This window comes from Oxyura jamaicensis, chromosome 2 (genome assembly GCF_011077185.1).
Source record: "Oxyura jamaicensis isolate SHBP4307 breed ruddy duck chromosome 2, BPBGC_Ojam_1.0, whole genome shotgun sequence".
NCBI classification, from domain to species: Eukaryota; Metazoa; Chordata; class Aves; order Anseriformes; family Anatidae; genus Oxyura; species Oxyura jamaicensis.
In genome coordinates, this window is record NC_048894.1 from 134803964 (window position 1) to 134945434 (window position 141471).

Sequence of the window (141471 nt, forward strand, 5' to 3'; positions counted from 1 at the left end):
CTGTGCATGTTTTGCTCCTGGTTTTCCACGCAGTAACAAGGACAGAATATCAACCTCTGGCCCCATGGAGACCCAAAGGCCCCTGCTTTGAACTCCCCTAATCCCCATCAGCTGAACTGATGTTCCCTCCCTGCCCCTTAATTCCAGGAGAAAAATGGTTTTCATTGACGAGACAGAGACATGTTTCTCTGTGCATCGGTATCAGTTTCCAACAAAATACACAGTTCAGTCCTTTTTTATAGCTTGAAAAAACTTCTGAATACCCCATTATATATAACTGCCTGACACCAGTAAGAGTGGTGCGTCAGCCGTGCCTGGCTGAGATCCAGTCTTACAATGTTGGAGCTGGTTATTGCACTCTAATGCACATCAACCTGATTTGCATCGCTTTATATTTTAGGGTAGGATTTGTGTGCACAAATTATTTTTTCTTATTTTTGGTCATTGTGATGATTTTGTGCAATTGGGTGTTGAAAACAAGGTGGCTGTGCTGGTCCATGTCCGTGGTGGGCAGGTTCCCACTGGTTCTCTTCTGGAGGCATGTGCCCTAATTCTGCCAACGGGTGCCTAAATTTACATCATGAAATTTGTGTTAGCGACATATTAACAGTGTTTGGGTTCACATGTGCGAGGGATTATTTATCCCAGTAGTATGAATATAATCCAGTCCATGTCTTGATATGCTGTAGACAAAACCGTATGTTCCTAAATGTATGTGAGAATGTATCATCTTGTGGCCCGCTTATGGTTGGACCATGAACACTGGACCAGAAATTCCAGTGTTCTGGCTGGCTCAGGGTAAGTGTCATGATTTAATGTTCTTTCCGGTGCCTTTAGGAGGTAGGGAATTATTCACATTTTATTTTTAGGTAGGGCACAAAGAGGAAAAGTGAGGTGTGAAAGCAAGTTAACGCTGCTTGGATCCTGATGGTGGTTTCCTGTTACTGGTAACACCCTGCTGAGCAACATTTGGGGTTTCCTTTCGGATGGGATGTGGCTCATCCCATCACCTTCCTGGGGTAACAATGGGGGCCGAGAGCTGGCAGGAATGGAGTGCGATCTCCTCATGCCCTGCTAGCTCCCAGCACGGCCTAGCAGTTGGCCGTCATCTTGATGTCTGCCCGTAATGCCCAACCAAAGCTGATCGGGATCAGCTTTTTTGATCAGCTCGGGCCCTTCAGCAGTTTCCCTTAACAGCCTGGACAAGTCATCACTGGGGTTATGGCACAGCCACCTGGCCAAGAGCCCCCCGGTAGACCACGGAAGCTGGGCTCAGCATGAAGAGCACTTCCAGCAGCTTGACCAGCGGGATGGATCGCCTTGGCACAAAGGGGACCCCAAGCCGTGAGGGGAGATGCTGGCAGGCTGGGACTGGCACTGGGAGCACTGGGGACACCACTGAGGGTGGCTTTGCCCGGTGCAGACCACCGGCGGTGCCCGCCCCTGCCGGCCCTCATTGGCAGCGGCGGCGGGGGCGGGCCGGGGCTCCACGTGGAGGGAGCCCGGTGCCGATCCGAGCCGTGCCGAGCCGTGCCATGCTGCGGGCTGCCGTGCTGCTGCCGCCTCTGCTGGCCCTCTGCGGGGCCGCCGCGGGGCTGGGGGGTCCCGGGCTGCCCCCCGGCCCCCGGCGGTACGCGGCCCGCCTGCCCCCGGGGGCGAGGGTGGGCGACACCGTGTTCACCCTGCCGCCGGGCCGGGAGGCGGGCGGCTGGTTCGAGATGGCGGCCCCCGGGCAGGCCCCGCTGGGGGTGGACAGGGCCTCGGGGCGCCTCTACCTCAGGGGGGAGCTGCCCGCCGGCGGCGGCGCCGAGGCGCTCGTCAAGGTGCACAGAGGAGGGGGACGAGGTAAGGGGGCTCCGGGACCCTCGTCTGGGCGCTGCGGTGAATGTTCGGGGTCTGACAGGGGATGGGGATGGGGTCTGACAGGGGATGAAGGTGCCACAAGCACCCCAAGCCACACACACACGCACATCCCCTGGAGCTGCTTTGCTCTTCTTACTCGGAGTTTGGCAGAGGTTTGGGTCGCTGACAGCATCGGTGGATGGCATTTCTTTCTTTTTCTCGCACTGCTTCATTGCAGAGGGGGGTTGTAGGGCTTTCTGTAGGTGTTTTATACAGCCTGTAATGGCTGGGAACTGTGAGACGTAGAGCTAGAAGGAAAACAAATACATTGAAGCGCGCTCGGGGCAGTGATCTCTTTCCCATCGTGTGCAGGCTGTGAATCCCAGTGCTGTTAAGAGACTTGTTCGCACAGGGGAGCGCTGGGCTGCACAGCTGGGAATCAGCACGGTGAAAATGCTGGGCAGTATTTCCAGCCCCGAACCTTAAGAAACCCTCTGACATTCAAAGCAGAACTTCTCAGTCAAGCCACAAAGCCAGGAGGGTGGCGTGCTGTTTGACCGCCTTGCTTATCCCTAACGAAAGCAAATAACCTTGTGGGCAGCGTCGTGTAAATCAGCCGTGCTGTCCTCTCCGGCGCAGTGCGGTACGATGTATTTTTACTCCTGTCTGTGCACCGATAAAGTATTGACAAGAGATGAGCCTCAGGGAGAAAGGAATTCGATGATCAAGTGGGGCAAGGTCATTCAGTCACTCCTTTGAGCCACTTTTAAAATAAAAACGATCTCCCAAATGTGTGCAGTAGTGAACTTGGGATCTCATTCTACCTGCTTATTTTACATGAAGACAACATTTGGAGGCTTTGAGCATCCTGTTCTCATTTGAAGCAATCTGGTGAACTGTCTAAAGCCAAGCAGAATTAACTTTTGCCTGCTCCTCGTTTCTCCTCATGCCGCTTACCAAATGTAATTAACAGTGGGCGACACAGCAATCAATACTATGGGACATGCGCCCAACTTTTCATTAATTCATTCTCTTTAAATGAGAAACGAAGCCATCAGACCCTCACTAATTGCCATGTGTTACGTAAAAATGGTATGAGTGGAGACAGGCATTTCACGCCTGCTGCTTCTCCAGTGATGTTTGTGTGTTGGCTTTTTCTTTTCAAGGAAAAGGCAGTAACACAGGGCAGTGTGTCACTGTAGACCTAGAAGATGAGGTATTAGCGTTGAAATACTGAAATAAATGTGCGTACAGAGTACTGCAGCCTCCTGAATCCTGACTTAGCAGTAGCAGTGATGGGCATGGGATTGCCCTCAGGGCAGAGAGGGCTCTGTGGACCCGCTCCTCGCCAGGGGTGTCGTAGGTAGAGCCTGATAAGCAGCGAGCCGTGCGACTCACCGACAGCAAGCTACGTTTTTAAAAAGATGTCTGTCAGATCCTGAAGTACCTGAAAACGCACCTAGCCCATATTACACTTTCAAACATCAAGGAGTTCGAGTTCCTTGCGCTTTCTGAAAGAAAAAATACATCCACCAGTATGCCCACCTGGAAGGTAAAGCCATTTAATCTGCTTAATGCAGCCTCTGTGAAAACTAATGAGTAACCTTGTATGTTGCCAGCTCTGATTTCCAGTGAAGATACAGCTTAGTTTTTTCATGCCCAAATAGCCCATTTCTTCCTGGCACCCCCCAACATTTTTAGAGCAAACCAAACCTGAGACCAGAAGCAGAAATCTGACCTGGCAGTCAGGCCCGGGGGTCACGCTGCTGTTTTCTCTTCCCACTATCGGACTGATTAAAGCCATATGTGGATGCCACCGCTATGCCTTCAAGTTCAGGTGCCAGCAGAGGAAAGGCTTGGCTCGCTTGAACCGTAAAACCATTTTAACAGCCAGAGATCGTTAGACAAAACAGCAAGCCCCAGGATGAAGGTTATTGTGTTACCCTGTCTGTCTGTATCTCTGGAAGAATCTCATGGTAAAAATATGTAGTGACCCAGAGGCAATAAATAAGTGGTAAGAATGTGTGGTAACACGTAGAGATCAGAAACAAGCAAAAAACTTCAAAAGTGAAGAGGTAAATGTAAAGTTTGTTACAAGTGTTCCTAGCAAGGTACGTAAGGATTTCTCATCACTTAAATAGATGCCTTGTTGTAACAAGATAAAGAGAAGAGCAGAGATCTCCAAAGGAGAATATGCAGCCCTTTATCCTTAATGCAAGCCTGCTAACTCTCTTTACACAGCCTATGATTTCATATTTCTGAGATGTCAGTGTATTAAAGCAACAGGAAGGCACTTAAAAATTGTTTCAGACCCAGATCAATGCTGCACCTTGCCAGAAATATCCCTGCGTGCCCTCACCATTGCCTCCCACCCCACGAGCACAGCGTGTGGCTGATGTTGGTGCTGCAGGGCAGGATGCCCCAAATCCAGTTTGCACAGGTAGTTTCTCCATTCCTTCGTACCTAGGCAGGTGTGCAAACAGCCTTTGCTTTTGGAAATACGATCCCGAAGCGGAGCTGATCTTCATCCCATCCGTGCGTCGCTGCTCCCCTTTGAAGGCTGTCCTCACTTGCGTGTGCTGGTGGCTTCCACGCAGGCATTTCAGTGCAGGCATTAAAGTTTTGGTGCCAGCACAGCAATTGGTGCATAAAAATTTAAGAGAAAGATTAAGAAAAGCGTTTAAAAAACATCATCTTAGGAAATGGGCTGATGGAAAGGACGAGGTTCTGCTCTTGTCACTGTACACTTCTTGCTTGCACACTGCTGATGGAAGGACCCAAAACCAGAACTTGTCACCAGCAGAGTAAGGCGTGCTTTGTGCCTACTACTACGGGTACATCTGCTTTACATCAGGTGGGTTGGTGGAGGTTTTGGCCGGGGAAATAAATGCTGTGTGTATGGAACAAGCATCAGGTCCAATGGTAAGGATATTGCCCTGCCTTCGAGATATGGCCATACCTACCTAATGCAACGGAGCCCAGTAGGCAAGGTAGTGTGTTTTAGGGGATATGATACCCCTGAGCACTCTACCCAAACCTTAGGAGTATTTCTGAGGCACAAAATCTGTTCACTAACAGAAGTTTCACCCTCTACAATCTCTTATCAGTGTTTGGTGTGGAGCTGACCTGTCATTTTCGTGCTGCACTGGAACTGCACCAGTCCACTCATCAAGACCATGTGAAAACTAATTTATCTTTTGCTTTCCCTCAGAGTGAACCATTATTAGGGATCCCTGTTGGCTTTCGTAAGGCTTGTAGGAACGAGTAAGCCACTGGATTCAAAGGCCATTTGGGCAGGAGAGAGTGGGCACAGCTGGCAGCATGACTGAGTAAATATCACTTCTGTAGGCACAAAGGCATTTGTAAAACCAGCGATGAATGCTAGTTAAAGATGAATTATTCTCATAAGACATCTGTTATAAGCTTAAATACTCTTTAAGTAGATCATTCCTGTGGATATTGAAATTTGGGGAAATTTCTGAAAGGCACAAGAACACACATGGAAGAGCCTTCATAAACAATGTCCATATGTATTTATTTTTTTTCAGATCCAGTGCTTTTCTTCTAGGATGCTGTGTAGTTGGTGACGACTGGGCTGCAGGTGTTTTGGTGCTAGGGGCTGTTTTGGAGCTGCTTTATGAGAATCTGACACCCATGCTTGGTCCATCCTTAGGTAGTACTGGAGTACCGGGGACTGATCTTAACTGCAAAACAAAGACTGGAGTGTTCAAAAGCAGCTGGAATGGTAAAAAAACAAACAAACAAACAAACAAAAAAACCTCTGTTGTTAGTCAAGGCTAATGACTAGAAACTGGGGCACAAGTGTGGCTTGCAGCCATACAACATCTAGTTAGGTAAAAGTATGATAAACTGCTAAGTCTGAGAAGTCTGATTTATGATTTCCTAGGTGGTTTATGAGGAAGGTGTATGACCAAATCTGAGTGAGAGAAGTGAACGGTGCTTGAAACAGGGGAATAAAAACAAAACAACAACAAAACAACAAGGAGGATCTTGGAAATAGGCAACAATTTCCCCTGCTCTTCATGATGATGTGTAAAGTTAAAGACAAACAGATTTTGTGCAAGCTGCCTGCCCACCAAGCACTGCACCTTGCTGCCTCGGTAACTGCTCTGTCTGCAGGGAGGTCTGCAGCCTGAAGGCAACTTAAACCTAAAGAAATGAGCCCCCCTCCCCCTTTTTTTTCCTTTTTGTTTCTACCAAAACACACTGATCTTTTCATAGTTTTCAGTCTATTTGATTACATTTTTAAAAATTGCTCTCATAAAATGCAATTCATAAAGAAAATTGCAAATTTGTAGGGCAAGCATTAATAGGATTTCTAGAACCACTTATTTTTTCTATGATATTTGAGATGGAAGTTTATTAATTTATTCAGTGCACCAGGTGTTTCCTGGCAATTAATTATTTATTTTTAATTCGAGGGAAAAAACAGGTAATTAGAAACTAATTTTGTGTTTCAGTCCTGAAGATTACAAGACTTCCTTAGCCACGATTTGGAGGCTGACAGGAACTGCTTCTCGGGCACAGATTTCCTGGGGAGGGCTGAGCAGTGGGTTGGAGCTTCTGTCCCTGCCCTGCTCCTGTAACTCCTCCACCGAGAGCCCAGTACGGCGCTGTGCGAGCACCCAGCCTTGGTGCCGTGGAACCGAGTGCTTCAGAAACATCCTCGCACGCTGTGTTATCTCTTCTACATTCATATGGTTTTGCCAGAGGGGATGTAAACAAAATAAGCACCATTATTTCCCAGGTGTGATCTGTCGGCACATTTTTTGCTTCTCGGCTTCCCAGCGGTTTCCATTATAAACCCACTTCGGTCAGTGCAGTTCGAGTCCTCCTCTTGGGTGTGTGAACAAGCTGCCAGCAGTGTGTGCATCTCTTGCAGACGACGACTGGTACCTCTGCCACGTCACCCTGCTGGCCCCAGAGGAGGAGCTCCTGTCCTGGGCCATGTACCCGTACCCCTACCTGGCACGCGTTGATCCGGACGCCCGCAAAGGCACCCTCGTCTACCAGCTCGCTGCACGATACAGTAACAGCGAAAACACCAGCGCTGGCCTGACTTACACACTAGTTGCAGGTAGGTCCAGTCTGAAAAAATGGCAAACATCTGCCAAGCTGCGGATTTTTCTTACCAATTTCCCATTTTATCATTTTAGTCGGTAGGTTTTATCCCTTGGGGGGACACAAGATACAGCAGGTAAAGAAGGTGGGGGTGCTTTAGGTAAAATAGATATGTGGAGGGGAATCTTCTTTGTGCCCCCTGCTTTGCTTTACATCTATTTTGAAATCGATTGCAGCCTTACAGTTAGCTTAAGGCTCTGGTTTTTGTACAATCTTGTCTCTTTTACTCTGCACCAGCCAACAGCACGGTGTAAGAAATAAGGAGAGGGAAAAAGAAACACGTGCAAGGATATAGGTAGACGATTCGAGGATAGCTTACCTTAAAACACTGAAGATGCAAACGCTCTTGCTGTGGGATGTGTTTCACACCAGCTTTGTGTACGTTGGTAGGTGGTGAGGAGCGGTTTCAAGTAGATGCAGACACTGGGGTTATCAGGACAACGGGCCTGCCTCTGGCATGGAACAAGGAGTACGTGGTCACCGTGCAAGCCTCAGATGAGTATGGCAACAAGAGCCCCTATGCCTCCATCTCCGTCCTGGCAGGCTCCCGGCCTCCGCAGTTCACTAACATGTCCTACAGCCTGTTTGTTCCCGAAAACACTCCGGTGGGAGAAAAGTAAGTCCTGCTTTGTCAGGTGAGCTCCCTCACTGCCATCTGGGTGAGGCCAGTAAAGGAATGTTTCCTGTTGTTGCTTCTCAGGGCTATGCGTGTGTGTTTGTGCATTACACTATAAAAACTGTGATGTGCTTTCTAAAATAAATTACCCTTTTTCTGGTGTTTGAGAGTCTGTTCAGCTGCTTGAGAGCAGCATGGGGTTTTAAGGTACCCAGCAGCAGGTGGAGCCACACTGTAGGGCATTTAAGGAATAAGAAACCTCCAAATAACCTGGTGAAGTAGGAAATGCTTCTGTAGATGTGACACTTGCTCTTTAAAAGAGACCAACTGGAATGGAGGGAAATTGGTCTCCCTCCCTGGAGCTTTCGCTAAGGGGCTCTTAGAATGTTTTGTCATGCTGGCCAGAGACTGGTGTGAGAGATGGAGCTTCTGAGCATAAGTCATGGTAGAAAGGCAAGCATTCATTTCATTGCCTGCAAGGGGGGACAGCAGCAACTGAAAAGGCCCCGTGCTTACTGTTTTTCCTATCCATCTGAACCAACTCCTTTTCTTAATCTAAAGCTTCAAAGAAAGTCAGAAGTGTAGCAGTTATCTATATAACTGAAGCAGAACAGAATCTGCTGTAAAGCTCTAGGACGAGTACCTAGGGGAAGTAAAGGGGATTTTGTGTTAGAAGGGGATTGAAAAGTATTTTATCCCAGCCCTGCTGTGTCAGGGACCAGTTTGGTGAGAGATGAGGGTGCTTCCTGTAGCACAGGGACTTCCAGCCTGAATCCACCTTTTATCATCCACTCCTCGCTCTTCTAGGTACCCACCTGGCATCTTTCCTTGTAGTGTTGAAGCGAAGGATTATTCTCTCCCTCTTTACAGAATAGCAGTGGTCGAAGCTGTTTCCTTCCAGAGCCAGCCCCTTTCGTACTCGCTGCTGACGAACCCCAGCGGGCTGTTCAGCGTCAGGCAGGGGAGCGGGGAGCTCCACCTGAGCCAGCCCGTGGACTTTGAGGGCGAGCACCACCTCTACCACCTCCTCCTGAAAGCCACGGAAGCTGAGAGTGAGCTGAGCAGCGTGACCGAGGTATGGGAATCGCTTCATGTGCCACCCGCTGTCCTGCCCAGCTCCATCACCTCATGAGCTGAGCGAGTTACAAGCGTGGATAGTCCAGAAAATTTGTGAAGAGAGGTGGTACTCAGGAGGCAGGATGTCTTGTGGTCAAGGCAGAAGTCTGGGCTCTGATCTGGGGTCATTTAGGCTCAATGAAATACTTCTTGTTGTTTGGCTTTGGCTGTGCCTCCCATTAACTTGGAAGTGGAGGAGATGACATCTCTCTGTGTTGTAGTGTGAGAAAATGTTTAATGTCCCATCCTCATACCTCCAGTGAATGCCCAGGCTATATCCAGGGTGAGGTGCACATTTTCCTGAGCGTAGAAACTAAAATTCCTTCTCAAGGTGTCCTTTTGTCTCAGGTCATGGTCCATATCACAGATGAAAATGACTGTTCTCCAGAATTCCAGCACTCAATTTACACCAGGGACAACATTCCTGAAACCATTCCTGTCGGAACGTCTCTACTGCAAGGTGAGCACCTTCCTGGTACCTCTCGCTTCAGTCTCGTTTCAGCCCCATTAGTTGGTGTTACAGGTTCATGTTTCTGCCGTGAGAAAATGCTCTGTCACAGCGAGCAGTGACTTTGTAAAATGTGGACTGCGTCCTTCCCTGGGGTCTGTAGATGGCTTTTATAGGTATCCTGGAAGTAGATCTATAAGTGTCTTAAGGGGAGGATGGAGCTGAATGCATTGGTCCAGCGGCAGCTGCTGCAACTGATGTGAGGCAGGGCCACCAGGCAGAGCAGCACCAGAGAGGGCTGGTGATGCAGTGAGATGCAGGGAGCCCTGAGCTGATGCATCTGCACAAGGGGGGCAGATATGCTTTTTTTGGGAGCAACCTGGCCTTGAACACCTCCAGGGATGGGGCATCCACAGCTTCATCAGGCAACCTGTGCCAGTGCCTATCACCCTCAGAGTAAAGAATTTCCTCCTTGTATCTAATCAAAACCCACCCTCCTTCAGAATATTATCCACTTGAAAAGAATGGAGCTTTTGGAAATAATTTTAAACCCCAAGTTCCAACCAAAACTTCACAGTCACATTCAAAATCCTGTGGTTACACAGATAAGGACTGAACGTGGATGGCACTGCACCTTTTGTCTCACTTTATGGAGTCCAATAAAAATAGGAATAAAAGTCCATTTTCCAACCTGTTTTTCTGGTGTTGGTTGAACGTCTCTGAAGATGTCTCCAGATCTGACATAGCCCATCATGATGTGACAGGTAGCACAGATGTGCTCTGCCTAAAACCAGGAAAATGCACATGTGCTCGCTGTCAGTATTCAAACCAAAGCACGGGCAGGTGAGGTAACAGGAATGCAGGCTGAGACTCGGGGCGGTGATAAACTCTCTAAAATGGGTGAGCACCAAGGCGAGTCTCAGTGAAAATGTTCACGTCTGGGACGTGTCTTTTGATGACAAAAATGGAAGTTTCCTGAATTTGAAGCTGAACGTGTACAGGATACAGTGGTGATAAGAAGCTTAGTTTCCCCTGCGTGGTGACATGCCGATAGCAGAGCTGCAGGGACTGCTTTCCCTGCAAAGTTATCAAGAGAGCCCACAGCTTGCTGCAGCTCATTTTTGGTTTAATGGCTCATGGGAAGAAATAAGTTGCCAGTTGATCAGAACGATTAACTGCTAGAAGTTCCCAAGCATGTGATTTTCTCTGAAAAGATGAATGCTGTTCTCTCCGTGAGACTTGTAAAGCTGATTAAAATTCACCCAACTGTGGGAAAAAAATGTGTCCCACGTCCAAATCAAGCAGAATGGCAAAGCTGTGCAGTAAGCTTTATAAGCGCATCCAGCTTGTTTGTCTTGCCATACTGGGTAAATTATGGGGTATATTATGGTAAATACTGGGTAAAACTATGACCTGTGCCCCTTGTTAAACCTGTGGATGATGTAAACGCAGGGTTTGGTCATCAAACACTTTTATTTCAGCACACTGGGAGGCTGGTTTGTGTCGTGTTTGTAGTGTTGATGCTCTGCTAACACAGTCAGTCTGTCTGCTTAGTCACTACAGGCGGATTTACGCTCACTGCACGTGCTTTAGGATGCCTGGATGCACACAAGGATGCTCTGAAAAGCACAGAGGTTTGTGCTCAGCAGGGGCCAGTGAACTTCTTCAGCTGCACTAGCAAAGCAAGGCTTAGAGCTGTAGCTGGCAACTGTGTGTGAAAATACCAGGCTTTGAACTGTAGTTAGCTTGCAGTGAGATGGCTCAAAGTATGGGCAGAGTTAGCACAGACCTGCTTGCGCTTGCTCTACGATCCTCAGAATGTGTTTGCAGTGCAGGACAGTTTGCAGGATGGAATGGAATGGGAATGGAACTCCCAGTTGCTATTGGGAAGCAAGGGGTGGTTGTGTAATGTGCAAGCATCACGTTCCCTATTTGTCAGGGAGAAAAAAAAAAGAAAAAAAAAAAAAGGTATGATCACTGAGCACATAAAATGTGCTTCTATAAATGGATTCTGAGATGTTAAACAGGAAATTAGAACCACAGTAATAACCTTCTATACTGAGATGAGTAACTTTCCAAAAGCAGAGGTGGTTTTTGTTGTTGTTGTTGTGGGTTGGTTGGTTTGTTTGTTTGTTGTTTTCCTGAGTAACTAACATGATATTTCACTGCTCTTTTTGAAATCTTGCTCTTCTCTGTTCCTATTTTGAGTGAATATTCTCATAATTATGGGTCTCTGTTTCTGCACCTCGTTGAGCTGTCTGTCAGTGTGTCCATGTGCTTCTTACATGCACTGGCGTCACTTCTATGCCTTCCACAAGACTATTTTGTGCTGAGATAGCCCTAATCGTATCCTCCTGGTCAAATGAGGAGGTGGTTTAATACCAGTATGAGGCAAAGCCTCACTGTCTGGCTAGAAAAATGGCAGGGTAACTAAAGAGGTGAGCTCCTGCTCTTCAAATCACTTTTGATACAACATGTAAGCTCTCGCTCTTTGTTCTGCTGCTTTGCTGCTCTGGAGCAGATGGGACACCGTGGGTACTGAGCAAACACTTGTCGAGGAGGAATGTTTAAGCACTCTTTATACCTCGAAGCGCCAGGTAATTAAAAAGTACTTTAGCTATAACGTTGCCGGGAGCTAATTAAATTGGAACGGCATCCCCAGAGAGAGTGAGGACACAATTTGTGACTGATAATGCTCAAACAATGTGCATATTGATTGCGTGTTAATTACCAGTGCTGACTGCTGTTTGCACAAAGCAGGTTGCAGTGCTGGGATTGCTGCGCTCTCAGGGCATTGCAGCGAGCAGCCAGGCTGGGGCAGAGCTGTCTTGCTTGTTTTGTCCCGGGTTCCTGCTGAGTTCCCAGCCTCCTACTGCAAATAAGGCCTTTATGATGGCTTTTTATGAACTTTTGCCTGATGTCTGTTCCAAAAAAAAATCTATCTGAAGCTTACTAGGTAGGAAATAGCATAACCAAAGCCCTGCTGCAGCATGTTAAATGTGTTCCCTAACAGTTCTTGCCACAGACTGCGACTCTGGCTCCAACTCGGAGATCGCCTACTTCGTCCAGAGCACTGATTTTTCCATCACGCGCCACGGGGTCATCAATTCTAACCAGAGGCTGAACTTTGAGCGAGCAAACCATATGTATGAGTTCGTGGTGATAGCTGTCGATAAAGGACATCCCCCTCGGACAGGAACTGCGTCCGTGCGCATTCGAATGGCCAACGTGAACGACGAGGCTCCTGTGTTCTCCCAGCCCATGTAAGCCACCCTGAATTTGCTTTGCTTTTTACAGATGTTGTGTGTGACCTTGGTAACACTTGGCTAAATTATTACTATTTTTTTTTTTTTTTTGTACATCTGTAAGTACCCCCTGGTTTCACTGGTAATGTAAAAGCTTTAGAAGCTGGTACTAAATGCCCTCCAATTTGTTCCTTCCATGCACCAGTTACAGAACTTTCATCTCAGAAGATGCTGGTCCCAGTACCTTGGTGGCCACTGTCCGGGCCAAGGACCCTGATGGAGATGGGGTGCGGTACCTAATTGCTGGAGGTAACGAGGAGGGCAATTTTGAACTGGATAGTGAGAAAGGTAAGAAAGGTTTTACAACAGTAATAAGTGAATGCAAGTCTCTGGTTTATCTTCAGGTTACTCTCAGGCAGATTTTCAGAGCAATTTTTAAAATTCCGTTGTTAATTTTCCTGTAACTTTTTTTCCAAGTGCCCTTTTTCCTATCCCATTTACAACCTTGGTCTACAGCAATTGCCTCATAAATACAAATTTGGAAGATAAAATTATATGTATTAATTCTAAGCAATCTCTTCTATTTTAATTTCCGTACACCAAATTCAAGTTCAGCATGGGAGAGAATGGATCCTAAAAAGAGAATGGCTTTTACTTAAACTAAATACAATACAGGGCTGCCAAGTGACTACAGCCTAGTTTTGACTGTCTCATAATAAATGGCATCTTACCTCAGCAGTAGTCCTTAAGCCACCTAAATCTTTGCATTTATTCATGAAGCATGGTACTGCTCAATAAAAGAGAAGTAACTGACTGGCTTTTCTTTGCAGGTACATTTGTTGAATGCACAAAGCAAACACATTTTAAAAACACTGACAGGAAAATAAAAATCTTTTCGCTAACTTTTCTAGCTACAATGGTTCTTAAGCATGAGGACAGCCCCACCTGGCAATGCAGAATGTGTTCAGGAGAGAGAAGATACCACAGAAAAACTCCACCTGGCCTCTATCTCCCTCCTTTTTATATCCATTCTTCTCCTCCAAAGGTCTCCCTGCTGGCAGTCACACAAAGGGTGCAATGTTTTCTTTCCTACAAAGAAAGGGGTTGTTCAGACTGGAGAAAAGAAGGTGCTGGGGAGATCTTATAGCGGCCTTCCAGTACTGGAAGGGGCCTTATAAAAAAGATGGAGAGAGACTTTTTAGAAGATCCTGTAGTGGTAGGACAAGAGGTAATGGTTTTAAACTGAAAGAGGGTAGGTTTAGATTAGGTAGAAAGGGAAAATTGTTTACTATGTAGGTGGTGAGGCCCTGGCACAGGCTGCCCAGAGAAGCTGTGGATGCCCCATCCCTGGAGGTGCTCAAGGCCAGGCTGGATGGGGCTTTGGGCAACCTGGTCTGGTGGGAGGTATCCCTGCCCATGGCAGGGGGCTGGAACTGGGTGGTCTTTAAGGTCCCTTCCAACCCAAACTGCTCTGTGATTCTATGATATCCTCTAGTTTATATCGACTGCTTCACCTGTATGTCAAAAATCATAAGGGATCACCATATTGATATATTCTGCAAGTAGAGATGCTTCATATCAGCTAGAATTAGACCGTGCGATCTGATGTGATCTAGTGAGGATTGAATCCTGTGCTTTGCAACCAAAATACAAACTGAACCTAAAACACAGTGGCAGAGAAATGTGATGCTCTCTTGACTTTGTTTGTTTACATGGTAAAACGAAATTGCACTTTGCTTCCAAATTCAGGTATCATTAAACTCCGCCGAAGCCCACTGCCCAGCCTGAAAGGGCCGCAGTACATTCTGAACATCACTGCCATAGATGACAACGTCTTGGGGGGGCCCACCCCTCTCAGCAGTTTTGCTGAGGTTATTGTAGGAGTTAACGACATAAATAATAACAAGCCTGTCTTCAGAGAGGTAAGATGTCTTTCTGTATATATTCTTTTCCTATCGTAGCTGAGCTTATAAATCCTTCTTGGCTCCTGATGATAGCTGGTGGGCTGAAGGGACTGTGTAAAGCTGAATGAGTCTGTAATCAAACACATTTCTTCATGCTTAAAGAACAAAGACTTCATTCTCGTTATTTCCATCCTCTTTCTCCCTTGGAGCTTGAATTCTTTGTGACTATAAGTAATAGAAGTGATTTTCTTCTGAGTTTTCCTATGTGCTGCCACTGTGCAGCTAATTCATGCGGCTTGGTGTAATACATAGGGCTGGATTTTGGGTTTATTTTTAGTGCACTTACTACAGCGACAGCACCTGGGTTCTGGAGAACCAGCCTCCAGGCACATACGTGCTGCAGGTGGAAGCCTACGATGCAGACCTCGGCGTTAACGGAGAGGTGAAGTACGGGCTCATGCACCGCGACGGAGCTTCCCTGGGCTTCAGCATTGATCCAGACACAGGTCAGGGGCTTTCAGGTTACTGAGATAAAATGAAAATGCTGTTGTATTCTAGTGAGAGGGCCACTGTCGGTTAGCCATAAGAGCTTATAAAATAAATACTGAAAAAAGAAATTAGAGGAAGTGGGTAACCATGCATATAGATTCAGTTAAGATGATAGTGACTTAGATAGCAAATTGAGTAAGGTAACAAACCCCAGATCAAAGTGAAGGTAAAAAGCTATTCTGAGGACAGTGACAGTCTTGATGCATCTCAGATGAAGGAGCTATAAAAGTTGCTGATGTTCCTGTAGTCAAAACAGGCAAGTGGGATATTTGCATGTCGGTGTCCAGGACCCCCCAGTAGACTGGAGAAGCCAACAATAGGGAAGCAGAGTCCTTGTCTCGAGCATAGTGCAGATGTAGGTCTGGAAGGAGCCCCAAGAGGGCCACTTTAAAGTCTCACAACCAGAAGAAAAGAGCCGAGACAGGGAGAGACTCATTTAGTTGAGAGGAAAAGGTGAAGACAGGGAGAAAAATGCTCAATTTATTAACTGAGCTACATGATTCTACCCTGTTTTAATCTATTCAACAAGGCAGTCTCTGCTTCCTGATGTGGGGATGACTGACTACATCACTTAAGACTCCTGTGATGTGACTCTTCCCCAGAGCAATAATGAACTATCTTTCAAATATTCAGTTACTTGGACTACCAGTGCAATTGCCCTAAGAGACGGGCAGTTCCAAGGAGGACGGGCCTCTTCAAGGAGGAGTTTTTCCTGTGCTCCATTAGCAGTGAGGTAACAAGGTGCCCAGACTGAAGCTCCTTAGCAGGGCAGGAGAGAAAGCTGCAGACCGCTGGTGCTATCTGGCAAGTGAAGAGAGGAGGGGCAGGACCTGTAGTTGGTCTGGTCCAAGCCCTGCCTTGCAGGGTTGGCCAGGGATTGAGCTTTATGGTTGTGCTGCGTGCAGTTGTAGCCCCCTCCTGTGCAGGAGCAGCGCCAGTCCCTTTCTGCAGGCTCAGTCCCGAGGTGTCTGTGTTCCCAGGGGTCATCACCACCACGCAGAGCTTTGACCGCGAGAAGCAGAGAGAGCACACGCTGTCTGTTACCGCCACCGACCAAGCGCAGGAGCCGCTGATCGGCGTCTGTCAGATCACCGTCTTTATCGCTGACGTCAATGACAACGATCCCAAGTTTGAGAACAGTCGCTATCAGTGTGAGTGACGTTTTCTCCACTACCACAACATGAACCTCTTTAGTAGTTCCTAATAATGACGGTCAGTTTTTAATGACGGTCAGCAAAGACCAATCTTTGCTGCCAGCTAAGCCAGTTACTGCTTATCTCATCGTCAGTGGAAGAAGGCAGAATTAAGCGATGCCATTAGTGCCTTATTTATTGCAATACTCTCAAAACCAATTACAGTTTTCAGTCTTACGAACCAGGCACATCCGATCCCTTTCCTCTGTGGCTTTTCCCTGCCCCATTCTTCTGCACTCTGAATTTTTATTCAGCGTCCCCCAAAACAAAACATGACATCACAGCTGACAAGTCAACAACCCCGGTGAGAAGAGCAGTCATCATCTGTCTCCTTGATACAGTGCCCCAGTTCAAATAGGTTGGAGTTGTGTTTATCTCTTGTCAAACAGCCTGAAATCCTTGGCTTATAGCCTGCAGTTGGCTGTGAGCCCTAATCCCTCCTGTGCTCCTGAGCTAACTTTTCCCATTTGCCCTGGTGCCATTTCCTTTTTCATCCCCATACGATGTGCTTTTCAATGATTTACCTGCAGCTGCTGCTTCTCCAGTTGAGTCCTGCACTTCGGTACATTTCATGTCATCCACAAACGACAGGCATGCTTCCTAGCTGATGAACTATGACAGGCTTTTCTTGCATAATTGCCTCACCAAGAATGGCAAAAAATGGCTGATGCTGTGTGTGACAGCAAGTCCATTTTGGAGGTTTTGACTGTTCAGTGGAAATGTCACATAGGGCAAAGCAGTGACCAATGTCTTATTAAAATGAAGAGGGTTCATAAAAGCATTTTAGGACAGAGCAGAGAAGTCCCTGAGACAAAAGTAATGTTTGTGCAAAGATGAACCTTTCTACTGTACCTTCAAGTACTTCTTCAAGTGAAACTGCCCGTGATTTTTTTCAAAAGAAGTGAAGCTGAAAGGTTGCATTTGGTAGTTATGATGACTTTGGCATTTCCAAGGAATAGGTGGATTTTTCTGGGATTTTTTCATGAACACGGGAAACCAGGAAAGATCCTGTAGCAAAGGCAGCCCTTTGGGACAGGGAAAATGCAGATAATGAGGTCACTTTATGTGTAGCACTTTTCCAGCATGTATACGTAAGTAATCAATGTTTGTACATCACAGAATCAAAAACAGCTTCCTCTCTAACGAGATCAAACGCCATTAGTCGTAGGTTCCTGTTCTTGGAAACTGCTGGTTCTTGATTCCTGTGCACTAGGATGTTGGTCAAATCCCACATTTAAGCCAAGTATTTTATCATCTGCATGGAAAGCAGGCATTAAACAACTGCTTATCTCTGTGCAGTACGGATGGCATAGTAATTGCTAGTTATGCCAGCAGCAAGTAGAAGTGCATGAAATAAGAGAGAATGACCCTTCCAAGTAATTGTGAATGCTTTTTTTTTTTTTCACAATGTGATTTAACAGGATTTGACTATAAAAGTATAAATTTAAACACAAAGAAAGGATATTTTACAGTGTTTCTTAGCAATAAATTCCATTTTCAATAATCTATTTTAATGCCAGTAAATCTCTTCTGAGAGTAGCTTTGGCTGTACTGACATACCAGGGACATGAATCATAGGCCAATTAAATGTCATGGGAATAAGAGAAGCTAATTAAAGCTCAACTTTGTGTTCATGGAGTTGTGGTGGTTTGCAGTTTTACTGCCCCGTTGCCACAGATTGTAGATATTAAGGGAGAAAAAAACAGAAGACATGAGCAGACCACTTTATAAATAGTGTGAAGTGCTTATTTTCCCACCTCAAAAATGCTGTAGTAGAACTGCTCACTATTTCTCATGATTCTGTTGGCATCCTTGCTAGGAATCAGGAAGACAAAATGAATTCCTCCTCTGGGCACTGGCTATTTCAACTGTGCAGCTTTTTGCTGGCAGATTTTTAGGTGACGGCTCTAAAAGCAGGTTCAGTGAAGGGTTGGTCTGCCTAGGACCATTGGCACAAAGACACAGACTCTGTTGCAGGTAGATTGCTGGAAACACAGAGTGAGACCTCAGGACCCAAGGCTTTATGCTCTGTGATCACCTCCTGCCTCCCTGTGGGGATGCTGTCGCTAGCATTCAGCATTGATCCTGATCGTACAGAACCCCTCGTGATGCCAGATGTCATCGCAGAGGGACAGCAGCACCCAGAAGCTGTCAGGGTGACAGTCCCCAGCTCTGCCCTGATAGAGGCTAGTGGGGACTTGGGGCTGACGTGGTCACATATGGCCTGCACCAAAAGATAAATAAGTGCCAGCAATTACTTAGCCATCTCCTGATGAGCATAACCTCTCTTGGCAAAACTGTGGTCTTTGAGAAGGTGAGAAGGTGGCTGGGCAGCACTGCTGGTTTTGCAGGGGAGCTAGGGGTGTACCCCCAGGCACAGCGAGCTGAGAAAGGCTTTAAGCAAAGACCTTAGCTAGGAAACATTAAACCTGCTTCACCAGCAGCTTGCTTAACAACATGGCATGGAAGGAGAAGATGAAAGAAAGAAGAGTGTAGACACCCTGTTAGTGACAATACTTCATAACCTGCCTTGCTACAGAAATGTTTAATCTCCTATGATGGGAATTTTGAGGTTTTATGTGTTGCCCTGATTGAGAAAGCAGTAGTAAGACCTGGCTTTGCTGTGAAATTAACTGCTCTGAAATGCTAGTTTCAGCGAGGAAGTGGCACATGGAGGCCCACGTCCTCAGTGTCTTCCAGATTACCACTAAAACCTGAGATATGAGTAATCTAAAGGGCATCACTGTGCTGTACGGTTGGCACTGACCTGTGAAGATCCCTCTTGTGCTTATTGATTGTTATGTGCAGGAGTATTTCTGTTACACAGCTCAGTAAATCATGACAAGACCTGCTGACAATACCTTTGTCTTCTCAAAGATTTCCTCAGCGAAGACACTCCCGTGGGAACAAGTTTCCTCCGTATTGCAGCTCATGACAGTGACCAAGGCATGAACGCGGCCATCACTTATTCAGTGTTAGAGCATCAAGTGGAGTACTTCCAAATCAACCCCAGCACGGGCTGGGTGTATGTGAACCGCCTGATCTCCCAGGTAATGTCACTGCCTGCTGGCCCTGAGCAGCCCCAACTCCTCACACCCATCACAGAGGGTTCATTACAGCCTCTTAATTTGTACAAAACGCTTTTCAAATATCCTTGATCTTCTTTGTTTCATAGGCGACTCGCATTAGTTGCTATGTTGTAGCAACAGATGGAGGCAACAGAAGCAGCACTGTGGAGCTGACCGTAACCATCACCAGTGCACTTAGCCAGCCGCCCCGGTGGGAGCAGAGCAGATACTGGGTAACCATCCCTGAAAACACCATCCGTGACACCAGGATAGTGGTACGTTAAAAGTATGACTAATTCCTTCCCTCTCATGTTCGTTTCATCTTCTTCCTCTGTTGTGCTCTGTGTCTGTGTTGGAATCACAGAACCACAGAATGGCTCAGGTTGGAGGGGACCTTAAAGCCCACCCAGTTCCAGCCCCCTGCCATGGGCAGGGACACCTCCCACCAGACCAGGTTGCCCAAAGCCCCATCCAGCCTGGCTTTGAACACCTCCAGGGATGGGGCATCCACAGCTTCTCTGGGCAGCCTGTGCCAGTGCCTCGCCACCCTCTGAGTGAATAATTTCTTTCTAATATCTAATCTAACTCTCCCCTCTTTTAGTTTAAAGCCATTCTCCTTTGTCATGTCACTGCACCCCCTGACAAAGAGGCCCTCCCCAGCTTTCCTGTAGCCCCCCTTTAGGCACTGGAAGGCTGCTGTAAGGTCTCCCTGGGGCCTTCTCTTCTCCAGGCCAAAGGTTACAGGCAGGTAAATTTGCTGTCAGTTAAAGAGCTGCAGCAAGCCTAAATGTTGTACAAGGAAACTCAGCTCTTCAGAATGGAAGTAAACTGTTGGTTTCTTGTCTGTTATTGTAGCCATGCATGCACTGTTCGCCCCATCAAACTGAACACTGCGCACTTGCAACCCTGCTCTTCATCACCGTATGTGGTGGCTCTTTTCTCCTTCAGACCATCAAAGCCACATCCCCTCTTGGTGATCCCAGGGTTACGTATAACCTGGAGGAGGGTCAAGTTCCAGAGGCAAACATGCCTGTTCGTTTCTACCTGAAGCCAAACAGAGACGATGGATCTGCTTCTCTTCTGGTCGCTGAACCACTTGACTTTGAGACAACCAAGTTCTTCACCCTGAGAGTCCGAGCACAAAACGTAGCAATGATGCCTCTAGCTTCCTTCACCAGCGTTTGTGTTAATGTAACAGGTAAGGCCTGCTGTTGTTACAACAGCTCATTCAGAGCAGTATTGTTGTTATTTTTACTGTAACAGCATGAATTAAGGTAACATCCATAAAATTACAAAACACCTATATACTCTTTGTGCATTTCTATGCTGCAAAAAGAAGTTGTATGGTCGTTAAAAAGTCTGTTTGAGACAGTTTCTAAGTGTAACTAGGAAATGTGGAAATGTGATAACGTAAAAATACGCTGTGTGAATGTTTACACAATGCTGGTACCTGCTTTTATAAGCACAAATAGAAAGATTTCTTTTAATAGGAGAAATCTAGTACATGTCCCCAAGCTATTGAAAGGAGATGTGTATTACGGAAATATTCTGCGCTATAGAAAGAGAAACAGTACAGATAGCTTGCTTTTGTGGTTGATAAGTTTAAGTTTTTTTTGTTATGTTCATAATATTCTATTTAACATTGAGGTAAAAACTGTAGAAATGGAAATGAAAATGTTCTTACAACAGGTAGAATTTTCTAAGATTTGACCTAACCCACCTTCCAGTGAAACCTCTTTGTAAGGCTCTGCTCCTGTAGAACCACATAAAACTAAGTCCAAATTTAATCTCTGCCTTTTGAAGCATTAGTGGAATTACTTTTAATATGTTGTAGTCCTTTAGGATGAAAATAAGAGTAAGTGAAGTCTTCAGCAAAAACATTTGTCACCACCATGGAAATGAAAGATCTAAGTGGTAATTTGAATAGGAATCTAACACTTTGGCTTCACTTTATCACAGTGTTGTCTTCTATTCTACAGTCCACTAACACAAAAACCCTTCTGTGAGGCAGGGGTGCTTAAAGACAGGGCCTGAGCCTCATTGTAGATTGTGGACCCGGTCCAAGAATGTTTTTCAGACAGTGCAGTTATTGTTAGCAGAATTTATTAGAAACTTTGTTTTACTCACAAGAAAAAATGCTTCTTAATATGTGGCTGTTAGGGAAAAACGCAAAAAGGTTTGGGGGAATATGTAACATTTCTGGGTGTCATTCTCTTACAAAGAGTAACACCAGTCAGATCCATCGGGGTTGAGCAGGGGGATGATCAAGTCAGTGCTGTCATAGCTCCCCTGCCCATCTCTTGTGCTCACCTCTTCCTACACAACACTTGTAGGGAGAAAATGCATCAAAAGTTGGCCCATCAAATTACTGAACATATCTTCTCCAGTTTAGCTCTCTCCAAGGGTCAGGCAAGGAAGAAAAGCAGGACCACCACTGTGGTCTTTATGTGTAACATTTATAACATTATGTGGCTTTGCATTGCCACAATCCAATCTGATCCAATATGATCTGGCTGCAGAGGACCACTTTCAGAGCAGCCCTTTCTTTTCTCCAGGCTCCTTGCCACTCCTCCTGCACTGGATCTAGTGATTAGCTACTGCAGTTTGTTAGCTCACCTAGCCCCCTTCTCTCCAGAAAGTCAGTTTTCTGTCAGAGCAACAAAACTAGCATTGTCAGCACATGAGGCAGCTGGTAGGAGGGAGCATCCCACTGCTTAGGGCAGGATGACAAGAGTGAGAAGATCAGTATTGCTCCTGTGAACATCAGCCAGTGCTTAGGTGAGGGGAGGCTAATGTACAGCTGCCTGCCTAAACAAACATTAGATCCTAAAGCCTAACACAACTCTGCCTGTTCTGCACTGCACAGACCAAGAAAGACTGTCTGACACACCTCCTTTGTCAACACTAGACTCTGCAATTTTAATTTTCTTTGTATGTCAATCAACACATAATAAAATACTGAAATGAACTACTCTGAGTGGTTCTGCTGTAGGTTTCAGTAGATAACCAGCTCTTTACAGACTGGGAACAAAAGGCCTCCTGGTCCTGGCATTCATGGATTTATTATAGTAAGACTGCTGGTCAAATTGTTAGCTACTATCTTATCTGAGATTAGGCCACTCTCTCTCAGAAATTGCTCAATGTCTTTAAAATGCCTTCTGACAGCTGCCATGAAAATGGGAAGAGCAAAAGCAGGATTGCTTCTTACTATGAACGTGTGAGTTCTTTCTCTAAGCAAACTCACAAGCAAAAAAATTCTCTAAGCAAAATCTGTGGGAAAAAATAGAATAAATGAAGATGTTGTTCTGTCTTCAAACATTTTCTCACCGTGGTCCCAATCATCTTCTTTTGCAGATGTCAACGATAATGTGCCATTCTTCATGTCTTCCAACTACGAGGTGTCTGTGCCAGAAGGAGCTGATGTTGGCACATCTGTGGTTCAGGTTTTAGCTACAGACTTGGATTCTGGTCTACATGGAGAGGTTTGACCTCACATCCAATTCTTTTCCTCCCAGTAGGCAAGGTTTAGTATCGGAATCAGTGAGAATGCACAGTCAGCAAGTGACAGGGAACCTCATTGTCACATTTGGCCATCATTGTCACAGTGACCTGGCCCTAGAATAAAGCAGTGTTACAAAGGAAGCATGCATTTTCAGTTTATTTTCCTGAGCCTTTTCCAAAAATCCTATAAAATCTTCTGGGAAAGAATTCTGGCTGGTAGAGATCTGATGGTTTGTAACTAATTTTGCAGCTCCTATGGAGTAACCTGTGTGGTGAAACTGTGCCTGGCTCTGCTCTGTGCATGACCTGGGGTGGAACTGTTTTGTTTTTTTTTTTTTCAGAGGAAGAAGCCAAACCTTTGCTAAAGGAGAAAAAAATGGACAGCTTTCATCAGTGAAGATTTTGATTTGTTCATATTTGAGTGGGGTTTTTATTGAGGTGGTGGGGTGATGAGGCAGAATAACCTGTTGAACAGGACCCAAACTGTTCTATCAGTTAGCCCTGCTTCTTTGCTGTCAGAAGCACAGTGGGTTGCTAGGAGCTGCAGAGGCACCAGGGAAGGTGTCATTCCCCACTTTCTCTGTATTTCTGCTATTCATGAACTTTTTGAGCTGTCTCCTACTGAGCACAGTTGGAGATGAGCTACTGGTTTGATGGGCTTTGATATGACTAGTATAGCTGTTCTTCTGCTAGAGAATTCTGTTTGTTTTTATTTTTGAAATGGGCAAACAACTTCAAAAATTCTGTCCAGACCAACTTCCTTCCTAAGAGTGTTGCCACCTTGTGGAGGGACCTAGGAGGCTACTGGGGAAGGGAGAGAAGTTGCAGCACTCGGCCATACAAATGAAAGTGGAAAATGCAACCTCCCTTACCTATTTACCTTTTAGGTTCACTACTTTATATTGAAAGATGCTAGTGAGGACTACAGGTTCTTCACCATTGAGCGCAAGACAGGAATTATTTCCACACATGCATCTTTTGACAGAGAGAAAAGAGCCTCCTACTTAATTGAAGTTCAGTCTCAGGACTCTACAGAATCTGCTAGACCTGGTGTCCATGGGCAGCCCAATACAGGTAAAACCAGTCATGAATGATATATTGGGTAAAAGACATCAGAGACTGAATTCCTTAACTTTTCTAGACTTGGGGATGTGTCAGCTGTCTAGAATATCATAAGGTGTTTCCACCCCAGCCATGTTTAGTCTACATTGTTCATCTTACATCTCCTTAGACACAGCCTACGTAAGGATTTTTGTCAGTGATGTGAATGACAACGCCCCGGCATTTCCTCAGTCAGTGTATGAGATCAGCATAGATGAGGACAGAGACGTTGGAAGTCCTGTTGTGACAGTGACAGCAAATGATCAAGATGAAGGTGAGCTGACCTGCCATCCATGTCTTTCTCTGTAAGTCCTCTTAGTATTCCTGTGTGTTGTACGTAGTGTTGTAGGGTTATTTCCCACTCGGGCAAAACAGATTTCTGCATTCAGGAGATAACTCAGCACTTTAAACATTTGTAGAAGTGAATAGAGAAGTAAACCTGAAGCACCAAATGATTTTCTTTTTTATTCCTAAGCATTTTGCAGCAAACTACTATTGTACAGGCAGAATGTTCTTCTCAGATGGATTCTCTTAAAGTAGAGCGATGCTGTTATATTTTAGCACCATCCAGTGGTAAAAAAAGAAAAAAAAAGTTAAGGAATGTTGGCATTTGAAAAGGGAGGTTTAGGAAACGTGAAGCAAAAATAGCTTTTAATATTTTAATAGTATGTTACTTTTTTATTGTTGGCAAGTGAATGCACAATACATAAATTAGAGGCACACGATTCCCTCATTACCAATAAACAGGGATTTGTCTGTGACCACAAATTATATTTGTGGATAAAAATGCAGACCCTACGCCCCATCTACCATAAACAAATGCGTTGAATTACATACATGGCTCATTCTGTTTGCGTATGTACCTATGTTTTATCTCCTACACACATTGTAACAGCCTGCTCTGTTCTTGTTGAATAAGGTTGCTCTTGAATACATGTCCACCATGTAGAACTGAATTGAGCACTTAGGGAGCGTGCAGGCTGTGGTGATTTGCTTTCTCTTGTAGGTGCAAATGCCAAACTCAGGTACCAGATCACGTCAGGAAACGCGGAAGGAGTTTTTGATGTGGAACCCGAGGTTGGAACTGTCTTCATCGTTCAGTCACTGGATTATGAACAAGAACAACGTTACGAACTCCGGCTTGTAGCATCTGATGGAAAATGGGAAAACCACACTCTTATCATCATCAATGTTGTGAATAAGAACGATGAAGCACCAGTCTTCACTGAGAATGAGTATTATGGCAGTGTCCTGGAGGAACTCACAGATCTGCCTGCGTTTGTTCTAAAGGTAAAGCGCTTTTCATGCAGCAGAGCAAAAACTGATTGTTTTGTTTTGTTTTGTTTTGTTTTGTTTTGTTTTTCCCCAGGATTTGAGCCACCAACACACACAGAATGTCTCAGTCCCATCCATGCACACAAATCCAAGGAGACAGTATCATTAGAGGGATTAGCCCTGGGATTAGAATTTAGCTAGTAACTTTCAGTAAAGAAGACAATAAAGAGAACTTGGCTGAATTTGTGTAATAGACTTGCTCCCTTGACCAACAGAAATGTTGAACAATAAGTTAGCTTTCCTCTATAAAGCAAGGGAAAGTGTATTTGAGGAACTGTATATGAATAGCGTGGTTAGCATCTGTACTTCATGTGTTTAAGTTCACAAACTCTTTAGCTACACTTATACTACCAAATAAAAATAATCAGGGAATATTCTTTGACTGTGGAGCTGGGAGTCCTCTGTCCCGTGCTGATAATCAGCTTGGATATATGGCCACCCAGTTCCCACAGCATTCTGTTCACTCTGAGAGAAAGTCCCTATTTGTCTTTGTATTACAGCTCTGAGGAGTTTCATAAGAAACATATGCTCAGCAGATCTGTTATGATTATTCCCACTTACTTCTTTCTGGAGTTGTTTCCTCTTCCCAAAATATAACGGGAAGAAGAATATATTAGCCTGTCTAAACATGATCTTTTTGTTTCTCTAGGCTGTGCATTGATGTTTATTGAAAGAGTACTTGACCTGAGTGACTGAAACCAAGAGATGTTTCTTGTTAAATTTCATGCTATTTTTGTAGCCTCCACAATACCAACTGACATCAATAAAAGAACAGCGTTTTCCTGGTTTCCATTGCATAAACACTTCCCTGCTGTGGCTTGTTCTAGGTTTCTGCAACAGACCCCGACCAAGCAGCTAATCAAAATGCCATTAGCTATTCCCTGCACGGACAGGGGGCCGGTAGCGAATTCAGCATCAACAAGAACACGGGCGAGATCAGCACAAACAGAAGGTTAGACCGCGAGAAGCGATCAACGTGGCGCTTCCTCGTTCTTGCAACAGATGAGAGCGGAGAGGGGCTGACTGGCTTCGCAGATGTTATCATAGAAGTGAGGGATGTGAACGACAACGCGCCCCTTTTCCTCTGTGTCTCAGATGGTTGTTTCATGGGTCACATCCCTGAGGATTCCCCAGCAGACACGGCTGTTATGGAGATGACTGCAGTGGACTTCGATGACCCAAAAGCTGGCACAAATGCTGTACTAACCTACAGAATCATTCAGAATGTCCAAAATGAAATTAACCTGAGCTTGTTCTCAATTAACTCAGTTAGCGGCACTATCTATACCATGCTTGGTTCCCTGGACCGGGAGAAGGAAGACAGGTACCTACTGGTGGTGGAGGCCAAAGACGGAGGAGGGCTCACTGGGACAGGCACTGCCACTATTTTGGTGACTGATGTGAATGACCATGCTCCGGTCTTCCTGCAAAGAATCTACACAGCATTTGTCTCTGAGAATGCGAGCATTAACACCGAGGTTGCAGTGGTGTCTGCTACGGACAGGGATGAGGGGGAAAATGCCATGGTGACATTCAGCATCCTCGACGGCGACAATGACCGCAAGTTCTCCATGGAGACAGATAAAGTCAACAACTGTGGGTTCATCCGGCTGCGAAAGCGGATTGACTTTGAGAAGCCTCATGAGAGGGTGTTCAATTTGACTCTGAAAGCAGAGGACATGGATTTCTTCAGCATTGCTCACTGCGTGATCTACGTGGAGGATGCCAACGACCATGCCCCAGTCTTCTACCCCCAGTTCTATGAAGTGGCTGCTTTGGGGGAAGACGTGCCTGTAGGCACCAAAGTTGTTCAGGTTTCTGCTGTTGACTTGGATTCTGGCCTGAACGGAAGGTTTTCTTTCCACCTGCTGAACAAGTCTGACCCAGCTGGCCAGTTCTCTGTGGCTAGTGATGGCTGGGTGGTAGTTGCAGGACTGCTGGATTATGAGGCAGTGACACAATACCAGCTCATCGTTATTGCCACAGATATGGGGCAGCCCCCTCTGGCAGGCAGTGCCACTGTTTTAGTGACTCTGCAAGACGTGAATGACAACGGGCCAGAGTTTGAGGCTCATTATAACCCAGTGGTCTGGGAAAACACAGCTTCTCCTCAGGTAGTCCAAATGAACGAGACATCTGCTTTGCTCTATGCTAAGGACCGAGACACTGCTGCTAATGGAGCGCCCTTCTCCTTTCGTTTACTCAGCAGTTCCGATAGTCTGGATAACTTCCACTTGCAGGATTTCCATAATGGAAGCGCCCAGCTCACTGCTCTGCGTACCTTTGACAGGGAAATGCACAAGGTCTTCTATCTGCCCATCCTGATCACAGACAGCGGTATTCCACCGATGAGCTCCACCAGCACATTAACTGTGAATATCGGGGACCAGAACGACCACCCGCATTCTGCTGGTTACATGGAGTGCCTCATCTACAGCTATGATGGTAAGGCACTCTCTGCTTGCTTCCAGGTGTTACAGTGAGGCCAAAGGAGCAGCTGTGGGATTCACAAGAGGACTCTGGCCTCTTCCATGTAAGTTAAGATCTCAGTAGAAGTGCTGCTGAAGTTTGCTCAAGCCCACACAAAGAACAGTAGGTGTGCAGGTCAAAGGAAATCTGGGCCACTTGGTTTGTGGAAGAAGCTGAGCCAGCCTTGAATTAAGAGGATAACTGCCTGCTATTCTGCATGTTTCTGCCAAACTAGAGTAATGGTCCCTTGTTTTCAGATGCAGTTTTCCAGCAAAGTTAACATTCCAGGGGAAAAGAAAAGAACAGAATTCAGAATGTTGCTGTGCTGAATCCGAATTACTCGGAGAACCTTGTTCCCTGCACAGACTGAATTGAACAGTCAATTTGGTATCAGTGAATACCCTTAACTTGAACTCAGGTCAATTGCCTTAGACATTCATATCAGCCTTCAGCTGACAAACGCCGTTATGGGGGGATTTTCTGTGAATGCTGGCTGCAGCAGTGAGAGAGGTCATCTTTCCCTCCTTGCCTTAGCAATTAGCTAGCAGTTCTCTTGTGATCTGGTGCCCTACATAATATGCCCAACAGCAAATTAAACCACACAGGTAAAAAGCTTTTAGGTTGCTTTCATTCATGTAGGCTCAGGTCATTTCTTCCCCCTGTACTTCTTTGCCATGGAGCCGGTGGTTCAATAGCACATTGAATAGCATATCAATTTTGGGACACTAGAAACTGCTTCTGTATAGATGCTGTTGACATTTGTATCAAAATGTTCTTCCTGTTTTCTGCTCACTCTCAAGTTCAGACCTTGCTGCTTTTTGCTGAGGAAACTCTTTTTATTAAGTCTGAATTCTCTTTTAGTTGCTTTTTGAAGGTTAAAGTCATCTGTCCTGCTAATTTCTGGGAGGGAATAGCACATGTTTTTAAGGTAAAACAGAATCAGAAGGCTACCAGTGTGTTGTGTGTTACATTCATATGATACAGGAGTCAAACACCAGGGCATCCCGCGTACAGCAAAGTATCAGATGAATGTTGTCCCAGCTGCAGGACACGTACAGTTTTCTCTCCTTGTTGCATGCAGCCCTCTGATGTCAGGGTATGTGCTGTTTCCTTTCACAAGGTGAAATCCCACAGCTTTTGCTCTTTGTGTATCCTTGATTCTTTACTCAGTGGATATACAAATTCAGATACCTGTGGATCTTTCCTTCAGAAATAGCTTTTGGTTAAAAACAAACAAACAACAACACTTATTTGTGAGTTTTTCTTAGAGGATTTAAAAACGGCAGAATACATGCTGCTTTCCCTCTCACCCCAAAGTCTCACCACCTACTCCAAATAAGCCTGGTTACTGTCTTTTGGACATCCTCTCTATCTTGCTTTAATTCCCTCCAAATTGCTATTGTTTTTTGCCCTTTGTCATCCAGTCAATATTTTGGTTGTTCTGCCAAACCCCAACCCCTGTCTAAACCACTCTGTAAGTTGGTTGGGCATGGCAGCTAAAATAATGGGAAGAATTATTCTGGCATTGTTTCTGAATCTCTTTTATATCTTTCTTCAGGGGTGGCTAGCTTTTTCCTTCCTGACTGCTTTTCCATGCTGCTTGAGTTTAATCTGTGCAGCCGTGCAGAAAACACCCATTATTACCCACACAGGACAGCGTGTGGTGTTTACAAACTGGTGCACATCTTCTGTAAAGAATCGTCACAATTATTTCTGTAGAGGTTTTAGGTTTAAGGCAAACTAGTAAAACTTGAGTGTCTGACCTGTTTGTGTAATGGTATTGTTCTGACTATGCCCCTTACATGCTATGTTGTTTTAGGTATCCTACCCATGACCGTCCTGGGCCAAGTCCGTGCCCCTGATAATGATGATTGGGATCGCAAAATCTACCAATTTGAAGGAAAAACATCAAGGTATTTAGAGAGAAAAATGGAATTTGGGTGAAATGTGTGGAAAACTTGCCTGGATACTAAAACACAGAATGTATTTAAACTGTCCCTTTTTGAAAACAAGTGTGCAAAAGCATGTTGTTGGTTAGATGCTTGTGCATAGCTCTCAAAAAACCCTTCTGAGAGTGACACAACAGTAAATAATGCTGAATGCCAAATGGATCCATTTCACAGAATCACAGAATCGTCTAGGTGGGAAGAGACCTCCAAGATCACCAAGTCCAACCTCTGACCTAACACTAACAGTCCCCACTAAACCATATCCCTAAGCTCTACATCTAAACATCTTTTAAAGACCTCCAGGGACGGTGACTCAACCACTTCCCTGGGCACCCCATTCCAGTGACTAACAACCCTTTCTGTAAAGAAGTTCTTCCTAATATCCAACCCAAACCTAATGGGCACAATTTTAGCCCATTCCCCCTCATTCTGTCACCAGGCACGTGGGAGAATAGACCAACCCCCGTCTTGCTACAGCCTCCTTTAAGGTACCTGTAGAGTGCGATAAGGTCGCTCCTGAGCCTCCTCTTCTCCAGGCTAAACAACCCCAGCTCCCTCAGCCGCTCCTCATAAGACTTGTTCTCCAGGCCCCTCACTAGCTTCGTTGCCCTTCTCTGGACTCATTTGAGCACCAACATTTGCTGTTGCCTGATGGAGTGCCCTATCCACTAGGACACCATTCACAATTCCCCATTTATAGTTATATCCATAAAAAAAATATTGATGACCCACTACAGAACAAATACCCACTGACTTCCATCCTCTTTCCTCCAAGCTCCTGGAACTTGGTATTTCAGTGTCACCACTGTTTTTAAAATGTTGAGTGTATTGGATGTGTTCCCACCACAGTGTCTGGATTATGAGCAAGGCTGAGATGTACACGTGCCATTCAGAGGTGGATTGTGCCTTCTGTGTCACTCTTGATGAATGTATCTGAACTAGGAGTTCACGTGGTTTCCAAAGTTATGCCTGTAGTAGAGTCTCCCTATATGCTTTCTGTGGCGTAGAAGCAAGAAGAAACCTCAATATACTGGTGGAGAGTCATTAGGAGCCAACAGGCAATGTAAAAATGTTCTGTTCTGCATTGTCCCTGCATGAGGGACCACATCTGCTGTCTTTGGTAGCTTTCCCAAAACAAAGTGGATCAGAGGAACTATCAGTGATAATAATTACTTCTTAGCTCTTTAACTTCTCATAGTTTGTTCCTTGGCTTAACTCTTATTACAGGTACTTTATCCTTAATGATAACTCAGGTTTGCTGACTATTAAAGAAGGAACCCCACCAGGAACATACAACATAAGAGTTAGAGTCATTGATGGAGTCTGGCCAGATGTTGTGTCAACCGTAAAGGTTACAGTGAAGGAGATCAAAGATGATGCCCTGCATAATGCTGGTTCTATACGAATAAAAGGTAAGCAAGGTGATGAAGTATGTTAGAATCCTAATACTGGGATCTACCTCTTTAATGTTACTACTGTGTTACTTAGAATTCTAATGCCCTTAACCATAGGAGCTAATGGCTTGATAGATAAGGGTTTGAAAATGCATCTTCATTTGCACGGTCCTCTGACATGTCCTTACTGCATGTAAGGCACATCTCTGGAGAAAAGTCTGCAAGAAATGCTTGTCTGATGCAGAAGAAAAGATACAAGATTTCTACACCAACTTTTCAACAAAACAGCAATTTATGTCTCAGAAAAAATCCTTATTTGAACAACTGGCTCCCTGAAATTCACCAGATTGTTTCAGTCTTTGTGAAAAAAAAAAAAAAAAATCTTAACCATGTTTCTGATTTAAAAGAATTTAAAAAAAATAGAAATGAATAAGAATCAAAAAGCTTCATTACACAAATCCTAAGCAGAAGCCAGCATGGAAAATTTCAGAGCCTAAAAATGAAAACACTCATAAATTTGCAGTTGAGTACATTTTCTGCAGCCTTACTATTTGTTCTGTCCCTCTTTTATTGCTACAACAGTTGCAAGATAAGTGTTTGTCAGGTTTTTAAATTCTATTTCAGGTATCACTCCAGAGGAGTTCATATCCCAATCCCCTGAAAAAGAGAGTAAATACAACCAGATGAAGAAGCTGCTTTCAGAAATCATGTCTTCCCCACCTGAAAATGTACACATTTTCAGTGTGTTAAACAGCCCAAGTCAAACCCGAGGTGTTGATGTTTGGTTTGCAGTTTATGGTCCACCCTATTATAAAGCAGAAAAACTTAATGGCAACGTAGCAGCCTCCAGAGCGTGGGTAAGTGTATATATGCTACATATGAAACCACAGCATCTTCCCATTGTGTCTACTCAGATAATATCCACTGCCTAGTGAATCTGCATATTTAGAATGACTAAGGAAATAATGTGTGAGAAAAATGGATAATTTTAATCAGTAAAGTCAAATAGTCCTTTAACATTTATATTTAAAGTTTCAAATATGAATGCTTTAAAAGCCAGCCTATAAATACATATTGAGTCACCCGAACACAATGAGCAAACTTTTAGGAATGTAAACATGTTTTTCCTATTGCCGAGACTGTAAAATCCTATATAACGGATGTGTTTGGCTGTTACCTTTGTACACGGGGTCTTAACATTTCAGTTTATATTCTCCTACACAGAAACGTTCTGTAGCTGAAGCTCAGAAACCTGTGTTCACTCAACAGTTCCAGCTTTCTGAGTTAAGAGGGCAAAGCGGTAAAATAACCATTACCCAGCAAAGAAACAGGTTGGAAATGTGCATTTAAAATCTAATAAAGTAGCTATGTTTATAATCAGTGCTGCAGTAATAACTCACTGTTGCCAGAAAAGGTATTTTTTCATTGCCAAGGCCAGTTCACCCTTCTCAATATTAAGGCACGAGACCAAATTGAAAGTTCAACTCAAATTCTATGTAAATAATCCATCAGAACTATGAGTGAATAAATCTACACACTCAATTTATGATGAATATGACAATATTTTTGTCTTCTAAATGCTGTCTCACACTATAAATGACTTTATATAACAAGGCTTTTGCCTTAACAGATACCAGGCTGAACTGCCTTTGGCTGCACAGAGTGAGGTAGATGTTGAAAGGAAATGGCACAGCAACCAGTTTTGAGAATAAATAAGACTTGGGCTTTTCACGTCTGTCATCTGTGAGCTTCCCCTTAGTGGAAAAGTCAGATGAATGCAACTAATTGTTTTCCACAGCTGGAAAACATCTTGGACATAAATATCACCCAGATTGGCATTGATGAATGTGTGACTGCAAACTGCACTCATAGCAGCGGATGCATCAGCAAGTATGAGCAGAGTCATGTGCCAACGATAACCACAGCTGGAAGTGTTTTGCTGGTGTCTGTGACAGTCCTGAGCAGTGCCCTGTGTGGCTGTGCAGCTCGGGAGAGTCCCCATCTCTCCTGCTCCTCATACCAGACGAACCCTTGTCTCCACGGTGGCACATGTGTGGATACTGATTTGGGCTACAGGTTGGTGGGGCTTTGCCGGGGTGCAGGCAGAGTGCTTCTGCTTGGTCTGTGGGGAGGAGGACAGGAAGCTTGGGGAGGTGTCACTGCATGGCTTCTCACTGTGGCAGGTCTGACTGTTGTTGTACTTCACACAGGTCCTGCAAATAAACCTCTGTTTTCAAATAGGTATTTTGGTTTGTCATAGTCTCCAGGAAAACCTTGGGAATTTTGCAGACAGTCATGGCTCCTTTAATGTCACCCTGCAAAATGCCTTTGTTTTGTGCAGCCTACCTCAATGTTATTAAACATTTTAATCATGTCACTTAATAACGTCTTCCCCATGTTCCCTGCCTCATTTTTTTTTTCTTCAAAAATTACATCTCGTAGAGAAAATAGCATGAAGATGAAAAAAAGTAGTGGGACTGTGCTAGCTCAGAATGAACCTAGTACCCTTCCAGAAGGGAAACCTTAAGGCTGTTTGCTTAAAAATGGTCATCCCAGCAAAGGAAGGCAGAAACAACTAGCCAGCCTCTTCTGAAGAGCCTTGACAGGGGAAGCAGGACTCAGACTGAAGCTGCAGAAGCCCTGCTCACAGTGAAGACCTGAGCCTGACAGTGCTGCTCAGGTATAATCAGGTAGAGACATTTTGCTGCCCACATACACTGTTATACTTGGTAGCGCTCCACCACGTACTATCTGCTCAGTTCTGAGGCTCCTTTACTACTTCTGCTCCATTTTCAGCGGTTTTGCGAGTGGTCTTTTAGGAAGGGTCCTTCATTTACTCACAGAATTATTCTTGCCTAATATTAGGCAATTAATCTAACCTTCTATGATTTAGATCTAAGGATAAATTGTGTTTGTACAAACAAGTAAACGGAGGACATTTTATAATGGAAATTTTGCTAGTGTTTATTTAATTGTCACCATGGCCAAGGCATCGGAGGCTCCTGTGATCAGAGTGGAGAGTCCTGCTGTGGGATGAGCCCTTAGCCAGTTCTGCTTGCATGGTGGATTTTTTTTTCTTAATTTTTATTTTTAATAGATGCAAATGCTCTCCTAATTTCCACGGACCAGACTGCCAGCAGACAAAACACAGCTTTAGAGGCCACGGTTACGCCTGGTTCCCTCCTCTCAAGCCTTGCTTTGAGAGCCGCATCTCCTTGGAGTTTATCACCGAAGTCCCCGACGGCCTTCTCTTGTACCAGGGACCAGTAGCACAAGGGCAGCCTGGAGAGATGAAAGACTTCCTGGCATTGGGTTGGTAACTTCATGGGTACTTGTTCTCTGTGTTTGCGTGAACGTGACTTACTTGCGTTTAATAGCATTGGTGGCTTTTTTTATTTAAAAAATAAAAAGGTTCAGAACGTTACTTGTGCGGAATAAGGAGAATGCAGACCAATTTGCCACCCTGCCCAGTTTGTGTCCTGTCACTGTGTTAGAAGCTGGACATTTTAAAACTAAGTTCCCTCCACTGGCTAAAGAGGTCCTCAGACTAAAATTTGAGGGTGACCCAGGGTTCAGCTGGGTGCATATGGGAACATGGTGGGTGCTTATCCAGTAACGGTCTTTCCTCTGCAGAGCTCTCTGGTGGTGTCCCATCGCTGACCGTGAGCCATGGCTCTGACGAGCTTTTCCTGCAGCTGTCCCAAAAAGTTAATGTTGCAGATCGCCGCTGGCACAATATAAAAATTATAAATGATGGAAAGGTAAGTGTAAATATGGGCAATCCTGGCAAAGCACTAATTCCTGTATCTGTAACCCCTTCAGAACTCCTTTTTGCGCCTGTAGAGCTCTTTCAGCAATCATCCCATCACTGCAACGACAGGGACTGAAGTTTGTCAGCTCAGATAGTCTCGAGGCAGTCAATCAGAACAAGGCCTTGAGAAGTCTGACCCAACTTTGACATGGGCCCTGCTGTTTTCTTTTCTTAATGATCTATTATCTATTATTATTAATGATCTATTAATGATCTATTGCTTAGACCTTGGATTTGTGATAATCCAGGGGACAAGATGCATCCTGGGCTGAACAAGTGAAATATCCTTAATTTCTTGGAGTGGGAAATCCTGCCCCACCAGGTGACTCACAAAGAAGATAGAAATGCATTTGTGAAAGGGGAACTTCTTGATGATGTAACACCGTTGAAGCCATCTGCTACATTGCCCCTTTCTCTCCCCCATAATAGAAAGCAGTGAGCATGTCAGGATGTGGGACAGGGAACCTGACAGACTGTCTGCTCTGCTACCATTTCTCTTTGGGTTCTGATTTCACAGCAAACTCCAAGAAAATCCTGTCTTCTCTCTGCCCTGTCAGAGACTTGGCCTGGTCATGGTAGAATCAGACTTTTCTTTTGTATGGCTCCTTAGTTATATGCCAACTCTCCAGATTAGTGTATAGAACTGTTTTAGTATTTTAATAAAGTCTCCTACAATGTAATCACTAGTTAACATCCCCCTTTTGCTAAGTGAAAGAAAATGTGTCATTAAAATGTACGCGTGTCTCCAGATGCAATTGTTTTAAATAATACCTTCCTCCAGAAACTGAAGCTGGTTCTTGACCACTGCGTAAACATCTCAGTTAGAGATAGCAACGGTGTTGTTAAGAAGATGTCCCCAGTGGATCTGTCTGCCTGTGAAGCCTCTGAAGAGACTGTGGAAACTTGGAGGTAAAAAACAATCAGACAAGGAAAACAAACAAACAAACAAAAAGCAATCTGGAAACATAATAGCTCAAAAGATCTAAGGAAAAGGAGGAGAGAGAAGGAAAAGAGAATTCAGCCAAATTGTATTCTTTCTTTCTGTTAATTCTTTCTTTCTGTCTTCCCCCCAGCATGGGCAGGCTCTTCAGTGGCCACCAGCCCCTACAGCTGGGGGGCGTTAAGAAGACTTTGCCTTACCATGCCTCACAAAAGCGCTTCAAAGGCTTTGTTGGCTGCATTCGCAACGTCGTTGTTGACAGTAAGGTAGGGCTGCTAAAACCAATCTTAGATCTACCAGTGTCAACTGTGGACACCTGATGTGATGCTTCCCTTTGTCCTTGCCTAGGTCTATGATTTAGAGCACCCTGCAGAGTCCTTGAACAGCGCTCCCGGGTGCGTCCTTACGGATGAAATGTGTCAGAGCGCTGGGGTGGCCTCCTGTGGTGTCCACGGCAAGTGTGTTGGTGGCTGGGACTTCTTCCGCTGTGACTGCTCCCCAGGATACGCTGGACCAGCATGCAACAAAGGTACTGCAAGTTCTAGGGAGAAATGCATGCAAGGATCGGTGGGAACAGCATCAAAGACACAGCTCTGTTTGCCACCACTTTGAACTGAGGAACTTAATAAGACCATGCTGCTTTCTGGGAATGATTTAGATCTGCAGCAATGTTAATATCCTTCTAATTGTTGTGGAATAAAGGTAACGTCACACAGATGAGGATCTTGATGAGACCTGCTTTACTTTGTGGAGGAGGCAAGTGGTCAGATGGGTTGGTTTGCCTTTTTCATCACAACACCTTATCTCTTAGTGGTGAAAGATGAAACATTTTGCATTGTGCTTTCTTCCTCTGACCATACTGATCAAAAAATTTAGTTTAACAAACTTGGTGCTGTTCATCGTCTTGCAGTGGTCTTAAGAACGATGAGGTGCCAGCTTGATATGTTCTATCTGTAAAACCTGGGGACACAACCCTCAAGTCCTCAGGTCCAACTTTCTATCCACAAAAGGGATAATTACATTTCTCTCTGCCATTGGAATGAACTGAAGGTTGTGCAATGCCCTTAGACAACAGCGGTGGGTTCATGTGGGGACATAACATGAGGCCAGCTCCAGCAAATGTGTTATCCTGTACAAAATCAGCATGAAATGTGCATCAGAGAACAAAAGCATGCAAGGGGCTGTAATGAAAACCTCAGAGGCATTGTAAGAAATTACAAAGTACAAAGTTTTAGCACAATTCAAAAATGTAAGAAGTAAGTCCTTTAATATGTGAAGGGCTCCTAGTTGCCAACAGCCATGTTCAGGGCACACATGCCTGAAGTTGGCTCTAACCTGCATACACTTTCAGCAGCCTTTGCTCAGAAGCAGAAAGCAGACACAAGTTAGAGGTGTTTACTGGGACTTTACCTGCCCTGAGTCTGCTTGATCCCTCTAGGTACAAGGTAGGAATGACAGGGTTAGTTGTAACAGACTATCAGTACCAGTGCCCCATAACATCTGGGGCTTTGCATAGCGTGAGAGGAGTATTTGCTCCCTCAACCCCTTAATTTGAGTGAGCTATGAGAGAGGATGAGCAGCAGTGATCAGTTGGAAAGGAGCACACACTAGGAAACATTGAATCGATGCATTGTGATTAATAGACATAATTTGTGGTGTATTGCACATATCCTTTCAGCTTAATGCTCTTACTTGTCCATCTTGCATGCAAAACAATAACACCCTGCAAGCATCCAGACCCTTTCTTTCTTTCTCCATCTCCCAGACAAGACTTAAAAGGTGACTTTAAATTACACAGTGGAAGCTCGTCTGCTGTGGTGAGGACTGGAATCACAATTGGCACATTCTAGGCCTGGAGCCTTCATTGTTTAAAGAGTTTATAATGACCACGTAAGTGGTCAGTATAGCTCAGTTACTTGTATTAATGTTCTGCAGACAGATGATGCTGGTTTATAAACATCTGCCTATATTTAAGTCTTATTCTGGTTTGCATTATCTTGGGATGCTGGTTCATAAGCCCAGTTACTTATTTGGGACAACTGTATTGATTCCTACCCCACACCCCTGTGTGAGAAACCAAGCTCTCAGAAACTAATTACTTAAAATCCACAAGTCACATCCTGCTTGTATTAGGAAAACTCCGATTGGTTCCGGTTTCTTCTAATATTCTGGGCTGCAGATACTGGTGTTGAGCTGATGCTTTACAAATTGCAGAGCCACACTCACAGCAAGGAGCAGACAAATAGGGTAAGGAATCACTGCAGTGTCCCAAGAAAATCCATCCTTGCTCATCAACTAGAGCCTGTTGCTGCAGAGATATTGAGCAAAAGAGAGCAGTGGGGTAGGCAGAATAATATGAGGCAATAAATTATAATAGAAAATAAAATTAACTTTAGGAAAGAAAAGAGGGAGGAGAAACAGTGAGAGAGAAAGAGAATGCAGAAGTTAAGTCTCTATCATATGATGTTTCATGTCCTGGGAACCAGACTAAGTGCCTTACCACCCACTTTTTGGCACTTTTTGGATTTTTATTTAAGTGGCTCTGATCTCAGCTTAGATGTTGGTGACTCAGCTTTCTTCCTATGTAGCCATAAACTTTGATTATATCTTTACTTGATTGGAAGAAATTTCTTTTTTTCAACTAGGCTGTGTCCAGAACAGGGAGATCTAGGACTGCTGTCAGGTAATGAGGCTGAAGTGGGAACCTGCTGCATAAAATCACCAGGCTCTGGGTTTAGTGGTAGTTGATTTCCACAAAAATGGAAACAACTCCATCAAAGTCTCTGCTGGAAGACTCTCAAGTGGATTCCCCAGGATGATGGGAAAATAAGTATTTTTGTCTTCGTATCATTTCCAGCTACTTTACTGGAAGAAATGTTTTGGTTTTAAAAATGAACAGACAAAAAGATTTTGGTCTCAGTGTAGGAATAATTGGGTAGAATGTGTAGCCTGTGATGAGCAGAATGTCTAGTTGTCCCTTTGCTACCTGAATTCTGTATTCTTGGTTTGTTCTTTCTCTCTTAATTTCCTTAATCAAAGGGGGTGCATATATATGTGGATTTAATTTATTAATTTAAGCTGTTTTGAGTGAGGTGAGTGCTTTCCATGATGCTTCACTACATTGTCAAAGTATCTTAAGAACTAAAATTCTAATTTTCAAAACAGGTTAATTCTCAAGCAGGGGAGATCTGAGGGAGCAGCTACTTCTGAGATTTCCTGCTTGTTTTTCTGTGTGTGTTGTGCTTAGTTCTTCCAGAGTGGGCTTTTGGAAGGGACAGCTGGATCCACTACGAGCCGAGGAGCACTCACAGCACTCGCAGCACTCGGATCCGGCTGATGGTGCGCACCCGCATCTCCCGCAGCACCCTGCTCAGCTTGGCCTCCGCAGATGGGAGCAGGTACATGCGGCTCGAGGTGAGTGCCCCAAAAGCTCTTCTGCTTCAGTCCTCTTCATTTGTCATGGAGTATCCCAACATGAGACGTAGATGCAGTTTCTGATTAAGGACACCTATTTTTAATGTAATAGAGAGCAAGAATTCACCACATGAGGGCAACTAATATTTCTGTGTTGTCCTTCTTGAAAATAAGGCACAGCCAGAAGATTGTTTTGTCCCATTTGTCTTTTCCCTTTGCTTTTATCTGTCTCTGGCAACAAAACTTCTCTCCACATTTTTTTTTGCTTAAAAAAAAAAAAAAAAGCTGTCTAGATTATATTAGCCAAACAGACGCTAATTATTACAGTTTTAAGGGCAGGGTCAGCTGGGAAGACAGAGATAGGTGTCACCAGGGAGAAGACTGATGAAAAGGTTCATCTGAGTTAGAAGAGAGAGTGGCCTGAAGTTTTATTGTGGCAATTTTAATCTGTGAATAAAGACTTTTTCACACCCTTAAAAGCAAGAGTGACATTTCAATTCTCAAAGCTCAGGTCTGTGTTGTTTTTTTTTGGTTTGGTTTTGAGGCAGGACAGTACAATAACGCTCACAAGTGCATTTCTGTTATTAAAGGTCTTTAATGTCTTTTAGGTCGATGAAGGTTTCTTTTGCGTTAACATCAGCTTGGGGGACAAAAATCACTCTCTGAGAATGAAGACGTTACGTATAAATAATGGCCAGTGGGTTCTGCTGACCATGGAGCGCTACAACAACGAATTTACCCTGCGTGTTAACAGTGGTGGAGGTGATCAAGAAGTGACCACCGTCTTGGGCATGAACAGATGGTTTGAAATGGATTGGGCAAGTGTTGTGCTAGGAAACCGCTCTCCCAGTCATTCAGAGAGCGATTTCCAAGGTAAGTGATGTGATGAACTCTCAAAAAGAATGCAATTACAAGGTAAAGGTGCCATATTTGAGTACAATGGAGAGTCTAAAACACAAGTAAGGACTCCCACGCAGACTACTGTGCCCATGAAATCCCACTTCACCTACTAGGGAAGTCAGTGCTAGTGTTTATCTCTTTATATACCATTGTATATGGTCGTAGTGAGGATGTGAAATCTCCTGTAGCACTTTGTGTTTTCATTTCCCATGGCAAATGTTGCAAGTAGGGAAATTGTGCTGCGATCTTCAATCACTTTTCCCTGTGGATGGGTTTGAGGAACAGACACACATCCTGGAAGGACAAGAAAGACTTGGGAAGCAATATGTGGTGCTGTCTCTGTTTCCTGGAGTGGGGATGCTAGGACTTGAGACTGTGACTGAATAGAAGACAGCTTTTCCCTGCATATTGCTTCTCATTCAGCTCCACTTCTAAGCTTTTAAGTCTAGATTAATTTAGGGGGGCTGTTCTGGTCCATAGCACAGCTCTGTTAAATTGTTACATTGGTACAATCAAGCTGTTCTGGAGAAGTATTGTCAATCTGCAGAGGGGGTAGGGCACATGGGTATATGTCCTATAGCTCTTCTAAATAAAACAGATAAATCATCTAGGGATCATTATAAATTTTGTTATTTTTTTCTACATTTCAGCATGCTTTAAGGTCTCCTGCATATGTGCTGGGGACAAGGAAGGTAGGGAAGTTGCTAACTCATCGTATTCCTATGTGCACTCCCCTTCCTTATGCAGGTTGTTTGCGTGATGTCCAGCTGAATGGTCAGCCACTTCTCGTGGAAGCCAAGAGCACAGCATTTGGCTTAATTCTGAGGCGGCAAGGTGTCACGATGGGATGCCATACCAGTGCCTGCAGCAGCCAGCCCTGTTACAGCCCTTTCCTCTGTGTAGACCTGTGGAGAAAATACGAATGCCGGTACATTAAGTTTTTTTTTATTTATTTATTTTTCACCTAGGGATGGTTGGGAAGCTCTTTTTTCCACCCTAAGTTGGGCAAATTGCTTTTAACAGTGAAACTCCCTGCTGCTTCTGACCAGAGGGGTCATCCCACGCACATATCCCGATCTTCATCTCATCTCCTACTGTGGGCCAAACTTGCCTTTTCCTGCAAGTCTGACATGGAAACAACCTACTTAATCTACCATTTTTTTCCCATGGTGAGAAGACCACAGGCCAGAGAGGAAGTGAAATGCCCTTTGATAAAAGCTGGATTGCAAAAGCTTTGTTTTCTGCTAGCTTGTGTGAAAATACATATTGTATTAATACAACATATATATATTGTGTATACATATTATATATATAGGGAGAATATGTGATACTTATGTCTTGTAAAGAAGCTGAAGTTGGTCATGCTTTGTGTGAAGCAATGGGACTTTCAAAACCAGACTGTCAAAAACTGAGTTCTAAAATTGGCTGCCAAGGGTCAGAACCAAAGCCCACTAGCCGAGTAGGCGATGCAGTTAGTAAAAACAAACAACAACAAAAAAACACCATGCAGGAGCAGGAGAAGGTACCACTTGAATTCCTTCAATTCAGCCAAACTTTGTACTTCTGAGGCCTAGCAATGCATTGCTGAAGGAGGCTGTGAGATGGTCCAAAGTGCTCCTTGGGACGCTCCTTTCTTCATTGCTGCTGTAAAAGAACAACATGAAGGCTCTTCTATTTATTCATGAGTGATTTTTCATCAGAGTGCAGAGAGCAGGGTCTGTGTTCCTCACACTATTCCTGTGTGGCCTCTCCAATTACACATCAGGAGAAATTACTTTCTCTACAAATCCAAGTCCTGAAAGACACGCTTGGTCCTTCCAAGCAGATCAATGACCGTCTCTCCCAGTGGTCCAAATGAACATTACAAAGCTTATTCTAAGTGCTCCCTAGCCCTTTTCCCAATAATCTCAGCTATCCATTTCCTGCTACAGATTTTGAAGACCTCTGTAGAAAAAGGGTTCAGCTGATAAATCCCTTTTTTAAGGCAGGAGTGAAGCTCATGTGCATATCTTCTGGATGGGGGAAGCTGAATATATGTTCACATTTTCCTAAGCCTACTGGCTTGCTGTTAGATTTTGCATCTGTTTGATGCTCTCAATGTCGACTTGAGGTTTGTTTGAGCAGACTGTAATCATTGGCTTTAACGAAATAGTAACACACTTTGCACAAAACAGCATGCAGCTCCAGGTGCATCACCTGCCTGAAAGATCCCTTGTGCTTTTCTTGGCCAGGTGTCCAGCTGGGAAAGTAGAAGTGATTGATAGCCTTACTGGGCTCAGACACTGTACCTCATCACCTTGCGGACGCTGGACCTGCAGGAATGGGGGTACCTGCGTGGCTCAATCCCAAGACAAGATCATCTGCCAGTGCCCTGAAGGCTACAAGGGAAGATGGTGTGAAATTAGCCAGGTGAAGTCTGGAAGACCTGTTGGACTCAGCTCTGGCTCTATTCTGGCAATCAGCATGTGTCTCCTTGTCTTCCTAGGTAGGAAAACAAGTACTTGTTGTTGTTTTACTACTTTTTTTTTTTTTTTTTTTTTTTTTAAATCTTGTACCTTGCTCTTTGTTTGAATCAAGTCTGCTTTACCCTCAGATGTTGTGATTAGTGTTTCTCCTTTTCTGGAGATCACCAGCTGGGAGTTCATTTGAGGATGCTAAGAGACAGGCATCGATACATATTTACAGTTAACTTGCTTGAAGTCACTTCAAGCAAATTTAGGACTTCTCTCTTCCAGAATCACTTGTTTTCAGTCTTTCTTAAATAAGCATTTTCCACCTATGTGTGAAGCCTTATCCATCTGAAATTCCCACCTGCCCTGAGCCCTTGTTTTTGTATTAGGTAGGACCTACAGCTGCCATGGTTACTCACATATTAGGAAGGCAGAGATCCTTCTCTAGAGGATTTACACTCCCAAAAGCAAGCCTAATTAAGAGTGCAAGGCAGAAAAAAAAATCACAATGTGTGCACTTTTAGGCACACTTTGGCCAAAATGTTAGTTCACTGTAAAACTGCTTCTTCTATCAGAAAAACTGCATCTGCATCTCAGAATAGTAAAGACTCCAGTGATTATATTACACTTGTAACCTTCATTAAAACAGTGTTTTACTTACTTTGGGTATCTTATTTACTCAGGATTGGTGAAAGGCCAGAGACTGGCCAAAATGCCTTCTATTTAAATGGATTCCTTTAGGTAAGTAAAATACTCTTTTAATGAAGTTTGTGATGTACTATACATAGATGACTCTTTACCTTCCTGAATATAAACTGTTTATATATTAACAATTACACTTTACTTATGGGTAATTGTCAAATTAAGAGGTGATTTAATGCCTCAGAAGTCACGTAACTGCTTGTTTATCCTGCATTGTATTTTGTCATACTTCATACAACAAATAGGTGTATTTTTTTTCTTCCAGCTCTCTTGGTCTCTTACACAGTGTGGAGTCAGTGGGGAAGTTCAGGGTTTCGGAAAGGAGGAATTTACCACATTCCAGAAGAGCGTGCAAGCTGGGAGGATGTTAGAGAAAATGTCTTAAACTATAATGAAGAAGGAGGTGGAGAACGTGACCAGGTATGATGCAGTCTCAATCCAGTCTTTGCACATCTAGTTTCTACTCCTCTTCCTTTTCCAGGCCTTACATTTATTTTTTTGTTTACTGTCCTTAGCCAATTAGCTTTAAAAAAAAATCTTTTTTTGTTTTACCTGAAGAACTTTTCGAGTTGGAGGTTTCTATCGTAACACAATCTGTAATTTTCATGCTGGTTATTTGTGGCCACCTTTGAGAAGGCTGCTCTGAACACAGCATTCTTGATTTAGCGGGACACTACCATCTCTCAAAGTGTGTATCTGAACTTTTCTCATTTTTTCAGTTTGTAGAAAACTCACAGAATACAGTTGTGTGTTGCACTGATTTTAAAACATTTTTGGGAACCTGTTTCATCTTGTGTTGTTTCTTTCTGACATTTGCATTTTTTGTTTTCCAGACTGCTTACGATATAAATGAACTGAAGAAACCTCTCCGTAACCTTCCCCACATGTCCTTGAGGGCAACTTCTCCATGCTCCAGGACACCCACTGGCCGAAAAAGAGACTCAGTACCAAAATGTGCACATCAAAAACAATCAACATCAGCTGTTGGCAGTGTTCCAGACTTCAACGAATATGTTTCTCAAATCATCTGTGATGCAGACAATGATCTACAGAGTTTCCCAGCTGACACTATTCATTTTTACTGCCTTGAAGGAGAATGCTCTCTTGCAGGGAGCCTTAGTTCCTTAGACTCCATTAGTGATGATGAAGATCTAAATTATGATTGCCTCCACGAGTGGGGGTCAAAGTTTGACAAACTTAAAGAACTCTGTGAGCTCTAAAATGAACTTTTTTAACAGCAGTTAAAGTAACTCAAAATGCTGTCATGACATGTGGACACTACTTTTAAAAAATGCCCTTTTTTATACATAAGGCACACCAAGTAACTTGATGCAAGTTTTCAGTTACAGTGGTATGAAATACTCTTCCCAGAAGTGATAATCTGAACAGTCCCTTTTATAAGCACTGTATAAATTATTTAATGGCAGAAGTGCAAAATTTTAGATCATGAATTTTCTTGAAAACATTGAAATGTAGGATTTTTATAGAATAGCATAATAATATTTCTTTTAGTTTGTGTAGACCACAGTGGACTACTAGAATTGTCCTGGATGCAAGAATTTGAATTATTTTCTCCCTGATATTAATATGACTTGTATCAGGCAGGTAGCAACAGGTAGGGAATTTTTATTTTAAATTACATTCATTTTAGTAAAATAATAAATGTTAAATATAAAACATTTTAATTTTATCTGTTTGTTTTTTTTTTTTTGATCAGCTTTTTTCTTATCCTCCTAAACTGTAATCTCTCTTGATATGACACACAACTGTTGTTTGCTATTACATGCTGCCCAGCCTGTAAATGTGAGACTTTTTGTCTCTGAAATAAAAAGTCTGTTTTTCTCTGTTTTCCAACTAAATCTAAAGAGGGAGAACCAGTGGAAAGATCCTAATTTTGAATATCTCTTTACTTATGTAAAGAATTTCACACTCTTAGAAGTAGTTGTAAGACTTCAAAAAAAATCCTTTCAGTAAAATTTTATTTCTAGCTTTGCTTTCCACATAGAACCCTGCTTCAAAGTCTGCAGCTGGAAAAGAGGACTGATAAAAGTTGCGATGAGAAGCTGGAAGAGAATCCAGCCAAATGCTGGAACTGAACTCTTTCAGTCAGGACAGTTATTGTAAAAATTGGACTTCTCAAAACAGAAGATGTGGGAAACTTATCCTGATCCCCTTTGTCTCCTCCTATTCCCACTCCCCAGAAAGGACTCTGGTTTGAGCATGGGAGGGTTGTCAGGAACTGCTGAAATCTCACATCCATTTGAACACTAACCTCTGTAACCATGGGTAAATCACCCTAAACTGCTCTTTCTCTTTCTTACTTTTGTACCACTCTGAAAGAGGGGCAGCTCCCAATGCCTGGGTGATGTGTGAATGATGTTAATAGGCGCTTATAGACTGCTGAAGAAGTCTGAAGTACTATGGTTTTTATTTTTATTTTTAAAGTGTTTTTAATTACTAGTACTTGATATTCAAAGTTCATTTGTTTGTTTTTAATCAATTCTTGAGAGTTCATTTGATGTATAAATACTATCTTGAAATTAGGTCTTTCATAACTATAGATCATTTTACTTGGCATAAAAAAGCAAACATAAAATAACTTTGTACCTAGAAGGAAGTATTTGATACTGTTAGAACAAATATAGTTTCCTTTGAAGATTGATTGAACAAAAACACGATGTGAACTGAATAAAAAAACTGCATTCATTCATAAAATAATTAATACAAATGATACTAAAAAAGCAATGTTTATCAGAGATTTGGAGCAGAGTGAGTCAGTATGAGTCACTCCATGCCAAACTTTCACATGGTTGGGCATTGACTGTTCTTACAAAGTCACAAAAATAAATATTTTAGCTATATAACACATTGCTACATCTTGCTTAATGCAGTTTTTCCTGCCTTTCTAAAGATTTATGGTCTAAGAAACTGTAAATCTCTTACATTCTAGGACATTACTGTGCTGCAAATGCAATCTGAGCCCCAGAACTTCATTAAGGTGATTGTTCTGAATCTTGAACTCTTACAACATTTTCATTAAGTGCAGATACATTTTTATCACTCTTTATTAAATTGCCTCTTCTGAATTTGATTTCAAGTAAAGCTTAGCATAATAATATTGTTGGTAAATTCTGTCTCTTCCAAAGGAGATTAATTTGAACAATGTGTTACAAGTAATGCTTGAGACAGGCTAACTGTGATCCCAGAGGATTACTTTGTAATCCATATTCTGAAACCAAACATTTTACATATGAATGAATTAAACATTAACTTAAGAAAGTTGAAGCAGTAGTTGATTTTTCCCTCAAATAACTGAAGGCATGAAGTAGCACACGTGACAGAAGATAAACTGCATTGTAGTCAGGGCATTTAATGGACTTCTGTTGTCATGGTAGATGAGAAAGAAGAAATCTCTTCTGTCTCCTGGGGTTGCTTACTGCAAAAATGCAATGTTTATGGCTGGCAGGTTGCTGTCTGGTTAGAAAGTTAAATATAGTGGATGTCTCCTTTTAGATTTAACAAAAAAAAAACAAACACAAAAAAAAAAAAAAAAAAAAAAAAGAAGCACACCATAAGTGATGTTTAGGAAGTTAAGAGCTTGGAACAAGACATCTAATGGTGTTCACAAAGGTGTGATTCTGTGTGCATGTATGTGTGTACACATGATACAACAAACCTCTTTTATGTTTTTCCCTGCAGAGTCACTGTATACCAAGAGTGACTTCTGGACTGAGACTGAGAAAATGCCATACAGAGCAATAGTCTGATGCAGCATTTGCTGTTCCACCTGCTGCAGAAGTTGTGTCTGTTGAGCAGATGAGTAGCAGAAGTCCTGTAGAAAAGGAGAAACAGCCCAGTCACTTGAAGCAATTAATGGGACAAAAGAGATTTGCATTGTATATCTTCATTGAAAACCTGATGTACAGCCTGTGCGTTCTTTTTTCTTGGTAAAGTATTTGAGAAATTCAGCCAAATGACTGAAACAGTTAAAGCCCTCTGCTATTCGTCATCCTGTTTCTCACCCTTCCCCAGACATTGACACCCTAGGAACGCAGATGTCTGAAAAACTTGGGAAGCAGCTCCCTGCTAGTTGACAGCTATAGTTTGTCAGCTAGAGCTGACATAAATAGCCACAGACTACGTAAATGTGAACATTTTACTAGCATTTTTTAAATAATTATTTTATATTTTTTTAACAATAAAAGTTACTCCTGAAAAGAAGCAGCTGCCTCTGCCACTTGACTTTAATCTGCCCTTGGCCATGGTCAAGGCCTTAGTTTCTTTGCCTTATGGAAAGAAGGTGTTAACGTGTGCGTAGGCAGGAGGAAGATTTGCCTTTTTTGTTTTTACTCCTCATTTAAGACAGTAAATAAACATAATTTCTTTAGGTAAGTAATTTCACTTTGGATGTTTGGGGTAGGGCTAACTGCTTTGCCATAAATCCGAATTCTCTTTGTCAGCATGTTTCTTCTCAACTGATAACATCTAATAAGAATATGTAGAGCATTACAAAGTATTGGATCTAAAATCTGTCTGGCAAGAAACCCAAAATACCTTTAATGACCCAGACTTGTTACTCTTATGTTTTACGTTCCAATATGAGCTAATAAAAGTTTATTTTACTGAAGCCAAGCAGAAGAAATGGTGAAGATTTTGCTTCACCTCTTGAGGTGCAACATTAACCTCATAGCAAGGCATTCTTCCAGGAGAAAGAGATGTGCCATTTTCTGAATCACAAATGCTTTGATCATCCTGCAGTTATTGACCCTATTCATTTTTTCAGATGTCCCTGATACAAAAGGATACCTTTTTCTCAGAATTCTCAGAACTTCTTAGGGATGGTTAAAGAAGTGAATCTCAGCTACAGCACCATTTTGCCTCAAGTCATATTTCTTTGTAGCAGCTGAGTGCTCTTTGACCTCCTAAAGGGAGATGATTATTAGCCCATGGTCATGGTATCATGTGTCTCACCCTCTCAGAAGTGAATTTTGCTGACTTAAAATGAACTGCAATTAGCAAAGCTCAAATCTGTCTTAAGTAGTCTGCTCTTAGCTTTCCGTAGGTAAGTTGACCAAATTAATGTGACCAGTTTGTACTCTTAATTTTCTTCAACACGAAGACCTGAAGGTGTGAACTTTAATACATAAAAAAATATTGCTGCTTCAGAAGACGGTATTTTCTAAATTTGTGCTTCATATGTGATGGGAAAGGAACAAAGAACTCCATGTTTTTCTCTGGGCAATCATTAAATGCGTGCAGTACACCCTCCTTGGTGTTGGAAGGCTGCTAGTAATGCTGTTCAAGGGCAGAACATCACTGCTGAGTTTTGTTTCCTCACTAGTGCAAGCGTGGGACAGCAGGGCTGCTGGGCTGAAGCAGGCCAGTAGGACTCAGCACATCCTGGGATGTGTGAGGTGGGAGCATATTGTGAGCAAGTTATCCCACCTCAGCATCCAAAACTGTTTAGCTCTTCATTTGTGAACCTTGCTTGTGTGGACCTGAGACGTTAGTGGAGGAAGGAGAGGAGAGGTGAGGGGAGGCTTTCTGAGGCCATGGGGTGCGGGTTCCAGTAGTGAGTGTGTATGATGAGAGATGCTTCTTCAGCTGAACCCAGACCTCAGGGCCCCAACACCACAATGGCGTTGGTGGCACAGAGGGAAGCCAGCACCAAGGTGGAGGCAATGGAGGCAGCAGGGGCAGTGGGGTGCTGCCAGCCCGCGCTCCCACCGATTTCAGACAAAGGTCGGGCAGTGCTTTTTCCCTCCAGATTCCCACTTCAGGACCTCCTTGCACAGCCTTAGGCGGGCAGCTCCAAGACCTGGGGACCGCCAATATTCCCCCGCACCACAGCCGGCGGAGGCGACCGCGGCGCCATCTTCCCCCCCCCCCCGCCGCAGAGGGCTGGGCCTCATCCCGCGCCCCGCCCCGCGCGGCCGGCGGCCATCTTGCAGGCGCAGCGTCCTCGGCTGGGGCCGCCACCGGCTTGCGGGGCCCGGCCGAGGGGCAGCACCGCCGCCATGAGCGCCGAGGCGGCCGACCGGGAGGCGGCCACGTCCAGCCGGCCCTGCACGCCGCCGCAGACCTCCTGGTTCGAGTTCCTGCTGGAGGAGCAGCTGCTGGAGCAGCACCTGCGGAAGCCCTCGCCCGGTGCGTGGCTGGAGGGGGGCGGCGCAGGAACGGGGGCGGTGCAGGGACGGGGGCTTGGGGTCTCTTTCGCCCTCCTTTTCTTACCTGGTGGCTTCACTGGCCTGTCCTCGCCGTGTTTTCGTTTTGCGTTTATAAGTTACAGAGATGTTACAAGGAGGGTTTTTTGTTTTTAATGGGAAGTGCTGTTGGGAAGAATGAGTGCGGTGTGCAGCTGGGTTTCCCCCGTTAGGTCTTGCTGGCATAAAGAGCTACGGGCCCCCTGAAGGTTCCGTGCTAGAGTTGTTTTGCTTCGGACTAGAATGAATAAAAAGCTGCATAGACAGGTCTATTATAAAAAATAATTTAAAGAAAACACGTTTTATAGTAGTTGATCTTTTGAAGATCAGAAAGAGAGATTTTTTTTTTTTTTTTTTTTCCCGAGCCTGGATCCTACAGACTGCTGGAGGAGACTGGAAACGCACCAGTGACAGTATTGCAGGTTTAAGTAAAGTAGATTTAAGCTCAGACAATATCTTCTGTGCTCAGACCTTATGCTGCTATTTTCCTATAAAAATTGTTGATGAACGATTCATCTTCAGTTCTTCAGAACAGCCCAAAGGTACAGGAGAGACTGTCACATTGCAAGGGAGAGATGTTGCAGCTTTCATATCTTTTAAAAATCATACTACTTTTTTTTTTTTTCCTAAATGTACACAGAAATAACAGAAGATGCTCATAAATACTCTAAAAATACAGAGAAGAAGTGTAAGCAGGCATGTATTTTTACAACAGCTAACTGATTTAAATGGACAGCAGTTATTTTCTGTAGATACGAGTACTAAAACTTTATTATTACAAACCAGGGAAAATAAATGGAAGTGTAAGAGTGCAGTTACCATGGTCAAGTAAACTTGAAGGTTAAATAAAGAGAAGTTAATCTGATTTGATTCAGCATAAACAAAATACCCCCTTGGGATTAGAACCTGTCAGGTGACAACGCTGTCTGTATAAATAAATGGTAAGGAGATAAGGTATTCCTGATCATGGCTGCAATAAGAAATGAATTTCTGGGCCTTTGTGGAATTTGAAGAGAAGTTGTTGTGTTTTCTGCAGATCCACCGCCTGTACAGCTGATCGTCCAGTTCTTGGAACAAGCTTCCAAACCATCAGTGAATGAACAGAACCAAGTCCAGCCTCCACCTGACAACAAAAGAAACCGCATTTTAAAACTTCTTGCTCTTAAAGTTGCTGCTCACCTGAAGTGGGATTTGGATGTATTAGAGAAAAGGTATGGTCTGTACATCCTCACGCTGAAATTACTGAACTTAGAATCATACAATCGTTTACCTTCAGTACTACCAAGTCCAACCATCAACCTGATCTACTTGTGGCTTCACTTCTTAATTTTAACAAATGGAAATTTCTCTTGCTTGCTGTTAGGGCAGTATCTTTCTTAGATTGAGAGGAGTCTTGGTCTGCCAGCTGAAATCAAGTTCTGTTTCATCTACAGGTTAGACGTAATCAGATCAATGCTGTAAATAATTTAAAGATAAAATGCTTACGTGCAAGCATGCTGTTCTAAGATGTCCAAATGCCTACTAGGTAAAGATGAGTTTTAGGTTACGCTTTCTAGAGTGACAGAAACAGCTTAGGTTTCCCCATTCTGAAATGCATCAAGGTGGAGCTCTTGCTCCAGCTTTTTTGTTGTAAAGCACTCCATGTATCTGTGAACTAGATCACTGAACCAACTGTGGTTGAAATGGCCAATAGACAAACTCCTCCTCCTCCTGCCAATAATTTCAGCTACTGAATGGTCTTGCAAGGCCTGGAACTATTTGCTTTGGCATTGCGAAGCATTATGGAATTACACTTAGTGGGGCAAGACTTGTTCTCCACTTTTGCAGTGTATGTTAGAGTTGCACACACCTTGAAAGTGAAGAAGTTGACTCAGCGTGTTGAATTTTTGGGGGTGTATTTTTAAATCATGTTGTATTGTCTTATTTTTTGGAGTTAATCAGAAAATTACGCGTTCTTTATGACGGGTTATAGAAATTCACTAATTTCAGAAGTATTTTGAAAACTCTTCCTTCAAGGTAGTGGTGGGACTTGTCTCTTCAACTTTTCTTTGTACTTCTTAATATATGAAGATCATAATGTTTTCTTTGTTTTTTAAAATAATATGCTATCATGAGTGATAAAAGGACTTGGAATGAGATGTCCTTGATTTTTACCTATGAAGTTCTTTACCTTTTTTGCCCATAGTATCTGTTATACTTATCTGCCTTGGTGGAGTGTTGTGTGGCTGGATTACTGCACCCTTAAGTACCTTTGCAAGGTACTGTGCAACTGCAGAGAATAAGCTTAAACCTTTACTGTGGTTAGTTATGAAAATAATTGTACAGAAAGAACTCCCTACTGTAGATATATTTTAGCTTTGAAAGCAGATGTGTATGAGTGTGTACGAGAGGGCATTTTTAAGGCTTTTTCCCTTCTTGCAGGAGGAACTTCTACTGGCATTTATTCGTGGCATACTTGCTGTCAGTTAGTACCTTTTCTTTTCAAAATGAGGGTATAATCCTGATCGAAAAATCAGCCTTCCTGTTTGACAATATTGGGCTGATTCTGAGATTCAGCATGGAATTGTTTTGTTTTTCTGAGAAATAATCTGAAGTCACTTCAATTCCTAATTCTGCATCTCTCTATATATATGCTAGAAAGAGTTCTTGCTCTGTGAGCTTGCAAAGCCTCAGATAGTTTTCATTTAAGAACTATGCTTTTTGGTTTTTATCTGACAATACCCAAAGGTTTAGCAGGGTAGTTTAAAAAAGAACAACAGCTTTTGAGCACAGCTTTTTCTAAAACTTCTGCTGTTATAGTCAGTTGAATAATGTTCTGCTCTTGCCAATGCAAACAAGATTCCTGGACCTGCCATTAGTAAAAACCAGTGTGCGTTAATTTAAAAATCATAGCATGATGTTCTAATGGAACACAAGACTTAGAATTTATTCAGCAAGGATTCTGGCTTCAGTTGCTACAAGTGTAGTTTCAACTGGTTATTTTCAATGCTGGTTGCAAAAAATGCAACTTTGTGAAAAAGTTCAAAGTATTTGGCAGTAGCAGATCACTTCTGATTTCAACCAATGTCTAACTTAGCAATATTGTTTCAGTTCTGTTAAATTATATCTCAGAAGCTTGGAGTGATGCAATCCAGCCTGCATGCCTTCCCATTTCGTCAGGGAAGGCTCTGTCCCACCTAATGTATGGCGTTACGTACTACAGCCTGCAATGGAACTACAGTGCTCTGTTCCAGTCCTTTACTCTTAACTTCATAGACTGGTGGCAGATGATGTCTCAAAAAGGGAGCTGAGACATGATAGCACAGATAAATGTCTCCTTTATGTGAGTGAAGTTCTACTTGAAATGGAAGTATGGAAATGAAAATTGCTTACCTTCTGGATGTATGATCTGGGACTAAATTTGAGAAGAGTTTCTCACTTTTTGGGACCTGTTGCTATAAATGAATGAATTATTCTTGGGATGTGTCTGAGCAGACTAATGCAGTGTGTGTAGAAGTAGCTCAGCTCTGTCAGGACAACCTTCTACAAACGTGACTTATGTTACTAATACTGGTTGCTGCTTTACATTCTGATCTAGAACGTCATCTGATACAGAGCATTTCATTATGCTAAGTGCTTCCATGCTTTGTTAACTAATAATATAGTACCGAATAGCAGTGTATATTATTTAAACATTCCAGAAGTAGGATTACTGTATGAAGTACCTGATTCTCTTCTTTTTGACAGCTTATCTGTTCCTGTGTTGAACATGCTCCTGAATGAGCTTCTGTGTATCAGCAAGGTTCCCCCAGGGACTAAGCACGTGGATGTAGACCTGTCCAGCATACCCCCAACCACCGCAATGGCCATACTACTCTACAACAGATGGTAAACTACTTCTAAGGCAATAATCTTAAAATCATGATACAAGTAAAAGCTGTTTTCTTCTTTCTATGTACCTGTAAGTAGAATGAGAAAGAATCTTAAAGTAATACTAGTGTTGTGGTCTGTAAATGGGTTGGAGTGAGGAGCTAAGTCTGAAAAGAGATGTAAAAGCTGGGTTTGTTCCCTAACAAAATGGTCAAGGTAGTGGTTTGAAGTGTCAGCTCATAAAGATAAAAATAAAAATCTTACTGCTGTTTAGCTTTTTGTGGGCTAAAGAACACTTCTTAAATGATAGAGGGTGCATTGCAATGGTTTAAAGTATCTGAAATGATAAACAGTTATTTTTAAGAGGTATGTCATCTTATTACACTTCTGAAGCTAATGCCATTCTTTGCTTAATTTTCTCTCCCCTGTATAGGGCAATAAGGACCATCGTTAAAAGTAGCTTTCCTGTAAAGCAAGTGAAACCTGGTCCACCTCAGCTGAATGTGTAAGTTACCAGTATGATTCATTTGACATTTGTGTATTTTGTAATCAGAAATAGAATCTGTAATTGAATTAAATCATCTTAATATACAGTTGCTTAAAGTTGTTAGCTGTAAGGCGGAAAACTTGCATTTATTTCAAGTATATTCTGATTTTCCTGTTGTGCATGCTTAATATATCTGTATGTCTGTGCTCCTACTTTTTTATTATGTTATGGTCTGTGACTTTGTAGAGGCATGAAAAATAGTAGAAGAAAGGGAGATGGCAATTTCTCTGGGCAGAAAGCTTATTCTCTAGTTTAAACAGAATATATTATTTGTGTCCTGTACTAACTTACACTGGCTTGCTTAGAACTGTTTTAACTATTCACAACGTTATAGATAACCTGAGAAATAACAAAATATTTTTGGTGGTTTCATTAGGCCATTCTTTGCAATCTAAAGTCATTATTGAGTTTGCATTCCACAAATTGTGTGGCTTTAGTTACAACCTGTCTTTGGATTTGACTTCTGTATCATGTATTTCTCAGATAAAGTTGAGAGTATCTCAGTGGTAATTTTCAAGTGATTTATGTTAATTTTTTACTCTAGTATTAGATGAATAGTATTCTTGTTTGTATGAGAGAGTCTGATAAGTATGTGGATTAGAAGCCCTACCAGTATTTCTACTAGAAATCTTGTACTGCCCTATCTGTATCTGGGTCTGATCCTGAATCAGAAGATTCTGTATGAGGAAATAATTTTAAAATACTTCTAATTTTTACATAATCACGCAAACCCTGCTCCTGCCCCTGACATATGCTTGTGAAGATTTTAGCAGTGAAGCTTCAAGAGACTTGAGGCTGTTGAAGCTGATTGCTTCATGATGATTTTGCTAATATTAACAATCTGACTTAAAAACAACAAACAAATACACAAAGAAATGAAAACTGAAACTTTCATTTTATTAAATCACATTCTTATCTTAAACTCTTCATTATATCTTTTAATTACCTAATTCTGTATTTCAGAGAGATAGCTAAGAATGTTTGGTGGTCCAGCATAATGATGCTAAAAACATACTTAAGCAAAAATTTTGGAATTAATTTTTGTGGTCTAGAGCATGAAGTAAAATGATAGGATGGCTTGTTTTATAATTATGGTTTTGACCACATCTCCGGTTTTTCAGGATGAACCAGATGCAGCAAGAAAAGGAGCTAACAGAAAATATTTTGAAAGTGGTAAGACTTTATCCACCTCTAGTTTTTTTGCTTGAATCTACATGTAAATATGAATGGACAGGAGATAAACAATTGCATCACAATTTTGTTGGATTTGGTATATTTATACTACATTACCCACTTTTAGCTTTTTCAACAGTTTTGCTGTGTTTTCAACAGTGTTGTAGTGGATTTAGTATGGAATTTGTTTTGTGAGATTGAAGTATTCATTCATCAGTTGATCCTTGGAGCCATATGAACAAAGCAAGCCTCAACAAAATCAGCGTGTGGTTAGTAAGTAAGACCATACCATGCTTGAGCTGTAAAATCATATGGCAGCAAATTAGAATACTTTTTTTTTAAAAAAAAAAAAAAAAAAAGATTTAGCAGGTGTGTTTTCTGTAGATTGCTTTTAACAGAATGCTAGGTGTGCCTAAAGTGTTTTCATTTGAGGCAAGCCAGAAAGAGGAAAAATAAACCCTCTATTTCAGAAGTAGCCTAGGTCTTTTCCCTACTCTTGTACTTCTTAGAATAAGTTAAAGGCTATGCATTTATACTTTTTTCTACCTTTTTTTTTTTTTTCATAAACTCAAACTTTTTTTCATCATAAGCTCTGGAAAAATCTTGTTCTTCTCTGTTCAAAGAGAAGCTGCTTTTAGTTCAGCTGTGAAATAATAGCTGAGAACTTACAATTCAACTGTTGGATAACTTAGTGCTCCAGAAGTGGATGAAGAGCCACAGGCGAAACTGGGAGAAAAATGTTCTGTTTCTGTTGGAAGTAAGGGTCTGATCTGTTTCTCTAAGCACCTGAAATGGAAATTTCTTTATTCTACAAGAAATACATGAGCAGAAAAACAAGTGTATTAAGGAATTTTCCTTTGTTATCACTTAAGTATGCTGTTAAATTTCTAGTATTAGTTTAAATCCAAAGCTAAGCTTTAAAACAATGAATTTATTTTTTTTTTATGCATTTGAACTATTCTAGTTGAAGGAGCAGGCTGCTGATTCCATCCTGGTGCTAGAAGGAGCACTTAAACTGAATAAAGATCTTTTTGTCCACACAATAAGAACTCTGGATTTATTAGCCATGGAGCCTGGTATGGTGAATGGAGAAACAGAGAGTTCCACAGCGGGACTGAAAATCAGTGCGGAGGAGATACAGTGCCAGGTACTTTATGTTCTAGACTGAAGCTTTTTATTTATTTCTGTTATTTAGACCAAACTTAGCATGGTATTTTGAAATCTGCAATATTTTTCTACTGGTATTTCTTGCATTCTTTCTTCAATGCAATCAAATATTACTGAGATCATTTTTATGCTATTAAAACTTCTTCCAACGTTGTAAATATTATTGCTCACAAACCCTCACTTTTTCCTAGTCTGGAGTAAACCACTGTATGACAAGGACCACTTATTGCACTCTTCTTACTATTATGTGGAAATCATTCTGTAATTTTCTCGATGTCTGTGCAGAACTACTTACACTGAGATCACAGTTACAAAGGAAACAATTGAAGTATGTGGGGGAAGATACACACGTGTGTAATACACTAGATAAAACCAGGAATAATCTAAATATATGTAAAAACTGAGCTGAAATACTTAATGTTGACTTGAAATGTTACATAAATTTCCAAGATAACATATCTTATATCAATGCTGCTTACAGGTTTGCTATGACTTGGGTGCAATCTACTTTCAACAAGGAGCTACAAATGCAGCTCTCTATGAAAACGCTAAAGAGAAGTTTTTCAAAACAAGGGAGTTGATTGCAAGGGTAATGAGTGTTTTATTACTGTGTATGTTCAGCTCTTCTAAAGAAAAAGGAAGTAAATCACTGATTCCTTCTTCAGCAGTATAAAGCTTATGGTATACATAATTTTTTAAAGAAACTTCATGGCATTTTGGCAACAACTTCTGTTGCTTTGTTTTACGTTGGGTCTTGTTCAAAACCCTGTTGATGAGGTGTGATGTGTCACTGTTTTATTCTGTTGTGTATTGAATATTTGGTTATACAACTAATACTGATGAAAGAGTAACATCTCCAGTGCTAATATTAACTTGACTAAGCAGTACAACCCATGCCCACTGTGCAATTCTGATAGTGCTGTTGTGTTTTTGGGGAAGGAAATAATACAGCATTTCCTGTTCACATTTATCCAGCTTTCTATTGGAAATGAGATCTCTGTGTTCTGACCTTTTACAAAAGATAACGTTTTCATTTATGGTTAAGATATGCTTCCTTTTTCATTTTGCTTCACATTTATATTTCTGAAACTGCAAAACCCAAATTTTCATTTAAAAAGACAAAAAAAAATGGTGTAAGCTGCAAAAAGGACAAAAACCTGTGTGTGTACACACACATTCTTCTGCTGTTTTGTAGTTATTGGGAGAAACTCAGTGTCTCCGTTTGTGCTTCAGAATTAAGTTTGTTTCATAATACTTGATCTCTCAGATTGAATCAACAATTACTTTTCAGATTGGTTCATCATCACTTCATTGTACCATAGATGAAGGGCGGTTGGCTGGGTACTGTCAAGCTTGTGGAGTTCTTACTTCATCCGATGATGACGCATCTCCTTACAATCGAATCGATAGCTGCTTGAAAACTGGCAACTATCAGGTATTGTGCATCATTAAAGCCTACTTCTAGTGGAATTTTTTGGTTTTGTGTGTTGATTCCATCTGTTATCTGTAACTACTGAATTATCCATTGAAGATTCATTCCAATGTGTTTGTGTTGTAGGACTTGGTGAAGATATTCCTTGAAGATAATCTAGCCCTCAGTTTACCTGTTCAGTTCAGGCAATCAGTGCAAAGAGAACTGTTCCAAAATGCTCTACAAGGGTGAGATGCTAAATAATGGTCTGTTCAATGGGGTTGAGAAGATGAGTTGTGATTTTCAAGTATGCGGAATCTTTTAAAAACAAATTATACACACACACACATTTTAAAATTTATAACTAAGTTAATGCCTCTGTAGAGGTCTTCTAAAACTTGAAGTCAAAGCCAATCAGGCTGCCGTACTAAGCAGTGATATTGTAGGAGATGTGTACTTCATTTGGGAACTTTGGCAGTGTAGTTAGCTGTGATCAGGAGCTTTGTGCACTGCTGAACCAGCCCAGTTTGTGCATTTGCATTCTGCAATGCATAAATAAGCCTGAAGTTGTCTTGGCTGTCAGCCAACTTAGGTAGATACCGAGTAATTTTTTTTAGAGTGCAGTCATGGACAGAGGCATGTGCTCCAGACTTGTCTTGGGGTCTGACACGCGGAGCTTTGCATTGATACCAAGTGCATTTGTCAGAGAAGTTCTGTGATCTTGGGTTTTGTGTTCATGCAGGAACGATGCTCTGGAAGAAGTTTGTTTCAAAATTTGCGTGTGCAACACCGTCCGTGATATATTGCAGGGTGAAATAATTGATGTTCAGTTTTGTCTGCTGTTCCTGAAACCCAACAAAGAGAAAATAGACTTCCTCCTGGAGGTAAGAAATTACTACCTGAAACTAGAAGGGGAGACAGTATTTAAGGAGGTACCTCTTTCCCCAGGTAACTGCGTAACTGTTACAAGTAATGGTTATGTTTCTGAGACAGAGAAAAATACTTTGTAAGGTAACTTCTCAAACTTTATTCAACTTCTTTGCAGGTAGCACAAATATACTATATATAATCAGTCTTGCATTGATGTTGCTAGCTCATCTGGTGGGGAGGAACCCGTTGACTTACTGCTTCAGCTGGGTTTTGAAATCACTGGGTTTCCCAACCCCATTAAAATATACAGTGATATTACTGATCATCTCTTTCTGAGGAACAAAGAAACATTCTGCAAGGCAGAGAGAGAGATACTGAAAAAAAGTACTTGTCAAAGACAACAGCTCTTGCCAGCTTTGTTGTAAAAACTAGCACATCATGAAATTATCCTGATGTTCTGTATATGTGAGACTTAAACTATTGCTCTCAGGGAAGCTTTTTGGAAGTTGTTGACTGAAGTTACTCCTTTTGTTGCTTTGTTGTGAGTTTCATATCTTCTGCTTAATTTGAGTCTTTTGCATGTCAGTTGCAGCTGTTTTCTCTTCAAGTATGTGGCTAAAACTGACTGATAATACTCTGAAATACAGAGCCAGCAAATGCTGTTCCATCAACGGGTCATATTGAGCATATTTCTCAAAAAGAAAAAATCATGTAAGCTGGCAATTAGAGATAACTAAGTAGTTGAATTTAAACTAATGCATTTTTTTCAAGTTAATCATAATGGATCTTATGGTTTTGCACTCCAAAATTTTAGTTCATTTTTAAACTCATGCAAAAGGCCTCTATATACATAATGATCTTTTGACTGACTCAATACTGTGGCATTCAGTATCAGCACACCTAAATATCAGGAATTTGATTGAAAAAAAGTAGATTGTGTCAAGGAAGATCAGTTGTCTGAAAAAGCTTCTTGTGTACAGAGAGAAAGCAATTTTGATCCATCTGATAGCGCGGTGCTTATCAGATAACTGTCTTGCCTCCCTTGAGACAGAGGGCTACTAGCTGGTAATTGTGAATCAGCAAACTGATTTCTAAGATTTTGAAGCCCTGACTCAGTTGTTACTACTTACTTTTCCCCAGGTTTGTTCAAGATCAATAAACTTGGAAAATGCTTCTGAATCTTTGAAGAGAAAAATGGCATCATTTCTCAAGTATGTACTGGCTTTGAGACCCTGAATTTGCATCTCGTAAGCAATATCATGGAGCATAATAAATGCCTTTGAGAACCTGTAACTGAAAAAATGAACTTCCTCCTTATTAACTTTTTTTTTTAATTTATTTAGAAACTTATGTTTGGGTTTGGAAGATCTTCAGCTTGTCTTCATGATTTCATCTCATGATCTGTTCATAAAACTTCTGAAAGATGACGAACGGAAACTGCTCGTTGATGAAATGCGGAAGAGATCTCCTAGGATCAACGTGTGCACAAAACCTGTGACTTCTTTTTATGATATCCCAGGTAATATTCAGTGTTTCATTAATTTATGTATCTGCAGTTACACAGGCGTGAAAATATCTGTTTATATATATCTATCAATATCAGATCTGTTTTCTAGTTCAGAGTGAATGGGTTTTTAGAGCAAATACTTCCCCCTTTTAGTCAGTGAATGTCCTGCTTGTTCAAGAACGTTGTTCTTTTGCTTGTATCTGAAATGAGTGTAGCTAAAATAAGTGTGTGCTAGTAGACCAAGGAAAAGAGAGGTGTGGCAGTTGGTTTGAACTGAATCTGACTAGCAGCTTTTCTCAGGAAGGGTGTATTCCTGCCTCTGGACTTACACCAGCAGTAGTGTTTGTGTGACTGGTGAGCAGTACCATGAATAAAGTGGCCTTTAAAAGCATTGGTGTATCTTCTGTTCTTCGTATGTTGTTTAAAATGTCATCTACTAAGGAGTTGTAAGGCCCTGTGTTAAGAAAAAGTGCCCTGGAGACCTCATTGGATTTTTGTTGTTGTTGTTGTTCCTAGCTTCAGCAAGTGTCAATATTGGCCAGCTTGAACATCAGCTCATATTGTCAGTAGACCCTTGGAGGATTCGCCAGATCTTAATTGAATTGCATGGTATGACTTCAGAACGGCAGTTCTGGACAGTCTCAAATAAGGTAATTTGTTTCATGTCGTCATATGATAGACTAATTAGAGGACCGGTTAGGTATCATATCACAATAGTAAATATTTTGCTGCAGAGTGTAAATGGATTTTTTTTCAAGTTTCTCTCAGCACAGTCACAATGTAATAACAGTGATACATATCTAAACTTGTATTTTGAATGAAAAAGGTGTAACCTGCATGTAACAGTGACTGACAGTATCACAAATTTGCCTTGTGAAAAAGTAAATTTCTGTCACTTTTTCTTTCAGTGCTCTGACCAGTTAGCAATATTATTTTAGTTTATATTCCTGTTGTGGAATGTAGCTGTTTAACTGTAGCTGAGAGCAAGACAGGGAGTACTTTTTTTCTTAAGTAAGAATTTCTTGTCTTTTTTTTTTTTTCCCAAATTATTGGATATTCACACCTGAACAAATGAACCCACGAACATATGTGCATATGAACAAAGTGGTGTAGGCAACGATTTTTAATGTATTTCTGTATGTCTGAGCTATACATTACTGCTGATTAGATATAAATATTTCTGGAATTGGTGCTTAGAAATCAATCTTTTTTGACATCTGAGTTTTATTTTCAATGCTTAAGTAAATATGTGAATTCTAAAACTCTGTGCAAATGTCTTGCATATTTCTCTCTCAGTGGGAAGTACCAAATGTTTACGGCAATGTTATTTTAGGAATCAAAGATAACCTGACTAGGGACTTGGTCTACATCCTTATGGCGAAGGGATTACACTGCAGTGCAATCAAGGTGAGCAAGCCGTCTGAAGTTACTGGTGAGTTAGTTTGAACAACAATGAAAATATGGAAAGCCCATTTGGAGAAAAAGGACTGAAGAAATGGGAGGTGATAGAGATGTAGTAACAAACTTTGTGTGTAATATAATAGTTAAATATTTCTGTCTCGCAAAGTTCCAGAGCAAGGGTAATGGCATTCCAGTGAGTTGGGCTGGCGGATAATTTAGTTCATAGAAAATCTTGATAAGGATATACTATCATGTTGCACCTAAACCCAATATTGGTTTTACACATTGATGTTCTTTTGGCTGTTCTACTTACAGAATTTACTGGAATGCTCTTTTATTTGCCTTGTAATTGACTATAGTATAGTCTGTTAAAACTACAGGGTAAAACTGAAATGTCTACATAATATGCTTGTAGTTAACTTTTTTGTTATGTTTTTGCTTAAACTGCTTGTTTTGTTTGAAAGTTTTGTAACTGTGGGAACTATTAAGCTAAATAACAAGTCCAAAGGACTCAAAAATGTAAATGGTTATCATGAGTTTCTTAAGGAATGCTAACAATGGGTGCAAAGGCTGCTTTGGCCAGGATTTTAGCTATTAGATTTCTCTTTCCTCATGAATCCATTCAGAACCATTAACACACATCCTCTTCATTGCAGGATTTTGTCCATGCAAAGCAACTTTTTGCTGCTTGCTTGGAGCTTGTGACAGAGTTTTCTCCCAAACTCCGTCAAGTCATGCTGAACGAAATGCTGCTCTTAGACATTTACACTCACGAAGCTGGACCTGGTGTTAATGGAGAACGTCCTCCTTCTGATCTTATAAGCAGAGTCCGAGGATATTTGGAAATGAGAGTACCTGGTGAGTACATTGCTGTTTTTCCTGAGACACTATAAAGCACAAAGAGAAGGAGAAAGCAGTAACTTTGTATTTAGATAAACCATTTCAGTGTATACTTACATACTTTATAATATAGTATGCAGTATATTTTACAGTGTAGTATGTTGGAAAAACAGTAGTGAAGTTTGACATATTTCATGGGTCTTTAGAAGTTCATTTAGCTTTAGAAGTTGGAAATGGGAACAACAACATCATGATGCCTACGTATTGCTAAACATTGACCGTTTCTGTTTAGTGCCGCTTAAAGGGTTTGAACAGGATAAATGTGCACTTTATCTGAAAAATTTAATTATTGAAGTAGCCCACGTTGTTGTGCATTGAGGGAGTTCTTGTTGCAGTTGGAGGAAGCAGGTGTTGCTTCTAATTTTCACAGGTGAAGTCTCTTATAAGGCTAAGCATCACTTTTGTTTTGTGACGAGACATACAAAGTGGAGATAGCTACTCAAGGGGAACTGATTTTGCTTGATTTCATATAATGCTGTTTTCCTCAAAAAATAAAAAAGACCCTATTTCCTTCCAGATATTCCTCTTCGACAAGTAATAGCTGAAGAATGTGTTGCCTTCTTGTTAAACTGGCGTGAAAATGAGTATTTGACCATGCAAGTTCCGTTACCTCTGGTTCAAACTAATCCTTACGTAAAGGTAACAGCTGCTCAGTCTGTGCCTTGTCAGACTGTAACTGACTTTCTTGTTGAGGTCACTTGTACTTGTGAAAGCACGTACGTTTCTGCCACAAGTATGTCACGTTTTTATTGCTACAATGAGTAAAGTCTGGTAAAGAAGAAGACAGAGCAAGGCTAAACAACAAATACATTTGACAGCTGGAAAAAAGACTTGAGGGCTGTGCTGCAGAACAGATGAACCAAGCCGCATTGTAGCCCTTGTCATCTGCCAGCTGAGGTTGGGTCCCTGAGCATCAGGGACGTGTGGTAACAATCCCCGAGCTGAGTGCTGAAACCCTATAGTAGCACTTCTGGGAAGGACTCGCCTCTCCGCTGGGATCCAGCCTAGGTTTATGTGGGAGATCTGAGAAGTGTAAAGATATCAGGCTTCGTGTCTGGTCGTCTTTCTGTTCCAAAGACACCAAATGCACTGTAACGGTTCCATTTTTGAACCTGATACCAGTGTTTAATTTCTGGAGACATTCAAGCACTGCTCTTCTTGAAACCTGACTTTCAGAATGGTTTTATAGTCATGTTTTTACGTCAGTCAGGCAATAAAGCTGAAGCTGAATGCTGATTGTATTACAGGACACGTTTTTGGCCTGCTCTGGTTACCTGTGGTGCTTCCTATAAATCCCATTTGACCCTTAGATTTCTGTGTAGCAGAAGGTGCCAGCACAACTTTATTTGACTTTTAGTTTAGATTAATTATTATATGACAGTTACAGGTGTTTGAAGGATCTAGTCTTTGTAAAACTGTATTATATACGACCTAAAAATATATCGATACGTTTGATTAAGCTCCTGAAAACAAGCTTTACATTCTACGTGTCATAATGAAATACACCATAAGGGAAGTAGTAAAGGGAAGAATGTTTTGGTTAATTCTTGTCTTCCAGATTACAGGTCAGGGTCCTCTGCTGCAAAGTTTAGTTACGTTGCTATGGAGTTTTGGAGCTTAAATTTATCTGCTTAGCCATCTTAAATACCAGTAATTCCTTTGCTCCAGTCAATATTCAGAGAAACTCTGCTTAATGTATTTCTTTTGTGTTGCACAGCTGGGACAGTTGCTGGCTGCTACGTGCAAAGAACTCCCAGGTCCCAAAGAAAGCAGACGGACAGCTAAAGACCTCTGGGAAGTGGTTGTACAGATCTGCAGTGTATCCAACCAGCACAAACGGGGGAACGATGGCAGAGTGAGTTTGATAAAACACAGGGAGTCTACACTAGGCATTATGTACAGGTATCATTTCTTAACTTACTTTTAAGATTGTTTGAATTGTATACTTAACCCCAAGTTCCAGTCAAGAGCTGACTGTATTCCTCTGTCATAGTGGTGGCAGCAGCTGAAGAACTCTGTCAGTTTCCCTGTTAGTTACCTAATCCCCGTGTGCCTTAGTGGTAACTGAGGGTTGATTTAGAACTCTGATTTGTCCAAACAGTATATTCAACCTCTCCTGAAGTCCAAGACTGACTATCAGCTGCCTGTTATGATAAACTCGGGAATGTATGGCTATACGGAATAGCTTTCGGTATTAAAAACTTGGAAAAAATGTTCCCCTGTCAAAAATACGGGCTGTTCCCTTGCCTTTATTGAGCAAATCAGGTTTATGTGCACCTAAAGGCCAGCTGCTTTTGCTTACATTGATGTAGGATTTGATGTAGGATGGGTGGAAGAGGGTACATGCTTGCGTTATGTTTTAATTGTATACTCTGGCGAGAAAAAGGAAGCCCTACAGGTGTACTTTAGGATCCTGAAGCTCTTCTGATCCCTGTAATTCAGTGAAGGGCAGGGCCCCTATTTTATTTTAGAAAAGAATCAGCAAAACCTTTTCCAAACAGGCTGTGCTTGTCTGCCTTGCTTACAGTGACAATTTCTGATATGGCATGACAAGGAAATCAATGTGCATTACAAATGATCACTGCGTACCCTGTTCTGTAAACTTGTAGGTCATTGTTGCAGTCCAAACTTGGAGAATTACAGTACAGTTCATTGTCTGACTCAATACAAAATGATTTTTATGCATTTTATAGCTTGATAAACAAGACTACCTGCTATTTTACCCTTGTCTTAATTATAAAAGTCAAACTTTTTCAGTGACTGTATTAAAAGTGAATGACCCGATGGAACGTTCTCATTGATGTACTCTGCATTTGTCAGCTTAGAGCTGAAGGGCTGTTTTGGCAGGTGAAGAATTTTGCTTTGTGACTCTTATTTGTAGTGAATGAAGTCTGTATATGCTGTCAGTTGCAGTCAGTTACTTACACGGATCTTTGTGTCCCTGATTTAGGAGTGAATTGCTGTCCTTCATCAAAAAGCTTCGGGTAAGTTAGAGTTATCTTGAGAAATGGGTTTACAATCAGAACTTCCTTCTGGTATAACACCTCTCTGGAATTTAACAGGAAAAGTCCAGAAAATTTAATAGCTATATAGATACTTTTGTGTCTGAAGAACTGAATTTATTTCACCTGTCATACAGCAGTGCTGATTAGCTTAATGTTGAACAACATAATCCTGAATTTTGACAGTAGAGATCAGTTGACATGAAGAGTTTATTCCAGTTATCGTGAAGGTTTATGTACTTGGACTTCTTGGGAAATCATTTCTTTTGGAGGGAGGAAGAAGCCACTACTTGCATCAAAATTAAGCAGCAGAAGTAAAAAGAAGGGAAACTGTTTAGTGTGTGTGTATAAATGCACAGAAAGGTGTAGTATACCTCGCTTAAGTTTAAGGTTAGTCAGTGGGAGGGGAGAGGTGTACAAAGTTTAAGCAAATTTTATATTAAGGCAGTTATTCAGGAAAGTCTGAAATAACTGAACACTGCTTAAAGAAATTTTCTCTAAGTCTTCCTGTGCTGCAGGATTCTTAATGAAGTACTGTCCTATTTCAGTAGGAAATGATGATGTCAGAACTTCTGAAGTAGCTTTAAAGCTTAGGGAAGAAAGTGGATTTCTGTTAATTTCATGGGAATGTCCATCACGTTTTTCCTTTTCCTTACAGGAACCATTGGTTTTAACTACAATATTGTCCCTGTTTGTCAAGCTTCATAATGTTCGGGTTAGTACATATAAAGATCACACTGGGATTTCTTGAAGCATTTCCCTCTGTAATTTCTTTTTCCTTTCTCTCTTCTCTTAGGAAGATATTGTGAATGATATTACAGCAGAGTACATTTCTATCTGGCCTTCCTCTATTCCCAAGTAAGGTGATACTAACTCAAAATACAGTTTCTAAAATATATTTAGATTGATTGGTGTAGTTCCAGTTACTGTGGACTAGTTACTGTGTGCTAGTGTCATTTCTGCCGTGTAAGGGCATCGCTGACCCCCGTTGTTTGGTGTTTGTCTGAGTGTGTGGAGGTTTCTGCTCTTGATTTGATGGTACTGATAGAGATGCAGATACAAGAAACAGGATGTATGTGTGTGTGTGCTTCACCAAGCTGTATGGCTGTGAGCCGTGTAATATTTTAATATAAAATAACTTATTTTTGAGGTGTTTGATTTAATTTCCAAAGTACTAAGTGGCATATGGTGTGTATGGGTTTATCCTGGCCAGATTGAACTATGATCTTCCAGTTTAGAGAAGTTCAGAGAGTTCATAGGCTCTCTGGGGCTAGAACCTCACTGGGTTCAGCTTCTGCGTGTGTCATACCTGGGGGCATAAATAGAGAGAGTATGTAATGCTCAGTGTGCGTAGTCTGTCCATGGTTGGTGTGAGGGGATAGTTTCTCTCTTACTGATGCAGACTTTGGTGTGTATCAGAAAGCCAAGCAGAAGATGGTTTTCAGTCTGTTACCAGAATTTAGTTATAGGGTGAGGGGAAAAACACGTGTTCTTAAAAAAAAATGCAGATGCCACATGACCTTTAGGAAAGGCTGCCCAAGCAACATGTCAGGCTATTAGCAGCTTTCCTTCCCAAGCTAGTTCCATAAATTCTAGAGCTTGCTGTCTGTGGCTGTTTATGCAGATGCTGTGATAATTTCTGGTGGTTTCAGGTGCACGATCTTTACTGGTGTTATTTTTGCTTGCCATTTAATGCAAAAAGCGGTTTGGACTTAAGCTAGATGTGAACTCAGATTAATGATTTTAAAAAAAATACTTAGGATTTTTTCTACTCTTTTGTTTCCCTTTAGCCTTCAGTCAGTGGATTTTGAAGCTGTGGCTGTAACAGTAAAAGAGCTAGTCAACTATGCGTTGACTGTCAACTCAAACAACCACTTCTGGTTAATTATCCAGGCAGATATTTATTTCGGTAAGTGAAAACAATATCTGTTTTTTAAGCATGTGGATAGGGGCATTTTTTTTCTTTTGAAATGTGTATACCTTCATCACATTTGTTGTATTTCCCTTTATGAAAAGAAGCTTAAGTGATAGGACTTTAAAATCTTTGGGGGCAGTGGTGTAGTCACCTAGGAGATCATGTAAGCTGACAGATTAAGCTTTCAGTGGGTCGTGGGGACTTGCTTTTAGGGCAAGAGAACCTTTACTGTAAGAGTTGTGATTAATTTCACTTCTCTTAGTGGGTGTAGTCAGTTACTGAGTGATATAATCATGCATTGTTATCATTACATATCTGTAGCATTAGAGTCTCTGAGTGAATAAGTCTCTAAGTCTCTAAGTGAATAAAGGTTTGGGGGATAGTGCTTGCATTTAAGTGTGCAGATCAGCCTTACTCTGCTCATCTTCTGCTCAAGTAGAGATGTTCTGTGTTTCATATAGGGAAATAGCTAGGGTTTGTAAATGAGGAAGCATGACCTCCTGATCTGGTGTTGGTTTTGATGGGAAGCTCTTTCCTATCTCTCTGTCCTCACCTGCCGCTTCCCTGGTACTTACCTTTGCTTATGAGCTGGGAGCAGCCAGCAGAACTGGGACACAGAGCACTTAGATCCCTGTTACCTGCCTGGGGAAGTCTTGCACAGCCTTTTGATACTGTGCTTTGTTAACGTAATCCCCAGCCTCTGGGGCTTACCTTGTAGTGTAAGTAAAGAGAGTGGGGAGAGAGGTGCTGAGGAATGAGCTTTCAGAAGCTAGCCACACGACCGTGGTACTACCACGCTAGAGGAGGATATTGTCACAGCCATCTTCAAAAGTAGGTGTGCATTTCTTGTGCTTAAATTTTCTGTAGGCTCTATTCTAGTGGAATTTAGCATTTAAGCCAGATTGTTCTTTTCTGGCAACAAAGTAGATATTAGAGGCAAAGCACATACCCTGTTTGCTGGTGCTCTGGGCTGTTGCAGGAGGCAAGGTGCGAGTTTCTAAAGCTCTTTTTTTGAGCTGGGAGCATGGCTGTGTTGTGCGGTAAGCTGCAGTGCAGAAACTCTAGCTTGTTGATTTAAAAGGAGAAAGATTCATCTAGAAGACAATTTTTTTTCTGAAGGTGAGGTAAGGTTTGGGCTCTCCCCTTAAATATGGGAGGGTGATTTGAGGTTATAAACTGATAGCATTTACCACTTGTATGAAGTGGGACAGCATCCCAATAGCTTCCGAAGGGAATTTAGCTGAGATGCTGGTGTCCGAATAATTCTGTAAACATGTGATCTGATTCTTAGAACTAAGTGCTGTGTTTAAAGTCCTTGTTTGGCTTTTTTCCCACTACAGCAACAAATCAGTACTCAGCAGCCCTTCAGTACTATCTCCAGGCAGGAGCTATATGCTCAGACTTCTTTAATAAGATGGTGCCGCCCGATGTATTCACAGACCAGGTGAGTTGGGGTGTTGGAATGGGGTTTAGATGTACAGAAATAACCTCTTGGATTCGGCCAGCATCCTCTGAAGATGCAGAACTGCTAAACAAAACCTTAGAAGTTAAAGGAATGTGTGCATCTGATGTATTAAGGGAGACGAGTCATCATAGCTCAGGTCTTCCTTGGTGCTTGAAGGCCATAGAAAATCCGAAGCTTTTGCTTTGAAGCACAGAAGGCTGCCCATAAAGCACTGTGCTGCTCCAGCGCTAGTCAGGCTTTTTCTGTGGGTGGGATGATAAAAGGCAAAGCTTCTTAATAGGCTGCAGCCCTGCTCCTTTACCAGAAACATTGTGCTTTGTTCTGTAGCACACATCCTACTTGGGTGAACTCTCCTGTGTCACAAAAGCTCAGGTGGTCAGTGGAGTGTGCACAAAACCCAAGGACAGGGAAGGGGTTTAGAAGAATGTAAATGGTTATTTAGCTGATCCCTTCTATTTAAAACAGATGTATACATTTGTTGCTGTTTGTGTTCCTATATCCTATGCTAGCATTCTGAAACTCCTTTTTTTAACCATTCTGAAGGTGATAAAAAGAATGATAAAGTGTTGTTCTTTACTCAACTGTCACACCCAGGTAAGAGCTGAAACGTGGTATTAAGTAAAATGTGTCTATAAATATTTTGACCTCAAAACGTGGAGGGGGGGAACTTACAAAGTAAGACTGCATCTGACTTCCTTTGCAAATGCAATCTGCATTAAGATCTTTTGTCACCATTGCTTCTAAGGCTCTAAAGGGACCCAAATTAACAGGCAACTAAAGGTGCTTGGAAATGTTGCAGAAGTAGGAAGTCTGAGGGGTTTTTGTCACATTTTTGTCTTAGGATATAGATTTTTTTTTTTTTGCAGAGGTGGCCTTGTTCTACAAGATAACCACATGTGGCAATTGTTGTTCAGTGGGGTTGTTTGTTCTTCAGGAAGTAACAAAGTTATAATAGCTCCTACAGAAGAACCTAGTAAATACACTCAGAACCCTGGAAGCCAGGTGCATCCCTTCAACTTTGACTAGGCAGCTTTCTTTTTTCCTCCTTTTAGGTATTACTGTTGTCAATATTTCAGAAGGAGCTATGTAGGCCCTCGAAGTTTGGGTGCTTAGGAGATGCTTGGTGTGGGGAGGAGCTCTTGGTTAGGTCTCGGGGCTGGGTGGGGTTATTGCTGCATTGTGTGGCAGACCCCAGTTGTGGGGGACTAGGGCTGTGATGTCACCTCTGAGCCTTTCCTTATAGGTAGCTATTTTATGCCAGTTCCTCAGAGAAGTAGACTATAAAACTGCGTTCAAGGCACTGCAGGAACAAAACAGGTAATTATTGCTGTAAAGCTTCTACTGTGGATATTTAGAGATGTAACACATTTACATGTGGACATTACTAATCCAACCTGTGTCGTCTTTCAGTCATGATGCCATGGATTCCTATTACGAATATATTTGGGACGTCACAATTTTGGAGTACTTGACATGTATCCTTTTGTTAGAATACTACTAGTTTATACTAGGTGCTCATGGCTGGAGAAAGTGACTTTGTGCACAAGTGTATTTCCTTAATTTACCTTCAGATCTCCACCACAAAAGAGGTGAGACCGACAAGAGGCAGATAGCGGTAAGTTAACACAGGGTGCTGTGGGAGATTTCCTTAGTGTTTCTTTCCATCCCCCAAGCAGTCTTTGAAAAACATTGCCACTTCCAGTTTTAATTTCATTGCATAATTCTTAAGAGTCGGGATGCTGATGTAAACTTCTATTCAGCTGGTCTAGCTTTACTGGAATGACTGCTGCTAGTGATGTCTCTCTCCTCTTTCTTTTTAAGATAAAAGCTATTGGCCAGGCAGAGCTGAATGCCAGTAACCCGGAGGAGGTCCTACAACTCGCTGCACAGAGAAGAAAGAAGAAATTTCTTCAGGCAATGGCGAAGCTTTACTTCTAGGCTAATGCTGGAAGAGTGCTAAAATGTGTGAAAAAGGAGAAAAAAATTTTCCACAACTTTATTTTTAAAATTCATTTAAATTTTTATACAACATTTACAGTCTGGTATCTTTCATTTAGAAATAGATGAAATCTTATAATAAAACCCCGTATCTTTACAAATTGTACAGAAGGCCTGAAACAACAACTTCAGCTATTTCCACAAGGGAGTGGTTGAAGAAGCTCTGACTTCAAGTTTGGGAACTTAGTGGAAAAGAGCTTCATGAACTGCTCAGCACTAAGTTGTCCCTGAAGGGGGCACAGGTAGGAGCACCTTAAAAGAGAGGGGCTGGCAGCCGTATTTCCCAGTACTGTCCCTTCATCGACAGAAGTTAAGCACCTCAGATGCAGAGGTAGTAAACATTCCAAGGAAAACACAGTAGTTAATGCTGTTTTTGAACACTGATAAAACATAGCTCTACAGTTGCTACCTAAAATACTGCTCCTAGGACACGAGTGGCTGTAGAATACCAGCACTTCACTTCTTTCCTACCCTCCAGTTCTAGTTTTTTTACTGTTGCACGTTCATGGCTGGGCCTTAGAACTCCTTCCTTCAAGGGCTGTACTTCTTCCAGTTAGGTTACTTCAGCAGCACGCTTCCATTTGTACTCTTCCCTGAGGTCAGTGGTATGCTGGAGCTCAAGTTGATGGCAGCCCAAAAAGGTGATTTATCCCCCTCCTATGGAATTAAACCTTGCTACAGGGCTGGCTCTACCTTAGCCCAAGAGCAGAGCGGTTTCAGAACAGTAAACTGCTTACTCACTGACCTCTGTAATACTGCACCTGAGCTCGTAGCTGAATAACTTGCAGGCAAGAGAAAAAAGGTCAAGAAGAGGTAATATGTACAAGCTGGCACCGTGTTCTTCTGTATGGCTATCCCAAGTTAAAGCACAGTGATGTGTAAGCAAGCTGAATTGTCCAACCCTGCCACTCAGCCCTTTCAAAACATGTTCTTGAAATGCATAAATTAGGAATGTTCAGAGTTGAACTGAGTCCTATGTGAGAAGAGACTAAAGTAGTCCAGCCTCCTGTGATGACACAGGCAGGGATGCTTGGTCTAAAACTTCTTTTATCAAGGCTGTAGGAAAATACTGGTCCCGATTTCTGTCTGATGCTCTGCTGAACGGGTCTTACTGCCGAAGTCTTCAGTATCATTAAAGAGCATTAAAATGAGTCAACTTTAGTGTGGTCTTGTTTTGAAGCACCTAGTCGTGGTTCTGAAACTGATCACGAAGTTGGTTGTCCATCTTTCATTTCTTCTCTGTACTTTTGGGAGGTGTTATTATTCCCGCTGTTGATACAGGTGATAACTGACCAGGGGCAGTAGACACTACTCCACTATTAACTTCCTCCTGAATAGTAGGAAAAAACAACAGTTAATACCAGGGCAAGTCTACTTTTTATCTTATTAGTTGGCAGCAGTTTTTCCTCATAGTGCTAGAAAAAATTTAATAATACAGTTAGGTTACCGAGTATAAAATGAAAGCGATGCTAAACAACACAGTAGAGATTACTGTATTTTAAAAGTTTTCACCAGTAATTCTCAGGTCTTTGCTTATGGCTTGTGCATGTTATGCTAAAGCCTGTGTATTAATTTAGTTCTGTGACCATGTCAGTTCAGGCAAGCCAGCCCAGGTGCTAGCAGGTAGCTGTCTAGCCAGCCTTAGCTGCCTCAGGACAAGAGGTGTGTAATGCACACTCAGGCATCTGAACTGTAAGTAGACAAAGCACCTACCAGCATGTCCAAGTAGTTTGTATGTGTCTGGATATTATGTCTGTCTTCTGCTGCAACCTTCTTAAAATTCTTCAGTTTCACGGGGACTTTTCTTGCCACGTTCACAAAAGGAACCATCCACTCTACGCACTCTGAAATGCTGTCCCAATCTAAGCCTGTAGGACAAAGCACAGTAACAACATTTAAAAAACATGGAGTTGCACAGTCTTTCCTGGCTAAAAATCCTGAAGTGTTACAGCTTTAAAATAATAAATACTGCGAAGAAAAAAAATCAGTAACGTCCTTCCCAAAATCCCCAGCATTTCCTTGTGTTTGTTACTTAAACATGTAGAGGCAGAGGAGGTGACCACAGGCCTCCTGAAAGCAGCTCTATGGCCAGTAGGGTTTCTGTTATCAGGAACCATTAAGGTAACAGCTTACCCTGCTGTGACTTTTTCACTTGAGTAAGATTTTTTGACTCACACTGTAAGAAAACATGCATCATATCATGGTCCTTCAAGGCACCTTGTGCAATGCACAAGTGCTGAACTTAAGTGGGTTTTTTTTTGGACTTTGTAAGGGACACTCATGTAGGAATCAGCCACAAAGGTTCAATGCCATTGGCAGCCAGGGAGGACTAGCTAAAATTACATTTAAGGAGACAAAGTCACCAAGTAACGCCCAGTTAATGACTCCCAAAACAATCAGAATTCACAGAGGGACAGTATCAACCCAAAAAGCAAGAATCTCCTCAGTTTCCTTAGATAAGACTGCTTTCTCAAAGTGCTTCCTTCTCTCTCAAGTCTTGCTAACATCTGAAACAGTGGTACGAAGGAAGCAAGATTTTTTTTGGGGGGGGAGGGACCCCCCCCAGAGGAATGAACCATTATTAGTGCCTGCGTGGCTTTTGCTCTTTTGCAGCCTGCTTGACCAGCTCACTCTCAGCAGCATCAGGCATGTAACAGCTCTCAGTCACAGCCCAACAAGACAAAAACTTACAAAAAAGTTTCTTACCTGAAGCTTTCTTAACGACATCAATTGAGGTATAGTGGCAGAGTGCAGCAGCAGCTAGTGTTCTGTACTGGAAGTCCAAGGAGTTCACATCCAGAATACACAGGTCTAAGAGCTGAGGAAAGAGAGTTGAGGATTTAAGAGTTCCACCTTTCAGCAAGAAGATAGCTTTACTATAAGCCTGCCCCAGGAACTGCTCTGCATGCACTAGCCCTCCTGCAGCCCATGGTCTGTAGTCCTGCTCTTTCGGTACCAATTGCACACATCTGTTTATCTGCAGCACCAATTGCAGTTAAAGGAGGTCTGACAGTGCAACCCAACTTGCACTTCTTCCAGGAACACGCAAGGCAATCTGCTTACACAGATTTAAGTACAACTTTAAACTCAGCAGAGCTCCAGGAAGGTATTTGCTTAAATAAAGAAGTTACAGAGTAGCTCGGTGAATTAGGTCTACTCTGGTAAGCCTCTGAGCCTGGACATGTATCCATAGAAGTTGAACCACAGTAGTTTAGGATAGAGTGGATAGTAAGATAGTAGTAGGATAGAGTGGAAACGCTCCTCACACTACCTTCTAGCCCAAGTACACAGAAGCACTGTTACAAAGGACACAGGTAAAACAGTTAACTGGCCACAGAGGCTTTTGTTGTGCTCCCTCCAGAGCTGCTGCCACCGCCTGCGGTTCCCACAACACTGCATTTTGTAGTAATGTTTCTAGTGTACAGAAAAGTCTTAAGATATCTGAGAGGAGGGAGACCAGAGACACATGGATGCTTCTCCTCAAAAAACTTAGTATGAAGTTGTCTGGCCAAGTGAAACTTGCACATTCCTTAAAGAGGTGAGGTGGACCAAGGAAAAACATTCTCTAGCGGCTCGTAGGGGCATAACATTCAATTGTGCTTGTAATCACTCTAGAACACTGTTTTCCTATACAGGTAACTACTTACCTGTGCTATCTGAATGAATTTTTCCTGAGAATACTGAGGTAGCAACACTTTGGGAACATCCTTCAGAGCATCCACCTGAAGGTAGAGGTTCAGCCACGAGACGATTGTCACAGGACAGAGTTCCCATTTTAAAGCCTGCAACGATTAAACAAACATTTAAGCTCCTAGAACCATGCAAAACTTGCTTTGTGCTCTGATCTTTTTCCCCCAAACTTCCCCCTTCTGAGTTAGCTCCATTTATTGCACAAATCCTTAAAAATTTCAAGTCCAAGTACACATTTCAGATTGCATTCCTACCACTTTTTGAAGAAAGCGACACAAAAATTCAAGTTTCAGCTGAAGCGAGATTTCAATTGGCACTTAAAAACACAAAGCTATTACCTTTAACATAATAAGTTCCATTCTTACAATATCATCTTCACTGCAAGCACCATCGGTGACATAAGCAAATTCCTGTATTTTAGGAGCGTAGATTTCCTTTAAAAGGAAGAAAGAAAAAATAGTCAGGATTAAAGTGCCATATGATTCTAGGAAAGCTTGAGAAGATGCTGGCAAATGCTTTTTAGACCATATTAAAATATTAACAATTCACACTAGGAAAGTGTTACATGAAGTGACTTGAAACTTGCATGATAGGAGATACTCAAAGTAGGTAGCATGTTATCTGTTGTATAACATCACAAACTTATTGCAAGCTTTTTAGCTTTTGGGGAAATGCTGAGCAATTGGAAGCACCTTTCATTAAAGCTGCTTTCTTCTCAGCCATACCATTTGACATAAAAAAATAGGTACCACCCCATTTCTCAGAGCACACTGCTGTGTTAGAAAACACTGATAGAGCTAGTCAGCTAGTGCTGATGTAATCACATAGATTTTATTAAAAGAAAAAGGCTAGAAAATAACAGAAGATCCCACAGCCATCACAGCTGGCAAAATGGTGCAGAGATACTTAACATAATTTAGCCAACCTAATCTAATCAGGTCAGCTGGGGCCACATGTAGGTGTTCCAGTAAGAAAGAACCTGCCAACACAACTGCTTGTAGCACACCACCTTGCTTTGGGAGCAACAGCTAGATCCAGGGGGGGTTCCAAGTATAAAAATAGCCCAAATTTGCCACTCTGTTTAGCCTACCATGCGCTATAGCCTATTTAGGAGACAGACGAAAACAGGGTCTTGGCTCAGAGCTGTAGCGTGCAATGTAACGCATCGCCATTGTTGCGCTGATTACATTATCCTCAAAATAAAAAAACTCCACTAAATGGGTTTAAAGGGATATCGACCTGCTGTACGGGCTTGAGACACAGGCTTGGTTTTGTTCAAGTCCCACACCCATTCCTGAGATTGTTTGCCAACTGCTCTGTATTTTGAGAAAGACGAAACAAAGCAAAACTGCTCCTAGCACATTTGCATACCTTTCACGTTTATGTGGTCTCCCTCCCTGCTGCAGAGGAAAGGGAGGACAAAGACTACACTCTAAGAGATTGGTACATGCACAACTGAAGGAAAAGGAAAAAAAAAAGTCTCCTTCTGACCTGCAGCGCTGTACGTGCGCCACCAAGTTCAAAAGTTTCAGACAGAATAAATAAATATGTTACCACTGTCTTGAGCTACTTTGAATGTAATATCCTCCTCCTTGTGTCTTACCTCAAGCTTGGAGGCGATGAATAATGAGGTAATTCCTATGAGCTGGAGCATGCTCTTGTTAATGTTCTTTTGTGTCAACATGAATCTGTCAAAGAAGTCTTGAGCTAGGTAGAAGGTTTCCCTGTGGAGCGCATACACCTCACATACCTACAACAGAGAAAAAATGAATTTTCTATTTTAAAACCCAAGGTATGCACACTGGAGTGTTCCAGCTTTGTGAGTAAAACACAGGATACATGATTTTATCTTTGCACACATGAACTATCACACAGCCAGGTGTTTTAGGTGGTAGTATGGGGCTTGGTATCTTCCACGCTCTCATCTAACCATAGATTATCTACAATGTACTACCGCACTTCCAAAGTATACTTTTCCCAACATAAAATAGCACCCAGTATCCTTAAAACTAAGGAACAATCAGCCAGAAGTTTTCCACTGAAAGAAAAGAGACTTACTGGGGGCTGAGGGGGAGGAAAAATTAAATAAAATCACACACTAACTTGCTTAATCGAGAATAGTCTGGGTTCAAACCTCATCACTGGGCTCCTCTTTTCTCTGATCTCTAACTGAATTTCGGTGGGTTTGCCATAACTTCATCTTATCTGCAACTGTATCCCTTCTACAATAAGTAACTTATAGATATCTAACTAGTTTCTAATCTACTTACAGAAAACAAGGAAAAACAGCCAAGCAGTGGATCCCAAGCAAATCTGACTTTACACCTCACTCAATTATTCCACTTGGATACAGAGTCAGAATAAAATCTCACTATTTCTAGCTATTTCCTAAGAGAAGGCTGAAAGCCTGCTTGTGGATTACCTCCCTTCCTGACCTTCAAAAATGCAACTAGCTGGCAGTAATACCACAGCTTTTTTTTCTTTTTGAAGAGCTGATGTAATATTCACAACCTGGTGTGCTACTATGAAATGATTTAACTCCTGCTCCAAGCACGATTCACAACTACAGAGGTCCATACCAGGCCCTCCCATGAATAAACGGTATAATTTCTCTAAAACTGTACTTCTGTGTTTATGCCAAGCATAAATAATACTTAACATGACCAAGTAACGTTATCTCTAACGTGACGTCACAGAAGACAACGTAAGAAGCTACTGGAGAACTGAAAGCTGCTGTGATTTTACTCTGCTGAGGCGTACAGAACCTCTGAGCTACACAACAGTAACGAGATCAATGTGATCAATTTCTAAACAAAAAAGTTTATTTCCTAGCAGCTCACGATTAAGATAATTTAAAAATTACATCCAATTCAAAGGTGATATGTAAATTGCAGGTTAAAGGAAGCAGTGAAGCACACGAGTGTACCCATCTTGATATTCTCACCATATTTAAAAGACACACACCCCCTTCCCCTGAGGCTCCCTGCTATTAGCACTGTTCAATCAAGGCAGCGAGAGTGCCACCGTAACACCTGCTTCCTCGGGAGCACTTGGTGTCACAGGACCGACAAACCTGCACAGATCCCTTCTGCTGATGAGCGAGAACTACGTGAGGCAAAGGTTGCTTTTGGCAGCAGCGATCGAATATTCTGTAACACAGAGTGTTCTTGGAAACGGTTCCAGAACATAGCTCTCTACAGCACTGCTTCGCATGGGGTCGGCTGCCAAGAGTGAGAACCTCCATTTTGTCTGACAACTGGAACAGGCACACAGCAACCAGCCTGGGATAGGGATGATCTATTGGCAATCCTTTTCAAACAAGGAATCTGTCTGCATCAAGTGCCCTCAGGTGTCAGCCACTAACACACTTCTGCTCCCTCTGAAGGACATAATTAAACTTTTACTGGTAAGTCAGGAATGAATAGCGCTGGGGCAGGCATCCAAAGGGTCTTGACATAGACAGGGCCAGGGCATTACCTCAAGCCCTCGCTGCAGATGAAGCTGTCTCATAGTTCATACGCAGCAGCAGATGTAAACCTGCCGCTTCATAAATAACCTGTTTACAGCTACTTCAATAGAAGTGTCCCAGACCGACATTTCCCCAGGCAGTTACGTAGCATGGTAAGAGCAAACATTTATAACTGTTGCTTGCTGCCCTGTTCGGGACCTTGAGTGCCTCCTACCAGGAGCTATTGAATGTAGCTCATCAAGAGGATCAAAAGCAGTAATTGTAACCCCTTTTGTTGCAAGCTGGTTTGGACATTTCCAGTACGTTTTGCTATGGAATCTTTTACCTAAGAGCTCTGCTTACATCTGCCTGCTTCACAGGCATGGCACAGCACAGAGTAACAGCAAGAACACACCTCTAGAAGCCAGTCTAACAGTATCGATCGCATGTGCGGTTGCAAACTAGAATGTAGTGAGGTGAAGTGTTTGCAGTGAGCATATCTGTTCTCCTTCTTCAGGATGTTGAGCCAGACATCTTTGGAGTTTCCCCAGCTATGGAGTAAAGTTAGAAAGCACTGTAAGTACACATGCACCTTCACAAAAGGAGCATTAAAAACACAATTTATTGGTTACAGCTATTCATGAACAAAAAAAGACGAATTCTGCAGACTAAGAGATGCTTACAGGAATTAGAAAACTGCAGGCATACTTTGAACACTTACCGCCACCACAGCAGCTTGCCAAGATCATCAGCAAGTCCAGCTTTATAGAGCAGCCAATTTTACTGAACAGGTGCATCCCAAAAGTTGCGCATGCAACCACGCAGAGTTTCTTATTCTGCTTAGTGAGGTGGCCATTAACACACACAGCTCAGCCATTTTAAAACTTGGCTTTCCAGAGAGCAAGGCAGAAAACAAAACCAAACAAACAACCATCCTACCACCTAAGAAACAGCGTGCTCAAAGTTGTCCATCTCTGTTTTGGAAAGATACTGAGAGCTGGTGTTTAGAAAAAGGAAGGGACGGATGGGGCTTAGAAACAGGGCACTGAAATAAAAATTACATTCTCATTTATTGCTAACGTAATGGATCAGCAGCCAAGCCTACCTGGGAAGGAGAAAGAAGATGCCCATATAATAATTTGGAATTGTTATAATGAATCAATGTGTTTTTTTCCCTTCAGTATTTCTCATCCTACAGTTACTAAGGAGGAGGTTGTAATTAACATAATGTCAATCTCCTCGTGAAGTTCTTGGAGTTATGTAGTTACCTTTCCCCAAGCAAGAGCGTAGGGAAACTGAACAGACCTCACCACTGGCACCGCCTACAAATTTTAACTCAGATCAGTTTCACTCTGCTGCCACCATAAATAAAAAAAAATAGAGAGAGAGATACTTGCTTAATGCACAACTCTTAGTGGGCAGGCATCAAGAAATCTCCTATCACAATCTTCCTGCTGCAATTAGGAAAATATGAATAAGGCAGCAGAGAGAGTAAACAACCCTCTCCTTTGGGTAATCGGAAAGGCTGGATCACAGCTTTACCAGGTGCCTATTGACAAGAGGGGAACATCAAGGATGAAACTCCTTGTGTGGAATTCTGTGTCTGAACACGTCTTTGGGATCCAGCTGTTCCCAGCAACTTTCTAAACTCACACATAAACTTTTTTTTTTCTTTAATAAAGAAGTGCTCTGCACTAAGCTTTCACTTACAGAAACGTTATTTGCCAGACATAGGGAAGAGTATATTGCTCTTTAAAACATAGCTCAGCAATATGCAGCGGGCTTGGGAGCAATACTGAGAAGAGCAGTCAAGTTCAAAGCTTGGTGAAAAAAGCCATTGATGGACCTACTGCTTTGCATGGAGGCAGAGTGCATGCATCATCTCCCAGTTCCAGCCAAGTTTCAGCCAGAACCATGTGAAAACATGGTGTATGTGGCCAGGTCCTCTTAAGGTAAAGCTTTACATTCTGGTTCTCTCCTCGTTCACTTCAGCAGTAGTTCTCTGTAATGCACTGCAGTATATTTCACAGAATCACAGAATTTTCTAGGTTGGAAGAGACCTGAAGATCACCAAGTCCAACCTCTGACCTAACACTAACAGTCCCCACTAAACCATATCCCTAAGCTCTACATCTAAATGTCTTCTAAAGACCTCCAGGGATGGTGACTCCACCACTTCCCTGGGCAGCCCGTTCCAATGCCTCACAACCCGTTCAGTAAAGAAGTTCTTCCTAACATCCAACCTAAAACTCCCCTGGCGCAACTTTAGCCCATTCCCCCTCGTCCTGTCACCAGGCACGTGGGAGAACAGACCAACCCCCATCTCGCTACAGCCTCCCTTGAGGTACCTGTAGAGAGCGATAAGGTCACCCCTGAGCCTCCTCTTCTCCAGGCTGAACAAGCCCAGCTCCCTCAGCCGCTCCTCGTAAGACTTGTTCTCCAGGCCCCTCACCAGCTTCGTAGCCCTTCTCTGGGCTCTCTCGAGCACCTCCATGTCCTTCTTGTAGCGAGGGGCCCAAGCAGCTCTTAGCAGCTCTTTCATTAATTACTGGGCCAATACAAACAGCAACCGGAATCTAACACACCTGAATGTCTAAGAAACTCAGAAATTGAGAAATCCTCTCTAGTCAGCTAATCTGTCCTCTGCAGAAGGGAAACTGTTTCTGTCAGTATAGTTGAAGAATACTAACATGGAAGTTTTGCAATAAATATTCTACTTGGGTGATTATCCTTTCTCCTTCAGCACATCACAATACGTACATTGCTTCTGCAACCCTGCCCACGGAGCAAGGAGACTGGAATTGTGACTGAACCAAGCATGCTGCCTTGCACTAGCAAGCTACCAGTGCAGCAATACTGTCACAAGTTCGCGTATCTAAACATCTTTAAGTTCTTACAGAAAACTTTGCTTAGTATTTTGGCTACTCTGTTGGTCACTCAGTTTCAACACTGAAAGAAGATTAGTTTTAACCACTGTGCGCCTCTTCAGCACTTATAAAAGGATAAAACCAACAGGCAAACGTGATCTGTCCAGTGCATTTGTAAGATAAGCGATAACACAGAACCTATGTTTTTCTGGACATCAAATCGCTGGTGGGATGAGGAGACAAGTAGAAAAATGGGTTGCATATTGTCCACTATTACACAAACACAACATCAGATACTACGACAGTAGTTCAGCATGTGTGATAAGACAAACATCTGCTGTATCTGGTCAACTTACTTGAGTTCCGGCAAAGGCGATGGATTTATGAAGAGGTTTCTGAACCTGTATTTTTTGAATCTTGAGAAGTCAGTGGTTACCGATTCTTTGTGGGGCGTTTCAATAATTATGCACGGTGAGATGCCTCCTGTTATCGTGGGCGGCCAACAGCTCTGCAGCATAAACAAGGTGCGTTTTAAAGGTTGGTTTTACTAGGATAGAGAGGTAGGTTATAGTAACAATGTTTGTAATGTGCGTCATGTTTTTTGGACCTCAGAATCAAATTGAGAAACCAAAGAAAGAGGGAGACTAAATGACAAAGTCTTTTGCAGCCAAGAGACAGAAAACACAAACAAATTTGACAAATCCAAGGAACTCAGCTTGAGGAGATCTGTCACTGGTTTATGAACCCACATGCAGTATGTCAATTGCTTGAGCTCTACAGCTACAGCACCTAACAAAAAGGTACTTACTGCTACTAGAAAACAAGGCAGTAGGTTGCTGGTCCTATCTACTTATCTATGCAGAGGGAAAAGAAAGGAGAGGGTGGAGGTTCTACTGTTTCTCAGTGGAAATTCAGCAACTGGTTATCTTCCAATTTAGTACTCCAGGGAGGAGCCACCCATCTCAGCTCCGGAGCTAGATACCCACCGAGCAAGCAGCAGCTGCGAACTATCTCTCAGCTTGCCAATGCCAAACATGCAATGACCCCAAAGGAGAGGAACCTGAAATTGTTTCGTGCAAAAAGCTTCAGAGAAAGAATTGTATATTACTTTAGCTAAGTCTGTAACTTGTTTCTCTGATACTTATTTGGTTGTACATAACCAATACAACCACGGAGGTATGAAGTGTGTGAAGCATATATAGTGCTGTAATGGCTGACAGCCTTCAAAATGGTGACAACTGAGCTTTAATCATGTTCTGTGGATTTAGGGGGATCCCACACATAAAGAATGGCGACACCAGCCCCTGAACACAGGAACATTTCCTACACAGGCACCTTGCTACGTAAGATACGTATACATTTCCTTACTGTATCTAAAGCTATTTAGCCAGACTCCATGAAGTATCCTAGGAATTAACTTAGCTCACAAACTCTCCATAAAAAGTAAAAAGTAAAAAATGTATAAAGAGATGCTAAGTTGCAGAGCTGACATGCTTTCTATACCTGAAGGTAGAAAATTGCTTTTTCCCATACTTCCTAGGATGGAATGCATGTCTTCACACCCACCAATATTAACCAGACTCCCTCACCCAGTTTGAGCTAGCAATGAGGATTGAGTTACCTTAATTTCATATTGATGTTTTTTGGCAATTTTTCCATCTTCTTTCTTCTTAATTTCCTGCTGAAAGAAGAGATGCACATTAGTAGATTGACCATGATCACCAGCACACCCACCTCTAAAGCTAAAGGAAATTGTTGCCACTCCTGCCCCATTTTCTAATTCTGCAGAGAATTCTAGTTTTCCCCATCTAAGTGACTTGGGAAACCTGCAATATTATTAGATTTTTCAAGTCATCCAGGCTGGTCACCTCTGCTGTTCTCCTTTTTCTGGTCTGGAGATGTTCTGGTGCCTGCAGTTCCTGTGAAGACTCCTCTTGACATGACAGTGGCTGCTGCTGCTTGGCTTGCAATCGGCTACTGCAAAGAGACATGCACCGTTAGGAGAGGGGCAGCGAGATGAACGCAGATCAGACGGGTGTACTGCAATGCTGACAGTTTACCTGCGTCTTGACATCTTCTTTGGGTCCTAAGATCTCTACCTGGACCAAAGGAATGACAGAAGGTGAGTTAACACATTCTCAGAAAGCTGGGGGTAAGATCTGCACTTTGAATCATGAGACGGTATCAGACCATGTCACCCACTAAGCCACGTCCCTAATCACCAGGTCCAACCTTTCCTTGAGCACCCCCAGGGACGGTGACTCCACCACCTCCCTGGGCAGCCCGTCCCAGTGCCTGACCGCTCCTTCTGACAAGAAATGTCTCCTCATTTCCAACCTGAGCCTCCCCGGGGCCGTGAAAGCCATTTTCCCTGAACGAGAGGGGGCAGAGGGGCAATTCGGGCTGGGGCACGGGGGGGCACACACACGCACGGGGGGCACACACAGGGTGCAGCAGCTCCCCGGGGGAGCCCCCAGCCGTGTCCCGGCCCCACACCTGCCGCCCCGAGCCGCCCCGGGCCGCCCGCGCTCCCGCCGGCCCCGCAGCGCCGGTTCCGCGCCAATTTGCAGAGAGCGGGGAGGCAGAGCCGGGCCTGCGCCGTGCCGAGCCGAGCCGGGCTGTGCCGCGCCGGGCTGGGCTGGGGGTCCCGGCTGGTCCCGGGGGCCAAGCGGGGCCGTGGAGGGGGGAGCTGGGGGAGGGGAGCGCTGCCGCTGCCCGCGCTCGCTTCTCCCTCCAAAAAGCGCCGAGCCCCCGCCGCCCCCCTCTTTCCTCCTCCTCCTCTTCCTCCTCCTCGCCCCTGGGGTGAGGGGTGCCTGTGGGGTCTGCTGGAGGGGGCAGGGCAGCGCCGAGACACCCCCCCCTCCTTCAGCTCCCGCCTTGAGGCGAGCCAGGCTCCCTCCAAAACCTGAGGGGAACGGGGTGAGGGGGGGCTCCCCGCACAGCACCCCCACGCTCACAGGGACCCCAAGGCTTGGGGGGGGACCTCAGCGGGGACCCCTCATCAGAGGGGGCTTGGGGGGAGGTGGGACCCGCACCCCCTCACCGCGGGGACAGGGGGGCACGGCGGGGAGCGAGACCCCTCCCGGCCGGGTCCGTGTCCCGGGGGGGCCTCGACCCACGGAGGGTGCCCCAGGGGTGCTGGCGGGCGGGCACCCGGGGTCAGCCCGCCAAGAGGCACGGGGCCGGCTTCCCCGCCCCCACCGCGCCTGTCTCCCTCCAAAACCTCCAAAACCTCTAAAACCCGGCCGGCAGCGCGGGAGGGCGGCCCCCGGCCCCGCTCACGCCGGGGGACCGAGGGGCTTTGGGGGGGGGGGGGGGAGAGGGGGATGGGGGGTCGGATGGAGCCGTCCCCTCCTCCCCTCCAGCCGCTCTCCCTCCAAAACGGTGCCCGGGCGGGAGGGCTGCCCGCCTCGCCGCTCTCCTCCCGCCGCCGCCGCGATGCCCTCGGCTCCCGCGAGGCTGTGCAGGGGCTGCCGGTACCACCGGTACCAGCACCCCGCCATCATCCCCATCATCATCATCATCATCATCATCCCCATCATACCACCAGCAGCATCCCATCAGCGGCATCCCCAGCAGCAGCAGCAGCAGCACCACCACCAGCAGCAGCCGCATCCCCAGCAGCAGTATCACCAGCGGCAGTATCCCACCACCATCCCCCCCGCACACCGGTTTCCCCCCCCGGCCCCGCTCCCCGCGCACCTCCGCCGCCACCGCCCGGGCCGCGCTGCTCAGCTGGCGCCGGCGCCAAGCCGCTATATAGCGCGGCTCGAGCCCGCGCTGCGCATGTGCGAGGGCGGCAGACAGCTCCGCCGCCCCGCCCGCCGAAACACCGCCCCGCCGCCGCCGCCGGGACCCCCGCACCCCGTTACCAGCCCCCCGCACCCCGTTACCCCCTCCTGTATGCCCCCCCGGGACCGGCAGGGAACGTTACCACCGCCCCCTCCCCGCTCAGCCGCACCCTCCTCGCCCTCCGCGGCTCGCACCCACCCGCCCCGGCTCGCCCCCAGCCCGGCCGCATCCCCGCCGGGCACCCCCGGTACCCCCATGCCGCCCCGCTCGGTGTCCGCCCGCTGCCGGGGCCGCTCCGAGCCGTGCCCGCGGCCCGCGCGAGCCCCGCGCCCGCCGCGTTGCCGCCCCGGGGCGGAGCCGCCGCCCGCTGCCGCCAATGGGGGCCCGGCTCCGGGCGGCAGCGTGCAGCGGGCGGCGGAATGTAAACACGGCCCCGCCGCCCCGCCCCGAGGGAGGCTCCGGGCCGTGAGGTGGCAGCTCCCCGTGTAGTCAAACAGCCCCGAAATTGTCAGATCTGAGGAAAAAAAGGGGGCTTCTCCTCAGCTTTCCCTCAAAAGTCGGCCCCCAAAGTGGTTTTGGACTGTCAAAGCAGCGCAGCCGTGGGTGGGAGCAGGGAATCACAGAATCATTAGGGTTGGAACAGATCTCTGAGATCAGCTGGTCCAACCATCACCCTACTACCGATGCCACCCATTAAACCATGTCCCTGAGCACCACTCCCCTACCACCGGTATCACCCATGTCCCCAAGCACCGCCCCCGTACCACCAGTATCACCCATGTGCCTCACCCCCTACCACCAGTACCACCCATGTCCCCAAGCACCACGTCCAACCTTCCCTTGAACACCCCCAGGGACGGTGATGCCACCACCTCCGTGGACAACCCGTTCTAACGCCTGCTACCTGCCCCAGGAGCCCCTGCTGCCCCCACACCTCCTCACACACGGCCCGCGTCCGTCTGGAGTCACCCAACAATGGCCCCTGCAGGCCCTGCGGGGACATTCCCCAGCCAAGTTAAACCTCACTTGTAGGAACTTCTGATCCCACACAAACCACTGGCAAGCAAGGGCCTCACGCTAGTTAAACCAAATAAACCCCTCTTTTTCGTTTTATTTCGTTTTTCTTAAAAACACGCCGTGGAGACATGCCTTCAACACAAGGCTGCACACGGCCATTTTAGACACGGGAAGCAAGTGGTGCTTTCTCTCTTTTGCAGATAAAAACACACGTGGAGACACGCCACAACTGCCTTCAAGTAAATCTACCTCGTCATCGTTTTCTTCACTTCTGCTTTTTCTTTTCCCAAGTGTAATGCTACCAAAGAGTAAACACATCTGTATCTTACAATACCTGTTGTAGTAATTAACCACGATAGCCAGGTTTTGGTTCTTACCTTCTCGTGGCTCTGCCATTTTACGGAGCAAGAGGAAAGGCAGCGCAGCCCACCAAGGCGTTATGGCAGCATCACTGACAGCATCTTAAAGGGTTTGGGGCAGCCAGGGCTGTCTGTCATCCATGGGTGCTTCCAGCTCCTGGCAGCATGGGGATGATAATTCCTCCAAACTTCAAGGAGCTCTGCTAGGTGGTCTGTGCTGTGCTCCACAAGCAGGATGCATCCTGCTGTCTGGAGAGACAAAGTATATTTTCCCTAAAAAAAAAAGAAAAAAGAAAAGCACTGGGCCTCAGGGATGTCAAATTAAGCCAAAATGAGAACAGCAAGGCAGTTTTGGTGCATCAGCAACAAATGGTGTGGCACATCGTGAAAGGAGAATGGCGCAGAGTGAATAGTATTTAAAAATTGAATGGATTAGGGCTAACATGAGCGGGTCACGGCGCAAAGGCAGCAATGACCGTGCTGCTTGTTTCTGCACACCTTTTGCAGTGAGCAGCTGCAGGTTACGTGCTGCTGTATCTGTGATTTTGGCTCGGTCCTGTAAGCATTCTGAGACCATGCCAGCACCTTCTCCACTACATTTTGTGCAGCAGAGAAAACAAACAAACGCCACCCACAGATTTAGTTTGTAATAAAATATTGCTGAAATTATGATTTTAACAATGAAATTATGATTTTAACGGAAGTTAATGTGCTGACCTTTTGATGTGGCAATTAAAATAAAGTCACTCGAGACACAAGTCACATTGAGACATTTACAAATGAGTTAACAAACAGTACATCCTCTTTCACTATGTGGATGCCTCATTAAGGGGGATGAGTTTAATGAGAATAATTTTAAGCTTCTTGAAGCACACTGCACTTATTAAGTAAGTTTGTTTAATGCAGAATGGCTTCAGCTACCTCGACTAAGCAAAGCACCATGAAAAGTTTATACCCCTTCTAAAGAGGAATCCTTTAGTAGGAAATAATATCCTTCCTAAATTGTTTTTATTCTGTTGAATAGCATGTGATAACTCAAAACCATAAGGTTTCAAAACCCTTGCTTTCTCTTAGAACCTGTAAACTTCTACCAGCTTCATGCTTGCTTCATTTCTGACTTTTTTTTTTTCCAGAAAGCCCTGATCCACTCTAACATGCATTAAGAAATACTTTAAGACCCTACAAAATTGACTGTTTTTTTTATTATTACTATTACTAATGATTTCAAAAGGAGACAGTCGATCTTAGAGTTATTAAAATTTGATAGATAAAAGCAAAATATAACAGAGTAAACTTTTTAACTGTAAGCATGTGAATACATCTTTCTAAGGCCAACACCAGCAACAGCGCACACAGTGACTAATTATTGATAGGCAGTCTATATGACAACCAGATAAGCTCGTGGCAACCAGTAGTAAGTTATTTTTATAACAGAAGAAAGATCAAGAGTAAGTTAACTGTTTGCAGAATCAGATCTACAACAACATAACACGATACAATGCTGGATGTCCTTTTTGCCTTGGTTTTCTTTTTCAATACATGTTTTTAAAAGTGGGTGGGGTGAGGAAAACCAGTTAGAGTTACCAGCCTTTTAAACCTGCATCCAGAAATACACATTACCAGCAGTCGTAAACCAAGCTAATGGAGTATGTTCTTCTGACTCTAGTCAGTAGCCTCCTTCTTCTTGAGATGATGTGACTTTCTCACTAGTTATCTTTTCTTTAATGCCCATTTATGTAGGAAGTATTCCATCCATGCTCTGTTACAGACCCATATTCCTTCCTGTGTCTGGACATTTAAACTCCCACTTTCAACACACAAAGGGGAAACACCTTTGAAATAACCCTCCTCATACTTGATGGTTGATTTCCTAAGCAAAGCCCACACTCAAGCTCCAATAAGGACAGCACCTCTGCAGTAGGGAGCAGCACCTGTAACTAACAGCCAAATGTTGAATCTATCTTTACCTACTCCTGCATTTGATCTCCTGTCTGCAGCGCAAAGAAATAACGAGACCTGATGTTTGCCAGCACTGATTCACCACTGGACTGTAAACATGAAGCCTTTTGGAGCAGGAGCTAAGCGTAGGTATGGAAAAAGAAGGAATCTCAGGTCACAAGAAAGCAAGTAAGACAATAACACAATGCTTTCTTTATCAAAATGGATTAAGTTATCCTCACCACGCCCTCCTACAGTGGGCAGCATTTTAGGAAGTATCACTTCCCCTGCTGCCAAGAGCAGCAGGCTGCAGAGGTAGACCCTCTTCTCTCTAGCTCAACCTCTGACTGCAGGTAGATGCAGTTCTTCATGCAGTTGACTCACATCACCTGGTGAAAAGCTGGGCCCTGAGCTCAGGTTTTTCCCTCGCAAGCATGCAAGGTGAAGAGTGTTTACAGCTGATGCTCCAGCTTCCAAGCACTGTAACAAAAACCTTTCCAATGCCTGGGGACTAAGACTTTACCTATGACTCACCATAGCCCTGACCTTGGCTATGATTAGAGCACATCATGGATCTGTCCAGAGACAAGAATGATGTGCATGAAATAATAACTGCACCAAACAACCCATTATTAGAAGATATTTGGTAAAGATGAATCTATTAATTCAGCTGCTTGCTGGTTTCTCACTGGCCACAGAAGCTAAATTCCTCTCTTTCCTCCCCATTTAATACAGACAACGTCCACCTCTTATTCCTCGGTTTCACACCACAGATAGGTGAGTTAGAGGCAAACTTTACCACAGAGTATAGACAAGGGATACCTCTGCCCACATCAGTCCTCCCTTTCTTATTCACAATCCCATCATCTTTCTTTCCTAGCAAAAATTGGTAGCAGTTGGCCATTAACCACATGCCCCCAAAACCTGAGGCCTCACAACACCTTCCCACCTCACTCTACCAATTCTCTGCAGAGGCCCACTACAGGGAATAGGGGATTATTTTAGCACTCAGAATGGTCTTTGGGCATAATCACACTTTTGTTATATTGCCTGACTGGGTAATTTTGTTGCTTCAACATAAAGTGAAAGTTGCACTTGAGGAGAAAGTATAGACTTCAGATAAGCCTGTGTCTGCTGAGATCTGGAGTCTGCTCCTGGCCTGGTTTTGTTACTCTTATCTGCTTTTGCTGTTTTTTGTTTGTTTGTTTGTGTCATTATTCATTTTCCTTTGGTCATCCATGAAGTTAACATAATTAGCTGCCTCATTAAGGCACTTCAGGGTTCAACTATGCCTACACTGAACTTCAGGGTTCAACCTGCCTACAAAACTTTGAAACAAACACATACTGGGGGGGGGGCTGGAGAATGGGTTGAGAGGTCCTGAAAAGGACCTGGGGGTGTTGGTTGATGAGAAATTTGACATGAGCTGGCAATGTGCACTCGCAGCCCAGAAAGCCAACCGTATCCTGGGCTGCACCAAAAGCAGCGTGGCCAGCAGGGTGAGGGAGGTGATTGTCCCCCTCTGCTCTGCTCTTGTGAGACCTCACCTGGAGCCCTGCGTTTAGCTCTGGGGCCCCCAGCACAAGGACATGGACCTGTTAGAGTGAGTCCAGAGGAGGCCATGAGACAATCAAAGAGCTAGGACATCTCTCCTATGAAGACAGGCTGAGGGAGGTGGGATTGGTTGGCCTGGAGAAGAGAAGGCTCTGAGGAGGCCTTACCATGGCCTAGTACCTAAGGGGGTCCTACAGGAAAGCTGGGGAGGGACTCTTTGTCAGGGAGTGGAGTGATAGGACAAGGGGGAATGGCTTTAAACTAAAAGAGGGGAGATTTAGATTAGATGTTAGAAGTTGTTCTTCATGCAGAGGGTGGTGAGACACTGCCACAGGTTGCCCAGAGAAGCTGAGGATGCCCCATCCCTGGAGGTGCTCAAGGCCAGGCTGGATGGGGCTTTGGGCAGCCTGGTCTGGTGGGAAGTGTCCCATGGCAGGGGGTGGAACTGGGTGGTCTTTAAGGTCCCTTCCAACCCAAACCTTCTGTCATTCTATGTCAAGAGGCTTTAACTTCTGAATTATTAGTCATACAGCAGTAGCTTGCAGATAGCATTTTCACGAAAAAAAAAAGGCTGGATGAGGAGCAAAACTTTATGCACACCCTGTTAAGTCTCACTTCATTCCTGTTTATTCAAATACTGACCTATTGTGACTATGCCATGGGAACAACCATGGCAGAGCAGCACCGGTTTGTTCTTCTGATGAGTCATTTCTGTATGCGTTAAGAAGCCTGAACCCTACGTGCAAGTACAGCTGAATTGTGGAGGTGGCAACATTTTGTGGTTATAAACATGCACCAAAAGAAGTCAATTGAAGCAAAGAAAGCAGATACTGAGCAACTCGACGAGAAAACACAGTGCTTCCATCAGTGTTACTTTTCAGAGAGCAGTAATTAGTACCATAGTTTCATCAGAGATGTACAAGGATTTATATGAACAGGAAGTTAGGTTGTAAGGTGAGAACTTCAGTTGATAGGGTTCTGTTGATATGACTCTTTACATGAACATTTTTGTTTTGGCACAGAAATTAAAAAAAAAAAAAACCATTCAGTTTACTTTGAAAAATGTCCAACCTAAATTTAAGCAGCAGCATTAGGTCTGAACTAAGCGCCCACAAGAGGACCACTGTCGGTATAACTACATTGCGTTATCTGCATGGAAACAATTATACAAAATAATAGATCAAGCTTTCTTCTGTAGAAACTACGTCTCAGCATACATTCACTTCTTTGATAAACATACAGGTCACAAAATCTACATCTGAAAATGAAGGTTTTTACTCAGTGTTTGCTCTGGGATGACGGATGCTTTGTTGCGCAAATTCCATTTCAACACCATCAGTGAAACAGATCATTTTGTCCCCCGGTTTGTTCAAATTTAACAATTCAGCAACTACAAGCAACAGAACTGGCCTTTGGACATTAACAATATACCTGATAAACACACACGGTGAAAAATGTAACTACCTGGATCCTGCTCTCTCCATCCTATCACAGGCAGTGAAGGGGTAAAAGCATAAGAATACCCTGAGATCCACAGATTTCCCTCAGAAAAGATTAACTCACGAGACACACATATCTGGAGATAACACAAGCTGATGAAGTGAGAGTAGCAAAATAGTGTTTTGTTGTTGTTGTTGTTTGTTTTTCATACTGGCACCACTTCCATTTACACATGAAGTGAGACTCGGCAGAACATGTCTCATCTTAGCTGTGAGAAGCTAAGCTGCTCTGTGGATTTTTCAGAGGTATCTTTTCTGTTCAGAGGACCGAGAGAGGGGAAAAAACATGCTTAAGAACCATCAGAACTTCTGTGGAAAAAGCCTGAATCCACAAAGAGTTAACAGCTAGCTAACTGGAATAGTTCAATGATGAGGCCAGGGTTGGTGGACACAGACCAGGCTGAGGTGCTCACCACCCTCTCTGCTTCACCCTTGACCAGCAAGGTCTCCCAGGACCCTAAGCTTATTGAAAGGGTTCAAGAAGGAGAAGATCAACCAGCAGCAAGCAAGGCTACTTACAGGGACTACTTTCACAAACTGAATCCATACGAGTCCATGAGGCTAGACAGCCTGCATCCCAAGTTCTGAGAGAACTGACTGGTGTCCTTGCAAGGCCACTCGCTATGATTTTTGAAAAACTGTGGAGATCAAGGATCTCTGACTGCAGGAAACAGAAAAAGCTAAAAGAACAATCCAGAGAAGGCCAAGGAGCCTCTTTCTTACATTTGAGTGGAATTTCTTTTTATTTGAGATTGTACCCATTGCCTTCTGTCCTTTCCTGGGCACTATGAAAAGAGTCTTGCCTTTTTTTTTTTTTATCAGCCCTCTTCAGATAGTTACACACACAAGACCCCCCTGAGCCTTTTCTTCTCCTGTCTAAACCACCCCAGATTTCAGCCTCTCTACATTATTTCAGAGGCTCCAGCCCCATTATCATCTTGCTGTCCCCTTGCTGGGCCCATTCCACTATGTCCACATCTCTCTTGCACTGGAGAGCCCAGCACAGGGCACAGCACTCATACATCTCACCAGTGCTGAGTAGAGAACGATCATCTCCCTCAACCTGCTGTCACCATTCCTCCTAATGCAGCCCAGGAGGCTTTATTTTTTGAGGCTGAGATGCACTTCTGGCTCAAAGTCAACTTGGTGTCCACCAGGAGAACCAAGCACTTTTTTGCAATAGTGCCTTCCAGCCAATTGGCCCCCAGCCTGTACTGATGCCAGTGGTCATTTTTCCCCAGTTACAGGACTTTGCATTTCCCTGTGGTAAATTTCATGAGGTTGCTTGCTGCTTGTCATGGTCCTTCCGAGTGTCAGCACAGGAGCACCAACAACTTTCCTGTTGCCTGCAAGCTTGTTTCAGTGCACTCTGTTCTAGCAGCCAGGCTGTTAATGAAGATGTTTAACAGTGTAGGACTCAGAATCAACCCTTCAGGTACACCAGCAGCAACCAGCCTTGAGATAGACTTGGTGCCAGTGACCACAAACCTTTACGATGAGCAGTTTGAGCAAGTATATTGAAAAACAGCTGATCTACTTATGTAGTCCAAAATTTATGGGTTTGGTAGGATGCTGCAGGAGTCTTGCTAAAGTCAAGATAGCATCTGCTGCTCTCCCCTTATTTACAGAGCCAGTCATCCAGTCATCTAATTTTAGAAGGCCATGATGCTGGTCAGGCATGATTTCCATTCTGGTTACACCTAACCACCTTGTTCTTCAGACTTGGCTTCCAGGATTATTGCTCTATCATCTTGCAAGAGATGAAGGTGAGACTGACTGGCCTATAGTTCTCCAGATTCTTTTTGTCCACCTTGAAGATAGTTGCTTTCTTCCCATCCTTAGGAACTCTGTCCATTGCCATAACCTTTCAAAGATGAAAGGGAATGGCTTCACAATATCAGCCAGACAATGACCATTACCAGTCATGGATGCATCCCATCAATCTATGTCTATCTTGTAGTTGATCCTCCTCAACCAAGGGAGGATCTCCCTTGCTGTAGCCTTTCCCAATAGCATGAGGGGCCATTGATTCCTAAAGGCTGGTCTTACCAGTAGATAGTGCAAAGGATGCATGAGGTTGTCCAACCTTTTCCATGTCCCTTGTCATGAGGTCTCGGTCTCCTGTCCCATTTAGCAGCAGGCCCACATTTCCCCTGGTCTTCCCTCTGCAGGTAACATTTGTACAAATCCTTGTTACCTTTCAAATCCATTGTTAGACTCAACTGCAGGTGGCTTGGCTTTTCTGAGCCCGTCACTGCCCATGTGCAGAGGGTCTTTATGTCCCTGACAGGTTACCTGTCCCCACTTCCACCTCCTGAATGGTAACAGCCTTCCAGTACTTACAAGATACATACAGATTCATCACAGTGGTAAAAGGCAGGTCCATGGAAGGGAGTGGCTAAGATCTGAAACAAGATGTTCATACTAAATAAAGAAAAGCCTTCCCTGTTCCTCCAGGAAAAGTCAAGCATCAGGACAGGTTGCCAAGAAAGTGTGCCGGCTGGAAAACCTTCCAGAATGGAGGCAGGACCAGCTCAAGTCCTGAGCAGCCTGGTCTGACCTCAGCAGTAGCTTTGTTATCTTGATGCAAGAGGCCCATCACTACACGCAGCCAGCTTGGTCATCAGCATCCATCAGAGATTAAGTAGACAGTATTTGGATGTTACCAACCACTGGAAGGTGTCAAGGTGTATACCTAGGTACCATTAGGATGTTTGTAGGATGGATTGAACAGCCAAGCTGCCCCTCTGGTCACTTACTAGGGGACTGGAGATCATTCTTCTTAAGAGGGAGTTAAGACAGTCCTTGTGGAAAGTACAGTGTTTCCCCATCTACTCCTTACGACAGGTACCTTGTGAAGACCTGTCCATCTACAGTTTGCTTCCCTTCCATGGCTTTAGCTCCCCACCGTGAATGTTTTTTCAAGTAATGTTTTTTGTCCCCATCCTCTTCACATACCCCACTTGTAGCCAAAACATCCCTTAGACCATGCACTGTCACTTGATTGAGCAATGCAAACTGGTCCCCCCAGAAGTCTTTGTACTACAGCAAGAATTCTGCTGTACTCACCATATTCCTACCACGCTCCAAGGGCTGGTGCTCATACACTTCAAGTTAAACAGACAAAACAAGACTGACAATTTTTGATAGGCCATTTTTTTTATTGAGTTCAGATCATGTCTCCCACAGTGCGCGTACCGCACTACGCAAACAAAATACCGAAGATCGCTTTAGTAAATGCACACCGGTTAAGCAATGCTACTTTTTTGGCAAAGTGCTGTATTTTGTCGGATTTCAGCTTGTGTTAAACTATTAAAAGTAAGAGCCAGACATTCTTCCGTATCAAAAGGTCTGCTACAAATAGAGAAGTGGCTCTAGAAAGAAGCTGCCATAGATGCATAGACTGATGTACAGTATTAATCCTAACTGAAATGTCCCTTTTGAATCTTCAAGTTTGCTGTGTAAAGTTACACCGAGAAGGCACAGTTTAAAATGCAAATCTGTCCATTGACCAATACATATGAAAATACCATTTCTGAAAGATTCATGAATATAGTATGAGACAGTGCAAGGCCTCCACTTTTACAAGAAAAAACACACGTTTTAATACAGTTCAAAAACCATATAAAAAGCCACACAGCTCACTATTAAAACAGAAAACCAAAACAAATCTAATTGCCCAATAGCTCCAGGCGTAAAATGGGGCTAGACCAACATAAATATTTAAAACAAATTAACAAAAAGCAATTGATGCAGTACTATCTCACACAATAATATGGTTTCCAATATTACAAATCGAAAAGCACAGCTTTGTGCAACAAAACAGTTTATATCCTGAAAGATATAGGCGTTCATCACCAGAAAGTTATCTAGTAATGTAGTATAAAAAAGATCAGTTTCTCCCAACTCTAGGAGCAGTCTACAGTTGCATTTACTTGCCTGCTAAGAACAAACCAAGGCTCTCATTTTAATGCCTGGGAGCCTTTATACTCTCAGCTCCATCTCCCCACTGAGATTCAAAGGATTACTTACTCCTTCCAACACAGGGAGGCGGAGACGCCATCTTCCTTCATTTAACTTTAGGAAAATTAAAGCTGAAGGAAAGTTACTTACGTATCAAGAAAAACAACACAGGAAAGCACAGAATTTTCCTGAGCTAGAAAGCTGTCAGGGAGAAGGAAGTTTAATTTGGAGAAAGAGTTGGAGTGATGATAAAGGTAGATAACCCGAGACAAGTAGAAGTATTTATGCCAGTGTGCAGATGTGAGACTGGTGAAACTACAGCTACTTGCAGGTAAACCAGAATATTTGGACCACGAAAGATTTTTTGTATTGACATCAGTACATACTGCTGTGAATAGTAACAAAACCCTGATTTGAGGCTCACGATGTGACCAGTTTTGTTCTTTCACAGTCCATATGAACTCCACATACCTAAAAAACTAGCGTATCCAGGAAAGCACCACTTGCTCTTATACATTTAGCTATTTGTCAACATCCCTTTGCAACAACCATAACTAAACTCAGGGAAGCAGCAAAACTGCCATGAAACATTATTTTAAGTGCTGTTCTCCATACCCAAGGTATGTTCCACAGCAATTCCAGTTGCACTCCATGCAACACCAACACTACATCGAGGCTAACTCAGGTTGTTGGGCTTTCGCAAAACTACAGCGTTTGGCTGGATTGAAAATAAAACAATGCAGGCCAGGAATAATTCACATTATTGACCTTGCCCCATTTCCAGAGCCCCCCCACATGACTCCTTATACTAACTGCTGTATAAGGACTACTGGAAGACATGACCACAACATTAACACTTTAATGCCCTAGGCACTAAACACAGGGAAAAACAGTTAAGCACTGACAGAAAGGAGGTAAATGTAACATATTTCCCCCTTCTTTCTGTGAAGATTTCTGCTTCTTCATCTCCAAAGCCATTTAACCTACTTCCTAGATAAATCTACCAGGGTTCAGTGTGCCATGTGGCTACTGTGCCATATCCACTCCTAACGGGTAAACTTTAAGTGCCTGCCTCCTTCCAGAATTCTCAAGTATTAGTTTTGAATGGCTTTTCTTCCCTGTTGGCCTACAGAATTGATGTCCAGTTCTTCTCTGCCCAGCTGAAGGGAAGAGAAAGCACTGCTGATGTGTCTCAATTTATACACTTAACTTTGTGATTAGTTCTTTAAGACTTTCAGCACACTTTTATCCCTGCCACACTGCCCTTCATTTCCAGTCAAACTCACTTCATTGGAGAGGGGGACTAGAGAAGGTTAGTTAGGAAAACTTCTGGTAAAAAACAACTTTCAGCTATTTCAGCAACTCTCAACCCGTAAACAAGAAAAAAAAAATCTAACAGCAAACAGCAGCTCAGAAATAGCTGAGCATCAGCCTGACTTCTTTGAAAAGCAGTCATCTACCAACAGGATTAGAGGAACAGTTGTTCCATCATCTTTTTCTGTAACTAGACAGATTAAATGGAATAGGTTAGGTTTTGGAAAATGTCTGTCTTAGAAGACAGGAAGAGTTAGAGAAAGGGAAGAAGAGAACTCAAACTGTACCAGGTAAAACAGTTCAGCTCTCTGGGTTACGCATCTGCACTTAACCCACAGGTCCACTTCTCCTTTCACTCCACTGTGAGGTACTACATCTGCAACACCAGTGCCACATCATACTGCAGGAATATTGAGGGGGCATTTAACCCACTTCTGACACCCATATTATGTACCCAACAACTCTAGACTCTACTCAAACACAGATAGGTACTGGGCAATTTATGAGATGTCCTTCTTCTAACAGTTCAGCATAGCTATGTAAAATCCACTGGCAGCTACGGTATTTCCTTGTTAGAACAATCACAGATGCTGAGTACAGACAGATACACAAGCTGTCAAGTACTTGTCATTAAAGCATATGGCTAACCTCAGATTTTCTAACTCCGCTTTGAGGAACGCAAAGATGTAACTGATTTTCCATCTCAGTTAAGTCTCCTTAACTTAGGTGGTGCTCAGAGACCCCCTAAGAACCCATCAGTTTGTATAACAGCACAAACTGTTGTACTGAAAGGCTTCCAAGACACTGATATTAAACATCATTTAAGGACTTGCAGCAAGATGTTTGGAGAGGCGTCGTTTGAAACAAACGCAGCTCTAGCTATGATTGTGTCTGAGGGAACGATAATCAGCTTCGGATTGACCACACTTACCTACGCATGAGAACAGGAGCAACCTAAGAACCAATTAGAACATAGATTAAAACCCCGAGAGCCGTCAGTAATTGAACTGACGCTGGCAAGGCTGGTGAACAAACAGTCCGTTGTGCCTGAGTTGCCGAGAGTGGCAATCCCTGGTAAGGTTTTGGCGGCGGAGACCATTTCTGTTGAGATAGTGTCTTTCGCTGTGCTCTTTTATCCAGTGGGTAGGACGAAAGCTCTTCGATTTTTCCAGAAAACTTGAGCGAGTAGCAAGAGCCGTGACGTAGCAGTGAACACGCTGTCCCGTTTCATTTTGGGCCTCCAGTCTGAAAACACAACAAGCACGTTTAGATGGTTGCTGAGTTAGCATTGAAAAGAGGCAAACTATACAGGGCGTGAGAACATCAACATCGGGCAGGTCAAGCAGGGGCACCCTTATTCTACTGGAGAATGATTTGGGCCGAGGTTGGGCCAAGTCAATTCAGGAAAAAAAAAATCACACTGGTAAGCAGGGTGTAGTGCTGCCAACTCACTTCTTCTGCAGAGGCAACACAATAGCCTCGAGCTATTATGCTACTGTGCCTTTCCTTCCCTGCCCCACCTCCCTAAGCCCAAGATGCAGCACAGATCAGAACTACAAGGCTACCTGCGTCACTGATCCAGCTTTAGAAGACTTAAGTTTATCCGTGGGGCTAAGTTTGGTTTAAAAAAAAAATCACCTTGATCATTTGTTGGGCCTGAAAACAAAAGCACACTGATGGAAGTGTACAGTTGGATCCCTGGTCACACGAGTAAACCCAAACAATGTTCGTGCACAAGAACGGGAGAAAGACTAGTGGTGACACACTGGGAATAACCCAGAAGGGTCGTTCTCCAGCCAGCCCTCCTGATTTCATGAGCAGAGAGTCAGCAGTTTTGGCAAACCCTTACTCCATCATGCACTAGTGAGAAACAGAACAGCAGCCTATGCAAGCAGGGACTGACATACTGAGAGAGGACTTCCCTACTTCCCAGAACAATCACTGGATTTCCTAAAAACTTCCAAAGGATAAAAATAACCCCAGTTTTAGAAGAAAGCAAATCCCAAGTCTAGTGCCACAGCTGGTGTGAGCCCAGTGGCACCAGCACTACTTGCCTTCTCCCTTTCCGCCCCAGGACTCAGGTACTTGCCAACAACTCAGCAGTGCCCAGCAAGGGGTCTGCAAGGCCACGAGCTTGCCCAGGCACAAGCAAGGTGTCTGTTGGGAAGTCTTTCAGCACTAGCATGCCTCTGCAAAGTCTCTTCAATTGCACTTATTGTCCAACATCTCCTTGGGCTCTTGGAGAGCCTGCAGCAAGTCTGGGCTGCCATGCCCATGGTATGTCCTCTCAGCCTTGCTCTGGCAGGAGGGGATCGGCACAGACATGAGCACCCTCTACCTCTCTCCACTCCACATGAAAGGGATGTGCTGTCAGTATGGCACTTCACCCTGCCCCTCCACTCTGACTTCTGCCTTTTAAGTCTAAAAATCCACTTGATCTCCTTGCTTTTTAGCTCCCTGGGTATAGCTGCGCTCAAGCCTGCAGACTCCAGAACAGTCACACATGGCATGCTCGTTTTCTCTTCTCCCCTCATTAGATTTGTCCTAAACCCAACACTTGAAATATGAAGCAAGGAAGAACTGAGTAACATAAACCAACTGATCTTTGCTATGCAGATCACACCACTTTCATTTACCAGAGGGTGCCTGCAAATATGGGGCTATCATTTTCTTTATGTGATGGTCCCTCAACACGTTCAGTGCTGGAGCTGGAACTCCAAATGAAGTCTTACTGGTGAAAGGCATAAGAAACTGGGAGGGCAAAGCAGTGTTATTGCAACAGCCATAACCTAAGCATGCTTCTACTTCATGTCATTAGCTAGAGAAGGGCATCAACTGCTAGCAGAAAGTATTGTGGTTTACTATGGAAAAGTATGACTAACTTAAAGAACAGAGGGAAGTTTATGCAACATCCTTTTGCTTTGAAAGAAATCTAGAAGGAGCAAATCGAGATTTCCTCCACAAAAGGAGGAAGACCAATTTAAAATTCTTGCTGAAGATGTTTTTAACTTCACACACCCCTCAAATGCATTACAAACCAGTGCTGAAAGAGTAAAAAAAAAAAAGTGGAAAAATAAGAAATGAAAAAAAGACTGGGATAGCAGATGTTGTTTGAATTAACTGGGAGGCCATGTACTCTTGTGAAGTGTGGCACTGTGGTACCTTACTGTTTGCTCTTGGTCTTCTGGCACTAGAACTGGCCTGACAAACCCCTATCCTCATGGCCAAGTGTCATTTTAGAGAGGTTGTGTCTAAAGCCAGCCCGCTGCTACATACACCCTGCTGTGTCCCCAGCCTCTATTTTGCCGGAAAGCTAAGCGAACTGCTAGTTGCACTACGCAGCCAGGCCTCATAAGGAACATCACAGGATTCAGACCCCACAACAATTAAAGTCATTTTTCTGCACTTAGCATTTTGGCTTGTTAAAGCAGATGTAGTTAGGCTTGATCAACTCACATTATTTGGCACAAAGGTTAGTCCTAAAAATGAGTATTGTTTTGGCATACAAGGCTCTAGAGGAAGCGGTGTTGCTAGCAGGCTGATCAAACAAAAAGCTCTGTCCCAAAACAGGAGTACTTACTGTGCCAGCGTGCCTTAAGCAGCTTTTCTTGGCCCTACAATGTTAAATGGCCAACCATTAAATCACTGGGGACTTCAAAACAGTTTGAGACTCATTGCATTAATGTCATTGATTTTTCCAGTTTGTGATTTACCTCAGCTTTAGACTTCGACCTACTCCCAGTTCTGCCACCCAAAATAGTTCCATTTCACACACAAGTCTAGGTCATCTAAATAAAGCAACAATTGAGAAGTCAGCACTAAAACTCAGTGATATGCCAGCTGAGGACCTCAGCTTTAGCTTCCCGATGCAATGAAGTAGCTTAACATAACACAAGATACCAATATGAATTATCTGGAAGAAGCATCTCCCATTCACAAGTCACCAGAGAAGTCAGTATCCGACTTCAGGTGTTCCTGTCTGCTGGAGATTAACACTTTAGATAAACTGGCCTACTGCCTTTCACCAGGCCATGCCTAACACCCTGTGGTTACCTCAGATTCCCTCAGATCTTTGTTTTTAAAAGGTGCTGTGTGCACATGGCCTCCTAACAAGTTAACCTAAACCCTTGATGCTTAACATCACAAACCACCCCCTCCCCAAGTAACTACAGCAATCCCCTTTTCTCCAGGGTTACCGGTATCAGCACCGTGCTTCATTACACAGCAGCATGCATTATCTCAGTCACCCGTTTCTTCAAACTAAGCTTGAAACGTGGCAAGGAGCTGATCAGAAAAGTCAGCGGGCATCTACCTAAAGCAGCTTGATCACTGCACTCGCTGTTTCCCTATACAAAGCTTACTATACTACAATTTTTTCATTATTGTTTCTGGGGGTGTCAGGAAGAGTCAGTGTTCCTTAATCAGGACTCACAAAGCATCCCATTATTTCTGATCAGGGGAACACAGGCAGATGTGGAGCCATGATGGCAAAGATACATTTTGTTTGTACACATACACATGCTGTACTACACAGATGTATACACTGACCATTTAGCACCAAGGAAGCAGTGCACCAAGCACTGCTACCACAGCAGTTCCACACAGCCAGATCTTTAGGACCCGCAGCTAGAACAGCACAGCTTCTTACCCCGCTAGAAGTTTACAGTGCAAATTTTACCTTGCGGGGAGTAAGTCTAGGAGCATCAGTTTAGTTTTGTACCACAAGCTGTGCGTGGAAGATTTAATCTCTTGTCCTAGCCTATCACTAGGTTAGGAAAACAAAACTTTCCTGACAGGATTGTTAAAGTAGTATTTTTCACCTCAAGGTGATTGGAAAGGAACTGACTAATGAAAAATACCCATAGCTATGAAGGGGTTTGAGTGCTTTCAAGTCTACATTACCAGCTACAGCTTACTGCCAGACCTGGAGTGTGTTCTGAGGGAACAATTAGGCTCCATAAATACGCCCCGCAGTGCCAAAACAGCATCCCCAACTGCCTCACGGCCCAGGCATCTCCTAACATTTTCCCAGGCAGGCAGGCAGGCAGCTCTGACCACCCTACTGCACTTGTGCAGGATTCATGCTTTATTCACTTGCTCTGGAATAAGCTGGAAAATTCAGTATTAAGTGTCTACGCTGATTAAGTAGAAACCAGATATTTTAGCAACATGGTGAGAGCAGCGAGACGCACCTGGGACTACCCGGGCTGCGGAACTCCTCGTCCCCGCAGCCAGGCTCGTTGAGGCTGTGGCAGGCATTATGGACAGCGTAGACGGACATGCTGGGGTGCTCGATGAGGAGGTTCTCCATAGGGCTGGTCTCCACCTTGATGGCGGTGAGCCCGCCGGCGGTGAAGCACGGCGGAGGGGTGATGAACCAGCTCTCCTCCATGGGGCACGACTCGAACTGGATGAAGCAGGACTCGCTGGCCTCTGGTAAGTGCTCCAAGGGGGACGGTAAGCAAGAGAAGACGGGCGAGCTGTCGGTGGCCGGTGCTTCAGCAAGGTCCGCTTCCTCCGCAGAGCAGTTGGTGCAAGTGTCTGCTGCAGGTGAGGAAGCCATGGACAGTGGTGAGGGCAGGGGGACACAAACAGCAAGGTCAAAGGAAGCCAGAAACAGGATATAAAAACAAAGAAACAGAAATACACCCCTATCAGCATGTACACAAAATTTGTTTTAAGAGCAAGGGGAGGGGAAAAGGGAGTTCCCTGATGATCCATGCTAGACACGTAAAATGACTGTTATCAGCAGAGCAATACAGTTGTGTAATAAGTCAAATAGGGTTTATCTGCACAAGTGGTTCTGCTGAAGCCCGTGTCAGGTCTACAGGCCTGACATCATTCTTCTCATCAGTTTACATAACCTGTTTTGGTACATTTGCTCAGAAGACCGACATTTCTATCTACATTCCTTTTTCTTAGGCTAAAATCCTGCTGAGTGACTGGTTTCTTCGCACAGAAGGTGACAAGTACAAGCCATCTTACCTATGAAATCGACCAGAATCCACTCATCGTCTTCCTTCTCACTGAACTCTGGCTCTTGGCTGGACAGGCTGTCGATGTCTGCCATGAACATGTTATTTAACCTCTGGAACATTACTAAGGCAGGAGCAAGACTTTGGCTGGTAGATGTTTATATCCAAGGAGCAAGGCACAGCTCACACTGTACTAGCAGAGTGGCATCGACTTGAGATTAAAGTGCATAGATGCTTTATCAGCTTCGGCCTGGGACATTCAGAGTCATGGCTGGTAAACACTTGGTGAAGCCTGCAAAAAACAAAAACGGGGTCTTAATGACAGAGCAGCAATAATATCCTGAGGGAAACAAATGGAAGCCCTCCCCTTAGTGCAGTCTGAGGTATCTCTGGAAGTTTACCCCCACAGGCAGCGTTTTTCCTCCCAGTGAGAGGCACAGAAGTAGCCTGGGTCTCTGCTGGGAGAGGACAGCCTTCCTCCCGGGTCCTCCTCCCCGTGCAGAGCTCTGCCCAGCCTCCAACCCCTCCTTCTTCTGGGTGAGGAGGGAGCTTTTGTGCTCCACCAAGTTGTTCCCCAGCATCCTGCCAGCTCCCTGAGCGAGAGGGATGCAAGGGAGGTTTCCCACCTCAGACCACACACCCCTCAGCCCACAGGGGGACTCCCCCGGTGCCTCCAGCAGCACCCAAGGGTGCCCGGGGGCTTCTTCTCCCCTCACCCACCTACAAGAATGGAGGCAGGGGTTCAAAGCACACCCACTGCCTGTTACCAGCAGGCTCTCCCCACAGCCCGTGACATACTAAGCAACCCCGAGGAACAAGGAGAGGCAACTCCTGTGCTTAATTACAGCAGGGTTGTTTCTCACCACTAGATCCACACAGAGCCAGCGAGCCTGAAGAAGCACAAACATCCCATCGGCACCGAGAGGCTCAAAGCTCACCCACGTCAGGGCAGCCTGCCTACAGCCCGTGTTTCTGTATTAACCACCGCCCGGAGGCCACAAACCAGCTGAACATCACTCCCGTGCAGCCCTCCCTTACCCCGTGACTTCAGCACCCAGCTACTATGCAGCTTACGTTAAGATAGCTTCGTATTGGAGCTCCCGCGGCTCGTGAGGACTCTCACAGTTAACCACCGCTCCAATAACGCACTGAAGTAATAATTAACTCAGCTAAATTAATTAACTCCCCCCCCCCGGCAGAGGGCTACGGGACCGCTCCGTCCGGGCCCAGAGGGAATCGGGGAGGGGCACGGGGGGGACCCCATCCCCTACCCCAAACAACAACCCCACAGACGAATGGGATGCACCGGCTCCGGAAGGCGAGGCGTGCAAGGAAGCGAAAATAAGGCAGAAAAAGCAAAAAATAAAAATAAATAATAACAATAAAAACAAAACAACAATAAAGGAGGAGGCAGAGCGAGGAGCCCCGCCGCCGCCAGGCGGCTCCCACCAGCCCCACACGCCCCGGCGGCCCCGCTCCGCGCCGGCAGGGAGGCGCCGGCCGGCCGGGGGGGGGGACGGGGACGAGGACACGGACCCAAAATCCGGGGACCCGACCCCAAACCCGGGTGCCCCCCCCTCCGGTGCCAGCCCCCGCCCGGCGCCCACCTGCCCGCGGCCGCTCCCGCTGCTGCCGCTCCCGGCGCCGGGCGCGCGCCGTGCCCGCGCCGCCCTTTGTTGTGGTCGGCGCGGCCCCGCCCCCCCGCGCCGCCCCGCCCCTCCGCCAATGGGAGGCGCCGCCGCCGCCTGTCGCTAACGCACGTGACGGAGGGGAGGGGGGAAGGGGCGGGGCTTCTGTGTGGGGAGGCTCCGCCCCTCCGTCCCGTCGGGGGGGGCCTCCCCGGGGAGGCGCAGGGGAGGGAGCCCGCTGAGGGGCTGAGGGGGGTCCCCTCGGTTCCCTCGGCCCTCAGGCTGAAGGGGGAGGTCACGGAGGCTCCGGGTTAAGGACAAGGCTGGACATTAAAAAAATAAACGCCCCCAAAGGGTTAGATCTCTACCCCAGGGTTGCGTTGTGTTACAACACGTCAAATAAAGCCACACAAAGCACACGGCGCTGACAAGAGCCGTCATGTCTGGCCGCTGGGTCAGTGACAGCAGAAACATTAAAGGCAGGAGCCGTTGTTTGTTATTGACGGCTATATTCAGAACTGGGTGTTAATCAATTAGCATAATGTGTTTTGCCAGCGTAGGCAAGCCCCGGGGTTGTACGGAGAGACAAGCCCCCGGTGAAGTTCAAAGGGCAGTGTTTATGTTTTAACGTCCCCTGAGAGGTAATTGAAGGGAGGGAGCTCTCCTCAGCTTCTCTCATTCCCCTTTAATTGCCCGTCATCACAAAATGGTGGAAGCAACGGCCCTCGCTGTGCCTTCCCCCAGATCCCCTTGGTGGGATGGGGCAGATCCCAGAGCTGCCCTCTGCTCTTTTGTTCCAGACCTCAGCAGCACTTAGGCCCGTGAATAGTTACACACCAAATTAATTACACGTGTGGACTTCAGTACCTGCTGACCAAGAGCCTGGGGGTTTCATCCCGCCCTGGCTGAGGTCAGCGACAAATTTTATGGTGATTGCGACGGAGCGGGCTGTGGCCTTAGGCGCTTTATCCCGAGTTGCTTGCATCAATCACTCTTCCTATTGAGCCTGACGGATGGTAGCTCAGGCCGGCCGACAGCAGAAGAAATACGGTCACAGCCCAAACCCCACGGGGCACAAAAGCTGACCCTTCAGCTTTCCGTAAGGAATCTGATGTTTGTATTTAAAAATAAATTACGAAGCGATCTCCAGAGCCAGCGAACTGCTTCCAGGAATGCAGGCAGCTGCCCGGTCGGTGCAGACTTTTGGTACAAGTCAGCAGAGAGCCCGTCGTGCTTCCTCTGTGCTCAGTGACACGGCTGCAAAAATCTCCATGTACTTCCCGAGCACTCTGCGTATCATAAGAACAGTAAGTGGCTGGGCATTATTCCCCCCGTGATTTTAAACTACATCGATTTTTCTAGATCCTACACATTAATGCGAAGCATGACCTGCTGCCTGGGTCCCCGCGGCAGCAGTGTTTAGCAGGCACAATGTATGTCTGGCCGTGGCGTACAGGAATACTGACCTTCCTAGTGCAGGATCTGCAAGGTACAATGAGCGCATTGAGCTCCTAACAAAGCCCCGCCATGTGTCGTGCCTCTCGGAGAGGCCCGGCTGCTCGGTCATGCCTGTTTAAGGGTAGGTGAGAATGCAGATCGATGCCCATGTTAGAAACGCTGGGTGGCAGGAGGGAGAGCAACGCGAAATAGCACTTGTACAAACTAAAAAAAATAAACTGTGGTGAAGACATATCCTCCAGACAAAGATACATAAAAAACCTACGCAAGCAGTATGTAACAAGCCTCTTTATATCACTCTGAGTGATTTCTATGAACAAATCAATCATTTGTATGCAGCACGAGCCCAGCATAACTGTACAGGATCCTCCAAACCATTCATCTTTTCTGATAAATGTCTCACTGGTTTAAGGTCAGTGCAGTGCAGCAACCAAAATCAACACTTCGCTTTAATACTCAGTTAAAAAGTGATGCCTTGAGCCTGATTGCCATTGAGACTGAGTCTAATGCCTTCTCCACATGCAAGACAGCTTCCACCTGGCTGTGGCAGAGAGATGCTGCGGGGTTCTGCAAGATCACTGCTGTCAGATAGGTCTTGGTCCGTCCTGCTGAAAGCAATATGCAGAAATAGCTGGGGTTTCATGGTTTGAGAAATATCTCAATTTCATAATTAACCACAATTAAATATATATATATATTTCTTCATAAGAAAAAAGTACTAGATGCTGTTCAAAAGACTCCAGGTTTCCTGCCTCAGATTTAGGTGCATAAACTACCAACCTGTTGTTTAAAGCACGAGTGGTCTGGACAGATCCAAGCACAAAAAAACCCAGTCTCACACTTGTGTCTGTGGACAAAATGTTCTGTTCTGAAAGAGGACTTTTAGATTTAAACATCAACCTCAGTTAAAATGGCCACTTCCTTTTCTGCTTTTCTTCTTTCAACTTTGGTTAGTGCCAAGCTTTCTGCAACATTGGCTTAAAGATACCAGATTGATCGTTCCCATTGTAAGTCACAAGTTTGCAATGCTATTTTCCCAAACAGCAAGTTATAATTTTGAGCAAGACCAGGCCTTTCCAGATTTTTATGCAAAACAGGTGTTAGGGACCTGTTTCGATATTTCTAGAGCATGAACTAAGCAAATTCAAGAATCCAATTTGGACTTGACGAGGAGCCTCATAATTTGGCTGAGCGAGATCCAAGGAAGCAGAAGTTACTGGATCTGATTCTCCAAACCAGACTGAAAAAGTTGAGGCTTTAGTTTTCTGGGGAAGAACTATTATCTGAAACCATTAAACCTGTAAACCTTCTCAGAAAAAGAGTCCTTGGTCGAGACAGGGGAGAATACTTTTTCCTTAGAAGCTGTCAAAAAGCAATTCCTTCTTTTCCTATTGTTAGAGAGCAAAACCAGGTATTATTCTGTCTTCAAGTTTTCATTGGCAGGGAGCCACTGTAAATCATAGCCAGATTAAAAAATAACGGTAAGCTTTAGCCATGCTTCGAGCTCTTTTCCTTGACTCAGTCAAAATAAAACCCTTTCAGAAGGCTGGTCTGAACACCTCTGGGCTTTTTCTGTGGTGCCTGCAGTGACGGTGTCTGAATTGTGAGCTCAGGCTGGCAGAGACAGGGCATCGCAGGAGCTAGTACTGTACCGAAGTTTGGCCAGCAGAGAGACAGAGGCTGGTGCTTGTTTTTGTGTCATTATGTGAACGATTTATCTGCTTAGCCCTGAGGCATTCATCAATCATTTTCCATTGGGATTGGCTGCCCTCTTTCATATTTGTGTCTCGTACTACAAAAAGCCCAGCAGTTTCACCGCTCTTCTCTGAACATGCCCTCTCCTTCAGCACTCTCTATAAAAGACCCTATGATACCTCTGGGCACAACCAAGAATTGTGCTCCCTGAGTGTTTTCAGCTTTGTCCTCTAGTCAGAGAGGCTTTCCAGAAGCACACCTCCTGCCTAAGACAGTCCAGGAGAGCTGTCCTGTCATCCAAAGGAGAAAACACCTGGGGATTTTTGACTTTGGCATGAACCTGAGTTTATTACATTTATGAAATTCCTACACGCTGTTTATGAAATTCCTGACACATCGGTGTTTGATAGGTTATTAACATGGTTATTAACCTTTCAATTTTCTGTTCTTTATTTCAGTGGTCATCTTACGATGATGTGCATCCCACAGTCGGTGTATAGGCCAGCGTGCTCAACCCATGCTGGGGAGAGCTGCTGCAGTTTCATGTCTGTAAGAAGTTTTGCTGTGCCCACTACCAGTTGAGCTTAGGGAGAACTTACCTTGTTCTCCCTGTGATTTATTTTCCTGTGCTGGATTTATCTTCGTAAGGATTAATGTTCAGTGAAGGGATAAGTAGGTCTCTTTGCTGGTAGCATATCTGTGTTTTAAATCATGTGGGAATGACAGATGGTGATGAAATAACAGAAGTGTGTGTGCAGAGAGCTTCCTCCTTAAATTGTCAGCTCACAGTATGTTTTGTTGTGTGGCTAGCCATGCTTAAAACCCTTCATTGATTTTTTTTTTTTTTGCACAGCCACAGTATTTGCAGACACACACTGTATACATCTCTGAGGCATTTCTAGCCTGACCAGTGATCCACTTGTTTCCTTCTGGCTCTCCCACTGATCCATATGTTTCCTAAAATAGTGAGTGCTATCTTTGTTTTGTTGTGATGAGTTACAAAAGAATCAGCGACATCAGCTTAGCAACCAAGTAATAAAAATCAGGTCATTTTAAAACATGCTTGAATTTCAACCGCAAGACTCCCCCCAACTGTAAGTTTCCATTATCTTTGACAGAGCTCTTCTTCTTTGCAGCACATGAAGCCATGCATGTGATTTTGCACTGTAATCCTTTTCAGCCGTGGATGTTTGTTGCAAATTCTGAGCCCAGCGTTTCTCAACATTACTCAGAACGGACCCAGGAGATAAAAGAATGTGGCCAATATTTCTGAGAGCAGATCAAATAATGGCCATTGCAGTGGAGCCTGAGGTGACCACAGCGGACAAAAAAGACACGGCCTGTCCTGCTTCCAGGCACTGCGTCGGTAACAGGGCCAATCAATACTTCACAATATCCTTAGCCAGCATGTTCAAAACTAATTTTAGCACATTATATATACAAATAAATGTGTATCTGTATTTTGTAAACCATATACACTGTATGTAATGTGTATGTATTTTACCCAAGGAGGAACTGCCAGGATCTCAAGCACTTACTGACAGGTTCCCTTGCTTGCCCAGGACACGGGTGATGAATGCCAGCGCTCTGTGCCAGCCAGGCTCTGCTGAATGAATAAATACCGTGGGAGGTCTTGTCTGTTGTGCTAAGCATTTCATAGAAGCCAGGTGCAAGAGTCATCACTGCCTACTGAGTCACTGCAACTGCAAATCTGGTATTACATTCGACTGAAGAGCTTTGTTCAGATAGCAATTTGAAACTGGTTATGCACAACAACAAATTAATGAGGTCTCAGTGTCTGTCAGATTAGTGCTAATGAAGCCTCTAGGCAAGAGACAGATCCTGCCACATGCCCTTCCCATCTGGAAGAGTCTGCTTTCACAGCAAGGTACGGCTGTCCCTGCATAACAGTGTAGCTCCCTGGATGCCAGCAAAGTTTCCAGCAAGATAGTCTTGTCCAGTGGTTACGGCAGGAGACCTGTCGTTCCAGGTTTAGTTGCTAACCTGCAGTGCTGCTTTGGGCAGGCTACGTAACTGCCCGAGTTCCTCATACGTAGGATGTGGTCAGGTAGTCAAGCATGCCACAGCGGTGATGCAAGAGACTTGTTTGCTCTTAACCCTTTTTATTGTAGGCTGTCTAAGAACTTTTCCAAGAACGGCAGGAGATAAGATGAAGTCAAACTGCTCCTGGATTATTCTTCCGGGTGACGGTTCGGCTGGTGTGAGGGCTGAAACCTAGAGAGAGGTACACATAGGATTCAGTTCTGGTACATATACACCAACATGGCACTTCCTGGCTGTGACTGACAGCATGACAGAGTGTGACAACTTGACAGCGGTGTTGCCCTCAGTGCCCAAGCACCCGGTATTCCCGAGGCTCAACCCAAACAGCTGAAGTGCTGAAATCCACTTGCCTCATCCATGACACTACTTCAAAATACATGCTACCTCATGTGCTTTAAAGATGCATCTTTCACTCCAACATGGAGAGAGGGCCCAAGTATTAGAAATGTTTTATTCATGAAAGCAATTCTGGCAGAAGCAGGGCCTGAGACTGTCTTCCAGGGTTTTTGGAAAAACATCATGACTGTGGTTGTGACAGAGAGAGGAATGTGTTGTGAGAAAACAGACAGTTCAAGAGAAGAGCTAAGTAAAAGACACTTTAATTGAAAGGACTCTTTTCCTGTGTGTCTGAATTTTTCTAAATATTATCATTGAAATGTCAGTGCTTGAATAATTAAAGTGGTGTAATGAGATGTAATTGCCAGAGCTGCAAGGACAGTAAACACAACTGCGCTATTATCAGGACAAGCTGAGCTTCCAATGGTGCAACAGGTCAAACAGCTATAATCACACCACTGTACCTGGAACAGGGTAAGTGAAGGGCCACGTGCAGGCTGAACATGAACACACTGTACCTCTGCAACTATAATTAGAGCAAGGCTGAAGGTTTATAGATCCTAGGCACAAAGCAGTGTGAGAAAGCTTAAAAAAAATGGAAGTTGGAAGAAATGTGAGTTTAATATTCAAAATGAATCCAATCATTAATGAACTGCATATCTGGGACTGTTAGTGAAAAAAATAAGATGCTATTAGAGAATAAAAAATGCAAGGTTTTAAGTTTGGTCAAGAAGAGTCAACTGCAAAAACACAGACTGAGGAGAAAATGGGTAGGGAGCAGCCCTACAGAAATGTTCTGGAGGTTGCATACTGTTTCAAAAAAACCCAAACTTCATACCGAGACAAGGCTGTAACATAGAGGCTATGAAGTACCTGAAGTGATTCTTCCAGTTTTCTCATATTGGCAAAACTTAGCTGGAGCTTCAAGAGTCTGGCTTGGGGCACCAAGCTCAGGAGAGATAAAACAGTAATCAGGCTACAGGGGAGAATGATGAGTATGATCGGAGTTCTAGAAAAACACGACTTACCAGAGAAGACTGGAGAAATGAGGGCGCGTGCTTTGGTGAAGAGAAACCTGACAGAGATAGGAGTCTTCAAAAACAAAGATATTAGAGATTAAGACATTCCATTTCAGCAGAAATACTTTGGTTAGCCATTAGGAAAAAACTTTCTACAAATAAGGATAGTGATGCCTTAAAATAGATTGCCTGGGGATTGTAAATCTCTTTAAGAAGCGATCAGAGAAAATTTGGTCTGTAACGACAGAGATAAAATTAATCCATCTCTAGTGAGTGGGATGGTAGAGATGGCTTCCTGAGATTGCTTTTCACCTGTATGTTCAATGATCATTCAAAAGACAAGTGTTTTTTTGTTGTTGTTGCTGTTGTTTTTTATTATTGTTGTTGTTTTTTTTGTTATTGTTGTGTTGTTTTTTGTTTGTTTTGTTTTGCTTTTTTTACTTTTTCAGACTTGCTTGTTTGTCCATGCTATTCACTTGCTTCTTCACTTTGGAAATGGAAATCAGATTGTTCAGTCCCAGTCAGCACTGATTTCAGGTTTTTCTTGTACTCCATAGCAACACAGCGTGACTGTGTTTAAATTGCAAAGTTGTCAAGACAAAGTTAAAAACTGTGTTAGTTAAAATAATAAATTTGAAGCCACACTCATACTGATCAAAATACATATCATCGGCTTTACATCAAAAGAGTTCATTAAAACAAGTCCTAAGTCGTGTGTCTCAGGTAATTCGTGTGGTCCCTTTGACACTTCAGAGAGACTTTGGATGAAACCTGCGGTTTTACTGGGACAAACAAAGCAGAGTCAGGAATAAAAGCGTTTGTATCCAGTCTACAAAGCCCTGTTCCAGCTCCGGCTTGCTGCAGGGAAAATAGGAGACTTGCTGCCATTTTGTGTCAACAACACAGCGCTGCTTAGAGCCCATCTGAAACAAAGGATGTTGCAGGGGGATTTAAAGCCTACCCATGGAGATCCGACTGGGCAGTCGGACCTTTAGGTAAAACAAACCCTGACCAAGTGCAGAAGTTCAGGCCTCATCCTGCATCCACGGATGCCTGTGGTATTTTCCTTCACCCAGTGTTCCTATGGCAGCAGAATCAAAGCCTTGAACAACTAATCCTGCTGCCTACATCCTGGGAGAGTTAGACACCATTTGAATATGTTTCTGTCTCCATGTAATTTTGCTTATTACTGAGAGCATTTTAGCTCGCCTTCAAATTATTTCAGCTTCAGTGCAGTGATCCCTGTTGCAACACGCTAAGGCTCTTGGCTCCAGAGCAAATGTCTTATAAAAAGGATAAAGTACTTCTACCTATTATGATTAATATTATTTTTCTAAGTATGGAGGGCACTTTGGCTCCCCTTGCCCCAGGTTGCTACAGCAACACACATCTGTAAGGAGTCATTCTTTTAATTGTGTCAATTAGGCTTATATAAGAGTACTTCAGCGATCTTCATGTTGTGGAAAGCAGAGTCTGAGGTCTGGCTGGAGATGAGCCTCATGCTCCAAACACTAACAAAATTATTTTAAACTTCCTTCTGCTGTAATTGCCATGCTGTGCATGCGTTAGTCATGGCTAGCAGGCAGCACCAGTGTTGTCTCACCGAGCTGTGCAGATTTGCTAACTTCCCAGACGGAAGGGAGCACATGAGATGGCTTCTTAAACGCATCCCTGCAACAGAAGAAACAAAAAGTGATCTTGTATTTCATTTGCAATACATTGTTTTACAGTCAAGAACAACTTAATTAGGGCACAAACCTGGCAACAATGCCAAATTAATGACTAATATTTTGCAGCTAAGTGGTGCCGAATTAATGACTGATATTTTACAGCTATTCACTGCTTTTCAAATAAAGCCAAGCCATGCAATACATACAGATGTTCACGTCGACAGCGGTGAAACTGCAGCAAACTTCTGATCGACACCTTTGACCGGAGCAATTCAAAAGCTGCAAGGCTGTATGGAAACTTTCCAGGCAACAACAGTGCCTTTCTCATGTGAGAAAACTGTGCTGCCCTCCACACAATAAAATTACATGAAGAAGTTTGTACTAACTAGCTGCTGATTTTATTAGCTCTACCGTCCCAAGGGCATTTCTGCAGCCCAGATCATTATGTGTGAATAACAACCACTTTCTGAAAACTTGTTCTAATTCAGAGGGTTGTCATTAAAATATTAAAACAAGACACTGGCTTGCTGTTACATGACATGACACCACCACACTTGCCACATTTTGCTGATGATTTGACTCATGGTAGGCATTTGCTAGAGACTGGCCAGTGAAACGCCATCCAATTGCTGTAATTGCTGTCTGAAACCTCCTGAAACAAAGAAAACGGTAACTTTATAGTGACACAACTATGTTAATTACCGCCTGTGATGGTCATATAATATTATAACTGTCCAAACGTAACAGTATGATCATCCAAATGCCTAACTTCATTCAACCAAAAGAAATAGGAGAGTTTCAAAACTCAATATGCCAGCTCTTCACAGATTGTCATCCTCTGCCACTGTGAAAGTGCAGGTAAGGTTGGAATATTACTTCTGGGGTAGAGTGGCTGCCTCTTCATACAATGTTTTCAGATTATAGGAAAGTGTGAAAATGGTATAGAAAAGTTTCCCCTTGCTTTTACGTAACACAGTTACAGGGGGACAGCACAAAGTAACTCACAGTTGTGTATGAGTTCCCTGAATGGACGGATCTCAAAAAGTTTTTGGGTTAAAAGATGACAATGTCCCACAGAGGATAAAAGACAAGAAAATAACCCCCTACACTTACATATGCCAAAATGCAAATAGCAGCCACCTTGAATGACTTGCTGACTTCAGGACAGAGCAGAGTAACTTGCTGTAGCTTTGCACCAGGCTGCCTACCACCTAAGCCTTTGGTTAGGAGCTGGCCTGTGCAGCTGAAAGCTCAGTACAAGAAGTTGAGAAGTGGAAAACACTGAAATGGCTTCCTTTTGTTAAAGAGGGGGTGGGGAAGAGGCAACGTGGGGAAGGAGGCGACCAGAGAAGTTCCCTAGCTTAGCGTTTCCAGTTTGAGCCTTGACCTCCATTGACCTACCTCCCAGGACTGAAGCTTTGCCATGCTGATGCAGAAAGGATTACTTCCCCATGGTTTTCAGTCGTCAATCTTACAACCTAAAGCTCCTTTCTCCTTGACGGTTCTCAATAATTCTTCTGTTTCTGCAACCAGAGAATAATAAATCACCCTTCTACATCAGCACTTTTTCCTCTCCTTTGCTCTCTGAGGGTGTTTTGTCATTGATCTTGTCTGCCCCGCAACTCCTTTCAGTATTTTAGCTGCATTTAATTACCACAACCATTTACAGTGCTCAGAATTGAACTCTGGACTGTTTGTGGATTTGAACACAGTTGCTTCTGAAAGGGTGTTTGAGAAATGCTTTTGGATCCATACCACCAGAAAAAAGGGGAGAAGTGAAAAGCAGGGCAGTAGCTGGGAATCTCGTTTCTCCAGCAGTGCTGTAACCAGTTATTGTGGTTGGCTGCTGAGGGGCACTTTTGGGGGAGAATGTTTCTACCTACCTCTGCAGATGTCAGCACTTAAATCCCCTGAAGTCCCCCCTCCAGTTTCTGCCCAGACGTGTCCCCTCTCCTTGGCCCCCTAGATGGGACAAATCACTTTGGCCAAGCAGAGCTGGGAGGGATTGTGGTTGAGGAGTGAGAACAGCACCTGTAAAACAGCGGGATGCTAACTGCTGAAGTGTCCCTACCTGTGACAGCTCTGCTTCGCAGCGTCCTTACATGCTCAGGACCAGGAGAGGGGGAAAAAAAATCATGCTTAAACATAAATTCTGGCCACATGGATATTTTACTATCTGTCCACTTCCCTGAAGCCCTTCACAAGCTACTTCAGTTGTGTACACAACCAAAATGGCAGCGTCCTTGCATCTCCTGAAGGTTTGTTCTGTCCTTTACGTTTCTCCTGCAGGGTACTCTGTGAGCTCAGAAGAGCCAGGCTAAGCTGCAGAAAGGGGCATGGTTGCCTGAAGTAAAGTTTGGGCAGAAAGCAGTTTGGCTGAATGGCCAGGCCCTGCTTGCTGATCTGAGGAGCTCTGCGTGCCCAGGGTGTTGTCAGGAACAATACTTAGCCACCCAGGACTTAAAGACTATGGGATCAAGGAGCTGGCTGAAGCCATGCGGTGTAGCTTCAGCTTGGGGTAGAAACACTTTTCAAAGGGGAAGGCATGGGAGAAAACCTGAGGTGCCTTAGCTCCTGCCAGGAAGCCCAGTCAGCAGGGTAAGTCTTTCATTATTCACATATATATATATAAACATATAAACACAAGCTTACTTGACATCAGCCTTTTTAGGCTTTTGTTTGAAGTGCTGTGTTTGCTCACCTGATTACAGGAGATTACTGAGGCTCTTGGAGCTTCTTTTTCCCTGCTCAGCCCACAGAAGGGCTCTTGACCTCAGCCTGTGTGATGTAAAACACTTGCGGTAGGCAGAGAAGTGTGGATGTCAGACACCCAGGCAGGCACTATCTCTCGCATGAGCAGCCACGGGGAGGCAGAGACCATCAGTTAAGAAGGAATGAATGCACGTCTGTGACCTGTAACTTCAGACATGTTGCTGCTAGCTGTTTGTTGCGTGTGACTTTCCCAAAGCGTTGTCTCATCCCCAGAGACTGGCACACCAGCACCCTAGGAATGCCCGCTCTGAATGGAAAGTTTTCCCCGAGCCCTTTTACAAGCTCTATAGGAGCCTTTGAAGCAGCAAGGGTGCTCAGCACGCTGTATCACTGCCAGCAAATCTGCAGTGTTTTGCTCAGCTGCCTGGCAGCACACGCAGCCCTGCAAGAGTTTGGAGCCTGGTTAAAGTTCCTGGACAGGTCAGGGGTTGACCATAATGAAGTGGGATACCCTCAGGCCACTGGTTTTCTAAACAACAGAAGAAGGAGGTTCCTGGCTTGCGTCTCGTGGAAGGGATCCAAGTGCTGAAAGACGCCACCATCATGGCCTCTGCCAGAGTAACCAGGTTATTGATTATCCTCAGGGACAGCCTGGGGGGGTCAAGGTGTGGTATCCTTCCCAGCTGTCGATACAGACCCTAGGTGGCAGGCAGGAATAGGAACAAATGCGCCATTTGTGTCTTTTGTTTCGGCAAAATGCCACTGGATGAACTCCCTTGTAACTCAAGGCCTAGGACAGGGTGCTCACAATGCCAAAGTTCTACCCTCTGCCTTGCTCTAACACACAAAGGCAGCAAGCACCAGCATGCCTGCGCAGGGAGCACGAGGCAGAGGGTGAATGGCAGAGCAGGGAGTGGTCCATGCCCAGGAACACCAAGATCTGCTGCTCTCATCCCCTCTGTCTCAGGTAGCAAAGTGGAAACAGGCCTGGGGATGTTGCCCTGGTGGGACGGGTCTCATACCACCCTGTGTTCCTGGTAACTTATGTATTTGTTAAATATAGCTGCTAATAGCTGTTGAAATGACTTGGTCCAGGAACCATGAAGCGTAAACCACTCTCAGATGTGACCATCACAGGCAGTACACGTTGCCACAGGAACTTAGTGACAGGACTTCAGAATCCACCCTAGCAGCCTTGCACCCTGGTTATTCAGTAGTGCTCCCTCTTGCAAGTTCCTAGAAAAAAAAAAAAACAACACAGGAAAATGTAGAGATCTCAGTGGAGCATGATAAGCTCCGGGAACAAGCTGTTCTCCCCTACCGTTGCTTCTTCGCTGAAACTGCCTTAGAACACTCTCACCTTGCCACATCTGCTATGTCACTTCTCCCCAGCCTTCCCAGGGACAAGTCCTAGTGATGCAGATTCCCATTATTCACCTTCCCTCCCTCCAGGTGCTGGTCCAGTTTGCAGGGGTCCAAGCAAAAAGATACAAACAAGAGCAGCGTTGACAACAAATGCATCTGCCTTCAACACAGCAGACACAACATTTAGCTCTATCTTGGCTCTGGCAAAAAACACATTTGCTTTGTAGATTCCATAGAAATCCTCATTATATTTGCGACTGACTTCATCTGCGTGCCAAAGACCAGTTTGCACACCCCCAGCTTCCTCTCTCTCTCATCTCCCTCCCAACAGCTTCACAAGAATTGCAAACAAGAAAAGGTTGGCAACTTGCTGAAAGAACACAAAGACCTTGTCCTTGCTAGCCAGAGAAACAGTACTGGTACCTGTCCGTCAAGAACCTGTGGCTTTTCAGTTTGCATGTTTCTTGCTAACAGTGTTTATCCAGGTAGCACAGATGGGGCGTATCATTTGGCAAGCCCGCCTGTAAGCTTTTTACAACAAAGATGATAACAGGTGCAAGATAAGGGATACGTACAAAACCAGAGTTCATTACAAATACATTTGCATCCAAAGCAGCAGCAGTAGGACTTGGCTCTACTTTATCTTAAAAGCATACGCTTTGTGAATTCCATTCAAATACTCACGTTATTTGCATCTGATATCACCCCAGGCAACAACATGGAACCAAGCTGTGTTTGTGTGGGCCTGCACTGCTGCGCAAGGGCAGACAGATAAGTCATCTCTTCTCATGACAGTACCGAGCTTTTAGGGTGGCTCTTGAAAAGCTACAGCCAAACCTCTGAAGAGAGTGCATTGTCCCCACGGAGAGCTGGATTTACAAAGGAGTACATTAAATAACTAGCAATGCCTTCTCAATTCTTAAAATCTTATTCTGATGTCAAAGTGGAAGCTGGGCAGTTATGTGCTAAGCTCTTGAAAATTTGGCACCGAGTTCTGCTTCTGCCTCTTTGTGTGTTCAGAGAACACGGTGCAGCTGTGGAGAGCTCTTGGTCACAGAGGATCAGTAACCTACAACCAGTAGAGAGACTGAGGTTAATTAGGGTGATCTGAGTGCTGAAGCTATGTCCTTATTCTGGATTTCTCTCTACAAAAGTCCTGTTTTACTCCACTGGCTAAAAAGAGATAAGATTCTACCCTAACAAAAGATAGGTATCAAAAGGTATCATGCAACAAAAGTTGCATAACCCGAATACCCACTGTTTCACTCACAGGTTTGCAGTCTGAATCAGAAATAACTTAAAGTTGGCAATATCCAGCCTTTACTTGATGGCATATGTAAAGTGTGTTGACAGATCTACCCAGGGGAGTAAAACTGAACCTCACATACAGCTGCAGAAGGCTTGAGAATGTAGATGAGCAGCAATTCCTCCGAGTGCAGTGGAGGGCACCCATGGCTGGTGAAGGTGTTGGCAGATATGAAAAAAAAGAGTAATTTGCTTTCCCTCTGTAGGACAGGCAGTTCAGTCCTGCAGCGCATGGCCAGGGAAGCACATAGTGGTCCTCACATTTCATAATTCTGAGATCTTTGTTGTCCATTGTATAGCATCTTTTACAATCTTCATTTGTGCTTGAAACTGGGGAGTGAAAGAGCAAATGGTAATAAGAAATAAATGAAAGTTTATGAGCACATTTATCTACAGTCAAAACCACAAAAAAATAAACATACAGCAACAACAAAGATTAAAACTGCAACATCCTTTTGGAACTTTCTATCTACTTTGCAATTAGGGACTTAGAGGTTTAAACCATGTAAAATGGGAAAACTTTGTTTTAAAATGTCCCACTGCTTGTTACCACTTGTGTGAATGCATTATTCTGTGGCCAGGAGTGGAACGACTGCAGTTAGTCATGTTTTGTTAGTCATGTTTTGTTAGTGTACTCTTTTAAACAAAGATTTTTGGTTGAATATTTTTAGTAGTCCAGGTAAAAATAACTGCATGTGCCTGTTCATTGTGGCATGCAACTGGACAGGAAATACTATTGCTACTCCACAAGGATTTTTCCTTAACTCTCATATTGGAATGAATCCAGGAGTATTCAGAAGAGGAAAATGAGAGAAAGAAAATATATCCTTGCTCATGCAAGTGCAGATGATATACCTGTCAGATCCCTGTTCTTATTTCTTCTCTCATCATTACAGCTTAGGGATGCTGGTGTTGGTATCCCATTTTCCAGTGGATACCTGAGCCTCCAGCCTGCTGGTTATGCTGAGGTGGGTCTCTTTCTCTCCTGTTCTCTTCTGTATGATCACTTTTTGGGAACAAGAACTCGAATAAATGCAGGCCTCCTGTATTTCAGACTCTGTTTGGCTACCATGGGATAGCTGAGGGTCTCTCTTTATCATTTATATGGTGACAATATCTGCATGTTTATTAACAAGGGTTGGATATAACTGATCAGTTTTTTCTGACCCAAAACCTTTTTTTTTTTTTTTTTTTCCCCCTCCAGAAACTCTGTAATACAGCAACAACTGACTTATTTCTACCTAAACATACCTAAACAATTCATTGCTCTCATTAGCATTTCTGCCCAAGGATTTCAGAGTTTTATCTGAGGAATCTGCTGGACAGAATAATTTAGAAGTACACATCAGAGAGCGTGTTATCATTCAGCTTCTGGGAGAAGTATTGAAAAAGGCCACAAAATGAGCTCTTTAACACAATTTTATCATTAAAAAATCATAGAAGGCCCCTTTTTAAGCTTAAAATTTCATACACAGTGTTAAAAGTAACTCCATAAAACATTAACTCAAATCATTATTTTCACTACACTGGCAAAACAAAAGTCTAACTTGCTAGAACCAAAACAGACTTGAAGAAGCTTTTCAATAACTATACATGATATGTGAAATATTGTTTAAAGAAAAAAGAAAGTGTAATTTAATGAGAACAGTAAAGGTACAAAATGGCAAGAAACAAATTCAGTGAACTGAGAAAGAGGTCAGGATTATTGTTTTTTATAAGATACCTGGTTAATTCTTTTCTTACTAAGGGTTTAAATCAGATTAACACCATTTTGGTTCATTCAGAGATTAACAGAAGTTAATATTTTATAAGATTTATTTATAATACCCTTGAGGTTTAGAGTATGTTTATGTAACCCTTCTGCCAGGAATTGGCAGCAGCTGAAAGAGCTGGATTCATTTATCTAGGGGTTCTCTCTGAAAACTTAAACAACAGCAGTTTCAGCCTCCACCCAGAAATCTACCAAAGCTAAATGACCTCCTTTGGGTGCCCTGACAAACAATAAATCCTGCTCAAGGCATAGCAAGGGTTTAAAACAAGGTCCAGAGTTTCAAGACAAAGAGAACTTCAGAGACGAGGGAAAGAACTGAGGGAAAGGGACGAAGAAAGACTCAGGATAAACCCACAAGAGCCACTAATCGATAAACCAAATAATGCTGGAGTGATATTCCCAGCCTTCCCCTCCTCCTCTTCCCTTTGTTGTCTTGTCATCACACAAAATAAAGGCTTGCTCTCATTTCCAAACAGATGTCTTGTAACTCGAATGTCACTGCCCACTCAAAACCTCCCCCATATTTACTGTGTGGCTTCAATAATTTTCAGCTAAGCAAACGAACATGTATATTACTGCCCCAGATCAGGGAGATCCTCCTCACTTTCCAGCTCAGAGTCTCCTGATCATGCCAATTCCCTGTGCTGGCACGTATTCTCACCTGACCACATAGCGTACTGATTCAGAGCACCAAACCGGCAGAAAACTTCCTCAAGAAAACAAAGAGAGAGCAGTGAATTTTTTTGCTGTTTTAATCCCCTGAATTAGCTCCCTGTAGTATTAAATGAAAGCCAAAGCTGGCACTTGGGAGGAGGATGGCAAGGCTGGGGATGGAAAACTGGCCTGTTGCTAATTCTACTAGTAACTACCCACAGGTTGGGCTGGCATGGTTTTAAGATGAAACAGTTCTTAAGTGTGGTGCTATTTTCATGTTAATTTGTTAGTTTATCCTTGGATAGGCTAAACTTTGAGGGAACATGACTGCTCTGCCTGTGACCACAAGACTAAAATGGCCATGTTGTGATGCGAGTTAGCTCTGCAGATGGACCATATCCAGCACAGCGTCCCCCAGCCTGCACCTGGAAGCTTTTAAGGTGTCCTCCAGCGATGGCAGCTCTAACCCGGTGTGCTGGGTGTCCCTTGGTCCCCTGTTCATGTGCCACCGCTGTGTTGTGGTGTGCTGGCTCCCTTGCCCGAACTTGTTCTGTGTACAAATACTGCTGTGCCCAGCCTCTCAGAACTTGGGACTGCTCCAACGGGTATTTTTATCATTCAGATTCCTCAGATTTGTGGCATTTAAACACGCGAGTGCCGGGTTTTCCGGATTTTTATTATTATTATTATTATTATTATTATTATTATTATTTTAGGGGAATTCAGCTCAAACCGATGCCAGCGGCGCCCTCCCCGGGAGCCGGGGTAAACTGAGGCCAGGGCGGCGCCGAGGAAGCCATTTGCAGGACAACAAAAGGCTGCACAGCCAAAAACCCCGGACCGCAATAAGGCATTCTTGGGTGCCATCTACCGGTACTTTCTCCCTTAAACTTTTACACCGGGGCCGTCTGCGACCCTTCAGCACTTTACGGAGCCGATCTCCGCCTGGGTCCTCAGGGCCCTGTCCCTCAGGGTCCTGTCCCAGCGCCTCCGAGCTCCACCGAGCCAAGAGGGCGCGGGACCCCCGCTGAGGGAATCGCGTGGGGAAAAGCGGTCAACCCCCCGAGAAGCTGCCATTTTACAGGACTCGCCCCCAACCCTCCCCGTCGGGGGGTGAGGAAGGGGCCGTCCCCCTCGGCTGCGCGGGCCGGGGTGAGCGACGGGAGGGGCGGAGCGGCAAAATGGCGGCCGCCGCCATGGCCGCGGCAGGGCTGCGCTCAGCGCCGAGCCACCGCCTGGTGAGGGCGGCGGGGGCCCGTGGCGGGCAGCCGTGGCTGAGGGAAGGGAGGGCGGCTGTGGCGGCGGGCTGGAGCCGGCCGGAGCCTGGGGGAGAGGTGCAGTATTGCGCCGAGCTGCTGCGGTGAGTGCTCGGGGGGGAGGCCGGGCTCCGCCGCCCGCCCTGCCCGCCTCGGGGGTGGGGAGAGCCGGGGACGGGGACGGGCGGTGAGGGGGAGCCTGCCCCGGGACGTGAGGGTAACCCGGTACAGGGATGGGTCTGAGGAAATCTTAATGTGAGCCGGCCCCTTTCGATGTGGGAACACCGTCCTCGCCTTTCCGGGGGACGAGCGAGGTCCTGAGGTGCCCCGCGGAGTGCCAGGGCCCTGCTCCTGTTGTGGTCTTTACCCCTCGAGTAATATGGGGACCGCAAATAAAAACGTGCGGTGGAAACTGCTGGTTAAATATTGGAACTGCAAGGCTGATTTAATCTCTAAACAGTTTTTTTTTTTTTTTTTCCTTCTTTCACAGCTGCTTTTCTTCCGAAGCATTGAACATTTCCATTTCATTGTTTCAGATTACAGAGTGAAAGATCATCGAAACAGCCATTTAAAAATAATCACTGGTTTCAGATCTTGGTTACTGGGAAGTAGTCAAACTTTCCAAGGAGTCCTTGGAAAAACTAGCAGAGGAAATCCCCCAGCTGGATAGACCTGAAGTAGCTGCCCAGACCTTAAAGCAGGAGGGGGAGGAAGCATTTCTCTTCAAAAGCATCTGCTTTTAGTCAAAGCCCAAGGAGCAGGAGCACAGCCTGGAGGCTTTCAGGTCAGGGGACGAATCCCACTTGGCTTCTGGACCTGCAAGCTATGTGCAACGCCCTCTGCTTGCTTCCTAGTCCCTTAGAGTTCAAAGGTACAGGGTTAGAGAAAGAAACGCACCTGCTGTGTAAAGACTCCTGGTTTCTATTTGGGTGCTGTTGTCGTTGATGAAAGCAGAGAGGAGGCTTCGAAGTGTGCATGGAAGGAGTGGGACAGGATAGTCATCTCCAAACTGACAGCTGTAAAAGACACAAAAGCACATGTGGTCAGCAGTAGCAGTTGAAGTGGGACAGCTAATGGACAGAAACGTGACAACGTTAAATTTTCAGTGAAGCAGCAAGCTGCAGACTTTTTCAGGTGCATCAGAATACATAGCCAGTTTGTGGTTTAGTTGATAAAATTAGAGATTGTGACTGTGTTTTTGTGGTTACTCTGTCCAGGGCTTACCTGCTACTCAGGAGATCAAAGGCTCTATGTACAAGCGATATATACAGTTAAAATATTTCTGTTAACAAACAACTGTGAACAGAATAGTTGGGTCCCAAGTCCCCGGAGCTAAGATGGTTAGCATTTTTGTTATTTTTATTAATCATTTTTGTTGAGTTTTAATCATAATACTAAAACATAAAAAAGACTACTTATAAAAATACACAAGCATTGACAGTAGTGAAATGAAAAGTGGTTATGCTTTTGGCATCATTTAATTGAAGATGCAGTTCAAAGAATTATTTTAAAACTCACTTTAAGCTGTTTGATTAAAAATATTTTTCTTTGGTTAGATATGTTTTCTTGATTCTTGCTGTTGATGATGTCTGCTCTGGAAGACAAACTTACAAACTGATTATGTTTTCCAGTTTTACAATGTGGAAGAAATTCTTAAGACTCTAAACTTTTAATTACACTAAAAGACCAGTAATGGTCCTAATAAAATCTTCTTCCTATTGTGGGTTAATATGTAAGCTTATATTTCTTTGAGAGGGAAACTGTGGAACACTAGATAGCAGGCTACCTTAAGTTCCCTCCTTTCTTCATTCCTTACCCTAACGCACAGAGAGTTGGGTTGCAACATGATCTATGCCAATATGAACTTTGTTTTACAGGCTGAGGCTTAGCTGAAGCTTCCAGAAAATTTGCTTTTCTTCTGTTATATCCAAGGGGGCAATGTCAACATAAAACTCACACTTTTATTTTTTAAACTTTCTTTTTGGTACCTGCAATTTTTAAGCTTAGGGTAATTGGAAGAAAATTCCCAGAGGGAAGACTTGTGCTGCTGTTTACTTTATGAAATGTATTTCATTGTTTCCTTTCTGGAGGTAGTGGTGTTTCTGTTGTGTGAACAACCCAGGCAAACAGCATCACTGGAACTTGGAAAAAGTGGCTGTCAACCTTGCAGCTCTGCCCAGATTGGGCAATACTGGGTATTTTTACAGTCTGTTTAGAAAAAAATCCTAGGATTTGAGCTGATGATACTTTTCAGAAAGAGTCTTAACTGGGGGAAGTGTGATGCATCCGTTGTTTATTATGAATGTAGCCTTTAAAGCCTGCTAAAATCCACAAATGCTGCTTTCTTGTTGATGCTTGTGGGTTTGCATCAGGAAAACAAGTTTCACAAGTATTAAGAAAACTCAAAGCATTTGCTAACTATCAAGGTGCTGTGTGTTGTAGGTGTACGAAACTATTATATGTCATTTCCTTTTTCTTTGGTGCTAAAAGTAGCAACCCTAATTTTAACCTCTGGTTTTAGTTTTTTTGCTGTTTTAAGCCGACATCAGAAGAAACAGGAGGACATTTAAGACCAGCAGACTTGCTGAAAATGAGTAAATGTTTAACTTGACACCCACTTCTCCGTTCTTGAGGCATAACTTGGCATTGCTGCTTTTCTTCTAATGAAGAATCGGGTTACAGGTTTATCGGAAAGTACACAAATACTGTTCAAAACAAGCAATTTAGCTTTCCCGAGGTGGCCAAGTGGTTTTGGTCATTACAGTTATGAATGATTTTGCAATTTATAATTGTTCTCTATGTGCCCTGATTGTTTTTAATTTAATGGCACACCCAAGTGGTCAAATGAAAGCATATCACTTCAGCTTGGCAGTGAGTTACCTGCTGCGAAACCACCACTGCAGCACCGAGTTTTTATGCTTTTAATAAACAAACACGTAGTGGTTAAGCAGGTACGTTAGTGCCAAGCTCCACAGCACAAGCTTTTAAATGAATTTGACTCCACATTTAGAGCAGAAGTCTGGAGGTCAGACAATCTGGATTCCATTTGCAGTTCTGCCATGGGTTTGTTCCATGCCTTCAGCCAAATACCGTGAGATCTGGATCTGAGAGGTGTGTTGAGAATTCAGCTTGCATCCCCCCTCTCTCAGAACTTGCCTTGGCTTAAAATAAGCTTAAAAGCTACTACTTTTGCAGAGTCAGAGTTCTGAACTAATTCCTGCTATTTTAGGAGTTCTGTACAAAGCGATAATGTGCCTGGTTTACATGGTACTATAAATAATATGTGTATTTTCTTTCCTTTTTTTCAGAAAGCGTGACTATGAAGGGTTTCTGTGTTCTCTGCTGTTGCCTGCAGAATCTCGAACCTCTGCATTTGCTTTAAGAGCCTTCAATGTGGAACTGGCTCAGGCAGGTATTAAAATACACTTGTGATCTCTGGAAATGTGAAGTAACAGTTTCGGGACTCTACACTAGTAGCTGGTGTTTTGCTGAGATTTAACTTTTCATACTAGAAAGGGCAATGAATAAAGAAGCCAATACAAACCTCTGGTTTGGAATGACCCTTGGAAAGCAGCCAGCTTCCCCCCAATTTCTTCTGCTCATGTATGTAGTTTTTCTGACTCTCGTTTGTATTCTTCACTTTTGAAATGAAGTGTTACCAAACAGGCTGTGGTCCTTGCTACTATTACGTGACTGCACCTATGTCCTGGCTCGAAATGCAGTGGTTGGATCAGAAAAGTGTAACTAACCCGTCTGTTAAAAAGTCAGTCAAAAACCTGAATGATGTAATCCGTCCCAGGTCTTTCCTGGCAAGAGTTAGGTAAGGGAAATGCTTCCAGGAGGGAAGTTTGGAATTAGAGAGTTGTGGGAGGGGAGTGGCTGCACCCTCCCACTTCTGCTGGGCGGCCAGAAACTGCCAGTGCAAACACAAACGTTGGTAACCTCTGCCAGGAAGGAGCAGTTCCAGAGATGTGCTGACCCAGCAACCCCCCTGGTGCAGCCTCTGTGGGTTATGCTTCTGGCAGCCTTTGCTCCCTCATCGCTCTTACCACTGCTTCTTCTCCCAGGAGAAGATAGCCAAGGTGGGAGTTGCCCAGAACTTAATATCCATGGGTTTCAAAGTCAGATTGTGGTGAATGTTTCATTTTTATTTACTCTCTACAGTGTTTGTATGGTTTGTTAGGAGTAAACGTAAATTCTGAGCCCTTCCCCTAGTGAGTTTAACTGTCCCGTGTCTGTCTTTCTAGTACAGACAGACCCAAGTGCCTTAAGGAGACTGTGAATTTCACTCCAGATATATCCTTTCCAGATCAAAGACTCCATAACTCAGAAGACTACAGGTCTGATGCGAATGCAGTTCTGGAGGAAAGCTGTGGAAGATATATACTGTGATAACCCACCCCATCAGCCAGTTGCTGTAGCACTGTGGAGGGTAAAATATATCTTTGTTGTCCCAAAGTTCATTTGACCAAATTATTGCTGTGAAAAATAATGCTATAGCTTTGTGTCTGCTGTGTTGCATTGCCAACTGCATTATTTTATGTCAAACAGGTAATGTAAAGGGGGTGTGTGGCATGTGTGAGGATGTAAGTTACCTACGAAGAGCAGAGTTGGAAAAAGAGAATATTTAAGTAGGACCTACTTGGAGGCTCAGGCTTCTGTGAACCAACTGCTTTTTTCTCTTCTGTTTAGTAGAAGGGCAAAGGTAAACTTGTGGTAAACTCTAAGTTGATAATGAGTGAAATGTGTAAGTAAACTTCCCTGAGCTACTGCTAGTCCTGCCTGAGGAGATGGGTTTAAAACAAGACAGCAAACAAAGCACAGAGGTTGATCTAGCAAACAACGTATGAGGAAAAGCCAAAGCCCTTCACACCTAGTTACTGGACATCAGGGAGGATCTTCGTGCAGTCTTTCTCCTTGCTGGAGATTTGTTCAGTGACTTCTATTTATGTGTGATGTTCTGTGGAGATCCTTCTGTGTGCATTAAGTAACAAGGAATGTACTTGTGAACTTAGCAGTTTATTTTTACCAAGACCCTGTATGTGAGTTCTGGCAGGCACTAGAACACTGCTCAGGAAGTGCACCTACGGATCAGTTCCTCTTCTGGTCGTGGCTATTTTTTGTCCAAGTTTGTTTCTAGTCAGACCTGCCATTGATATGTTTAATAGATGATTGAAGGCCTGGAGGCGGTATAAGTGGATTTCCCCTCGATGCTGATTCAGTATCACAGAGTAATTTAGCTTTTAGGGGCCTCTGGTTGTCAGCTAGTCCAACTTCCCACACAAAGCAGGTCAGACTTCAGAGTTAGTAGATCAGGTAGGTAGGTGTTCAGGGTCACATTGAGTTTAATTTCTTCAGGGTAGAAATTCCATAAGGAATAAGATCAGATCTTGTGTTTAAAGTAGGCATCTCTGAGCTTATAGACAGGAAAAACTGAATTTTGTCTAAATTTCCATAGCTAAATGCAGTTAACATAGATCCCAGAGGCAGTTATGTGTATGGATCTGCTGAAGAACAGGCAGACCGAAGTGGATTCTTCATACAAATAATAATCTTTGTTACTCCTGTTAAACATCCCAGGAGAAGCAGGGCACCCACTGTAATGCAGGGTTAGAACAATGCAGTTCCTGTGGGATCGGAGCTTTTAACTTGTTGCCAGCTTGGCTTCACATCCACTCTCTGCTGTACCTCTGAGAGCACAAAAAAAGTCCTTTCCAAATCTTCTTTGAATGATTTTTAGCAGTGCTGAAACTGTGGCCTGTCCCTGATTCTTCTTCCTTCAAACGTGAAATAAAGCGTAAGCGAGCATTTGTTCCTGTCAGCCGACCCTCGGGTTAAAATTGGTTTTAAACAAGGTGCTGTAACTAAGAGAAAAGATAGGTAAAGCCAAGAAATAAAATAAAGGAAAAACACCTGTTATAGTCACTTTCAGGAAGACCAGAGCTATTCATAAGCATCTCCAGCTCATACAAAGTGTGTGCCGTAACCACAACAAAGTGTTTGTACGGTTAGGATGAAGACTGGCAAATGTTGTGAGTCTTTTTGCAAAGTTAGTGAAATTAGAGTATCATCCTGGCAGCTGTATCTTTAACACAAACATTAAAATGCATAAAATTGGTAGTACTGCATGTCAATCATCTCTGTGCCTTTGATTATTTTTCATTCTTTCTGTCTCTGTTCCAGCCTGTGGCAGACTGCCCAGGAACAAGACTGTTTTCTCCCCAAATGCCTTCATCTCCTTTCCAATGAAGAACTTGCTTTTGTTCAGTTTAACTTACTTTTGTTTCTGAAGATATTGTCTCATTTAATTGTCTGAGTAGATTAGGCACAAGTCAGTTTGGGGTATGATTGTATATATTTTTTCCATCACTAATTTCAGTTTGCTTGTGTGTCTATCAGTGGGGGCAGAAATGTTAAGCTGAAGCTTAACTTAGGAAAAAATATCGTTCAGATATAAATCATCCAGATAGTGAGATAGAAATTGCAGCCCTTTCCAGCAGCTCTGACTGCCAGTCATAGTCCTTTCTCACAAAGCAGAAAATTGATTTTGAAGTGGAAGAAAGAAATGGCCCATCTCTCTGGTAAGAGTTGACCTTGCATGTGATTTCTCTGAAGGAAGACCAACAAGAGAGAATCCAAATAGAATTGGTTGCGAAATAACTTCGGAATTATTTCTCAACAGCTTATTTTTAGGAGCTTTGTTACCTCTGACCACTGCAGAACACTGTAACAACTGAACAGCACAGCCTGTCCTGGTGACTTCTGCACTCGAGAAAATCCTCTCTCATATTTCTAAATCATATTTTTGTATTTCAGCAAATGCCCAAGAATGACCTATTTAAAGAGTGCAGATGCACAAATCTTTGTGAATATCATTGCATTTCCTAGAAAGTAACGTTGGGAAATAGATTGGCTGAACTCTTAAGTGTTACAGAGCTGTTAATAGAACTAGCATGCCTTTGGCACAGCATTTTTTATGTATACTTCGCTTTCATTGAGTTTGTGTGGAGACAGTTTTGATTTTCTAGGAAAAAATAATAATTTATCACGTCAAAAGTTTCTTAAAAGTTGTATACTCCAGAATACTCAAATTTGGATTCTGAGAGTTTTGTGCTACTAAAGTGTCTAAATAGCCTATAAGAATATTTCTAGAATTATTAATAGCTCAACTCTCGGTGACTTCAATGTAATCTTAGATGACAGCTGTATATTTTTTTTAACTTGTATATCCATTTGGAACATAAGAAAAGTGAAGCTTAGGTCTCCATTTCTGTGGAAGAAGTCATTTTTGACAACATGAAAAATGAGGATTTGTTTGGATGACAGTGGTTCAAAATGGATGTGATATATGAATAGGGCAATTTAGCAGAAAAGTAGTATGAAAAACATCTTTCAACCTTCCGAATGCAGTACTACCATCTTTTTGTATACGTTAACGTGGATGTTTTATTTGATAATTTTTCAGGCTGTCAAGAGGCATAACTTGACTAAAATGTGGTTCACGAAAATCATTGATGAAAGAGTAAGTATCTACCATTCAAAGTCTGATTCTGTTTTCAGTCGTACTAGAATTTCTCCCCATAATTTTGTGAGTTTCTGTGTAAAAACAAGAGCTTAAGTAATTAATTTTTTCCAGACAGTGGTATTTCTCCTGAGAATGGTACTTCTGTATTTCCTTCTAATTCTTCCTTACTGCCCTTACTTATAATTTCTGCCCTTCTTGGCCAAAATGGCTAATAGGATCCATTTAGAATATTTATAAGGTAGCTGGTGAGTCCGCATCTTTCTTGTTCCCTGCTCTGATAACAAAGGTATCTGTGCCCATGATTTCTGTTGTTGGCCTCTGTTTCTGATTTACAGTGGTTTCCCCTAGAGGTAATCCATCGTGAGTTACGCTTGGATACCTTTCCTTATGTAAGTGAGGGAAGTCCTACCAGAAGAGGTTAGATAGTGAGGTCTTCATGTTCACCTGTTAAGAATTTTGGAAAACCGCATTTTAATGGAAAAGGAAATGAAGATATATAAGAAGCAAGCCTCATGAATGGTCTCTTTTTGTGCCATTCCAGTCTTGCCCTGCTCATTGGCATCTTTTTATTCTTTTTTCACTTCTTTTATTACCATGTCACTTTTGCCCCTAAATAGCCTTTTTTTTGTGATGAGTCATGGATATAAAACCTCAAAATTGCGATGACCCCTCTGAACCTTTCTGCCACACTTTGCTGCTTTTTCCTGTTGTGGCTGTGGAGTTTTTGCTGAACAACGCTGTAAATCAGAACGTTAAAGTAACGTCAATCTAAATATCCACCTTTTTTGGGGAAAAATGAGAGGAACAATTTCCCTGGTACAGCAATGCTGCTACCAACTCTGACATAAGGGAGAGAATGAAAAGGTAAGGGCACGAACTTCTTAAAGTAGCTTTGCTGCTGAAGCTGGTATCACTTGAAGTTATACCTTGAGAAAATTGATAACAGCAACACTCTGCAAGCAATTGACTATGAAAGGCTTCAGTTTTTAAATCCTAAAACTGGTGTATTTTAACCACGGAAGCTACTAGGACAGGAAGAATGATGGAGGGTGTTACATTTTTGGTGTGTTTGCATATGACTTTGAAACTCGTGTATTTGATGGACTGTTTTGTGTGTGTGCATATTCTGAAGAATATATTCCCGTTCATCTAAATTTCTCTATGCTTCAGTTTCTAATAAGTTATTAAAACTGGCACCTCAGTATCATTTTGTTTTGGCCTTATCTTTTTTTTTCTGAGGAAGTCTGACATGTCTTTGTTACAAAAGGTTATAATTGCTCCAGTACCTGGGCTTGGGTGCAGTTGCATGTAGGTTATGGTAGACTACCTCCAGGTTTTACTGCCTGTTTCTACCTGAGTGTATGTTCCCTTTATCTCTTAATTTTGTCCTTCGTTTCTAATAGTAAATTAGTCTAATGTGAGTACAATAATACACTTGCAGAAGTAGCAGTTATATGTACATTTTACTGAAGTTTTGTGTTCAAATTGTAGGAGAAGAATTTGGATGACAGAGCATACAGTAACATCCAGGAACTTGAGACGTACGCTGAGAACACGCAGAGTGCTCTCTTGTACCTCACTTTGGAAATGCTGGGTAGGTGCTTTCACCTTTTTAGGTCTTGTTGATGACTCATTAGCACTGGTATGATATTTATGGATGTTTCAAGACAAACACTTTTTTTCTGCAAGGTTTAATTTCAGTAGAATTTGTCACTTCAGGCATCATCTTAATGCTAAACCATAAACCTGGAATCTTAACTGCCCCTCTCCTAAAACTACGCACTTTCCTTAGGAGCTGTTCAGTGGAAAGTTCATTGAAGTGCAGTTTCATACTTTGTTCTTTCTTTTAACAGTGTCTTCTGTTTTCTTGTCCCTACTATGGAGTGTGGTAAATTCAGCTCTTTCCTGTATTTTCTGATTGTCCCACTTGGCAGAACACAAAGTGCTGTAGTTACTCTGCAGCTGTTCTGTATTGTTGTGATCTGTACTGGATATCTTGAAACAGTTGACTTCCAAACCTGTAAGATTCCCTTGGTAATGTTGCAGATTTGGGTCGAATCCTTGCTCCTTTCTAAAAGTTGGTTGAATATCAATGTTTAGGCTGAGCGTGAGCCATTGTTAACTCTTATTCTTTGAGACTTTTTTTTTCTTTTCATCCCTAGTTATATGTAAAGCCTGAGTTGCCCAGTCAGTAAGTTATACCCATGGATTCCTCCAAGCCCCAGTCTTCCTTCTGCTGCCATTACCAAAATAAATCCATGTAGTCTGCCTATAGTCACTATTTCCTAGAGGTCCTCAGGCACATGCAAGGCTTGGGCAGTGATTCTGGTATGCCCAGTATCATTTCTAGGTGTCAGGCAGGCTCATTGATCTGTAATTCCTGTATCCTCATTTCTGTCTTTGTAGAATGTTGCTTCTGTTAGAACTTTAACTGAATTTTAATTTTCCTTTACGTTTTTGTTTTATCCTGGGTCAGTCCTCTGATCAGTGTAAGCCAATTTTCCATGGTCTTGCTGTGAAGAGGGGTGGTGCTGCTGTACCCCACTCATCTTCCTCTTGTTTCAGTTCTAACAGCTGCTGTGCAGTAACCAAAGGTAGTTGCAGTAGTGATCTGATCCAGTTTACCAGGTTACTATCTGACTGCTCATGACAGCACGAGGGAGGTGGCAGAAATACTGGGTTCAGTGAGGGAAACCAGCCTTTTTGGCTTCAGGACACTGCTGAATCTGCTGCAGCTGATTGATGAAACGAGGAATCTCACACTCGAATGATTTCTCTGGCAGGAAAAACAGTTCTTGAAATGCTGCTATCTTGGAAGAAGACGTGCCAATGCAAATGACTGTGTGGAGATGGATTGTATCCGAATAGGTGCTGCTCCACAAAGTACACCCTTTGCCAAAACTGGAACTAGCAATGAGGCACCTTGCTTCTGAATGTGGGAATCAACAAATTTCCCTGCTGCTTTGCACCTCTGAGGTCTCAAGGCAACTTACAAACGTACACAGTTCTATCATGGATCAATACGCTCGTTAGCTAAATAATTAAATAGCCCTGTAATACACATCAGGGAAGACCCCTCAGAAGGGCTGGCAGTATGTTTCTAAACATTATTTCTGCAATTTCAGGTGTGAGGGACATCCACGCCGACCATGCAGCCAGTCACATCGGGAAAGCACAAGGCATAGTTACCTGTTTAAGAGCAACTCCGTACCATAGTGCAAGACACAAGGTCTTTCTTCCCATGGACATTTGTATGTTGGTAAGAGAAACGAGTTCCCTGGAATTGACAATGTAATGTTTCTCACTGTCTCAACACTAGATAGGAGATCATACTTTGTTAGCACAGAAATTTCATGCCAAAAGAAGGGCAGCGAAGCTGGTGAAGGGACTAGAGAACAAGTCTTATGAGGAGCAGCTGAGGACACTGGGGTTGTTTATCCTGGAGAAAAGGAGGCTCAGGGGAAACCTGATTGTACTTCACAATTATGTTAAAGGAAGTTGTAGTGAGGTAAGGGATTGGGCTCTTCTCCCAAGCACCAAGTGATAAGATGAGGAGAAATGGCCTCAAGTTGTGCCAGGAAAGGCTAAGGTTGGATATTAGGAGAAATATCTTCACTGAAAGGGTTGTGAGGCATTGGAACAGGCTGACCAGGGAAGTGGTTGAGGAACCTGGAGGTCTTCAACAGAAGTGTAGATGTAGAACTTAGCAGCATGGGTTAGTGGTGGACTTCAGTACGAGGTTAAAGGTTGGACTAGATGATCCTAGAGGTCTTTTTGAACCTGTATGAAACAAAATGCCTTTCTTAATCTATTCTTAGAACAGTTTCTGCTGTGGCCCTGTAATACTAATTTGTTGTTATTTTATATCTTCTGGGAGGTGAGAGGAGTGACCTTCATTGAAACTCCAGGGTGACTTTGTTCCCCTCCTCCCCCTTTTTAACTTTTGTTAAATCTAGTAGTATTTTAGCTTTAAGTAGTCTGCAAAAGGCACAGACACTGAAGTCAGTTGGGTTTATAGGATTGCAGAAAGGAGCTGCTCCCTGCTTTCAGCCCTTCTGGGACTGGATGGTATGGGAGGCCTTCCAAGTTCTTTGGTTTCCAGCCATTGCCTGAAAATTCAGTCTTCCTTGCTGTGGAAGGTGTTTTACAGTGAAACTGTGTAGTTAAAGATCAGGGGACTGGCAGACAGCTTGCGTCCCTTCTGTGCAGACTGAGCATCTTGCAAGCATTTCAGCTGCTGGCAAGTATTGCAGAGTTATACTTGAATCTGGACCTCCTGTGAAGCCTACCTGCCTGCCTTTACACAGTTTTCATGTCTGAATGTTGCAGGGAAGAATAGCAGGCAACTGGTGCAATTCTGAATATACCATCTTCTGTCTTCCTTTGGTCACTGTACTCAGAGAATGTGTGGTGTTTTGTTTTTTCCTTCTCCAAACCTGGTGGTGCACACCAATCCCAAGATGAGCATGGCTTCCTTGTTAACTGCTCTTGTCCTTATTCTGCTTGATATCACTTTTTGGATTATGTTTCCAAAAATCGGGCACCTAAGCTGATCTAACTTCCCAAAACTTCAAAACCTGACTTGGTTATCTGACTGGCCACAATGTCTTTAGGGAACAAATTTGTGCAGAAAGAATCAGTCCAACTGTTCTCTTTGTTCTCTTGATTTTTTTTTTTTTTAAGTGACCAAAAAAAAAGGGGGTGGTGGTAGTGCAGGGAGGAGGCAGCAGCAAAACACACTTAGGCCCTTTCAGCCATATGCCTGCAGTTTGGTTGCTGGGATGGGCTTTTGAGGTTTATCTTTTGTGAAGCTAAAATGGAGACTTGATATTTTTTCAAGGGTTTTTACTTTTTGATTTTCCTTCCCGTGTCTAGCATGGCGTTTCTCAAGAGGATTTTATAAGAGGCAAGCAAGAGAGGAATGTGAGAGATGTCATTTATGACATTGCCAGCCAGGCCCATATTCACCTAGAACATGTGAGTTTCCTTTGAGTTTACTTCCTTTTTTTTTTTCCTTTCCAATTAACATAACTGATGCTAACCTTCTACAAAGAATGTGTTGCTAAAAGATTTATAGTTGCATCAAAGGGCTGGAGCACCTCTCCTCTGAGGACAGGCTGAGGGAGTTGGGGTTGTTCGGCCTGGATAAGAGAAGGCCCTGGGCAGACCTCACAGCAGCCTTCCAGTGCCTGAAGGGGGCTACAGGAAAGCTTGGGAGGGACTCTGTGTCAGGGGGTGTAGGGATAGGGCAAGGGGGAATGGCTTTAAAGTAAAAAAGGGGAGATTTAGATTGGATGTTAGGAAGAAATTTTTTACTGTAAGGGTGGTGAGGCCCTGGCACAGGCTGCCCAGAGAAGCTGTGGATGCCCCATCCCTGGAGGTGCTCAAGGCCAGGCTGGATGGGGCTTTGGGCAACCTGGTCTGGTGGGAAGTGTCCCTGCCCATGGCAGGGGGTGGGACTGGGTGGGCTTTAAGGTCCTTTCCAACCCAAACTGTTCTGTGATTGTGTGATGCTTTATTTCAGATATTTTAAGCTCAGTTACTTTGAGAGAAGTTTAAATTTAAGAAAAAAACAAAACATTTAAATATTTTACAGCTACTTCTGTACGAGTAAGATATTTATCTGTCTGTACAGATGTAGAGGAGACAGTTTTCTCTCTACTGGGTCCAATTGCATATATCTAAACACTGCTTAAAAGCCTTACTGCTGGGAGAGAAACTTCCAGCAGACTTCTATAAGTGCAAGAATACGCCAGCATGGGATCGAAAGCACTTGTAAAGTACCATCTGCACAGCACAGTGGAATGGCTGCCAGGAAAAAGGGCACGTTGGCTTTAACTGCTGCTTAGTGTGTGGGGAGGGAGGATTCATTCCCCAACTTGACCAGCTGTGCTAAAAGCAGTGTTGGAAAAGGTGCTTTCTGTTCCTTTTCTGGCCCCCAGCCAAGTGCATTAGGAAAGATCTCTCTTTTTTGCAACAGTTGATAATGAATCCTAAAGAAGTGCATAGGCCTTTTTTCCTTTTCATTTTATTTTTATTTTGATGCTCTGATTTTAGACACAATCTGAACTGCCTGTTGGTACCTAATTCGAAAGAATGCTTCATCAGCAATGTTATGTCTGCCTTTATCTGGAAAATAAACTTGCAAGAGGCACTGTGAAGAGTGTCTTGTGTCTACATGTATGTGTACAGATGTACTTTGAGCATTGCACCCAATACTTCCAATAAAGGTGGTCTGAAAAGGTACCACTTCAAAGGAAAGAAATGTCAGAATTCTCTGCGTTTACCCCATTGATATAGTCCTTTACTACAATGTTATCCATGATCACAAAGTATTTTCTTCAGTAAAGCAGGAGAGCCCTTCATTTTCATTTTTCTGAAGGTAAAATGAGGCATTCCTTGTTTGTTCCATGAGTCGTTAGCTAGTTGATTTGATTTTTTTTTTGTGAAATGTGGTTAGTTGAGTCACAGTTATGTAGCCCCAGTCATTATTTTTAATACAGACTATTTATAATTTATATTAGGTGCATTCATGTTCGTGCTGTTTCACCTGCTGTCTCTGTTTTTGTTGTCACATGCCCAAGGAAGCTGTTTATCTCGTTTGAGAGAAGAGAGAAAGAAAGTACAAGGTCAAAACTGCCCACTACCTTTGATGTTCAAGCTGAAACCTCTTGATTATTTTTTTTTTTCCATTACTCCTCTACCTGCAGTGCACACTGGATAAAACCTGTTGTCTCTGGTTGTGATTGTGGTTACAGAAACACAGCACCTGGCCTGAAATGCCTCTTATCAGTGGTGGGAGGCACAGTCCAGCTGCTTAAAACTTGGTTGCTGGTCTTGAATGGAAGCTTTGGGACAGAGACAGAGATAATTCCAATTCTCAGAGCTTTTCAAATATTTTGACCATGAGACTGTTGTTATGATGATCTGATGATCCTCTGGCTCCCAACGTGCCAACCAGCTTGTGAAGAGAAGAGGCACAACCTTATTTCTCTTCCTTCCCACCCCATTCCTAGAGCCCTGCCCAAACTGCACAGCAGGAGGTTCCTATGGAAAATATGCAATACGATCATGTAATTGGAGACTATAAAGAAAAGTATGAACACAAAGAAAACAGATTAGGGCAATAATTAGCATTTTATTCAATTGAGTATTGGTCTTGGCACCCTCTCCCCATCCTTTTTTGATAATCTTAATTAAAAAAAAAAAAATTCCTCTCTGAATACTTGCCCTAATCTCCATCGGCATCAGTGGACAATAATCGGCAGTGGGGGATCTCTAGAGGGTTCAAACTACTTGAGACTGGCATTAAGAGGCAGTAATCGTAGGGTATTAGCCTCATTAATGATCAGATGGTCTTTATTAATGCAAAGATAAAGATACTTTTTCCCCTAAAGGACGAAATAGGCATTTGCTGGCAGTGTTTTCTGCAGATTTCAACACTTCAGGTGAATGCAATGGGCTAGTGCCTTTAAGTGCATCTCTTCTATGGCATTTTGTTTTGCTTAAGGGCATTCTCAACCACTACCCTCTGTCTTGGTTGGAGTTACAGGGGGTGGTGAAGCTTAAACCTGGAGAGGGTTTAACCATCTCAGAATTAGACATGAGCCACATGTGTTTTGGAGGATGAAGATAAGTTATCATCCGTCTTTTACAGTCAGAAGAAACAATCTCAAATTGCTAAATAAGTCTTAGGGCTATTATATGAAGCACGTTGTAGTAATATGGCACTTAATCTTGGGAGGGAAGTTTCTGAAGTGTGGTCAGCTATCCTGAGACTGCTGCCGATGACCAGCAGAGGGCAAAACAAGATAACGAAGATTGTAGTTTTCCTTAGGACTTTTGTGTTTTATTAGAATAAAAGCATATAATAAAAGTGCTGTGTCAGTCCCACTGTGAGCCCTTTGAAATGTACCAGAAGACTTTACTCATTCCCCCCTTTTTCTCTCAAGCAGTGTCTCCCACAGTTCTCTAGGATGGTCTCCTTTGGCTTTTTGCATTTATCTCAGCTATGCTCTATCAGTTTACCAGGGAAGATAACGTGCTTTCTAAATGACAGTCATACAAACCCATTCCGAGTTAAGATCAAGCAAGATTACTTTCTCGTTTTCATCTCACAATTAGTAAGCTAGATTATAAGATCAAGGAGCATAATTTTCCTGTTTATATATATGCACGTTATTTCATCTCAAAGTCTTAAAATAATTTGCCCTCTGAAAAGATTCAGTATTTTTCCCTCCTAAAGTTTCAGCCATGATTTCTCTAGAAAATTTCCAGAAAATTAACAAACTCATACATCCTCATCAGTGTTTGTGAAGGGCTTTTTTCTTTGTTTTAGCAAAAGAAAGGGCAAAATTAGAAGGGATTCACTATTTATAAATAAGCACTATGGCAGATTTGCTTCAATTGTTAGATGTAGCTGAGTCGTGCATGTGTTTAAACTGTAGATTTGATTCAGGCATGGTTTAGGCTGTTTACACACAGATACCAAGGACCTGAGGCACTGACTGAATATTTTCTGAGTCCCATGAATATAAACGGAGCATAACTGAAGTTCTGGGACTGACGGTAAGGCTGGACCACAAACGTCCAGACCAAAAGACTTGGAGAAAGGCATTTCTGGTCTTCCATCAGTTCTATCCCTTGGGATGCAAAGAATTACTTGGGGAAGAAATCGCTACGCCGCATTTATTAAGTCAGATGCAACTTGGAACTTTGTAGGAGTGAGGGATGCTAATTTACATTGTTTTATTATTTATTACGTAAACTGTAAGGTTGTCAAAAGATGAAAGAGTTGTAGCAGGCGTCTCCCAGCATTGCATGCTTTGGGTGATTACTTTTGCATAGGGTGAGGGATGGTGCTGGCTTGCACGTAGTGAAAAATTACAGCTTCAGTATGTCAAAGTAAGCAGGGACGAAGCTCATTCTGTTGGCTCTAGACATCGCATGTAGAGTACTTGACATTTAATCTGAAATGTTAAACTCTCCTGATAAGTTTTTTTTTTTTTTTTTTTTCTCCCCACCTTCCATTTACTTTCAGGCTAGATCTTTCAGGAAGAAAGTTCCTGCAAAAGCATATCCTGCGTTTTACTGTACGGTGGGTGTAATATCGTGCGCTGGTGAAATGAGGGCCTCGTTTCTGTGCTAGTGTGTTTGTCAACAGGAGAGTATCACATTAAGCATTGTTAACTAATGCTTCATGTCTCTATGGGAGAATGCGAATCCTAAAACTCGTGGAAGTCATAAGGCATGCCCTTCTGTGGAACCTCATAGATCTGATCAATGCTTCAATCCTTCTTTGTCTACGTAATTTCTCCAAAGGTGTCTGCGTATTCATAGACAATCTAATGCAAGGGGCCAAATTCTTGTCTACTTTTATCACGTGCTAGTTGGTCTAGTAAAAATTAACGCTTCTCTTCTCAAAAGCTGCCTTTTGTCCATCCTTCAAATGTGATGGTTACGCTGCCACTTGCTAAAACAGGCAAACTGTCAAGTCTCTTGGCAGTTGCTTATCGGGTTCATGTATCACTTGTTAAATGTAATGCCCAATTATTTGTGTGCACCATATGGACTAAACTTTTTTTCCTTTTCTTTTCTAGGTTGCTTTAGATGCTTATTTATATTATATACGGAAAGTGGACTTCAATATCTTTCATCCAAGCTTACAAAAGAGGAGTACATTATTACCGTTGTATTTATATATTAGATCTTGGAAAAAAACATATTAAAATTTTAAAATTATAAAATTTTCTCAGATTGCTGCTTTTTTAATTCTTTAATGTCTTCACTTGATAGAATTGCTAAGTGTCTGACTTCACACTTCTGCAAACTGCTGTTCCTGGGAAGCAGCAGATGTGCATGAACTGTAGCTGTCAGCCTGCTGGCAGTAGTTAAGTTTGTTCTTGGAATATTAGGCTGATATCTCTGCTTCACAAGTCTGCCAAGTCATATGTCCTTGTCTGAGATTACTTTTCTTGTCTCTTTTCTTGTAATAACAGCAATGAGATAGAGTTCTTCTTGGACCAGTTCTGTACTAATGGATATGTCTGATAGCTTCCTCTTCAGTGCCAAAAAAAAAAACACACCACCAACAAAAACCCCGCCTTTGTTTGTGTCCTGAAGCAGTAACAATACATACAGTGTGTATCAGCTCAGCAGTTTGTTTTGTGCAAGGTGTGAACTCCTTGCAACTACTAATGATGCCTCATAGTTGGAAGGATGACTGCATATAGTTGGATGTAAGAAAACTGTCAGGAAAAGCTTCAGCTGTTTTAGTTATCTAGTGTTTATGTAGTATTTCAAAATGGTGAAATTAGTCAGAGCTGCAGCACAGAAATGATTTAACTGTGTTGAGATTGAGCTTTTAAGTGACTCTAGGTAGTGGGAGGACAGCTTTACAACAGATGAAGAAAACTCTTACAAGTTTTTTTTTATTATTATTATTATTATCTCCAACTCAGCCAAACACTTTCTCATTCTGCTCTTAGCTTGGCGTTGTCATTGTCCTGCCCCCTCATCCCTCTCTGCTGCTGCCCACAGCTGCTGTTGTAACACAGGTTCCACTGCCCCGTTGTTGATATTCCCCATGTCTCTCAGGATGCCCTCCTACATGGCTTCCCTGATTTCTTTCTCTTTAGTAGTCTGACAAAACATTGCTGAATGTTCCAGGTCATTTTAGTCCTCCCTCTCTGGAAAGATTGCGCTGGTGTTGGTAGGAAATTACTGGGAGCTTTGTACTTAGCAGATTAAGGTTTAAGTGCAAAATATGTTTGATTTGTGTTTTGTTTTTTTTTGGTGAAACAGTGCTTCCTGACATCCAACTTGATTCAATTACACAAATCCAGTCGTTTGCTCTGCCATCATCCTCGTTCTATTAAATAAGCTTTTTTTCCCAGAGATTTTGTTTCATCAGAGTTAATCTCCCCAGATGCTCGTTGTATAATGGCATCCTGTATTTTAGTGTACGGTGCTCCATAACAAATCTCTGAGAGCAAAATTTGTGGCTTTTTTTAATCACAAAATCTGTTAGCACAGTGGACATTTTAGGAACCCAACATTAAATCCTTCTTTCAGTGGATTCTTTCTCTTTGAATGTGTTCAGCTCAGGATCTTGCTTGATTACATCTCTAATAACACAGAATCAGGGATAATAAGAACCTAGAAAAATCCGTGTAGACTGGATCAGGCATACACTGGATCTTTTCTAAAAGTAAAATACAGTGGATACAGTCTGTATCCACTCCTCAAGTCGGCTGCTTTTTCTTATTATTGGTGTTCTTGAGTCTGGCAGAGGGGTCTGGCTAAAAGAAAATATTTCCTTCCTATGTAGGCACCACAGCTCTTCCTGCCAAATGAAGAGCCGGGGCGTGGGCTCTGCTGCTACTACCAGGCCAGCTGCACATTCACTCTGTTTATAAGCTGGAGAAAGCCTTACAAACGTCTTTTTCTGCAGTTGGTCCTCATTTTGTTCCTAGCATGCTGAGCCAGGACAATAGCAGCAGCCCCGTCTTCCCTTTCAGAAGGAATCACCCTCCTGTACGGTGAACTTTTGGCAGGAACTTAGAGTAACTTAGCAGGGATGGAGGAGGAGGGAGAGAAGGGAAGGCGTGCAGTATAACAAATGCATTGGGTTGTTACGCTGGTATCTTGCTTCCAGGCTGCAAGGCCAGTGCTTCGCTTTGGTGTTGAAGTGGAACAAATCTTGACAATGTGCTTATAAAGGAATCAGTGGAAGGACCGATTTGTTCTAGTGCAGAAAAGAAACCATGTGATGCAGTGAATGGTTAGCATGGTGAGAGGAATTTATCAGTGAATTTAGTAAACAGGATATGGAGTAAGGAAATTCAAGTTATGACGGGTCACAAGAGAGTTTTCAGTGATCTTAGTAAAGCAGCACTTCGAATCGCAAAATTCCTGAAAAAGCAGTCTGTGTCTCCTTTGTGTCCTTCAAGAAACAGTTCTTCCTGGATCGCAGGGCCTGATTCTGCCCTTAGGGGAGGATTCTGCATTAAATACCTGGGGGCATTAAATACCTGTCAGACAAGGTGGTTGTCGGGTGTCTGCTTTCACTAGTACTCTTCCCACTTACTTCTTCATTGCAATTGGCGCCATATAACACTCATTTGATCAGTTCTAATAGTGTACAATTCCACATCCTACAAAGAAATCATCCTTTTGTTGGATCTGACAAAATATTTCCTCATAGCGGTGCTAACCTGCTAGTCACGCCTATCAGAAAAACTAGCGAGTGTGTTGCTAGCTGCTAATTACACTTCTGAAAATAATTTCCGTGCCTAATTAGATCATGGCTAGTTAACCAGCCCTTGTAAAACAGCGATCTAGCAGGTATACCCCTCAGCGGCCATACGCGTTTTGTGTATCCATGTGATCTTTATGGTTATGTTTCCTTTTGGTTAAGCACTGAATTGTGTTCTCATCTTTCTTTTCAGAGCAGCTCACCGGAGTCTTCCAGAGGCACTCTCCACGTAGACTTGCAGGTTAAAGCTAGCAAAACAAGAATTTTATTTTGTCTGTGATACGTAACAACTGTGGAGTCAAAAGTGCACAACAAATTGAAATTGACATCAGACATTACTTGAATGGTAAACTTGCTGTTTAATTGGTTCCTCACTTTGCCGTATGATAGCTAGCAAAAAAATACATTTATATAAAATACACAAAAATCTCAATCCTCATGTCTGAGAAACACATCCTCCAGACTGTACCCACTTCTCAGAACTTAGCATCTCAATATTTGCACCTTGTTTTCATCCTCTGGTGTCATTGCTTTCAGTAGCACCATAAAATGCTTTCCAGCCACAAGCATAGGAGCTGCTGTACTGCAAAAGGGGAGTGCCACGCACTCTTGCACGTTTCACATTTGGCTTTCTGTTTTTTCAAAAGAAAGGTACAAGAGGAACCACTTAGATGTGCCAAAATAGTGAGGATTTTCTTTTCATATTGTGCTGATGCCAGGTCAGGACCTGAACTACAAAGGTTGACTTGTGACAGGATTTAGAAGGGGATGCAGCATTATGCTGAATGTTCTCAGAACCATTGGCTTTCCTGATGGCAGTTGTGTTCTCAAAACTTACACTTGT

The 141471-nt window shown here is 43.4% G+C and overlaps 5 protein-coding genes and 1 long non-coding RNA gene across 18 annotated transcripts in view; 3 read left to right on the plus strand and 3 right to left on the minus strand.

Moving 5' to 3' along the window:
- The first annotated feature begins 1535 nt into the window (after positions 1–1535).
- LOC118161667 (neural-cadherin-like) lies at positions 1536–44774 on the plus strand. Its single transcript, XM_035317224.1, has 33 exons — positions 1536–1845; positions 6746–6940; positions 7375–7600; positions 8471–8675; positions 9065–9176; positions 12178–12427; positions 12615–12757; positions 14159–14331; positions 14651–14819; positions 15843–16013; positions 18933–19105; positions 19231–19398; positions 20072–20321; positions 22478–22605; positions 23512–23698; positions 23856–23999; positions 24732–25015; positions 25888–27505; positions 29349–29442; positions 30706–30890; positions 31497–31729; positions 32671–32948; positions 33970–34184; positions 34506–34633; positions 35465–35592; positions 35766–35889; positions 35972–36152; positions 38871–39037; positions 39646–39910; positions 40685–40865; positions 42169–42422; positions 43355–43509; positions 43923–44774. The coding sequence occupies exons 1-33, from the start codon at positions 1536–1538 to the stop codon at positions 44307–44309; spliced, it is 7881 nt and encodes a 2626-aa protein (XP_035173115.1). The 3' UTR covers positions 44310–44774.
- Positions 44775–49069: 4295 nt separating this feature from the next.
- INTS8 (integrator complex subunit 8) lies at positions 49070–70597 on the plus strand. Its single transcript, XM_035318154.1, has 27 exons — positions 49070–49236; positions 50329–50503; positions 53019–53159; positions 53575–53646; positions 54810–54861; positions 55826–56008; positions 56510–56617; positions 57320–57463; positions 57587–57687; positions 58182–58323; positions 59450–59520; positions 59653–59828; positions 60333–60466; positions 61113–61223; positions 61874–62075; positions 62635–62756; positions 63835–64019; positions 65068–65101; positions 65778–65834; positions 65916–65977; positions 66910–67028; positions 68375–68478; positions 69043–69093; positions 69743–69816; positions 69910–69974; positions 70071–70114; positions 70321–70597. The coding sequence occupies exons 1-27, from the start codon at positions 49107–49109 to the stop codon at positions 70435–70437; spliced, it is 2976 nt and encodes a 991-aa protein (XP_035174045.1). The 5' UTR covers positions 49070–49106; the 3' UTR covers positions 70438–70597.
- Positions 70486–82630, minus strand: CCNE2 (cyclin E2). Of its 6 annotated transcripts, none has more exons than XM_035318157.1 (11): positions 82563–82630; positions 82371–82479; positions 82124–82180; positions 80859–81010; positions 78051–78186; positions 75791–75937; positions 74526–74621; positions 74145–74279; positions 73204–73315; positions 72211–72365; positions 70486–71827 (listed from the first exon to the last, which is right to left on the minus strand). In XM_035318157.1, exons 1-11 carry the CDS (start codon positions 82574–82576, stop codon positions 71726–71728), a joined length of 1215 nt encoding a protein of 404 aa, XP_035174048.1. In that variant the 5' UTR covers positions 82577–82630; the 3' UTR covers positions 70486–71725. The 6 variants fall into 6 exon arrangements, with proteins under 6 accessions (XP_035174048.1, XP_035174046.1, XP_035174052.1 ...); XM_035318155.1 differs by having other exon boundaries at positions 82124–82183; XM_035318161.1 differs by having other exon boundaries at positions 82371–82476; positions 82563–82609.
- Positions 82631–93801: 11171 nt separating this feature from the next.
- Positions 93802–103577, minus strand: TP53INP1 (tumor protein p53 inducible nuclear protein 1). Of its 2 annotated transcripts, XM_035318214.1 has the most exons (5): positions 103521–103577; positions 101924–102194; positions 101131–101482; positions 99519–99552; positions 97029–97183 (listed from the first exon to the last, which is right to left on the minus strand). In XM_035318214.1, exons 2-5 carry the CDS (start codon positions 102033–102035, stop codon positions 97166–97168), a joined length of 516 nt encoding a protein of 171 aa, XP_035174105.1. In that variant the 5' UTR covers positions 102036–102194; positions 103521–103577; the 3' UTR covers positions 97029–97165. The 2 variants fall into 2 exon arrangements, with proteins under 2 accessions (XP_035174104.1, XP_035174105.1); XM_035318213.1 differs by lacking the exon at positions 99519–99552 and having other exon boundaries at positions 93802–97183.
- A 16865-nt stretch (positions 103578–120442) lies between these two features.
- NDUFAF6 (NADH:ubiquinone oxidoreductase complex assembly factor 6) lies at positions 120443–138113 on the plus strand. Of its 7 annotated transcripts, none has more exons than XM_035317931.1 (9): positions 120443–120463; positions 124155–124258; positions 125156–125278; positions 128312–128368; positions 129863–129965; positions 131497–131630; positions 133247–133348; positions 137412–137468; positions 137971–138113. In XM_035317931.1, the coding sequence occupies exons 2-9, from the start codon at positions 124238–124240 to the stop codon at positions 138097–138099; spliced, it is 726 nt and encodes a 241-aa protein (XP_035173822.1). In that variant the 5' UTR covers positions 120443–120463; positions 124155–124237; the 3' UTR covers positions 138100–138113. The 7 variants fall into 7 exon arrangements, with proteins under 7 accessions (XP_035173822.1, XP_035173819.1, XP_035173817.1 ...); XM_035317928.1 differs by lacking the exon at positions 120443–120463 and adding an exon at positions 120672–120742; XM_035317926.1 differs by lacking the exon at positions 120443–120463 and adding an exon at positions 120751–120950 and having other exon boundaries at positions 124155–124254.
- The window catches only part of LOC118162032, a 14924-nt gene continuing 7461 nt past the window's right edge, over positions 134009–141471 (minus strand). The window contains exon 3 of the long non-coding RNA XR_004748261.1: positions 134009–134143. This is a non-coding gene — a long non-coding RNA (uncharacterized LOC118162032). The remainder of the gene's footprint in view (positions 134144–141471) is intronic.

Bases quoted from the DNA above. Each gene is read 5' to 3' on its own strand.
- LOC118161667 (XM_035317224.1), top strand. From the start codon at position 1,536: ATGCTGCGGGCTGCCGTGCTGCTGCCGCCTCTGCTGGCCCTCTGCGGG. The intron at 19,399-20,071 runs GTACGTTAAAAG...TTTCTCCTTCAG, and splicing joins TCCGTGACACCAGGATAGTG to ACCATCAAAGCCACATCCCC. The intron at 31,730-32,670 runs GTAAGTGTATAT...TGTTTTCCACAG, and splicing joins TAGCAGCCTCCAGAGCGTGG to CTGGAAAACATCTTGGACAT.
- INTS8 (XM_035318154.1), top strand. From the start codon at position 49,107: ATGAGCGCCGAGGCGGCCGACCGGGAGGCGGCCACGTCCAGCCGGCCC. The intron at 53,160-53,574 runs GTAAACTACTTC...TCCCCTGTATAG, and splicing joins ATACTACTCTACAACAGATG to GGCAATAAGGACCATCGTTA. The intron at 59,829-60,332 runs GTAATATTCAGT...TGTTGTTCCTAG, and splicing joins TTCTTTTTATGATATCCCAG to CTTCAGCAAGTGTCAATATT.
- CCNE2 (XM_035318155.1), bottom strand. The intron at 72,366-73,203 runs GTAAGAAACTTT...TTTGTCCTACAG, and splicing joins TGTCGTTAAGAAAGCTTCAG to GCTTAGATTGGGACAGCATT. The intron at 71,828-72,210 runs GTAGGTGCTTTG...CCTACTATTCAG, and splicing joins CAAACTACTTGGACATGCTG to GAGGAAGTTAATAGTGGAGT.
- TP53INP1 (XM_035318213.1), bottom strand. From the start codon at position 102,035: ATGTTCCAGAGGTTAAATAACATGTTCATGGCAGACATCGACAGCCTG. The intron at 101,483-101,923 runs GTAAGATGGCTT...CCTCACCTGCAG, and splicing joins GATTCTGGTCGATTTCATAG to CAGACACTTGCACCAACTGC. The intron at 97,184-101,130 runs GTGCGTCTCGCT...TTGTGTTTTCAG, and splicing joins CGCAGCCCGGGTAGTCCCAG to ACTGGAGGCCCAAAATGAAA.
- NDUFAF6 (XM_035317926.1), top strand. From the start codon at position 120,772: ATGGCGGCCGCCGCCATGGCCGCGGCAGGGCTGCGCTCAGCGCCGAGC. The intron at 129,966-131,496 runs GTAGGTGCTTTC...CTGCAATTTCAG, and splicing joins CCTCACTTTGGAAATGCTGG to GTGTGAGGGACATCCACGCC. The intron at 131,631-133,246 runs GTAAGAGAAACG...TCCCGTGTCTAG, and splicing joins CCATGGACATTTGTATGTTG to CATGGCGTTTCTCAAGAGGA.